Here is a 118,620-nt window from a genome sequence, read left to right on the forward strand (position 1 = left end):
CCAGACCGGCACTGGGTCTCCCAGGCAGGACATTCGCTGCAGCTGAGCCTTCTTTTGGCGCCGCTCGGCACGGGGCGCGGTGGCTGCAGTTGCTGCCGGCACAGCGGGGCCCAGATCCCTCACGCTATCCCCGCAAATTCTGACCTTTCCGTGGATGACTGAAGATCTCCCTTGAATCCACGCGTTTGCGCCAATTGGGGTGTCTCAGCTGCTCGATGGCCTCCTCTGCGGTGGTTTTTCCAGGCCTCCTGTTCTAGTCTTACCAGCGTAAGGAGATCAGGCTCACAAGCTGGGAACTGTGGCGAAACAGGGACAAGCCACCATCTTTTAGTCAATATCAAGAAGGGATATATTTAATACTTTCAACAATACAATAAAGTTTTTTTTAAATGATTCTCCATTAATAAAGTGTGTGTGTCCACAAGGTCAGGTCTTCTATGAAATTATATGTGTTTTATAATTTTCTTGTTAATTGTTTTGCAGACATCTATAATAATAAAAGGGTAATATGCTAATTAGACCAAACTTATTTCAGATGTCATTCCAGACCTCCTTACTGACAGGCCGGGTTAGAGGAAAGCCAACCGGGGTTCCTGGTACCTGCGGGCGGCGCGAGGGAAGCTGGCCTGGGTCCTGCATGCCTGGGGGCAGCTGGAGGAGGGTAGCTCAGGTCCCGGGTGCTGGAGGAAAGCCAGTGCCAGCAGCTGGAGGAATGAAGGCCTACTCTTGCACAAATTTTCATGCATCGGGCTCTAGTTGATTATAAAGCCATAAATAAAAATAATGATTTTTAAAAATTCAGAATGTGGTTTGCTTGGGAAGGTGATGATGTGAGAGGTAATGGGGGGACACCTATTATTGATACGTGGATTATTTCTAGTTTGGGGGTATTATGGATGATATTTCAATGAACATTAAACAATGTCCCTGGTTAGATATTCAGCCTAGAACTGAGCCACACTCAGTCACTCATTTACTCCTGCACTCCCTCTTCACGTCTATTTTAAGTAAGCTCTCTGTGCAAGGCCCCACAAAATTAACACCCATGATTCCTAAACCAGGCTTTCTCTCCATGTGACAGCTATCATAGTAGGGACCCTGGGAATGGGACAATTTCAGGTGTGATAGACAATTTCTTTTCACTAAATAATGCCAGAAAATTACCTTATTGCTTTTCTGCTTTACAAATGCCCCAGGCTCACAATAGTCCTTAAAGCACAAGCCTCTTATTTGGGTGTTCAGCCTCTTTGATAAGGATCACGTTTCCTTAATATTTTTCAGATACTCACTTAACTCATCTTTTGGATCCTAAATATAAAATATTGGTGTAGTACCATAAATATGCTATGGATATATCATCGGTTTGCTTTAATATGCTCCACATGCTGCTTAAATTTTACTTCAACCCATTATTGATTAAAATATTAGTGTTTTAAGATTAAGAATAATGGATAGATCTTGCTTTATTATCCCTAAATGTCATGTCTACTTTGTGAAAGAAGAGTAAGGAAATTCCCATCGATCTTAATATATAGTTCATAAGACCATTGAGAGTAGTGTAGGTCTGTTTTACATTTGCAGATTAATAAATGTGAAAATAATGTTTAGAGCAGAGAATCCAAGATGGCGGCATAGGTAACACCTAACTGCAACCTCACAAAACAATTTCAATAAAATGCAACTAAAATACAAAATGGACATTACCCAGAACTACAGGAAAGTCGACTGACTGGAAATTCTACAATGAGAAGGAAAGAGAAAACCAGAAGGAAAATCAGAGGAGCTATAAAAGCCTAAGGTATGGAGAAAAGTTGCACGTGCAGAGAGGACGGAGCCGGAGAGGAGGGGGAGGCTGAGTGCCTGTTGGCGTTCCCTAGCGGGAAGGAGATAAAACCTCTGGACTGTGCTGAACCCCAGCTCCAACAGCACTGAACCCCAGTTCTAGGCCAGACCCTGGGGACCCAGGCTCATACAGAGGGAGCCTGGGCTGTTAGGCGGAATCTCAGGGGAGCGGTGAAAGGCAGAGCCCCCTGAGGTGCGCATATTACACACAGAGGACGGACTGTTGACTCTGCTGCTAGATTGCCCTAGTAGGAAGGAGACAAAAGCTCTGGACTGTGCCGAGCCCCGGTTCCGACTGCACTGAACCCCAGTTCAAGGCCAGACCCCGGGGACCCAGGCTCATACAGAGGGAGCCTGGGCTATAAGGCAGAAATTCAGGGGAGTGGCAAAAGAAGGTCCTGGAGGCGCGCACATTGCATGCAAAGAACTGGCAGTTGACTGTGCCACTGATTGCCCTAGAGGGAAGGAGACAAAAGCTCTAGACTTCTCTGAACCCCACTTCCAACTGAACAGAACCCCAGTTCCAGGCTCATTGGGGGAGAGCTTAAACTGTTTGGTAGCAGGCCAAACTCGAGGGCACCTTTCTCTCAGAGGTGCTTGCGAGTACTGAAGGACCCTGAGGAATACTGCGACTCAGGAGCCTCATAGGGCGTGGCTGACAGAGGCCAAGGCTGTAGACTTCACCCTGAAACTCTGCCCCATCCAAGCTGAACACAGAGACCTTTAAGGCTACCAACTCAGGGAAGCTGCAAAAATGCAGAGACAAGGAAACAGATCATAAACGAAAGAAATGGAGGACAAAAAGCAACTGGATTTAGAGTTCAAAACCACACATAAGGTTTTTCAAGAATTTCCTAGAAAAGGCCGATAAGACCTATGAGGATATGAAAAGAGATCAACTAGAAATAATAAGGGATCAACAAGAAATAAGAGATCAACAAGAAATAAAGAATACATTGTCTGAAATAAAAAATATTATACAGAGTCCTAAAAATAGAATGGAAGATCGCAAGAATCAAGTCAAAGATTTGGAGCATAAAGAGCCAGAAGACACTCCTCAGCAGAAGCAAGAAGGCCAGAGAATCCAGAAAGTTGAAGACAATGTAAGAAACCTCTGGGACAACTTAAAGAGAACCAACATCAGAATTATGGGAGTCCCAGAAGATGAGAGAGAGCAAGATATCAAAAACATACTGAAAGAAATAGTGACAGAAAACTTCCCCCACCTGGTGAAAGAATTAGATTTACAAGTCCAGGAAGTGCACTTGTAAAATTCCAAGAGCAAAAGACAAAGAGAATATTAAAAGCAGCAAGAGAAAAGCAGGTAGTTACCTATAAAGAAGCACCCATACGACTGTCTGCTAATTTCTCAACAGAAACCATGCAGGCCAGTCGGGAATGGCAAGAAATAGTCAAGGTGATGAATAGCAAGAACCTACAGCCAAAAATACTCTACCCAGCAAAGCTATCACTCAGAATCGAAGGCCAAATAAAGAGCTTCACAAATTTAAAAAAATGCTAAAGGAGTTCATCACCACCAAACCAGAATTATATGAATTGCTGAATGGTGTTCTTTAGGAAGAGAAAGAAGATAAAGATAAAAATTATGAACAACAAATACATAACTATCAAAAAGTGAATCTAAAAACCAAGGGAATTTAAAAAAATCTAATGAACAATATTAACTGTTGAATATAATAGAATCAGAGGTATGGAAGGGGAGTGAACTGACGATTCTCGGGGAAAAGAGTCGGGGTGGAGGGTGCGGGAAGAGACTGAACAAAAACTGTGCACCTATGGATGAAGACAATGGGGGGTGGGGAAAGGGCAGAGGGTGGGGTGGGAACCTGGTGGAGGGAAGCAATGGAGGGGGGGGAAATGAACATTTTTAACAATATGAACAATAAAGGTTTATTTAAAAAAATAATATATTTAAGTTTCTGAGCAACATTTTCAGCATTTTTGTTTCTTTGGAAAAACACTGGTAAACTATTTAAATAATTTATTTCATGATCTGTATATAAAATACTAACGAAAATTGAGTACTTCTCTAAGCTTACACTCTGTTGTATATGAATTTCTATTAGAAAAATCTGAAATAACTCAGAACTTTTGGTGTGAAAATCTAAAGTAAATTTATGCTTCATTCATTGAATGAATTTTGATCTATGATTCATTTATTAAAAAAAAAAAAAAAAAAAAAAAGTCGAGAAACCAAGGTGGCAGCATAGGTAAGCACCTAAATTGCTGCCTTGCACAACAATTTCTTTTTTTTTAATCAATCTTTATTGTTCATATTATTACAAAGGTTCCTCATTTCTTCCCCCTCCACCAGGTCCCCCCCCCCCCTCTGTCCCCTTCCCCTCTCCCATTGTCCTCATCCATAGGTGCACAGTTTATGTTCAGTCTCTTCCTCCCTCCCTTTCCCCGATAGTAAATCCCTTTTCTGATAGTAAATCAGTTTGCCCAAAGATACATGCCCAAAGATACATTTCACACAAAAGACACTTCCAAATAGGTCAACCAACCTCATCCAGGCCCTGCACAAGGCACTCAAAGATCAACACCCCAGCGCTATACTAACTCAACACATCCAGATCTAAGCCTTCATCACTTGATTCAGCAGACCCTCAAGTTCCCGCAAAAGTTTCCAGCCATGTCTGAGAGGCAGCCTTGGGGCAGGGGCAAGCGAGGAGCGAGCTGTTCCGGGCCTGACTGCTCAAGGCCTGGCCTCTGTTGTTCTGGTCCATTCCACAACCAGCTGCTCCGGGTCTGGCCACTGCCGCTCCCGACCTGGTTGTCTGGGCTTGGCTGCCGCTGCTCCGGGCCTGGCCGCACCCAACCCGGCTGCTTCGGGCCCGGCTTCTCCGGGCCCGGCTGCTCTGGGCCTGGCCGCTCCCAGCCTGGAGCTGCTTGCACAACAATTTCAAAACTACAACTAAAAGACAGGATGGACAACATCCAGAACCACAGGAAAGCTGGCTGAGTGGAAATTCTACAACTAGAAGGAAAGAGAAATGCTCGCAAAGAATCAGAGGAGCTCAAAGGGCTGAGGTATGAAGACGTGCTCAGAGAAGAAGGGCAGTGAGTTCCTGGCTGGCTTTCTCTGGCAGGAAGGGGAAGGTAACTCCCAACTGCACTGGACACCAGTACCGACTGTACTGAACCTCAGTTCCGGTTGAAACCCCATGGGCCCAGGCTCATTTGGGGGGAGTCTGAACTGTCAGGTAGAGAGAAAATCACATGGAGACTCGGGGGAGATGCAGTGGGCAAAGGTCTGGAAGTGAGCATGCGTGAATGCGCACAGAGAAAACTGACTGCTGAGGTTGCTGCTGGCTTTCCCTAGCAGAAGGGAATAGGAAGCTCCTGACTGCACTGAACCCCAGTTCCCAGCCAGCCTGGGGGAAGCTGGACTGTCAGGTGGAGACTCAGGAGCCACAGAAGGCAGAGGTGTGGAGGCGTGCACACAAGTGTGTGAAGAGAGGACTGACTGATGACTGCACTGCTGGCTGGAGGGAACCAGAAGCTCCCAACTGCTCTGAACTCCAGTTCTGGGCAAGAATCTGGGAATCCAGATTCATTGGGGGAGAAACTGGACTACCTAGCAGTGGGCAAAACTCGAGGGCAGTTTTTTCTCAGAAGTGCTTGCAGCAATTACTAAGGGACACTGAGACCCAGGAGCCTCATAGGGAAGGGCTGACAGGAAGCAAAGACTATCTGCTCAGCCCTGAGACTCTGCCTCATCCAAGCTGAGCACAGAGGCTTTTGTAATTTTGCAAGTCTGTCCCATAAAGCTGTCTTCAGCACAGAAGGTCTCCCAGCGTAGACAGAGCTGATCCTCACAACCATTTGGCCTGGAGATCAATACCTCCCAGTGATAACAACAATCAAGACTTAACTATAAAAAGCTGTACACACAGTCCACAACGGGGTGCAGCAAGAGTATTCATCTCCGGTAACTGGGGAGGCTGTCCTACTGGGCCCTATAGGACACCTAGCACACAAAGCTACCCTACCAATTCAGGGAAGCAGCAAAAATGCGGAGACAAACAAATCACAAACAAAATAAATAGAGGAAAAGAAATTAATGGTATAGAGTTCAAAACCATGGCTATAAGGTTTTTCAAGAATTTCCTAGAAAAGCCCATACATTTAGTGAGACCCTCAAGAATATGAAAAAGGACCAACTAGAAATTAAGTATATACTGACTGAAATAAAAAATATTATACAGAGATCCAACAACAGGAACGTAAGAATCAAGTCAAAGATTTAAAATACAAAGAAGCAGAGAGAGAAAAAAACAACAAAAAAGGACACCAATATGGCAACGTAGTTGAGCAATTAATCTGCCACCTCGCGCAACAATTTCAAAACTATAACTAAAAGACAAAACGTCTATCACCCAAAACCATGGGAAAGCTGGCTGAAAGAGAAAGGAGCACAAGTGCCAAAAAGCTGAAAAACCTAGGTATGGAGGCACGCGAATCAGGCTGGTGGCGAGCGACTCAGTGTGCAGCTTTTTTTCAACCAGAAGGGAAACAAGCTCCCAATCCCTTTGAAATCCAGTGTCTGGGGTCACGCAGGGGACCCAGATGCCTATGGGGAGAAACTGGTCTGTCGGCCATTAGGTCCGAAAGTGAGGGTGATTTGTTTTGCAGAGGTACATGCAGCAATCATTGTTAACTATGCTGGAGTACAGGGACATGGGGACTTGGAAACGCTGAAAGGCAGAGACAGCTGACGGCAGCCATTGCTGTTTGCCACACCTCAGCCTAGTGTCATCCTGAGACCCTGCCCCACTCTGAGGCCCCACCCTGCCCTGAAGCTCATTTCACACATTCTACAAACCTGCCCAGGCTCCACACAGCTGCTTTTGCATAAGCAGCGAAAATGCCGAGAAAAGGAAGGAGATCTCAAACACAAGAAATGGAGGAGAACAAAAGACTGGATATAGCATTCAAAACCAAGGTTATAAGGTTTTTCAAGAATTTTCTAGAAAAGGTTGGTAAATTTAACAAGATACTCGAGAATATGAAAAAGAAATTAAACCAACTAGAAATTAAACATACACTGACTGAAATTAAAAAATATCATACAGAGACCCAATAGCAGACTAGAAGAACGCAAGAATCAAGTCAAAGATTTGGAATACAAACAGGAAAAGGACACTCTTCTGGAGAAGCAAGAAGAGAAGAGAATTCAGAAAGTTGAAGATAGTATAAGAAGCCTCTGGGACAACTTCAAGTGTACCAACATCAGAATTATTGGAGTGCCAGAAGAAGAGAGCAAGACACTGAAAACCTATTTGAAGAAATAATGACCAACACTTCCCCCACCTGGTGAAAGAAATAGACTTACAAGTCCAGGAAGTGCACAGAACCCCAAACAAAAGGAATCCAAAGAGGTCCACACCAAGGCACATCATAATTAAAATGCCAAGAACAAAAGATAAAGAGAGAATCTCAGCAAGCAGCAAGAGAAAAACAGTCAGTTACCTACAAGGGAGCACCCATACGACTGTCACCTGATTTATCAACAGAAACTATGCAGGCCAGATGGTAGTGGCAAGAAATATACAAAGTGATGAATAGCAAGAACCTATAACCAAGATTACCCAGCAAAGTTATTCAGAATTGAAGGTCAGCTAAGGAGCTTCACAGATAAGAAAAAAATTAAAGGAGTTCATCAACACTAAATCAATATTATATGAAATGCTTAAAGATATTCTTTAAGAAGAGGAAGAAGAAGAAAAAACTAAAGATAAAAATTATGAACAACAAATACGTATCTATCAACAAGTGAACCTAAAAATCAAGTGAATAAGAATCTGAGGAACAGAATAAACAAATGAATATAATAGAATCAGGGGCATATAATGGGAGTGGATTGATGATTCTCAGAGAAAGGGGTGTGGGGTGTACTGAGAGACTGGACAAAAATCGTACACCTATGAATGAGGACAGTGGTGGGGAGGTAAGAGTAGAGGGTGAAGGAGAGATATGGGGGGGGGGAGGGAGGAAAGAGAAACAATTGTAAAAATCTGAACAATAAAGATTTATTAAATTAAACAAACAATAACAAAAATAAAACACTCAACCACTGACCACACACACACAAAAAAAGGAACCCTCGAAACAGGAGCAACACAAAGGCTCTCCATAGCACTGAAATCCAGATCTGGGAGATATTTAGGGAACCCAGACACATACAGGGAAACTGGACTGTCTGGCAGTGGGCAGTGCTCAAGAGCAGCTTTTTCTCAGAGGTGCATGCAGCCATAGCTGCAGGGCACTGAGACTCGGGGGAACCTTGGAAGACGCACATAGATGTACGCAAGAGGAAAGGCTGGGCAGTGGATATGTGGCTGCTTTCATAGTTCTGGAGGGAAACAGGGCTTCCTGACTGCATTGTACTCCAATTCCAGAGGTGCTTGTAGCTCTTGCCATGGGGCACGGAGACCCAGAGGAACAGCAGAAAAACAGGTAAGGAAGTGCAAGCACGCAGAGGGCTTGGGCAGTTGAACATGTGGCTGTCTTTCTAATTCTGGAGGGAAACAAAGCCTCCCAACTACACATACTCGCTCCAGGTGAAACTTTGGGTACCCACAGTCATTTGGGGAGAAACTGGACTGTTTGGCAGTGGACAGAACACAAGAGCAGTTTTCTCTCAGAGGTGCGTGCAGCCATTGCCGGGGGTCACTGAGACCCAAACTGGAAAACCAAGGCTGCCTTCTCTGCCCTGAAACCCTGCCCCATCCAAACTGAGCATAGAAGCTCTCCCAGTGTAGACACAGCTGATCCTCACAGCCAATTGGCCTGGAGGTCAACTCTACCCAGTGATAACAACAACAATCAAGGTTTAACTACAACAAGTCTGTGCAGCCCATAAAGCGGGCGCCAAGAGTGTCCACCTCAGGTAACTGGGGAGGCAGAGCCACTGGGCCCAAAGGAAATCTCGCATACAAAGCCACTCCATCAACTCAGGGAAAGCAGCTAAAATGCAGAAACGAAGAGGCAGATCACAAATGAAAGAAATGTAAGAAAGCAAAGACTGGACATAAAAGTTCAAAACCACATTTATAAGGTTACTCAAGAATCTGCTAAAAACCTCTGAGGAACTTAGTGAGACCTTTAAAGATCTTAGTGAGAATGCCAAAAAAAAATGGACAAGGACCAGTCAGAAATTAAGCATACACTGTCTGAAATAAAGAATACACAGAAATTCAACATTAGATCAGAGGACCCCAAGAATCAAATAAAAAATTTGAAACATGAGGAAGCAAAAGACACCCATCCAAAAAAACAAAAGGCAAAGGGAATCCAAAATATGAAGATAGTGTAAGAAGCCTATGGGACAACTTCAAGCGTACCAACATCTGAATTGTTGGGGTACCAGAAGAAGAGAGAGAGCAAAATATTGAAAACCTATTAGAAGAAATAATGACAGAAAATTTTCCCTACCTGGTGAAAGAATAGACTTACAAGTTCAGGAAGCATACAGTACCCCAAACAAAAAGAATCCAAAGAGGACCACACAAAGACACATCATAATAAAAATGCCAAGGGCAAAAGACAAAGAGAGAATATTAAAAGCAGCAAGAGGAAAACAGTCAATTGCCTACAAGGGAGCACCCATATGACTGTCAGCTAATTTCTCAACAAACTATGCAGGTCGGAAGGTAGTTGCAAGAAATATTTGAAGTAATGAACAGCAAGAACCTACAGCCCAGATTACCCAGCAAAGCTATCATTTAGAATTGAGGTCACATAAAGAGCTTCACAGATAAGAAAAAATTAAAGTTCATCAACACCAAATCAGTATTATATGAAATGCTGAAAGGTATTCTTTAAGAAGAGGAGAAAGAAGAAAAAGGTAAAGATAAAAATTATGAACATCAAATACATGTCTATCAACAAGTGAATCTAAAAATCAAGTGAATAGAAGATCGGATGAACAGAATAAACTGGTGAATATGATGGAATCAGGAGCATAGAGGGGGAGTGGACAGACAAGTCTCAGGGGAAAGTGTGTGAGGGGTTCTGGAAGAAATTGGACAAAAATCTTACACCAATGAATGAAGACAGTGGCGGGGGTAGGGGTATGGGGTAAAGTGGGGAATCTGGTGGAGGGGACCTATCGGGGTGGGGGGAAGAGGAATATATGTAATAATCTGAACAATAAAGATTTTTTTTTTTAAAAAAAATTTTTAAGGAACCCTCATGCACTGCTGTGGGAATGCAGACTGGTGCAGCCACTGTGGAGAACAGTATGAAGTTTCCTCAAAAAACTAAAAAATGGAACTCACATTTGACCCAGTAATCCCACTTCTAGGACTATATCTCAAGAAACTATAAACACCAATCAGAAAGGATATATGGACCCCTATGTTCATAGCAGCAAAATTTACCATAGCTAAGATTTGGAAACAGCCTAAATGCCCACCAGCAGATGAGTGGATTAGAAAACTATGGTAAATCTGCACAATGGAATAAAGAAAGAATCCTTACAATTTAAAGCAGTATGGATGGATCTGGAGAGCATTATGTTAAGTGAAATAAGCCAGGCAATGAAAGAAAAATACCACATGATCTCACTCATTTATGGAAAAATAAAGAACATTATAACTGGATGAACAAAAAGATAGATACAGAGGCAGTAAAGCACTGAACAGACTGTCAAATTACAGCAGGAAGGCTACGGAGTGTTGAGGAGGAGGAGGGAGAGATCAACCAAAGGACTTGTATGCATGCATATAAGCACAACCAATGGACACAAGACACTGGGGGTGGATGGGATGAGGGCATGCAACAAGGGGTAGGGGAGGATGGGAGAAGGTAAATGTGGGGGGGAAAGATATATGTACTATTATATATCATAGGCACATTAAACAAAAAAAAAGAAAAGAAAAAATAAAGTTAGACTAAATCATCTCAGCAGTGATATATGGGGGCCTCATCACCTATTTTTGTATTTTTTAGCCTAGACAAGAACTTGATTGTTGCTTACAAAGTAAATAATACTGGGGTTGCTCCCAAGCCAAGGCTTCTTGATCCCTTTAAAGACTAGGGTCAGCAAGGGCCCAGGCAAGTCAGGAAGTAGAGGTGCTCACTGACTGGTCTCTGGTCCTCTTAGGGCTGGTGCTGTGTGCTCCATCCTTGTGGGTGCAGGGACCTATGATCAGTTTGAGATCTGGACACGAAGAAAAGCGAGAGTTGGCAGGGACCCTTCTCCTGAGTGGAGACCGGAGCCTTCACTATGGCTTTCAGGCAGAGCCCGTTCTTACTGTGATGCCTCCAGGGCAGTTCTGCTGGGCAGTGCTTCTCTTTCACAAGTCAACAAACACAAATTTTACATATCCTCTGCTGCACTTTAAAGTAAGAGTAAGTTAAATCCTAATTCTGTAGGAAAGTTTCTAAGGGAGAAAATTAAGCCTACTACTTTGGTATAGATTGATGGATGCTAAGGTTTTTAAAAATAAATATAGGAAATAAAATAAAATAAATACATACAGGTGGTAACCATATTCCAGTGTTCGTGTGAAACAAGTGTCACCTAAACCTGAAATTTTTTCCAAGAGCCACGTGGAAGGATGAAAAACTGTTCTATATGCAACCATTGCCCCCCAAACGTGCCTCAGACCTGCATAAGCACAGAACTCACCATGGACATGTTCGGCCCTTGTCCTGAACACTGTCTCAGATCTCTGCGGTTCTTGCTTTGGAGGGGTCATGTCTACATAGGGAGCTGGGCTCAGCCTTCCACTGAGAGGCTCTGGAGTCTCAAAGGATGATAACAATTAATTTATTGTGTCTTCTGTTAATCTCATATCTCTTACTTGTTTTGACAATAAAATTCCTTACTACTTTCAAAAACAAACAAATATATTTAAATTTTTTTGAACATTTACAGCATCTTGGTTCCTTTGGAAAAACACTGGTAAACTATTTTAATAATTATTTCATGGTCTGTAAATGAAATACTGATGAACATTGAGTATTTCTCTAGGCTCACACTCTGTTGCATGAATTCCTGTTAGAAAACCCTGAAATCAGATTTTTTTTTTTTTTTTTTTTGGTAAGAAAAATCTAAAGTAAATTTATGCTTCGTCCATCAAAGAGATATTGAGTGATGAGTTGTGTATTTAAAGAATAAAATGAAATGAAATGAAATGAAATAAATAAAATAAAATAAAATAAAATAAAAGCCTTCTTATTCTGCCTGTCCAGCCCTTCACTTGGAAAGAAAGCGCTAACCTCCTCTCATCCCATTCGTCAGCACCACGGACAGCACCACAGAAAGGAAAGCTTTTGCAGACTTGGTTGTCGAGGACAGTATTAGAACAGAACTGACTGCTTTGAAGATATCAGATCAGTCATGGATGAACAAAAACCGAGATATGAATAGTAGAGAACAGGAAAAAAAAGAGAGAGAGAGAGAAGAGAGGAAAAGAGAGGAGAGGAGAGAGGAGAGGGAGGAGAGGAGAGGAGAGGAGAGGAGAGGAGAGGAGAGGAGAGGAGAGGAGAGGAGAGGAGAGGGGAGGGGAGGGGAGGGGAGGGGAGGGGAGGGGAGGGGAGGGGAGGGAGGGAAGGAGAGGAGAGGGGAGGGAAGAGGGGAAGGGAAGGGAAGTGAGGAGAAATGGGAAGCGATGGCTTTAAGTTCTAGGAATGTCTTCCTGTTTTTGAGATATGTCTTATCTCCTGGGCGATTTGGATTGAGGAAGATTGAGAAAAATGGGATCAGAAAAGTTCCCAGGACACTTCAAAGATTTCTTGAGGAACAATGACTGCTGACTGATGGGTGGAGGAAAGCACCCATCAGAAAACTCTACTTCCCACTACAATATGTCATATCTTAGTAGCTGAGACATCACTAATGGCACCACGAGCACAAAAGATAAAGTTGAATGGAATACTCCATGGAAAGTGGACTGAGTTGACCAATATCATCAAAGACAGGGCAATTATTTTGAGTTTGTTTAGCAGGGCCACCAGGTAGAGTTGGCTAGGTTATTCCAATCAGATGACCACCAGCCAAGGGGAAAGTACATATGAAATCTAACTCATATTCTGCTGACCAAGCCAAGGGCCCCAGGATAGTTTTCATCCACTTAGTGCAAGAATTACCTAATTCCCTAAAATATGATGAGGTCCTAGGATCCATAAACAAAATGCAGAAGGGACCAAAATGAAGACAGAAAAAATGAAAGGAAAAGATTGTGCCTCATCAAAACTCAAGAGTTTATAAGTAGTGTTTGGGGGGGAGAATTTTATTCCAGAGTGAAATGAAACCCAGAAGAAAGGCTGAACAGTGCCGTTAGCAATATGTTGCCACTTCAAGGCTCCTGGATGTTAGGTTGGAGGAAGACTAAGGAAAGAAGCATTTCAGTTAAGAAGGTTGGAGTTGAAGAAGAAGCTGTGGCAATGGACATGGTGAGAGATCATGTGATTGATGCCCAAGGTAGTCCTTGTGGAGAAAGAGGCTATTTCCAGAAGACTTTCTTAAATCTGCCGTAGTCTATTTTTATGAATAATCTCTCCTAAGTATGTCTCTTAAATTATTCTCCAGACTTGCTAAGAGGCTGGTTATCAGAGCCCTTAAAATAGTCATTCTGACATCTAGGCAGGAACTCAAAGAAGCTGAGAAAGGAGGGTGCATGCTATTGACGCAGAGTAACAATTCTAAAGAAAACGGTAGATATGAACCTGGCTGGTTTTCAGATATGAAAACCACGAAGCAGTGGCTGCTATACATCTCCTGAGGCTGCCTGTTAAAATAGAATTGTGGGTTGCATCTTTATGTCTGTTTCAGCATCTATGTCGGCCATGTATGAGGCAGTATTTTGTCTCTTTAGTGCACATATTAGGAGAAGTTTATACTCAGTTCACTTCATGAGCACCAGGCCCTGGTTTTGATGATGAGATGCTGGACTTGTGTCCCAGGCTTGTTCCTGTAATTGCCTTACATCTGAAAATTCCTTAGAAAGTGGTCTGTGTTTTGGGTATGTGTGAAGCGTAACTGTCTCTGGGACCTGATGGTGGAGCAGTAGCTAGTCTCTTAGGATGATTTCTATGAACCACAAGTCAACATACCCATGCTCTAGTATAGTCTCCTCCACATTATTATGGCTGTCTCTCTGTCTTTCTGTCTCACCTTTGAACACTAGGATGTGAAGGGAGTGGCAATGCATGGCTTCTAGAGTTAGGTCCTATCATACCTTGCACCTTCTGCTTGGGCCTTTTCAAGGAATCACTATGGCAGCCATGAAACTTAAGTGAGCTGATGAGGTCTAAAACAGCTATGAAGGTTGTGTGAAGAGAAAGAACCAACCAGCCCCCAGCTCTTTCATCCAACTCATGTGAAGTGTGAGACATGGGGAAAGCACCCATCAGAAAACTCAACTTCCTGCTACAATCCAATTAAGGCCACAAAATACACTACCCACATGAGTGCAGGACACCTGCAAACCTGGGAGGCATAATAATGAGTTATTGTTTTACAACAACGTATGTTGGAGAGGTTTGTTATTCTGCAACCATTCTGTGGGCCATCACAACAGTGTCAGGTCACTGCATCATGTGTATAAATTTCCTTGTTTTAACAACAATTTTATCCTCCCTGATCTATCAATACAATCAGAACCGTTCATTACCAAACATGTCCACGTTTCTGCCCACATAACTTTAAAAAATCTTGCAATTGTTTGAGTACAAGAAAAAAGAGATTCTTTGAGGTAAATCTTTTTGGTTTTCCAACTACTTCTGGGATGAAAACTTTTTAAGTGCTGGCCTTGTCATTTTCTTTATTCTCCCCAGTGCAGCTCACACAGGGCCAGGCACAGTGATAATATATATTCAACATCCTTGGAATAAAAGAAAATTTAAGAAATCTCACCTGATTGCTCTCCAAATACAAAGTTCCTTCCCCAACTACCAATAGCTTTGTGGCTTGAGCCAGATATCTAATATCTTGGTTTAGTTGACTGAAATTGGGGAAGGATTTTGCTTTAGAGTGTCCAGAGTGTCTGACATATCCTAAGTACTACATAAGGATATTGTCACCAATGTCTTCTCAGACATCTCATGACCCTATCACTCCTTGTGTCTGAGAAATATTTATCCTCTTTGATTCCTTGACCTCTCCCTCAGTACTCTCATGCCCCTCTTAATGTTGAGCACTTAACATTTTTTCTCTTTCCCCCTCAGAAACATCAAGCAACTCTTTTTTAAGTTCTCAGAAGTTTAATGACCAAGTGTGGGGGAAGGGTGAGAACCCATGTTGTTAGCGAGCTCTGGCAATCACAGCATCTCTTAGGTGGAGGGATCTCCTTGACAATGGGAATTCTGGTCACATCCTTCTCTACTGGACAATCACGGAAGTCAGGGAGACATCTCTCCACACCTGGATCATCTTCACAGTATTTGGTGGGAGTCGATGGGAAAATGTGTAACATTGACGGCCATTTATCTTTATCTGGAAGGGAAAATGTATCATAAATACAGTATGCCACCAAACAAACTTACCATCTTTCTTCCTATTTCTGCCCCATAAACACACCATCCACCCAGAAACTTTCCGTCACACTTCAAAAGCCAGTAGACTTGCTTCATTTTATAACCTACATTTTGCGACTATTTCAGACAGTTGTTTACTCTATTTTCTGTGATTCCCTTATTCCTCCATTGAAGAGCTACCACTTTCTGTTGCATTGTCTATGTCGGCCAGGCCTTCCCTCTAGCTTAGAAGATTTTCAAGTGCCATGAACTGTGTCTCATAAATCCTGAGTGTCTGTATCCTTCCTTTCTTTTTTTTAAATCCTCACCTGAGGATATTTATTTCCATTGCTTTTTAGACAGAGTGGAAGGGGAGGGAGGGAGAGAGAGAGAGAAACATCAATGTGAGAGAGACACATCAGAGCCAAATATCATACTTGCAACCCAGGTATGTGCCCTTTACTGTAACTGAACCCAGGATCCTGTAGTCTGAGGGCTGACACTCTATCCACTGAGCCAAAATGGCTAGGGCTTCAGTATTCCTAAAGAGGTAGAGTTGTATATATGATTTTAAATGAGGATAATTTAAATCAGCTTACAAGCATATGAAAAGATACCTGGCTTCAATCATAATAAGATGTGAATATTTTGCTTCTCCATTTAGAAAAGTCAGAATTTTTAAATATACACTTCATTACCATGCCTATGGAAGAAAGTCAACTTTTTAAGGTCTTAGTTTTTCAAATTTAAATTGCACACTCTTTTCCAATCAGCTGTTCCATTTCTCTGAATTTGTCCTTTCATATTCGCATTGAGAGGTTGATAATAACAAAAATGTTATATAGAATGCAGCTTCATTCATGAAAGCAAAATATGGAAACCACCCAAATATGCATGAATAAGGGTCAAGTTAAATCGTTCTGAGAATACTTCTATTGGAATATTAGGTGAACATTAAATAATGTGAAAACATCACAAGCAGAATGATTTCTCTAACATACATTTTTTGTAATTATTTTTTATTATATAGTTTTTAAATTCTCACCTGAGGATATTTTTTTCATTAATTTTTAAGAGAGTTGGAAGAGAGAGGGAAAGACAGAGAGAAACCCATCGATGGTTGTCTCCTGCATGAGTCTTGACCAGGGCCTGTACAGGAAGCAGCCTGCAATCTAGATATGTGCTCATGACCCAATAAAATCAGGACCCTTCAGTCTGCTGGCTGATGCTCTATCCACTTAGACAAACCAGCGAGAGCAGTAGTCGGCAAACTCATAAGTCAACAGAGCCAAATATCAACAGTACAATGATTGAAATTTCTTTTGAGAGCCAAATTTTTAAACTTAAACTTTTTCTAATGTCACTTCTTCAAAATAGATTTGCCCAGACCGTGGTATTTTGTGGAAGGGGCAAAAGAGCCGCATGTGGCTCACGAGCCAGTTTGCCATCCACAGAGCTAGAGCATCTAACATACTTTTTTTTTTTTTTTTACAACAAATAAACACTTGTCCTCAATGTGTGATTACTAGAAATACTTGTAACATCATTTATTTAAAAGGAAACAAAAGCATATACAGATACATGATGATAGATGATAGATAAATAGATAGAGAGATAGAGAGATAGATAAGTAGATAATAGAGTTGTACAAGCATATAGTATTTCAATAAAGAGCACAAAAGGACTAGTAATTGTTGCTCTGGAGAGAGGGACTGGATTTAGGAATGTAAAAACACTCAATTGTAAACTAATTATAATTACTTATGTGCATATTTTAACAATCTCCTACATGAAAACTGAAAGAATGAGAGCACACATGGCTGCAAGTGAAAATGGAGGAAATTTTCCATGATGGAGAATAAGGCATGTGTGCTGATTTTGCCCTGAGCATGGCAGTACAAGCAGAGGGTGCTCTGTGATGAGAGGGGCAGGAGATGAACCACAAGTGACTCTGAGGGCCAGGCCAGGGAGAGCTGTGTGCTCCTCTGACAGCCCGTACAGCCCATGTAGTGGATGCTCCTGGGTACACTCACCTGGTACTCATTTTGAAGCACCGAGATGCACAGCTCAAATGGTTGGCCATCCACAAAAGGCATACCCTCGTATTTCTCCTCTGATTTCCAGTCCCCAAACTGACGGCTGTTCATCACCACACAGTTGCCAAAGTACACTCGGAAAGAGAAGGCAATGTCTGAGTCCTCTTGAGTTCCAGTGTGGAAATCCACCTGCAGTTCTGGTCTCATGCTGAAGGCAAAGCACAAAGCATGTGGAGCAGGACCCTTCTTCATAGGGCCCACTTTTCACACACACACACACACACACACACACACACACACACACACCCTTCCCAACTCCTGCTGGGGGAAGGAAGGCCTTCCTGGGTGACACTGCAGTATGTGTCCCAGTGGGGTGCTTCAGCTTGTCCTGCCCTGGCTGGAGAGATGCCTCAACTCTTAGCCCAGGTCTCACACCGAGCAGCAGTCACTGGCCTGGGGTTACTTTTCATGCCCTGGAAATACTGCTGTGTCCTTTGATGACAAACCTCAATTCCAATGCCTGAGTGACCCCAGCCCCCAGACTTCAACACTTACCCACAGACATGCACCTGTAGGTTTTAATCCTGGCACCAGATGGGTCTCCAGGAAATGCAACTGTATTTGCTATCATTATGCTAATTACACATCTCAGTGTCACTCATGCATGAACCTCACTTCGTTTTCCCACTATAGGCCACACAGTACTCACCTGAAAGACACGGCAGGTGTCCCTTTGATTGTCACTGAAGAACCAATGTTTAAGGATGTAAGTTTTGTGTATGGGACCTGCCATGGGAGAAGAGAGTGGATGAGAGGGACAAAGCCAGGTGTGGTCTCCCCTCCTACAACACCCAGTGGCAAAGCAGGATAAACATCAAAGGACAAACTCTGAGGGCCCCCTTCTCCCCCCCTCATCACAGTCAGGACCCTGTGTCCGTGAAGAAATGAGAGAATTGTCATTGAAAGCAAGCTTTCAAGAACCAGGCTTCCTGGATTCTAATTAGGCCTCTCACTAGCAGTGAGACTGTAGATCAATTACCTGAATTCTCCTTGCCTTTGTCTCCTCAGTAGAAGGAGGATTATCAGAAATTCCTACTTCAGAGGGAGCTCTCAGTAACACATGAGCTAGTAGATGTAAAACCTTTAACCTGATCACTAGTATGTATGGGGTCTAAACAGGGGTGACCTAGCAGAAGGGAAGGGCCCTTTCTGAAGTACCACCCTCTGATCATTTTCCATCTGAAACTGTAGAGACAAGACAAAACTATAACAATATAAATAGTCACGTCGATGAAAAACATTTGTTAAAGGAGAGGGCAATGAGAATGGAAAAAGGAGACGCCTGTGTGTGGGCTATATATGCCTCAGAATTTTCAAGGACGTGCATGTTCTTTCAGGAACGTGCACAAGTCACTGAGGACACAGCCAGTACTGCACACAGGGTCGGGGGCAGTAACTGAAGAAAACAATGAAAGAAACCTACACATTGTCCATTGGTATCTACTGTTAGCTTTGTCTGGACTGAGGCTGATTTTGTTCCTTCCATCTTCAGGTGATCCATTCCCTGAAACCAAGTCCCACAACCACCTTCCCCAGAGAGCCAGGTCACATTTTGTTGTTGTTGTTGTTAGGACAAAGGAAGGACTGGCGTGGGGAGGAGACCTGAGGCAGGAGCAGGGGTCACCATGTGCTGACCTAGACAGGAGATCCCCTGCCCCACAGTCTGAGTTCACCTCCCCCAGGTTTCTTGAGAAGAGGCATCTGAGGACTGACTCATTCTGCTCTCATTAGTGCTCAGGGAGGAGTCCTGGGAAACCCACACTCCCCAAGACTCCAGTTCTGCCCACCAGGAGCCACAATGATACACACAGAAAGACATACCGTTACTTAACAGTCACTACCATGTAGGGGAGAACACTCACATGCAGACACAGCTACAAACATCCACACTTCAACACACAGTCACAAATTATCACACACAGAGAGAATCACACAAAGTCACATTGAGACATGGGACTCACCATATCACATACCTGCCAACATTCCCTACTGGCATGCACAGTTACTCAACCTATGCCCCAGCTGCATCTCTCTCTCTCTCTCTCTCTCTCTCTCTCTCTCTCTCTCTCTCTCTCTCTCTCACACACACACACACACACACACACACACACACACACGATACTCCACCAGTCATGAACACAAATGTACAATCTCACCCTTGCACCACACACACAGTCCTTCATCCCAGTCAGCTGTCTATTTCCCACACAAAGTCACAGTGTCTCAACAGAGTTCACACTCAGTCAGACACCATCAAATGCTGGCATTGGATTACACTGGCCCAGGGTCAACACAAGATTCCCCATCAGGATTCCATCATCATATGCCCAGGGTCTCTCTTCCACACATTCACAACTGCTAAATGCCCCAAATATTTTCATCTTAAACTATCTTGCACTCTTTCCTCCTTCCTTTATGGGACCTGGGATCACTAAAGTCTGTGTCATTTCTACTCACCTGTACCACTGCCATTGTTGTGTCTTCTGTTGAACAGCTCTTCGTAACTGTGTCTAGTTGTGTGTGTGAGCTCTGTGAGCAGCAGATTATAAATAATTCCTGGAAGCCCCACCCTCTGGATTCATTCCAGTTTCTAAGCCTCTTCTAGAAAGATTTCCAGCATGAAAAGGGGTGGAGTATCACAAATAGAATCAATCACTACATGTGTGGAAGTTCTTGTCTTTAGATTGACTAAGGAAATGAAACCAAATATAAGATACAAATACCTAATGGAAAAACAGTTTTAGCCTTTAAGCTTCACCCCCATGGTCAACTTCCAACATACATCAATCAACATGGGACATTAAAATGAAAAATTGTTTATAATAATAAAACTTAATAAGTTATAATTTAATCATGATAAGCTTTTCAATAAATTAATGTATTTTCCGGAGAATAAGACGACTTTTGAAACGGGAAAAAAAAGTCAGCCGAAAATCGGAGGTCATCTTATACGCCAAGTATATCCCGAAAAACATCTCGATATGCCGCTAAATGAATTTTTAACTGTAAAATTAGAGGGTCGTGTTATATGCCGGAAAATACGGTATGGCTCATTTAGTTAACAGCACATTTAAAAGTCATTTTAGCCCTAACCGTTTTTGGCTCAGTCAATAAAGCGTCGGCCTGCAGACTAAAGGGTTCCAGGTTCGTTTCCGGTCAAGAGCATGTACCTTGGTTGCAGGTACATCCCCAATGTGGAGTGTGCAGGAGGCAGTTGATTGATGTTTCTCTCTCATCAATGTTTCAAACTCTCTATCCCTCTCTCTTCCTCTCTGTAAAAAATCAATAAAATACATATTAAAAAAGTTTAGTCAATTAACAACTAAAATACATCTATATAGAGGTACCCCTCCCTATGCTTTCCAGAACTTACAGTTTAATCCCTCCTTCTTAAATATAGAAAACTTCAGTGGCTTGGATATTTCAGCATTTAGGCCAAGAGATTGACTAGGACTAGATTTGGGAGTAGATGTCACAGGACAAAATCTCCTAAAGAGGTTTGGTCTGAGACTTTAGCCCCTCCAAGGACATTGCCACGCCACCATGGTGCAAAAGGAGGCAGGATATAAGGAAACATGTGGCTGGGTAGAACGGGTTAAATGTTCTGTATGTGCCCTAAATAAGGGAGACTGTTATGCTTGCGTGCCAGGAAGGCTAGAGGGCCAAGTGGTCCCATTTCCATTCAGATGAACCTCAGACAGTAACGGGACAGAATGTGTGCTTGCCCTGTATCAGGAGGAAACCATGTGGGGAAATGCTTCCTGTAAGACTCTCTCCATATTGTTCCCATCCAACAGAGGTAAAGAACAAGGGTCCCCTAAAACAATCCAGCCGGCAACTTCTGACATAAACTACACCTTCTCAAGGGGGGGGTGGAGGGACAGTACTCAGACTTTAGGGGAAATTTATCTGGATGCATAAATGGCCGAGTATCCTCAAAGCCAATCATTCTGCACAGTTGATACTTTGTGCTGATGTCTGCTGGTGATGCGGCGGGGGGCCATTACCTGTGACGTTGCCCAGCAATTAGACTGGAATGTGCACTATCCCTTTCACTTTGGCATATTGTAAACCTTTATTGTAAACCTTTTTCAATGGACAGACAGACTAAGAAGAGAGAGAATCCAGGGGCTCCTTTGATCCCCATATTTACACTGATCCCATTGGGGTTCCAGGAGGAGTGCCAAAAGAGTTTAAAGCTAGAAATCAGATTGCTGCCGGGTTTGAATCTGTCCTATTCTGACGGCCCACTCTAAACAAGAACAGAGGTTGGGTTAATTATATTTACTACAACCAACAAAGGATTGTTAACTATTCACAAGATGCAGTTAAAGGAATAGATGAACAACTAGATGCCAGTAGTAGGATATCTTGAGAGAATAGGTTGGCCTTGGATATAATTCTGGCAGAAAAAGGAGGAGTATGGATAATGTTGGGGGGCCAGTGTGGTACATTCATCTCTGACAACACAGCTCCAAACGGAACCATCACTAAGGCCCTACGGGGATTAACAACTCTAACTAATGAGTTAGCTGAAAATCCTGGAATTGAGGATCCTTTCTCCTATTTACTAGAGCAGTGGTCAGCAAACTCATTAGTCAAGAGAGCCAAATATCAATAGTACAATGACTGAAATTTCTTCTGAGAGCCAATTTTTTAAACTTAAACTTCTTCTGCCAAAACCGGTTTGGCTCAGTGGTAGAGCATCAGTCTGCAGACTGAAAGGTCCCAGGTTCGATTCCGGTCAAGGGCATGTACATTGGTTACAGGCACATCCCCGGTAGGGGGTGTGCAAGAGGCAGCTGGTTGATGTTTCTCTCTCATTGACCTTTCTAGCTCTCTATCTCTCTTCCTTCTTCTCTGTAAAAAATCAATAAAATATATTTTTAAAAAAAAAAACTCTTATAATGCTACTTCTTCAAAACAGACTCGCCCAGGTCATGGTATTTTGTGGAAGAGACACACTACAGGGGCCAAAGTGCCACATGTGGCTCATGAGCCCCAATTTGCCGACCATGGTACTAGAGCAATGGTTCAGAAAATGGAAAAGAATAATGGTATCTATACTCACCTCTTTGATGACCATGTTAGAAGTTACAGTAATGGGATGTATGAAGGATCATATTTAAAGGTTAATTGAAACCACATTGACCAAACAGCAAAATAATCTCCTTCTCCTAGACACCTCAGAGCATGAAAGTCAATGAATGTAGCCGAGTTTGAAGAAAAGAATTAAATAAGAAAAGGGGGACAAAGTTGGAGGAATCACAATACCAGATATCAAGCTGTATGACTCTTCTCAAAACTGCCTGGTCCTGGCACAACAACAGATATATAGACCAATGGAACAGAAGTGAGAACCCAGAAATTGACCCCAGCCAGTATGCTCAATTAATAATTGACAAAGGAGGCAATAGCATCCAATGGAGTCAAGACAGTCTCTTCAATAAGTGGTGCTGGGAAATGTGGTCAGATACATGCAAACAAATGAAACTAGATCACCAACTTACACCATACACAAAAATGAACTCAAATGGGTAAAGGACTTAAGCATAAGACAGGAAACAATAAAAGTCTTAGAAGAACCCATAGGAAGCAAAACATCAGATATAACTTGTAGTAATATCTTTTACCAATACAGCACCTAGAGCAATAGAAACTAAGGAGAAAATAAACAAATGGGACTACACAAAAATAAAAGGCTTATGTACAGAAAAAGAAACCATCAGCAAAACAACTAAAAAGCCCACGCATGGAAGAACATATATGCCAATGTTATTACCGATAAGGGTTTAATCTCCAACATTCACAGGGAACTCATACAACTTAACAAAAGGAAGATAAACAATCCAATAAAAAAAAAAATGGGCAAAGAACCTAAACAGACATTTTTAGTAAGTGGACATACAATAGGCCAAGAGGCATATGAAAAAAAAATGCTCAATGTCACTAATCATCCAAGAGATGCAAATCAAAACAACAATGAGGTACCACCTCACACCTCTTGGAATGGCTAACATCAACAAATCAACAAACAACAAGTGCTGGCAAAGATGAGGAGAAAATTGAGCCCTCATACACAGCTGGTAAGAAAGCAGACTGATACAGCCACTGTGGAAAACAGTATGGAGTTTCCTCAAAAAATTAAAAATGGGACTTCCATTTGACCCAGTAATCCCACTTCTATGAATATACCCCAAGAAATCAGAAACATCCATCAGAAAGGATATATGCACCCCTATGTTCATAGCAGCACAATTTACCATAGCTAAGATTTGGAAATACCCTAAGAGCCCCTCATCAGATGAGTGGATTAAAAAACAGTGGTACATCTACACAATGGAATACTACACTGCTGGAAAAAAAGAAGAAAAAAAGAAAGAAAAAAAGAAAGAAAGAACTCTTACCCTGGTCAGTTTGGCTCAATGGCTAGAGCATTGACCTGCAAACCTACGAGTCCCAGATGGATTCAAATCAAGGACATATGCCTGGGCTGTGGGATGCATCCCCAGAGGGGGCGTGCAAGAGGCAGCCAAACAGGCATTCTCTCTCCTCATTGATGTTTCTCTCTCTCCCTCTCCCTTCCTCTCTGAAAACAATAAAAATATTAAAAAAAAAAAAAAAAAAAAAAGAAAGAAAAAGAAAAAGAAAGAAAAAAGTGTTACCATTTGCAACAGCATGGATGAACCTGGAGAGCACTATGCTAAGCAAAACACACAACTTGCAGGAAGATAAATATTACATGATCTCACCCATTTGTGGAATATAATCAACTCCATAAACTGATGAAGAAAAATAGATCCAGATACTTAGAAGCATCAATCAGATCGTCAAGCCTCTGAGGGAAGGCAGAGGAGGGTGGGGGCCTGGGGTAAGTGATCAACCAGAGCACATGTGTCAAACACAAGGCCCGCGGGCCAAATCCATCCCGCCAGGCCTTGCAATGTGGCCCGCACCGCGCTGTCATCACTGCACTCCGCTGTGTTTCCATCACAATGACAGTTTATGACTGTTCAGTAAACCATTCGGCCCTCGATTTAGGCTGGATTTTAGATTTTGGCCCCTTCTCTGATTGAGTTTGACACCCCTAAACCAGAGGATTGTATGCATGCATGCATTTAAGCATAACAAATTGATACAGACTCTAGGAGGGCAAGGGCATGTGCTGGGGGCGGGAGTGGCTGGGGAGAGGTCAATGGGGGTGGGGGGTGTAAAGGAGTCATATATAATACTTTTAACAATAAATCATAAAATGTATGAAAGACAAAGAAAAGGGGGAATTGTGAGGATGAACAAGTCATCTTTTATGCCAAAGAAGGGAGTTTAAGCAACAACCATGTTGAAACCACAAAGGTCAACCCCTTCCTATTACCTTTAAATTAGCCGGTCACACAAGAATGTGAGCCTAAGCTCTGACCAATCAACAGTGAGGGATGCCTCAGAGATAAAACCATAATGTGTGCATGTTCCCAGACCCTGTGCGTGCTCACCCTCCTGCAGGAGTAAAGCTATTTGCCTGGCTGTGGGCGCCTGAGTATCCTTTGTGTTCTACCACCACGCTGGGTTTTGGGGCTTGCCTTCTTTCTTGCAATTTCAAGGAGAAGATTTTCAAATAAGATGAAAACCAAAATATTTGGATGTAGAGCCGTTTGTTTGGGGGATGTTTCTACTTCCAATAACACTACTGGGTTTTCACTATGGAGATCAGAGAAAATACCTTTGTGGCTCCAACACAGGGAGGGAAAAGTGGTCATAGTAATATATGCTCCAAGCTCTGTACTCCTTAACAAGGCCTACCCACAAGGGAAAGTATTTACGTTTATAACGGTTTCCTGCCTTTTCCTTAATCTTTCTTTCTTTCTATTCTTTCTTTCTTTTTCTAAGGATAATTGATGCGAAACATTACATTAGTTTCAGGACAGGGATTTTATCTAGTGTACACACTGTTGCATCCCCATGCCTTGCTTGTGGTCTATGCTTTAAAATGATTTTATGGCCTTGTGTTCTCTCTCCCTCTCCCAACACGGCGGCCTCAGATCAGTGCAGTATGTTTACCAGGAGAACCCAGCAACCCAGAGAGGTTGAAAGGTTTTGGTTATGCTGAGTTTGAGGACCTGATTCCTTGTTCAGTGCCCTGAGCCACAATGAAGAGTCTCCAGGTAACAAGAGAATTCAAATGGATGATGCTGATCAAGTCCAGGATAGAGAGGGGTGATCATTCTTTTGGATGAAATAGAATTTGGGATTCTGACGAAGCAGATACAGACTGGAGGGCCCGTCATGCCACAGACAGCTTTGATGACCACCCACCTAGAAGAGGTGATGATAGTTTTTGAGACAAGTATGGAGATTGAGATGGTTATTATTCAGACCAGTACCGTGATGGGTATCGGGACAGTTATCGTGAGCTAGGATATGGTTCGATATGGTGGCCTGGATCATTATGATGGCAGAGGCAGCAGAGACTATGACAGAGGCTTTGTCCCAGGATAGGAAGTGGCAGAAGAGCATTTGGCAGTGACTACCGAATGGATGATGACTACAGAGGAGGCGGGGCCGCTTTGAGGACAGATATGAGACCTGATGATCGATCATGGAGCTCAGGAGGTGGTTACTTTCCGGATGATTACAGGCATGATGACAAAAGTCCCCCCCAAAGGCCCAAACTGAATCTAAAGCCTTTGAGCACTCCTAAGGAAGATGATTTCTCTGCTGGTCCTTCCCAGTCCAGTCGAGCAGCCTCTATCTTTGCAGGGGCAAAACCTGTTGACACAGCTGTTGGACAAGGAGAAGTAGAGGAGTGGCTACAGAAGGAACAGGAGAGATTGCAGCATCAGCTGGATGAGCCACAACTAGAACAGCAGCCTCGAGAGAGACACCCAAGCTGGCAAAGTGAAGAAACTCAGGAACGGAATGGTCCAGGACAAGGAATTATCACAGACCAGCACCTCAGCCACATCTGGCAGAAATGCACGAAGGAAAGAGAGAAGTCTCTAGAAAATGAAAAACACTCAATAAGGAGGAAGACTTTCACTCTCCAACTTCTAAGCCTCCCAAGCCTGAACAGCCTCTAAAGGTAATGCCAGCCCCTCCACCAAAGGAGAATGCTTAGGTGAAGCCACGTTCTAACCCTCCTGCTTGATCTCAGAGCACAGACACAGAGCAGGAATCCCCTACAAGTGGTGGGGGAAAGTGGTTCCAGCTCAACCATCTGAGGAAGGACCAGCAAGAAAAGATGAAAATAAAATGATGGAGTGAGTGTCCCTAAAGGCCAAAGTGGGAGCTCCAACCATGGTCCAGGAGATGGAGGGAACAAAGACCACTGGAAGGAGTCAGAGAGGAAAGATGGCAAAAAGGATCAAGACTCCCTATCTTCAGCTGAGCCAAAAAAACCTGAAGAAAGTCCAGCCTCCTTCACTTCTGCAAGCAAGTATGCTGCTCTCTCTGTGGATGGTGAAGATGAAAGCGAGGGAGATTACACCGACTAGACCTCCACATCCTGTTTCCTCCGAGTCTCTCTCTACCCTGGAACATTCAAGAGCAAACCAAACCTCCAGGCAGACAAGACCAAATAAAACTCACATCTCCAGGGAAAAAATAACTAAATAAAAATAAAATAAAATAAAATAAAATAAAATGATGTTATGACCATTTGTTTAATATCTTTTCTTCCTTGTTTTTTTTTTTTTAAAGATGATGTAGCAATTCTCAGAAGTCAGCATTGATTTTTAGAACCTGATAAATCTCAGGTTAATATTATTTCAATATCTCCTTATGATTTTATGACTTAAAGAAGGAAGTAAATAGAAAAATACCTCAACTTATGTTTACCAGTAAATGTTTATTCAGCCTAAGGAAGTAAAAGTTCTTTTGAACACATGCTATGAATGTCTTAGTAGTTCTTTTTCTTAAATTTATTTTTTTAATTGATTTCAGAGGAAGGGAAGAGGAGAGAGAGACAGAAACATCAAAGATGAGAGAGAATCATTGATAGGCTTCCCCCTGCATACCTCCTACTGGGGTTTGAGCTGCAACCAGGCAAGTGCCCTTGGCCAGAATCAAACCTGGGACCCTTCAGTCTGCAGACTGATGCTCTATCCACTGAGCCAAATCAGCTAGGGCTATCTTAGTACTTCTTAATGTAAACTGTATTTAGCAGCTGTGCCAACCTTTGTTGTAATGCCAAGTCAAGAGGGATTGTTTTCAAATCACATTAAGAAATAATGTGTAATACACAAAGCTTTTGAACTAAATTATAAAATTATTGTGCAAGAGAAAAATTAGCAAAATACATAGGTAGAGAGGATTGCAGAATAAAGAATTCTGTCAACTGTGAAACTATGCTTACTATCATTAGTAAAGATATAAATTATAAACAATAACAGTGATGATGATTGCTTCATTTTCTAGAGAAGTTTCTAATATATTACGTGAGGATTAGGGTAAACAAATAAAAGGGGCCTGGCTGGCATGGCTCAGTGGTTGCCTGTGAAGGTGCAATTCCCAGTCAGGGCATATGCCCAGGTTGTGGATTCAATCCCCACTGTGGAGTGTGCAGCGGGCAGCCAATCCATGATTCTCTCTCATCATTGATGTTTCCATCTCTCTCTTCCTCTCCCTTTCCCTCTGAAATCAATAAAAATATATTTTTTAAAGAAATACAATGGAATCACTATAGTCAAGCTGCTACATTACAAACATAAAAACAAAGTGTCATGAGAACATGATTCTATTCTTGTTGTAATTAGCCTGGGAACATCATCTCTTGAACTTTCCATTCCTGCATTAATATGTAGATGTAAGCAAACCTCCAGACAACCATGTGATTAGCCCCTGAAGGACTAAGGAGAGAATGTTCAAGTATCCAGATCAACTAACAACCAGTCTTCAAAGCAATGCTCTTTTAAGAATTACCATCTCAGACCAATTTGTTTTATCCTCACCCTAGGATATTTCATTGATTTTAGAGATAGAGGAGGGAGGTAGGGAGAGAGAACAGCAGGGTAGAAGAAAAAAGGATGTGAGGAAGGTTGAAGAGACAGAGATGAACATGCATGTGAGAGAAAAGCATCAATAGGTTTCCTCTCATACACACCCTGACTGGGGATTCAACCTACAGCCTAAAATGTGCCATGACCTGGAATCAAATCAGCAACATTTTGGTGTCCAGGAGGATGCTCCAAGTAACCGAACCTCCTGGCCAGGGCAGGTCTGATTCTTTTCAAGAATATTTCTTTTACTATAAAAACTCATCTCTTTTTCATCTTCAGAACACTCTGGGTATTGCCTAGTTATGTTTCTCATCTGCAAACCCTCTGATTCTTGAATAAACGTTTATCACTTCTTTCTAGGCAAAGCCTTTTGAGTAGTTATTGGGTATTTTCATTTAAGGTGGGTGTGATAACCAGCATAGGCTTCTCAAGTAGAATTTTTGAAGAATCAATCAAAATTTAAGTGATCATATAGCTCACCTCATTTGAGGCAAAGAAAGTATGTGGAAAGCTAGGAGAAAATTACCGAAGTCAGGGAAATTTGTAGTAAGGCCTAGAGGACTACTTGCTGGATTGTAACTGAGGATGAGTAAAGAGAGAAATCAGAAAAAAAGTCTGACTTCATGTCTTGAACATCTGACTGGATGTAATTTACCTCCAGTGTAGAGAGGGGAACAAAAACATTTGGTGATCAGATAAAGAATTGTTTCATACGTTAATTTAAAATCTTAATCACATGCTACAAGTGCATTTTTTTTTTAATGTGACCAGAAAAAAAGATGGCAGTGAAGGAGATGGAAGTTACACTCACCTCATTCCAGGTCCCAACTGGAATTATAATTAAACTATAGAACAATTAACCTCAATAACCGACCAAGACTAGTCTTATGGGCAAGGATTTACAGAAGAAGCCACATCGACACTGGTAGGAAGTGGGGAGACTCTAATAGGGCTGGTCCTACACTCACATGCAACAGGAAAATCTGGGTGGATATCTCAGCTGCAGAGTTCTCCTCTGAAAACATGGAATCTCAACCCCACACTGGGTCCTTCATTGCAGAGCACCTGAACTGCAAAGAGGCACCCAAATACCACATGGCTGTGAAAATCAGCAGGGGTTCTATTGTATATATAAACCAGGAAGAGTCTGCTAGAAACTCAGGTGCCTCTTAAAGAGCCAGCACACAAAATCTCAGTCTCAGCCATTCACTCTAGGCTTCAGCACAGTCTTTCCAGGGTAGATGGGGTTGTGTGGCTCTGGGGAGAAAGCTGAAGGAACAGCCACCAGGGTCCCCATGCTGAGTCACTTTCCTGCACCACCCCCACACTACCTTCAAGCAACAGACAAAAAACTGCACTAGCCCCACACTCCCTGCAGAGCTCGCACTCTGCTGAGGAGTCTGTTGCCTGGGCCTGCAAAGACTTTCTAGAAGGGATCTTGAGGGAAAACTCACAGAGGGTCAGAGGCTGAACTGGAGGTCCATGAAGCAAAGTCCATTTCTACTCCCTCATACCACTCAACAGAGCAGCAGAGCCCTGCTTTCCATGGGCAGCAACACCCTGCCTCCTGCAGGCCAAAACGGTGGCCCCACAGGCCAGAGCAGCCATGGCCTACCCTGGAGAGCTAGAGCAGAGGGCCTGGGCCCCAACAGGCCAGAGCAGTGGAGCCCTGCCCCCTCAATGGAAGAACCACTAGCTTCATCTCACTCACTGCCAGCGACCTAGCCCTGCTTAGCTGTCACTCTGCAACACTGTCAGCAGCTGCAGCCAGCCTGGTCCTTGGTGCAGAAAAATCTCCAGAATATCCAGGCAGACTGAGGAAAACTGAGTTATCTGGCTTCTGGGCATTCTCATTTCTTTCTCATATGCCCAAAGGGCACTAGCATTACTGAGCAGAGTTATCCCGTCTCAGGGCCAAATCTTAGCCTGTTTGGGCCTGATGAACTCTGCTGGCCTCCCCCTGACTCCTCCCTGAGAGCCTGCCCAACCATAAAGATGTGCACAGGGCGAGTGGTGGCTGGTCAGGGTGTACCATGAGATTGTTGCTGAGTAGCCTCAGCACTGACTCTGGCACTGAGTTTAAATCTGGATTAATCTGATGAAAACCGCTGCCCCATGTTGTGAATCACTGGGAACCCACCTCACAGAACTAGCATATCACCAGAAGCTCATTCAGCGACTGAACCTAATAGGCCGGTTGCATGCAGAGGTGGTTCTTGGGAAGGCTTGGGTCTTTCTGACCTGCCCCGGGCTAGGTGCAGGTGGAAACTGGCCTGTACACAGCTTGGCCTCTCTGACACATACCCAGGCCCAGCAGAGGTAGCCACAAAAACTGTGGATTGTCTTGTAGACCCAAATAGGGAGCACAGACCTAACAGCAGTGCCTGGTATTAACTTGCAGTGGAGTCCCTCCCAAATAGCCCCAGACCCATTACAGCCAGTGGCAGGATTCAGACAACATCAGAGCATGCCCCAATTAGCTCCACAAGCAGCACACACAGAGAGAGGTCTCAGCAGACATCAGACCCCGTAAGGTTAAATTAGCTTTGTGGGGTCCAGCCCTGCACAGAAACTCCTAAAATGCAGTCAAAGTCTATCTTCATAGCCAGACGGGCAACATCCCAACAGGCCAATAGCAATCAAAACTCAACTACAAACCTGGCCTGTGTGGCTTAGTTGCCCCATGCTTCTGAAGGGGGCTAGTTTGATTCCCAATCAATACCCTTGGTTGGGTTGTGGGCTCAATACCCTGTGGGGGTCTGCTAGTCAATTGTTTTCTCTCTCCTTCTCCCTCTCTCTCCAAAAATTCAACTTAAAAAAAAACACACACATATTTTTGAGGGCTCCACTAGCCTTGGCCAGTGTCTTTCAGTGGTTAGAGCATGGGTCCGTACACCAAAGTGATTTTGGTATGATTCCTCGTCAAAGGCACATACCTAGGTTGCAGGTTCGCTCCTCGTCCCTGGTCTGGGTGCAGGAGGCTATCAGTCAATGGGTCTTTCTCACATTGATCTCTGTCTCTCATTCTCTGTCTCAGTCTCTGTCTCTATCTCCCTCTCTCTTTTCTCTCAGCCCCTCCCTCCCTTCCACTCTCTTTGAAAAAGCAATGATAAAATATTCTCAAATGAGGATTAAGAAAAACAAAACAACAAACAAAAACACAACTACAGTAAGAGGTTTCACATAACCTACCCAAAGTACATTCTTGGAGCACATAGTTCAGGTGATCAGGCAGTCTGTGCCACTAAGCCCCCATGTTCCTACTGCATAAGGCCACCATACTAAGTCTGGAAAACATAGCAGCTCTACCTAATGCACAGAAACAAATACATGCTCTAAATGAGTGAACAAGAGACATCCTCAGAGGAAAATAAAAACTAAATGAAAGAGAGGCAAGCAAGCTACCAATACATAGTTCAAAGCAATGGTTACAGGGATGCTCCAGAAATTTAGTGAGAACTTCAACAGGATGAAAATGGACATAGAGAGAAGGGAAAACAAGATGGCGGTCTAGGTAAGCACCTAAGCTGCCGCCTCACACAATTTCACAACAACCATTAAAAGACAGAATGGATATCATCCAAAACCACAGGAAAGCTGGCTGAGTGGAAAATAATACAACTAGAAAAAAGGAGAGAGGTTCATGGATCAGGAGAGCTGCAAAGCGCTGAGATAGGGAGATGCACGCAGATAGGAAGGGCAGCCGAGTGCCTGGCTGGTGGGAGGAGAAAGGAAGCTCCCAGCTACACTGAACTCCAGTTCTGACTGCACTGAACCCCAATCCCGGTTGAACCCCGTGGATCCAGGCTCATAGGGGTGGAGTCTGGACTGTAGAGAAAGGCACCCAGAGACTCAGAGACTGGAAGACTCAGGGGAGCCAGGAGCCACAGCGGGCACGACTAGAGGCGTGCTAGTGAGTGTGCGCAGAGAGGTCTTCAGCGGAAGGAGTCAGAAGCTCTTGACTGCACTGAATTCCAGTTCCGACTGCACTGAGCACTGAAACCCAGTTTCGGGTGAGCCCCTGGGGCACCCACGCTCTTACAAGGGGAATCTGGACTGTCAGGCAGAAATTCAGGGGATCCGTGGAAGGCTGAGATCTGAGGCACAAGGGCAGGGCTGACAGAAAGCCAAGACTGTCGGCTCAGCCCTGAGACTCTGCCCCATTCAAGTTAAGCTCAGAGGCTTTTATAATTTTGCAAGTCTGATCCTATAAGACTGTCTTCAATACAGAAGGTATCCCAACGTAGACACGGCTGCACACCGGCTAGGCAACAATACATCTTTCTTACACAGTAGCCTTCAATGTAGAAGCTATAAAAGAGCCATCGTTAGAGTTACAGCCTTCTAAGCAGCTGTGCTGGCTGGTCAGTAACAACTTTATACTACTCAGACAAAAGAGGTTTCTTTCCAAAGAGTGACATCAATCAGTTGGGTTTTGGAAGGGCACACTTGCACAGTGCATAGATTACTGTGTCCTTGCACCTGTGTATAGCATCTTAGCCTTGAACACTCTGATTAAGATTCCCACAATCAGAGTGGCCTTGAACATCTGGCATACTCTGAATAGGGCCTTCATGCTCGAATTGGCCTTGAGTAACTGGTGTACTCTGGACAGGGCCCCACTATTGATACCACCCATCCTGATGACAAATATTAATTAGGGTTTTGTAGGCACAAAGAAATTGCCAGCTTTTCTTACCATCCTAGTCACTTGAATCTCAGTTCTGTACATTTTCTTATTATTCTCGTAGTAGTGCTTAGCTTTCATACATAAGTTTCCTCCTTGCCTTTTGAAGCATCTTTTGGGTAAACGTCTTTCTCGGGTGCTTGGTCTTCAGCTTGTGAAATTCCTTTTATTAAGCATATATGGCACAGCAGAAACCTTCTACATCTCTTCTGCACCCTTCACGGTTCCAGTGAGAAAAGAGCCAACTTAAATTCTTGAGAAAAACAGGGCTTGTTAGAACCAAGTCCTAAGGGACTTTTCCAGATTGTTGATGTGGAAAGAAAATTCTATGCAAGCTGTCATGCACTGCTCATTTCTTCCTGTGAGTGTTGTTTGGTTTCATGTCAGTTTATTTAGTGCTTCTCTAAATATGAACTGAACATGAGCCCATGGCTACTTCTCAGTCATGGGCACCCCTGCCAGCCATCTTGTGCTTCTCTATCATTAAATTGTTGAGTGGGTCTTCTCTGAAAATTTGTATGTATTTTGAGGTGGACTATTTTTTGAGGGACCCTCAGAAGTGGAACTAAGGTTCCCCATTCAAAATCTATTGGTGCCTTGACTTTTAATACACAAAAAATCCAGTGGAACATTCTCATCTCTGTACCTTTTCTCCCTTTATATTTCACTAAAGGAAATGAAATGGAATCTGGGCTTATTCATTCTGCAGGTCCAGTTAAAACCAAGTTACACGCAGTTAAGTACTTTCCCAAACCTCCTTAATACATCTTTTGAAGTTTATTACTATGCTCCACATCACAGCATGAATCCTGCAACAAATTATTCTAAACCACTAATGCTTTGAAAATCTTACTTGCACAGCACAGACCCTTTAATACACAGGACAAGGCTCAGCCAGCTGAGCCACATCAGGCCAGGCCCTTTCTGATTATTTTTTACTAGTTGGGTCCCTCGGCCTGGCCTGCTGCCATCTAGCCAAACCAGCAGTCAGACATCTCCTGAGGGGTGCAGTAGTGCCTGAAGCAGCAGGTGGCCAGGGAGGAGCCTGAGCCTGGGCAGGCTGTGCACCACTCCCATTCATCCCGCACACTCAGCCCGGCCCCGCTGCCCCTACCTCTGCCGCTCAGGAGGCTCACTGCACTCTGCTGCGGTCTATGCGGGCAGTCCTAGAATGATACCAGTGCACCCATAACTGAGAAGTAGCCATGGGCTCATGTTCAGTCAGTTCTGTTGCGGGTCCGATCCTGGTCCTGGTCCGGATGCGGGTAGTCTGTGCAGGGGAGTTTCTGCGGGAGAGGCTGGCACTGCCGCAGCTGTGCTCGCCAGCCATTTTTTAGCCCAGCATCTGGCGCTCATTGATCAGCAGAGCAGAGCTCCTGCTGTGGGAATGCACTAACCATGAGGGGGCAGCTTCTGCGGTTCAGCATCTGCCCCCTGGTGGTCAGTGCGCATCATAGCTACTGGTCAAATTGTCCTTAGGGTCTTATATACATAGACTGGAGTTCTGGTACATGAAATTCATGCATGGGTATGTGTCCCTCAGCCCAGCCTGCACAACTCTCCAATCTGAGACCTCCCTCTTCAATCCAGGACTGCTAGTTCCCAACTACTCACCTGCCTGATTACCCCTAACCACTTCTGCCTGCCAGCCTGATCATCCCCTAACTACTCCCCTGCCAGCCTGATGGACACCTGACTACTCCCCTGACTACTCCCTAACAGCCCTCCCTTGAAGGACCGGTTGCCCCTAACTGTCCTCACCTGCAGGCCTGGTAGCCATGAACTGCCATCCTCTTCTGGCACGGTCACCCCTAACTGCCCTCCCTAGCCTACCTGGTCACCTCTAACTGCCCTCCACTGCTAGTCTGATCACCCACAACTGCCCTGCCCTGCCTGCCATCTTGCATCCACATGGGGGTGGGCATCTTTGACCACATGAGGATGGTCACCTTGTGTGTTGGAGTGACAGTCAATTTGCATATTACCTCTTTATTATATAAGATGGTTTCTATGTCCATTTTCTTTTTTCTCCAAATTTAATAAATCTTTCTTGCTCAGATTATTACAACTGTTTCTCCCCCCCCCCCACATAGCTCCCTTCTACCCAATTCCCACCCCACCCTCTGCCTTTACCCTCCCCCCCCCCCCCCCCCCCCGCATTGTCCTCATCCATAGGTGTACGATTTAAACCAGGCTCTTCCTGCACCCCACACACCCTTTCCCCTGAGAATTATCAATCCACTCCCTTTCTTTGCCTCTGATTCTATTATATTCACCAGTTTATTCTGTTCCTCAGATTTTTAATTCACTTGATTTTTAGATTCACTTGTTGAGATATATATGTATTTGTTGATCATAATATTTATCTTTTTTCTTCTTCTTCCTCTTCTTAATACCTTTCAGCATTTCATATAATAGTGGTTTAGCTTTTTCTTATCTGTGAAGCTCTTTAGCTGAACTTCAATTCTGAATGATAACTCTGCTGGGTAGAGTAATCTTGGTTGTAGGTTCTTGCTATTCATCACTTTGAATATTTCTTGGCACTCCAATCTGGCCTGCATAGTTTCTATTGAGAAATCAGCTGACAGTCATATGGGTGCTACCTTATAGGTGACTAACTTTTTTCTCTTGCTGCTTGTAAGATTCTGTCTTTGTCTTTTGCCCTTGGTGTTGTAATTAAGATATGTCTTGGTGTAGACCTTTTTGGATTCATTTTGTTTGGAGTTCTGTGCACTTCCTGGGCTTGTAAGTATTTCTTTCATCAGGTGGGGGAAGTTTTCTGACATTATTTCTTCAAATAGGTTTTCAGTATCTCACTCTCTCTCTTCTTCTGGCACCCCCATAATGTTGGTACACTTGAAGTCCCAGAGGCTTCTTACACTATCTTCAACTTTCTGGATTCTCTTTTCTTCTTGCTTCGCCAGAGGAGTGTCCTTTGCCTCTTTGTATTCCAAATCTTTGACTTCATTCTTGTGTTCTTCTAGTCTGCTGTTGGGTCTCTGTATAATATTTTTTATTTCAGTCAGTGTATGCTTAATTTCTAGTTGGTCCTTTTTCATATCCTTGAGGGTCTCGTTAAATTTATTGGCCTTTTCTAAGAAATTCTTGAAAAACCTTATAACTGTGGTTTTGAACTCTATATTCTGTCTTTTGTTCTCCTCCATTTCTTTCGCTTGAGATCTATTTCCTTTTCTCAGCATTTTTGTTGCTTCCCTGAGTTGGTAGGATGGCTTTGTGTGTTTGGTGTCCTATATGGCCCAGTGGGTCAGCCTCCTCAGCTACCTGAGGTAGACACTCTTGGTGCTCCCCTTTGTGTACTGCGTTTTTAGCCTTGTTGTAGTTAACTCTTGATTGTTGTTGGTGTCACTGGGAGGAATTGACCTCCGGGCCCATTGGATGTGAGTATCAGCTGTGTCTACATTGGGATACTTTCTGTATTGGAGACAGTCTAATAGGATCAGACTTGCAAAATTACAAAAGCCTCTGAGCTCAGCTTGGATGGGACAGAGTCTCGGGGCTGAGCCGACAGTCTTGGCTTCCTGTCAGCCTGCCCTTGTGCCTCAGACCTCAGCCTTCCACGAATACCCTGAATTTCTGCCTGACAGTCCAGATTCCCCTTGTAAGAGCATGGGTGCCCCAGGGACTCTACCAGAACTAGGTTTCAGTGCTCAGTGCAGTCGGAACTGGAATTCAGTGCAGTCAAGAGCTTCCGACTCCTGCTGTGGAGAGGCTGCAACAGCCTCAACAGTCAGACCTCTCTGCATGCACTCACTAGCACACCTTTAGCCCTGCCTGCTGCGGCTCCCGGCTCCCCCGAGTCTCCCAGTCTTTGAGTCTCTGGGTGCCTTTCTCTACAGTCCAGACTCCACCCGTATGGGCCTGGGTCCACGGGGTTTCACCGGGATTGGGGTTCAGTGCAGCTGGGAGCTTCCTTTCCCCTCCCACCAGCCAGGCACTAGGCTGTCCTTTCTATCTGTGCACATCTCCATACCTCTGTGCTTTGTGACTCCTCTGATCAATGAGCTTTTCTCTTTCCTTCTAGTTGTAGATTTTTCCACTCATCCAGCTTTCCTGTGGTTTTGGATGGTGTCTGTTCTGTCTTTTAGTTGTTTTGAAATTGTGTGTGAGGTAGCAGCTTAGGTGCTTCATTGCTTTTTGAAAGAGAGTGGAAAGGAGGGAGGGGCTTAGAGAGAAGAGAGAGGGAGAGAGACAGAGACAAGGAATGAGAGACAGAGATCAATGTGAAAGACCCATTGACTGATAGCCTCCTGCACCCAGACCAGAGACGAGGAGCGAACCTGCAACCCAGGTATGTGTGTTTGAATAGGAATCACACGAACAACCCTTAGGTGTACGGACTCATGCTCTAACCACTGAAAGACACTGGCCAGGGCTAGTAGAGCCCTCAAAAATATGTTTTTTTAAAGTTGAATTTTTAGAGAGAGAAAAAACAATTGACTAGCTGTTTCCTGCAGACCCCCACAGGGTTTTGAGCCTACAACCCAGCCATGAGTCATGATCGAGAATCAAACTAGCCACCTTCAGATGCATGGGACAACACTCTGACAACTGAGCCACACAGGCCACGCTTGTAGTTGAGTATTTATTGCTATTGGCCTGTCGGGGTGTTGCCTGTCTGGCTATGAAGATAGACTTTGACTGCATTTTAGGAGTTTCTGTGCAGGGCTAGACCCCCACAAAGCTAATTTAACCTTACGGGGTCTGGTGTCTGCTGAGACCTCTCTCTGTGTGTGCTGATTGTGGAGCTAATTGGGGCATGCTCTGATGTTGTCTGAATCCTGCCACTGGCTGTAATGGCTCTGGGGCCATTTAGGAGGGACTCCACTGCAGGTTAATATCAGGCACTGCCTTTAACTAGCTCTGTGCTAGCTATTTGGGTCTACAAGGCAATCCACAGTTTTTGTGGCTACCTCTGCTGGGCCTGGGTATGTATCAGAGAGGCCAAGCTGTGTACGGGCCAATTTCCACCTGCACCTAGCCCGGGGGCAGGTCAGAAAAAGACCCAAGCCTTCCCAAGAACCACCTCTGCCTGCAACCTGCCTGTTAGTTTCAGTTGCTGAATGAGCCTCTGGTGATATGCTAGTTCTGTGAGGTGGGTTCCCAGTGATTCACAACATGGGGCAGCGGTTTTCATCAGATTAATCCAGATTTAAAGTCAGTGCTGAGACTACTCAGCAACGATCTCATGGTACAACCTGGTCATCCACCACTCGCCCTGTGCACATCTTTATGGTTGGGCAGGCTCTCAGGGAGTTGCCAGGAAGAGGCCAGCAGAGTTCATCAGGCCCAAACAGGTCAAGGATGGCTCTGCACAGGAATGCTAGTGCTCTTTGGGCACTTGAGAAAGAAATGAGAACTCCCAAAAATCAGATAACTCAGTTTTCCTCAGTCTGCCTGGACATTCTGGAGATTTTTCTGTACCACGGGACCAGGCTGGCTGCAGCTGCTGACAGTGTTGCAGAGTGACAGCTAAGCAGGGCTAGGTCGATGTCAGTGAGCGAGATGAAGCTAGTGGTTCTTCAATTGAGGTGGCAGGGCTCCACTGCTCTGGCCTGTTGGGGCCCAGGCCCCCTGCTCTAGCTCTCCAGGGTAGGCCATGGCTGCTCTGGCCTGTGGGGCCACTGTTTTGGGCTCTGTTGCTCTGTTGAGTGGTGTGAGGTAGTAGAAAAGGACTTTGCTTCATGGACCTCCAACTCAGCCTCTGACCCTCTGTGTGTTTTCCCTCAAGATCCCTTCTAGAAAGTCTACTTTGCAGGCCCAGGCAACAGACTCCTCAGCAGAGTGTGAGCTCTGCAGGGAGTGTGGGGTTAGTGCAGCTTTTTTTCTGATGTAGCTTGAAGGGGAATGCTCAGTGGTGTCTGTGGGTGGTGCAGGAAAGTGACTCAGCATGGAGACCCTGGTGGCTGTTCCTTCAGCTTTCTCCCCAGAGCCACACAACCCCGTCTACCCTGGAAAGACTGTGCTGAAGCCTAGAGTGAATGGCTGAGACTGAGATTTTGTGTGCTGGCTCTTTAAGAGGCACCTGAGTTTCTAGCAGACTCTTTCTGGCTTATAGAACCCCTGCTGATTTTCACAGCCATGTGGTATTTGGGTGCCTCTTTGCAGTTCAGGTGCTCTGCAATGAAGGACCCAGTGTGGGGTTGAGATTCCATGTTTTCAGAGGAGAACTCTGCAGCTGAGATATCCACCCAGATTTTCCTGTTGCATGTGAGTGTAGGACCAGCCCTATTAGAGTCTCCCCACTTCCTACCAGGGTCGATGTGGCTTCTTCTGTAAATCCTTGCCCATAAGACTAGTCTTGGTTGGTTATTGAGGTTAATTGTTCTATAGTTTAATTATAATTCCAGTTGGGACCTGAGAGGAGGTGAGTGTAACTTCCATCTCCTTCACTGCCATCTTCTTTTTTGGTCACATTTTTAAAAAATGCACTTGTAGCATGTGATCACGATTTTAAATTAATGTATGAAACAATTCTTTATCTGGTCACCAAATGTTTTTGTTCCCCTCTCTTCACTGGAGGTAAATTATGTCCAGTGAAGTCTGCCATTTTTCTGATTTCTCTCTTTACTCATCCTCAGTTACAATCCAGCAAGTAGTCCTCTAAGCCTTACTACAAATTTCCCCAACTTCGGTAATTTTCTCCTAGCTTTCTACATACTTTCTTTGCCTCAAATGAAGTGAGCTATATGATCACTTAAATTTTGATTGATTCTTCAAAAATTCCACTTGAGAAGCCTGTGCTAATTATCACACACACCTTAAATGAAAATACCCAATAACTACTCAGAGAGTCAGGAGGCTTTGCCTAGAAAGAAGTGATAAACGTTTATTCAAGAATCAGAGGGTTTGCAGATGAGAAACATAACTAGGCAATACCCAGAGTGTTCTGAAGATGAAAAAGAGATGAGTTTTTATAGTAAAAGAAATATTCTTGAAAAGAATCAGACCTGCCCTGGCCAGGAGGTTCGGTTACTTGGAGCATCCTCCTGGACACCAAAATGTTGCGGATTTGATTCCAGGTCACGGCACATCCTAGGCTGCAGGTTCAATCCCCAGTCCGAGTGTATATGGGAGCAAACCTATCGATGCTTTTCTCTCACATGCATGTTCATCTCTCTCTTCTACCTTTCTTCTTCCCTCCTTTTTTCTTTCTCTCCCTCCCATCCTTTCTCCTCTCTCTCTAAAATCAATGAAAACATATCCTAGGGTGAGGATAAAACAAATTGGTCCGAGATGGTAATTCTTAAAAGAGCAGTGCTTTGAAGACTGGTTGTTAGTTGGTTTGGATACTTGAATATTCTCTCCTTAGTCCTACAGGGGCTAATCACATGTTTGTCTGGAGGTTTGCTATACATCTACATATAAATGCAGGACTAGAACCAAGGTACATGCCATTGACCGGAATTGAACCTGGGACCTTTCAGTACGCAGGCTGATGCTCTAGAGTCTAGACATTTGAGCCAAACCAGTTTCAGCCCATTTTCTTTATGTTTGTAATGTAGCAGCTTGACTATAGTGATTCCATTGTATTTCTTTAAAAATATGTGTGTGTTTTTTTATTTTGGAGGGAAAGGGAGTGGGAGACAGGAATGGAAACATCAATGATGAGAGGGAATCATGGATTGGCTGCCCCCTGCACACCCCACACTGGGATCAAATCCACAACCTGGGCATATGCCCTGACTGGGAATTGCACCTTCACAGGCAACCACTGAGCCATGCCAGCCAGGCCCATTTTTATTTGTTTACCCTAATCCTCACGTAATATATTAGTCACTTCTCTAGAAAATGAATCAATCATCATCTCTGTTATTATTTATAGCTTAATCTTCACTAATGAGAGTAAGCATAGTTTCATAGTTGACAGAATTCTTAATTCTGCAAACTGCTCTACCTATGTATTTTGCTAATTTTTCTCTTACACAATAATTTTATAATTTAGTTCAAAAGCTTTGTATATTACACATTATTTTTTAATGTGGTTTGAAAACAATCCCTCTTGATTTGGCATTACAATAAAGTTTGGCACAGCTGCTAAATACAGTTTACATTAAGAAGTACTAAGATAGCCCTAGCTGGTTTGGCTCAGTGGATAGAGCATCAGTCTGCAGACTGAAGGGTCCCAGGTTTGATTCTGGCCAAGGGCACTTGCCTGGTTGCAGCTCGAACCCCAATAGGGGGTGTGCAGGGGGAAGCCTATCAATGATTCTCTCTCATCTTTGATGTTTCTGTCTCTCTCTCCTCTTCCCTTCCTCCCTGAAATCAATTAAAAAATAATTTTTAAAAAAAAGAACTACTAAGATATTCATAGCATGTGTTCAAAAGAACTTTTACTTCCTTAGGCTGAATAAACATTTACTGGTAAACATAAGTTGAGGTATTTTTCTATTTACTTCCTTCTTTAAGTCATAAAATCATAAGGAGATACTGAAATAATATTTACCTGAGATTTATCAGGTACTAAAAATCAATGCTGACTTCTGAGAATTGCTACATCATCTTTTCTTTAAAAAAAAAAAAAGGAAGAAAAGATATTAAACAAATGGTCATAACATCATTTTATTTTATTTTATTTTATTTTATTTTATTTTATTTTATTTTTACTTAGTTATTTTTTCCCTGGAGATGTGAGTTTTATTTGGTCTTGTCTGCCTGGAGGTTTGGTTTGCTCTTGAACGTTCCAGGGTAGAGAGAGACTCGGAAGAAACAGGATGTGGAGGTCTAGTCGGTGTAATCTCCCTCGTTTTCATCTTCACCATCCACAGACAGAGCAGCATACTTGCTTGCAGAAGTGAAGGAGGCTGGACTTTCTTCAAGTTTCTTTGGCTCAGATGAAGATAGGGAGTCTTGATCCTTTTTGCCATCTTTCCTCTCTGACTCCTTCCAGTGGTCTTTGTTCCCTCGATCTCCTGGACCACGGTTGGAGCTTCCTCTTTGGCCTTTAGGGACACTCACTCCATCACTTTATTTTCATCTTTTCTTGCTGGTCCTTCCTCAGATGGCTGAGCTGGAACCATTTTCCCCCACCACTTGTAGGGGATTCCTGCTCTGTGTCTGCGCTCTGAGATCGAGCAGGAGGGTTAGAACGTGGCTTCGCCCAAGCATTCTCCTTTGGTGGAGGGGCTGGCATTACCTTTAGAGGCTGTTCAGGCTTGGGAGGCTTAGAAGTTGGAGAGTGACAGTCTTCCTCCTTATTGAGTGTTTCATTTTCTAGAGACTTCTCTCTCTCCTTCGTGCATTTCTGCCAGATGTGGCTAGGTGCTGGTCTGTGATAACTCCCTGTCCTGGACCGTTCTGTTCCTGAGTTTCTTCACTTCGCCAGCTTGGGTGTCTCTCTCGAGGCTGCTGTTCTAGTTGTGGCTCATCCAGCTGATGCTGCAGTTTCTCCTGTTCCTTCTGTAGCCACTCCTCTACTTCTCCTTGTCCAACAGCTGTGTCAACAGGTTTTGCCCCTCCAAAGTTGGAGCCTGCTCGACTGGACTGGGAGGTGCCAGCAGAGGAATCATCTTCTTTAGGAGTGCTCAAAGGCTTTAGATTCAGTTTGGGCCTTTGGGGGGGACCTTTGTCATCACGCCTATAATCATCCGAAGGTTAATCACCTCCAGAGCTCCATGATCAATCATCACGTCTCATATCTGTCCTCATAGCGGCCCCCACCTCCTCTGTAGTCATCATCCATTCGGTAGCCACTGCCAAATGCTCTTCTGCCACTGCCTATCCTGGAACCATAGCCTCTATCATAGTCTCTGCTGCCTCTCCCACCATAGTGATCCTGGCCACTATATCCATCTATATCCAGGATCAAGATAATTGTCTTGATACCCATCATGGTACCTATCTGAATTACAACCATCTTGATCTCAATACTTATCTCCAAAGTATCATCACCTCTTCTAGATGGATAGTCATCAAAGCTGTCTGTGGCAGGATGGGCCCTCCAGTCTGTATCTACTTCGTCAGAATCCTGATTTCTATTTCAGCCAAAAGAACGAAAACCCCTGTCTATCCTGGGCTTGATTAGCATCGTCCACTTGAATTCTCCTGTTACCTAGAGACTCTTCATTGTGTCTCAGGGCATTGAACAGGAATGCACAAAGGAGAGAGAGAAGTCTCTAGAAAATGAAACACTCAATAACCAAAACCTTTCAACCTCTCTGGATTGCTGGGTTCTCCTGATAAACGCACTGCACTGATCTGAGGCCGCCGTGTTGGGAGAGGGAGAGAGAACACAAAGGCCATAAAATCATTTTAAAGCATAGACAACAAGTGCTTCTATTTACGTTCTTCTTTAGGTCATAAAATCACAAAGGGATTCTGAAGTAATATTTACCTGAGATTTATCATGTACTAAAAATCAATGCTGACTTCTGAGAATTGCTACATCATTTTTATTTCAAAACAAGGAAGAGAAGACATTAAACAAATGGTCATGAAATAATTTTAAAGCATAGACAATAAGCAAGGCATGGGGATGCAACAGTATAGTATAGTCCGGACCCCCACCCTCCTCTGCCTTCCCTCAGAGGCTTGATGATATGATTGATGCTTCTTAGTATCTGGATCTATTTTTCTTCATCAGTTTATGGAGTTGATTATATTCCACAAATGGGTGAGATCATGTGATATTTATCTTTCTCCAACTCGCTTATTTTGCTTAGCATATTGCTCTCCAGGTCCATCCATGCTGTTGCAAATGGTAAGACTTTTTTCTTTCTTTCTTAAAAAAAAAAATAGTTTTATTGATTTCAGAGAGGAAGGAAGAGGGAGAGAGAGAGATAGAAACATCAATGATGAAAGAGAATGCCTGTTTGGCTGCTTCTTGCATGCCCCCTACTGGGGATGCACCCCACAGCCCAGGCATGTGCCCTTGACCTGAATTCATCTGGGACTCTTAAGTTTGCAGGCCAGTGCTCCATCCACTGAGCCAGGGCAAGAGTTCTTTCTTTTTTAACAGCAGTGTAGTATTCTATTGTGTAGATGTACCACTGTTTTTTAATCCACTCATCTGTTTAAGGGCACTTAGGGTGTTTCCAAATCTTAGCCATTATAAATTGTGCTGCTATGAACATAGGGGTGCACATATCCTTTCTGATTGGTGTTTCTGATTTCTTGGGGTATATTCATAGAAGTGAGGTTATTGGGTCAAATGGAAGTCCCATTTTTAATTTTTTGAGGAAACACCATACTGTTTTCCACAGTGGCTGTACCAGTCTGCTTTCCCACCAGCTATGTATGAGGGTTCACTTTTCTCTACATCCTTGCCAGCACTTGTTGTTTGTTTATTTGTTGATGTTAGCCATTCATTGTCATTTTCATTTGCATCTCTTGGATGATTAGTGACATTGAGCATTTTTTTCATATGCCTCTTGGCCTTCTTGTATGCCCACTTTTGAGAAGTGTCTATTTAGGTTCTTTGCCCATTTTTCGATTGGATTGTTTATCTTCCTTTTGTTAAGTTGTATGAGTTCCCTGTAAATGTTGGAGATTAAACCCTTATCAGTGATAACATTGGCAAATATGTTCTTCCATGCGTGGGCTTTTTAGTTGTTTTGCTGATGGTTTCTTTTTCTGTGCAGAAGCCTTTTATTTTGATGTAGTCCCATTTGTTTATTTTCTCCTTAGTTTCTATTGCCCTAGGTGCTGTATCAGTAAAAGATATTACTACAAGTTATGTCTGATGCTTTGTTGCCTGTGGGTTCTTCTGAAATTGTTATGGTTTCCTGTCTTATGCATAAGTCATTTCCCCATTTTAAGTTTATTTTTGTGTATGGTGTAAGTTGGTGATCTAGTTTCATTTGTTTGCATGTATCTGACTACATTTCCCAGCACCACTTATTGAAGAGACTGTCTTGACTCCATTGGATGCTCTTGCCTCCTTTGTCAAATATTAATTGAGCATAATGGTTGGAATCAATTTCTGGGTTCTCACTTCTGTTCCATTGGTCTATATGTCTGTTGTTGTGCCAGGACCAGGCAGTTTTGAGAAGAGTCATACAGCTTGATATCTGGTATTGTGATTCCTCCAACTTTGTCCCCCTTTTCTTATTTGACTCTTTTCTTCAAACTCGACTACATTCGTTGACTTTCATGCTCTGCAGTGTCTAGGAGAAGATTATTTTACTGTTTAGTCTGTGGTTTCAATTAACCTTTGGATAAGATACTTCATACATCCCATTACTGTAACTTCTAACGTGATCACCAAAGAGATGAATATAGATACCATTATTCTTTTCCATTTTCTGAACTATTGCTCTAGTACAGTGTCCACAAATTGGGGCTCACTAGCCACATGTGGCACTTTGGCCCCTTGAGTGTGTCTCTTCCACAAAATACCATGGCCTAGGAGAGTATATATTTTTTTAATTTTATTTTATTAAATTATTATCTGTGTACATATTTTACCATTTCCCCCCATACATACCTACCCTCCCCAGAGTTTTGTGTCCATTGGTTGTACTTATATGCATGTATATAATCCTTCGGTTGATCTCTTATCTCCCCCAGATCTCTTTCCTCTCCCCGCAGTAATTTGACAGTCTGTTTATTGCTTTACTGTCTCCATATCTTTTGGTTCATCAGTTTATAATGTCCTTTATTATCCATAAATGAGTGAGGTCATATGGTGTTTCTCTTTCATTGACTGGCTTATTTCACTCAGCATGATGTTCTCCAATTCCATCCAGGTTGCTGCAAATGATAAGAATTCCTTCTTTTTTATGGCAGCATAGTATTCCATTGTGTAGATATACCATAGTTTTTGGATCCAATCATCTGCTGACGGGCACCTAGGCTGTTTCCAAATCCTAGCTATTGTAGATTTTGCTGCTATGAGCATAGGGGTGCATATATCCTTTCTGATTGGTGTTTCTAGTTTCTTGGGATATAATCCTAGAAGTGGGATTACTGGGTCAAATGGGAGTTCCATTTTCAGTTTTTTGAGGAAACTCCATACTGTTCTCCACAGTGGTTGCACCAGTCTGCATTCCCACCAGCAGTGCCTGAGGGTTCCTTTATCTCCGCAACCTCGCCAACACTTGTGGTTTGTTGATTTGCTGATGTTGGCTATTCTGACAGGTGTGAGATGGTACCGCATTGTTGTTTTGATTTGCATCTCTCGGATAATTAGTGACTTTGAGCATGTTTTCATGTGCCTCTTGGCCTTCCTTCTGTCTTGTTTTGAAAATATTCTATTTAGGTCCATTGCCCATTTTTTAATTGGATCATTCATTTTCCTTTTATTTAGTTGTATAAGTTTTCTGTAGATGTTGGAGATTAAACCTTTATCAGTGATAACATTTGCAAATATGTTATCCCATACAGTGGGCTTTCTTGTTATTTTTTTAAATATTTTATTAATATTTCACAGAGAGGAGGAAGGGAGAGAGATAGAGAGCTAGAAACGTTGATGAGAGAGAAACATCGACCAGCTGCCTTTTGCACACCCCCTACCTGGGATGTGCCTGCAACCAATGTACATGCCCTTGACCGGAATCGAACCTGGGACCTTTCAGTTCGCAGACCGACGCTCTACCACTGAGCCAAACCGGCTTCGGCGCTTTCTTGTTATTTTGTTGATCGTTTCTTTTGCTGTAAAAAAGCTTTTTATTTTGATGTAGTCCCATTTGTTTATTTTCTCTTTAGCTTCCATTGCCCTAGGGGCAGTATCAGTGAAGAAGTTCTTTTGGCATATGTCTGAGATTTTGCTGCCTGTGGATGCCTCTAGTATTTTATGGTTTCCCGTCTTACGTTTAAGTCCTGTATCCATTTTCAGTTTATTTTTGTGTATGGTGTAAGTTGGTGATCTAGTTTCATTCTTTTGCATGTATCTGTCCAATTTTTCCAACACCATTTATTGAAGAGACTGTCTTGACTCCATTGTATATTCGTGCCTCCTTTGTCAAATATTAATTGAGCATAGTGGTTTGGGTTGATATCTGGGTTCTCGATTCTATTCCATTGATCTATGTGTTTGTTCTTGTGCCAGTACCAGGCTGTTTTGAGAACAGTGGCTTTGTAATACAGCTTGAAATCTGGTATTGAGATCCCTCCTACATTATTCTTCTTTCTCAGGATTGCTGTGGCTATTAGGGATCTTTTATTGTTCCAAATGAACTTTTGGAGAGTTCTCTATAGGTCAGTGAAATATGCCATTGGTATTTTACTTTTTACTTTTTTTAATATATTTTATTGATTTTTTTACACAGAGGAAGGGAGAGAGATAGAGTTAGAAACATCAACCAGCTGCCTCTGGTTGGGGAGGGGAGGGGAGAGTGAGAGAGGAGGGGACGGGAGGGGAGGTGGGAGGGGAGGGGAGGGGAGAGGGGAGAGGAGGGGAGAGGGGAGGGGAGGTGAGAGGGGAGGGGAGGTGATAGGGGAGGGGAGGGGAGAGGGGAGGGGAGGGGGGAGGGGAGGGGAGGGGAGAGGGGAGGGGAGGGGGGAGGGAAGGGGAGGGGGGAGGGGAGGGGAAAGGGGAGGGGAAGTGAGAGGGGAGGTGAGAGGGGAGGGGAAGTGAGAGGGGAGGTGAGAGGGAAGGGGAGGGGGGAGGGGAGGGGAGGGGAAAGGGGAGGGGAAGTGAGAGGGGAGCTGAGAGGGGAGGGGAGGTGGGAGGGGAGGGGAGGGGAGAGGGGAGAGGAGGGGGTAGGGGAGGGGAGGGGAGAGAAGAGGGGACGGGAGGGGGGAGGGGAGGGGAGGGGAGAGGGGAGAGGAGGGGGGAGGGGAGGGGAGGGGGGAGGGGAGGGGAGGGGAGAGGGGAGAGGAGGGGGGAGGAGAGGGGAGAGGAGAGGGGAGGGGAGGGGGAGGGAAGGGGAGGGTAGAGGAGAGGGGAGGGGGAGGGGAGGGGAGAGAGAGGGGGAGGGGAGCGGAGGGGGGAGGGGGGAGGGGGGAGGCGAGAGGGGAGGGGAGGGGAGGGGAGCGATGGCTTTAAGTTCTAGGAATGTCTTTTTATTTTTGAGATATGTCTTATCTGCTGAGAGATTTGGATTGAGGAGGATTGAGAAAAATGGGATCAGAGAAATTCCCAGAAGCACTTCAAAGATTTCTTGTGGAACACTTATCCCAGAACTCTCTGTGTCATATCTTAGTATCTGAGACATCACTACTGGCACCACGAGCACAAAAGATAAAGTTGAATGGAATACTCCATGGGAAGTGGACTGAGTTGACCAATATCATCAAAGACAGGGCAATTATTTTGAGTTTGTTTAGCAGGGCCACCAGGTAGAGTTGGCTAGGTTATTCCAATCAGAAGACCACCAGCCAAGGGGAAAGTAGATATGAAATCTAACTCATGTTCTGCTGACCAAGCCAAGGGCCCCAGGATAGTTTTCATCCACTTAGTGCAAGAATTACCTAATTCCCTAAAATATGATGAGGTCCTAGGATCCATAAACAAAATGCAGAAGGGACCAAAATGAAGACAGAAAAAATGAAAGGAAAAGATTGTGCCTCATCAAAACTCAAGAGTGTATAAGTAGTGTTTGGGGGGGGGGGGAGAATTTTATTCCAGAGTGAAATGAAACCCAAAAGAAAGGCTGAACAGTGCCATTAGCAATATGTTGCCACTTCAAGGCTTCTGGATGTTAGGTTGGAGGAAGACTAAGGAAAGAAGCATTTCAGTTAAGAAGGTTGGAGTTGAAGAAGAAGCTGTGGCAATGGACATGGTGAGAGATCATGTGATTGATGCCCAAGGTAGTCCTTGTGGAGAAAGAGGCTATTTCCAGAAGACTTTCTTAAATCTGCCATAGTCTATTTTTATGAATAATCTCTCCTAAGTATGTCTCTTAAATTATTCTCCAGACTTGCTAAGAGGCTGGTTATCAGAGCCCTTAAAATAGTCATTCTGACATCTAGGCAGGAACTCAAAGAAGCTGAGAAAGGAGGGTGCATGCTATTGACGCAGAGTAACAATTCTAAAGAAAACGGTAGATATGAACCTGGCTGGTTTTCAGATATGAAGCGAAGCAGTGGCTGCTATACATCTCCTGTGGCTGCCTGTTAAAATAGAATTGTGGGTTGCATCTTTATGTCTGTTTCAGCATCTATGTCTGCCATGTATGAGGCAGTATTTTGTCTCTTTAGTGCACATATTAGGAGGAGTTTATACTCAGTTCACTTCATGAGCACCAGGCCCTGGTTTTGATGATGAGATGCTGGACTTGTGTCCCAGGCTTATTCCTGTAATTGTATTACATCTGAAAATTCCTTAGAAAGTGGTCTGTGTTTTGGATATGTGGGAAGTATGAATGTCTCTGGGACCTGACGGTGGAGCAGTAGCTAGTCTCTTAGGATGATTTCTATGAACCACAAGTCAACATACCCATGCCCTAGTGTAGTCTCCTCCACATTATTATGGCTGTCTCTCTGTCTTTCTGTCTCACCTTTGAACACTAGGATGTGAAGGGAGTGGCAATGCATGGCTTCTAGAGTTAGGTCCTATCATACCTTGCATCTTCTGCTTGGGCCTTTTCAAGGAATCACTATGGCAGCCATGAAACCTAAGTGAGCTGATGAGGTCTAAGACAGCTATGAAGGTTGTGTGAAGAGAAACAACCATCAAGCCCCCAGCTCTTTCATCCAACTCAAGTGAAGTGTGAGACATGAGGAAAGCACCCATCAGAAAACTCTACTTCCCACTACAATCTGATTAATGCCACAAACTATACTACCAACATGAGTGCAGGACACTGCAAACCTGGGAGACATAATAATGAGTTATTGTTTTACAACAATGTATGTTGGAGAGGTTTGTTATTCTGCAACCATTCTGTGGGCCATCACAACAGTGTCAGGTCACTGCATCATGTGTATAAATTTCCTTGTTTTAACAACAATTTTATCCTCCCTGGTCTACAATCATAACAGTTCATTACCAAACATGTCCCAGATTTCTGCCCACATAACTCCAAAAAATCTTGCAATTGTTTGAGTACAAGAAAAAAGAGATTCTTTGAGGTAAATCTTTTTGGTTTTCCAACTACTTCTGGGATGAAAACTTTTTAAGTGCTGGCCTTGTCATTTTCTTTATTTTCCCCAGTGCAGCTCACACAGAGCCAGGCACAGTGATAATATATATTAAACATCCTTGGAATAAAAGATTTAAGAAATCTCACCTGATTGCTCTCCAAATACAAAGTTCCTTCCCCAACTACCAATTAGAGCTTTGCAGCTTGAGCCAGATATCTAATATCTTGGTTTAGTTGTCTGAAATTGGGGAAGGATTTTGCTTTAGAGTGTCCAGAGTGTCTGACATATCCTAAGTACTACATAAGGATATTGTCACCAATGTCTTCTCAGACATCTCATGACCCTGTCCATCACTCCTTGTGTCTGAGAAGTATTTATCCTTTGATTTCTTGACCTCTCCCTCAGTACTCTCATGCCCCTTTTAATGTTGAGCACTTAATATTTTTTCTCTTTTTCCCTCAGAAACACGAAGCAAATCTTTTTAAGTTCTCAGGAGTTTAATGACCAAGTGTGGGGGAAGGGTGAGAACCCATGTTGTTAGCGAGCTCTGGCAATCACAGCATCACTTATGTGGAGGGATCTCCTTGACAATGGGAATTCTGGTCACATCCTTCTCTACTGGACAACCACGGAAGTCAGGGAGACATCTCTCCACACCTGGATCATCTTCACACTATTTGGCGGGAGTCGATGGGAAAATGTGTAACACTGACGGCCATTTACCTTTATCTGAAAGGGAAAATGTATCATAAATATAGTATGCTACCAAATAAACTTACCGACTTTCTTTCTACTTCTGCTCTATAGACACACCATCCACCCAGAAACTCTCCATCACACTTCAAAAGCCAGTAGATGTGCTTTTTTGTGTGTGTGTGTGTGCTTTTTTTAAAAATATATTTTATTGATTTTTTACAGAGAGGAAGAGAGAAGGATAGAGAGTTAGAAACATCGATGAGAGAGAATCATCAATCAGCTGCCTCTTGCACACCCCCTCCTGGGGATGTGCCCGCAACCAAGGTGCATGCCCTTGACCGGAATCAAACCTGGGACCTTTCAGTCCACAGGCCGACTCTCTATCCACTGAGCCAAATCAGTTTATGCAGATGTGCTTCTTTTTATAACCTACATTCTGCCACTATTTCAGACAGTTGTTCACTCTATTTTCTGTGATTCTCTTATTCCTCCACTGAAAAGCTACCACTTTCTGTTGCATTGTCTATGTCGGCCAGATCTTCCTTCTAGCTTAGGAGATTCTCATGGCCAGGAACTGTGTCTCATGAATCCTGAGTGTCTGTATTCTTTCTTTCTTTTTCTTTTTTTTAATCCTCATCTGAGGATATTTATTTCCATTGCTTTTTAGACAGCGTGGAAGGGGAGGGAGAGAGAGAGAGAGAGAAACATCAATGTGAGAGAGACACATCAGAGCCAAATATCGTACTTGCAAGCCAAGTATGTGCCCTTGACTGGAATTGAACCCAGGATCCTGTAGTCTGAGGGCTGACACTCTATCCACTGAGCCAAAAGGGCTACTAGGGCTTCAATATTCCTAAAGAGGTAGAATTGTACATATGATTTTAAATGAGGATTATTTAAATAAGCTTAAAGCATATGAAAAGATAGCTGGCTTCAATCATAATAAGATGTTAGTTTTTATTTCTCCATTTATAAAGGTCAGAATTTTTAAATATATGCTTCATTACCATGGCTATAAAAAAAAGTCAAATTTTTAAGGTCTTAGTTTTTCAAATTAAAATTGCACACACTTTTCCAACCAGCTTTTCCATTCCTCTGAATATGTTCTTTCATATAAGCATTGAGAGGTTGATAATGACAAAAATGTTATATAGAATACAGCTTCATTCATGAGAGCAAAATATGGAAACCACCCAAATGTGCATGAATAAGGGTCAAGTTAAATCATTCTGAGAATGCTTCTAGCGGAATGATTTCTCTAACATACATTTTTTATTATTTTTTATTTTTTTATGTATTTTTAAGTCCTCACCGGATGATATTTTTTCCATTAATTTTTAAGAGAGTGGAAAAGAGAGGGAAAGACAGAGAGAAATATCAATGTGAGAGAAACCCATCGATTGATTGTCTCCTGCACAAGCCATGACCAGGGCCAGTACAGGGAGCAGCTTGCAACCTAGATATGTGTCCATGACATGAATAAAATCCAGGACCCTTCTGTCTGCAGGCCAATGCTCTATCCACTAAACCAAACCAGCTAGAGCAGTGGTCAGCAAACTCATAAGTCAACAAAGACAAATATCAACAATACAACAATTGAAATTTCTTTTGAGAGCCAAATTTTAAACTTAAACTTCTTCTAATGTCACTTCTTCAAAATGGACTTACCCAGGCTGTGGTATTTTGTGGAAGAGCCACACTCAAGGGGCCAAGGAGTTGCATTTGGCTCACGAGCCACAGTTTGCCGATCACAGAGCTAAAGCATCTAACATACATTTTTTTTTACAACAAATAAACTCTAGTACTCAATGTGTGATTACTAGAAATACTTGTAACATCATTTATTTAAAAAGAAACAAAAGCATACACAGATACATGATGATAGATGATAGAGAGATTGAAAGATAGATAGATAAGTAGATGATAGAGTTGTACAAGCATATAGTATTTCTGTAAAGAGCACAAAAGGACTAGTAACTGTTGCTCTGGAGAGAGGGACTGGATTTAGGAATGTAAAAACACTCAATTGTAAACTAATTATAATTATTTATATGCATATTTTAACAAACTCCTACATGAAAACTGAAAGAATGATAGCACAGGTAGAAAACTTGGCTGCAATTGAAGGAGGAAATTTTCCACAGTGGAGAAGAAGGCATGTGTGCTGATCTTGACCTGAGCATGGCAGTACAAACAGAGGGTGCTCTGTGATGAGAGGGGCAGGAGATGAACCACAAGTGACTGTGAGGGCCAGGCCAGGGAGAGCTGTGTGCTCCTCTGACAGCCCTGACAGCCCATGTAGTGGATGCTCCTGGGTACACTCACCTGGTACTCATTTTGAAGCACCGAGATGCACAGCTCAAATGGCTGGCCATCCACAAAAGGCATACCCTCGTATTTCTCCTCTGCTTTCCAGTCCCCAAACTGACGGCTGTTCATCACCACACAGTTGCCAAAGTACACTCGGAAAGAGAAGGCGATGTCTGAGTCCTCTTGAGTTCCAGTGTGGAAATCCACCTGCAGTTCTGGGCTCATGCTGAAGGCAAAGCACAAAGCATGTGGAGCAGGACCCTTCTTCATAGGGCCCACTTTTCACACACACACACACACACACACACACACACACCCTTCCCAACTCCTGCTGGGGGAAGCAAGGCCTTCCTGGGTGACACTGCAGTACGTGACCCTGTGGGCTGCTTCAGCTTGTCCTGCCCAGACTGGAGAGATGCCTCATCTCTTTTTTTTCTTTTCTTTTCTTTTTTTAAATATATTTTATTGATTTTTGTACAGAGTGGAAGGGAGAGAGATAGAGTTCGAAACATCAACTCCTACTGGGAATATGCCCGCAACCAAGGTACATGCCCTTGATCGGAATCAAACCTGGGGCCCTTCAGTCCCTAAGCCGACACTCTATCCATTGAGCCAAACCGGTCCTAAGAGATGCCTCATCTCTTAGCCCAGGTCTCACACCGAGCAGCAGTCACTGGCCTGGGGTTACTTTTCATGCCCTGGAAATACTGCTGTGTCCTTTGATGACAGACCCCAATTCCAATGTCTGAGTGACCCCAGCCCCCAGACTTCAACACTTACCCACAGACATGCACCTGTAGGTTTTAATCCTGGCACCAGATGGGTCTCCAGGAACTGCAACTGCACTGTGCTACCATTATGTTAATTACGCATTTCAGTACCACTCATGCATGAAGTGACCTCCAAAGCTACAATAACCTCAGTTCTTCGTTTTCCCACCATAGGCCACAGAGTACTCACATGAAAGACATGGCAGGTGTCCCTTTGATTGTCACTGAAGAACCAATGTTCAAGGATGTAAGTTTTGTGTATGGGACCTGCCATGGGAGAAGAGAGTGGATGAGAGGGACAAAGCCAGGTGTGGTCTCCCTCCTACAACACCCAGTGGCAAAGCAGGATAAACATCAAAGGACAAACTCTGAGGGCCCCCTTCTCCCCCCCTCATCACAGTCAGGACCCTGTGTCCATGAAGAAATGAGAGAATTGTCATTGAAAGCAAGCTTTCAAGAACCAGGCTTCCTGGATTCTAATTAGGCCTCTTACTAGCAGTGAGACTATAGATCAGTTACCTGAATTCTCCTTGCCTTTGTCTCCTCAGTAGAAGGAGGATTATCAGAAATTCCTACTTCAGAGGGAGCTCTCAGTAACACATGAGCTAGTAGATGTAAAGCCTTTAACCTGATCACTGGTATGTATGGGGTCTAAACAGGGGTGACCTGGCAGAAGGGAAGGGCCCTTTCTGAAGTACCACCCTCTGATCATTTTCCATCTGAAACTGTAGAGACAAGACAAAACTATAACAATATAAATAGTCACGTCGATGAAAAATATTTGTTAAAGGAGAGGGCAATGAGAATGGAAAAGGAGACACCTGTGTGTGGGCTATATATGCAACAGAATTTCAAGGACATGCATGTTCTTTCAGGAACGTGCACAAGTCACTGAGGACACAGCCAGTACTGCACACAGGGTCGGGGGCAGTAACTGAAGAAAACAATGAAAGAAACCTACACATTGTCCATTGGTATCTACTGTTAGCTTTGTCTGGACTGAGGCTTATTTTGTTCCTTCCATCTTCAGGTGATCCATTCCCTGAAACCAAATCCCACAACCACCTTCCCCAGAGAGCCAGGTCACATTTTGTTGTTGTTGTTGTTGTTGTTGTTGTTGTTGTTAGGACAAAGGAAGGACTGGCGTGGGGAGGAGACCTGAGGCAGGAGCAGGGGTCACCATGTGCTGACCTAGACAGGAGATCCCCTGCCCCACAGTCTGAGTTCACCTCCCCCAGGTTTCTTGAGAAGAGGCATCTGAGGACTGACTCATTCTGCTCTCATTAGTGCTCAGGGAGGAGTCCTGGGAAACCCACACTCCCCAAGACTCCAATTCTGCCCACCAGGAGCCACAATGATACACACAGAAAGACATACCGTTACTTAACAGTCACTACCATGTAGGGGAGAACACTCACATGCAGACACAGCTACAAACATCCACACTTCAACACACAGTCACAAATTATCACACACAGAGAGAATCACACAAAGTCACATTGAGACATGGGACTCACCATATCACATACCTGCCAACATTCCCTACTGGCATGCACAGTTACTCAACCTATGCCCCAGCTGCATCACTCTCTCTCTCTCTCTCTCTCTCTCTCTCTCTCTCTCTCTCTCTCTCTCTCTCTCTCTCTCTTTCTCACACACACACACACACACACACACACACACACACACACACGATACTCCACCAGTCATGAACACAAATGTACAATCTCACCCTTGCACCACACACACAGTCCTTCATCCCAGTCAGCTGTCTATTTCCCACACAAAGTCACAGTGTCTCAACAGAGTTCACACTCAGTCAGACACCATCAAATGCTGGCATTGGATTACACTGGCCCAGGGTCAACACAAGATTCCCCATCAGGATTCCATCATCATATGCCCAGGGTCTCTCTTCCACACATTCACAACTGCTAAATGCCCCAAATATTTTCATCTTAAACTATCTTGCACTCTTTCTTCCTTCCTTTATGGGACCTGGGATCACTAAAGTCTGTGTCATTTCTACTCACCTGTACCACTGCCATTGTTGCGTCTTCTGCTGGGCAGCTCTTCGTAACTGTGTCTAGTTGTGTGTGAGCTCTGTGAGCGGCAGATTATAAATAATTCCTGGAAGCCCCACCCTCTGGATTCATTCCAGTTTCTAAGCCTCTTCTAGAAAGATTTCCAGCATGAGAAGCGGTGGAGTATCACAAATAGAATCAATCACTACGTGTGTCTGGACCTGTCCTTGAATAGGATGTGTTTGTGATGAGTAGAAATTTCAGTGAGGAAATTGTGGGTGAGGAAGGAGTTGCAGGGAAAATGCACAAATAAGGATGATGTAGTGAGTGTGTGAGTGGGTCTAAAGGCCAGCTTACATGCCTCTCACTCAGTATGTATACAATAGCATGGAACCCACCCAAAAGATACACATTCTTCTTACTGGAACAATGGCAAAGAATTGGTCTTCCAGGAGGTAAGGACTGTCTTCTGCAGGTCTGGGGAGAGCATGGACATTGGTCCTCAGCAGACTTGGAGACAGAGGTAGAGAAAGTTTTTGTGTCACCTCCAGTCCCCTGTAGGACCCTTGCCTCTGCCCATGCCAATAGTGCATTGTTCTCTCACACACCTGGAATCCAGCCACACCTTCTCACATCTTCCTGGGCATCCATGTCAATCCAAATGAGCCCCTGTTTCTCCTTTAGATTCAGAGAAAACTGTGAGTACCTTAAATTCTACTCTGATTTCCATGTTCTTTGGTTCTAGGCCTGTCTGAGAACAGGCACAAGAACAGGTGATGGGACTCGAGTGACATTTCATTCTTTACCTGTGGTGGAGGACTGAGGAACCTTTTCAAGTTCAAAGCCTGAAATGGGAACTTGAAGCAGGGACATATTCAATGTAATCATCATTGACACAAAATCGTGTTTTCGTTGCCTGCACACTCAACAGTTCATTTCATCCAGTGAGGCTTCTTTCTCCCTAGGGCTCTGAAGAGATAGCGAATAGAGGTCTTTCCGCCACGGGGGGCAGCAAATGGGGTCATTCCCAGCCACTCAGGGTTCCTGCAGAGCAGCTGTCCCTGAGCATCCTCTTAAGGTTATTCCCAAAGATGCTTGTGCCCTGAAAATCCTCAGGAGGGTTGGTGTATATGTGATAACTATAAGGCACTTACTTGTATGTGTTCTATTTATGTATTTATTTAGATGGGGAATCAAGTTATGGAATCAATATAAGGCTAGAACCTGAGAAAGACACTGTTAAAAAAAAAAAAAAAAAAAAAAAAAAAAAAAAAAAAAAAGCTGTTCTTCAGTCTTACTCTGCCAAATGTGGCCTCATCTGTGGGAGTTTTGGAACTGAAAGAGAGACTCGCTGAGTAAATACAAGTGGCAAGTCATCATAAGGAAGTTTCAGCTGATTGTGCTTTGTCATTGTTAAATCTGAGATTTGTGGGGGCTTTTCAGGGTGAGGTTTTGCAGTCTCCCATGAAGAAATCATGACAGGTAGGAGGGGTGGGATGTTTCTTCCATCTTTTAGACACTGTAGTCAGAGCTGGGACATGTTCACAGTTGAAATCACTTTTCCCATAGCGAAGTGAAACCTGACTAGAAAAACCATAAAATTCTTTCTTTTGACCCCCTCCCATTGTCACAGCAAAGAACCATGGGGTGGGAGTTCTTGTCTTCAAATTGACTAAGGAAATAAAACCAAATATAAGATACAAATACCTTTTGGAAAAACAGTTTTAGCCTTTAAGCTTCACCCCCGTGGTCAACTTCCAACATACATCAATCAACATGGGACATTAAAACGAAAAATTGTCTATAATAATAAAACTTCAATAAGTTATAATTTAATCATGATAAACTCTTCAATAAATTATAGCTCATTCAATTAATAACACATTTAAAGTCATTTTAGCCCTAACCGGTTTGGCTCAGTGGATAGAGTGTCGGCCTGTGGACTAAAGGGTTCCAGGTTTGATTCCAGTCAAGAGCATATACCTTGGTTGCAGGCACAATCCCAATGTAGGGTGTGCAGGAGGCAGCTGGTCGATGTTTCTTTCTCATTGATGTTTCAAACTCTCTATCCCTCTTCCTTCCTCTCTGTAAAAATTCAACAAAATATATATTTTTAAAAACAATCATTTTAAAAAGTTTAAGTTTATAAAACAATAAATAAAAAACAAATTAAATCAGAATGTTTTCCAAAATTAAGATTCCCAAGTGGTAAAATCAGTTTTGTTATTTTTTAAAGTAGGTTGTAAAAATATGTAGAGTATAAATTTTATAACAATTTATTGTGATTTAATAACCTTATTTTTTTAATAAATCTTTATTGTTCATATTATTACAAATGCTCCTCATTTTCCCCCCCTCCATTGCTCCCCTCCACCAGGTTCCCACCCCACCCTCTGCCCTTTCCCCACCCCCCATTGTCCTCATCCATAGGTGCACACTTTATGTTCAGTCTCTTCCCACACCCACCTCTCCCCTTTTCCCCAAGAATCGTCAGTTCACTCCCCTTCCATACCTCTGATTCTATTATATTCACCAGTTAATATTGTTCATCAGATTTTTTAATTTCCTTAGTTTTTTTAGATTCACTTGTTGAGAGTTACATATTTGTTGCTCATAATTTTTATCTTTATTTTCTTCCTCTTCCTAAAAAACTCCATTCAGCAATTCATATAATTCTGGTTTGGCGGTGATGAACTCCTTTAGCTTTTTTTTATTTGTGAAGTTCTTTATCTGGCCTTCGATTCTGAGTGATAGCTTTGCTGGGTAAAGTATTTTGGGCTGTAGGTTCTTGCTATTCATCACCTTGAATATTTCTTACCATTCCCGTCTGGCCTGCATGGTTTCTGTTGAGAAATCAGCTGACAATCGTATAGGTGCTCCTTTATAGCTAACTACCTGCTTTGCTCTTGCTGCTTTTAATATTCTCTTTGTCTTTTGCTCTTGGAATTTTAATTATGATGTGTCTTGGTGTGGTCTTCTTTGGATTCCTTTTGTTTGGGGTTCTGTGTGCTTTTCCTGGACTTGTAAGTCTAATTCTTTCACCAGGTGGGGGAAGTTTTCTGTCACTATTTCTTCCAGTGTTCTTTCGGTATTTTGCTCTCTCTCTTCTTCTGGGACCCCCATAATTCTGATGTTGGTTCACTTGAAGTTGTCCCAGAGGTTTCTTACATTATCATCAACTTTCTGGATTCTCTTGTCTTCTTGCTTCTACAGAGGAGTGTCTTCTGGCTCTTTATGTTCCAAATTTTTTACTTGAATCTTATGATCTTCCATTATATTTTTAGGACTCTGTATAATATTTTTTATTTCAGACAATGTATTCTTTATTTCTAGTTGATCCCTTCTTATTTCTAGTTGATCCCTTTTCATATCCTATAGGTCTCATTTATTTTATCAGCCTTTTCTAGGAAATTCTTTTTTTTTTTTTTAATATATTCGATATTTTATTGATTTTTTTACAGAAAGGAAAGAAGAGGGATAGAGAGCCAGAAACATCGATGAGAGAGATACATCAGCCAAGACAGGTTTGGCTCAGTGGATAGAGTGTTGGCCTGCAGACTGAAAGGTCCCGGGTTCGATTCCAGTCAAGAGCATATACATTGGTTGCGGGCACATCCCCGGTGGGGGGTGTGCAGGAGGCAGCTGGTCAATGATTCTCCTTCACTGATGTTTCTAGCTCTCTATCCTTCTCCCTTCCTCTCTGTGAAAAAATCAATAAAAATATTTAAAAGAGAGAGAGAGAGAGAGAGAGAGAGAGAGAGAGAGAGAGAGAGAGATACATCAATCAGTTGCCTTCTCCACACTCCCCACTGGGGATGTGCCTGCAACCAAGGTACATGCCCTTGACCAAAATCGAACCTGAGACCTCTCAGTCTGCAGGCCGACGCTCTATCCACTGAGCCAGACCTGTTTCGGCTAGGAAATTCTTGAAAAACCTTATAAGCGTGGTTTTGAACTCTACATCCAGTCACTTTTTGTCCTCCATTTCTTTCGTTTGTGATCTGTTTCCTTGTTTTGGCATTTTTGCTGTTTCCCTGAGTTGGTAGGGTGGCTTTGTGTGCTAAGGTGTCCTATACGGTTCAGTGGGTCAGTCTCCCAGTTACCTGAGGTGGACACTCTTGGTGCACCCCTTTTGTGGACTGTGTGTACAGCCTTGTTGTAGTTAAGCCTTGTTTGTTGTTGGTATCACTGGGAGGAACTGACCTCCGGACCAATTGGCTGTGAGGATCAGCTGTGTCTGTGCCAGGAGACAGCCTTATTTGACTAGACTTGGAAAACTGTAATAGCCTCTGTGCTCAGCTTGGATGGGGCAGAGATTCAGGGTGGAGCCTACAGCCTTGGATCAGGATTAGCCCCACCCTATGAGGTTCCTGAGTCTCAGTGTTCCTCGGGGTCCTTTGGTACTCACTGCAAGCACCTCTGAGAGAAAGGTGCCCTCAAGTTTCACCCGCTACCAAACAGTTGTGGGCTCTCCTCCCAGTTGCGGGCTTTCCTCCAATGAGCCCGCAACTGGGGTTCAGTGCAGTTTGAAGTGGGGTTCAGAGCAGTCTGGAGCTTTTGTCTCTTTCTCTCTAGGGCAATCCCGTGGCACAGTCAACACTCCATTCTCTGCGCATAATGTGAGTGCCTCCAGGAGCTCCCGAGTTTCCGCCTTACAGCCCAGACTCCATCTGCATGAGCCTGGGTCCCCAGGGTCTGGCCTAGAACTGGGGTTCAGTGCAGTTGGAACTGGGGTTCAGCACAGTCTGGAGCTTTTTGTCTCCTTCCCACTAGGACAATCTAGCAGCAGAATCAACAGTCCGTCCTCTGATTGCAACGTGCACGCCTCCAGGACTGCCTTTCGCTGCTCCCCTGAATTTCCGCCTGGTTCTCCAGGGTCTTGCCCAGAACTGGGGTTCAGTGCTGTCCAGAGGTTTATCTTCTTCCCGCTAGGGAACGCCAGCCAGGCACTCAGCCTCCCCCTTCTCTCTGGCTTCATCCTCTCCACGCGTGCACCGTGTCTCTGTACCTTAGGCTTTTACAGCTCCTCTGGTTTTCCTTCTGGTTTTCTCTTTCCTTCTAGTTGTAGAATTTCCAGTCAGTCAACTTTCCTGGAGTTCTGGATAATTTCCAATTTGTGTTTTTTGAAATTGTTGTGTGAGACTGCCATCTTGGTTTTTTCCCCTAATAACCTTATTTTTATATCTGGAAATATATATATATATATATATATATATATATATATGTGTGTGTGTGTGTGTGTGTGTGTGTGTGTGTGTATGTGTATACAGTGGTGCCTCGCATAAAGAACTCCTCGCACAGCGAACGCTGCACACAACGAACTTCATTTCATGATTCATACAACGAACTTCGTTTCACACAACGAAGTCGCCCGAGCTTCCACGACTGCTTTGCCCGAGCTTCCACGACTGCTTCGCCCGAGCTTCCACGATTGCTGCCGATATATTGCATCCTTCCGCGCAGGCACTGCAGGCAGTCGTTAGTCACTGTGCTTAACTTAAGCACGTATCGCGGCAATCATTCTTCATTACGAATTAAATCACGCACGTATCACGGCAGTCGTTCTTTTAAGTTAAACTCAATGTTTTTTTTATATCATGGCTTCTAAAAAAAGCAGGAAGGTGATTTCTGTTGAAATGAAACAGGAAATAATTAGAAGGAGTGAATGTGGGGTAAAACAGTGTGACCTCGTCAAAGAGTTTGGCCTCAGCAAGACCACCATTTTCACCATTTTGACAAATAAGGATGCAATCAAATCAGTCAAAGTAGCCAAAGGAGTATCAAAACTATTTCATGAAAAACATAGGTCTTCAATCCACGAGGAAATGGAGAGGCTATTAGTGATTTGGATTAAGGACAGGCAGGTGAAAGGTGACGTAACAACCCAAGATATTATCTGTCACAAAGCCAAGAGAATTTATGACGATCTAAAGAAAAACGTCCCTGGAAGTAGCAGCAATCAAGATAATGAAGAAGAATTCAAAGCCAGCAGGGGGTGGTTTTTTAGATTTAAGAAAAGGTGTGGAATCCACAGCATTACTATGCATGGTGAGGCTGGCAGTGCTGACAAGAAAGAAGCAGAAAAGTTCTCTATTAACTTTCAAAAATGTATTAAGGATGAAGGATACTGCCCACAACAAGTGTTCAATGCCGATGAAACAGGTCTTTTCTGGAAAAGAATGCCGAGCAGAACCTTCATTACAAAAGAGGAGAAGAAATTGCCAGGACACAAAGCCATGAAGGACAGACTTACCCTTATGTTTTTGTCTAATGCCAGCGGAGACCTCAAGATCAAACCTCTATTGGTTTATCACTCTGAAAATCCAAGAATTTTCAAGAAAAATAACGTTATTAAGTCCAAACTGCCCGTCCATTGGAAGTCCAATCAAAAAGCCTGGGTGACCCAAGTTATCTTCAACGAATGGATTCTGGAAACCTTTGCTCCTGCCGTGAAGAAATTCTTGCTGGAAAAAGAACTGCCGCTCAAAGCCCTTCTGATACTTGACAATGCCCCTTCTCACCCAAAAGACCTAGAGGAAATATTGCAGGAAAATTATCCTTTTATCAAGGTGCAGTATTTGCCACCAAACACCACATCCATTCTTCAGCCAATGGATCAGCAAGTTATTGCGAACTTTAAAAAACTCTACACTAGAGCCCTCTTTAATAAGGTGTTTGAAGAATGCGAGTTTGGTGGAGACAATATGACTGTCCGAAAGTTTTGGAAGGAGAAATTTGATGTCCTTATGGCAATACGACTTATACAGAAGGCCTGGGAAGAAGTGTCACAAAGGACCCTCATTTCTGCTTGGAAGATGCTTGTGCCTTCGTGGACCCAGGAAGAAGCAGTAGTTGATGACACAGAAGTGGTGAAGGACATCATCACAGTGGCCCAAAGGTTGGAATTAGAGGTAGAGGAAGAGGATGTAGAGGAGCTTATTGAGGAACACGAAGAAGAGCTGACAACTGAAGAGCTCCAAGCACTTCTGGTCCAGCAACAGGACAATGCTCAAAGGGAAGCGTCATCTGATAACGAGGAGCAACAATCAAACAATCAACCAATCCCAACTGCTGACATCAAGAACATCCTGGTCAAATGGAAAGCAGTTCAGGAGTTTACCAATGCCCACTATCCGGATTCAGCTGAAGCAAACAGGATCAACGATCTTTACTCCGATACTCTTGTCCGTTATTTCCGGCAGATGTTGGAGAAAAGAGAAAAACAAACGACTTTGGACAGGTTTTTCATGAAACCATCGGCCAAAAAGCAGAAAATGGATGAAGATGTGCAAGATTCGGTAGACTCTACTTAGTCTGTCTTAAAATTTAAAAAATGTGTGTTTTGTTTTTTTTAAAATTATGTTTTTAGATGTATCTAAATAAAAATAATAACAAAAAATTTATCTTTTTTTATGTCATCTTAGCATATTTTATGCTACAGAACGAATTATTTTTTTTAACATGTATTGTTATGGGAAAACGCGTTTCACATAACAAACTTTTCACATAACAAACTTGCTCCTGGAACGAATTAAGTTCGTTGTGTGAGGCACCATTGTATATCAGCATGGTTCCTTTAGAAAAAGAAGCTCTAAATTTACTTTTTTTTTTCCTCAATTTAAAAAAATGTAAGTGTAATTGTTTATCAATTTTTTCTGAAAATTTTGTTTCTAGCATAGAGACAATCATTTGAAATGGGCTGGTCCTTCTTTCCTTCCTTCATTCTTTTTTTCCTTCCTTCCTTCCTTCCTTCCTTCCTTCCTTTCTTCTTTCCTTCCCTTTTTCTGTAACCAGACATTCAATGGGTCCATGCTGCCTGTCACTACTTGAGCCAGTTAAGCAGAGACAGGGTTGAATCATATATGAGAATAAAAAAGTAATCTTTTCAGTCAAAGAAGGGAGTTTAGGCAACCACCATTTTGAAACAGCAAAGGGCAATGCCTCCCCTTTTCCTTTAAATTAGCCAATCGTACAAGAATGTGAGCCTAAACTCTGACCAATCAAGAGTGAGGGACTGATGGTGAGCATCAGGGATAAAACCCCAAATAGATGACCCACTCGGTGTGTGTGCTTGCCAGACCCTGTGCATGTGCACCCATCTGCAGAAGGAAAGATATTTGCCTTGCTGTCTGACTCCCCAGTATCTTTTGTGTTCTATCAAGACCCCTGGTTTTGGGGCTTGCCTTCTTCTAAACATTTGGGGGGCTGGTCCAGAATTCCATTGATTGCTAGGGAGGGCCATTCCTGAGGAGGCACATCCCACTTCAAACTTGTGGTGGCCTCAGTGAGGAGGTTCAGCCATTACCCACAGGCCAACTATAAGCTTGAGATTGCAAGTCAGCCAGCAACAAGGGAAGGGCCCAAGCAAGCTCCATGGCAATGAGGCAAACCTCATTCATGAGCCACAGTAGGAAATCAGATTATAAATACTGCCTTGGTGGTTGGGTATCCTCGGAGGTCAAGTATATGTGGCTGGGATGTGGCTGGGACACAAAGTGAGTGCAGAGTTCTGATCTGTGGCTCCATTCTCCTGCGAGGGAAATGACTAGAGAGGGATGAAGCAAATCTCAGGGAGTGCAAGAAATCTCCAGTATGGAGGGTTGAGAGCATAGAATAGTCATAAGGGACCTACCGAGGATGGAAAACAAAAATTCTAGGCCCCAAAAAGCCATTCCCCCATCAAATCCATTGGAGAGAATTCTGAGATTCTGAAGGGGGGACAGTCCCCAAACCAGGGACAGGGGACATTGCTTTGTTTCAATTGTCTTTTTTTATGCAGGGCACTCTGTGATGTCTGTGGCTGAACAGACATGGAGCATGGTATGAAGCTTTATCTGTGGCTTGTGTGTGCCTGTAAATATTGTATTGTATATAAGTGTTTCTATTGATGTTTTCTGTCTCCTTGTTGCTTGGCTTAATTTGTTTAAGATGGGGCACATCCTGCATGATGGGGGGGTGGGGGGAAACGTTACAGCAGCTGCCAAGAATCCTTAATCTTGGGAACTTTTCTTGCTTTCCCTCTCAGGATATCAACCACCAGAAACCTAACTAGTGAGAGTTCTTGTCTCTGTGCCTGTAGTGTAATTTTGATTTCTGATTTACTTTGCTTGCTTCCTATCTTTTGGGGAATTAGTTTGCTCTTTGCTGGTTTATGAACATAGGGAATCCTCTGTCTCGGCTGTTTGGGTTTTGCACCCCACAAAACCGAAGGCATGCTGTATGAGATAAGATCCTAGTGTAACCAGATAATCAATGGTCTCATGCTGCCTGTCACTACTTGAGCCAATTGAGCAGAAACAGAGTTGAATCATATATGAGTGTTTCTCCCATACTGCTGGCCATATGGGAGAGAAACGGGTCATCCATAAAAATCTCCTCTGCAGCCCACATAAGTCAATTGCTTGCATAGTGTGTGAATCCACTGTTTAGGCAACAAGAATAATGTTTCCATGGTAATGGGCAGTTCTTGAATGAGAATGGACCTCGTTCTAAGGTTGACTCCTAGGTCCTGTGGGCATACAACTCCCAGTCAACATGGTATGTCCTCTTTTTGACCAACACAAGGAAATCGTGGTTGACAGAGCATGATTAATATTTCCCATAACCATAGCTAGTTTCCAGTGTTCTGTTTTTGCCCCAAACAATGAAATATTAATCTGACTTTGCCTCATATGGAGAATCTAGAGGATGGATTTGAATCTGATATTTGAAATCTCTCTTAAAAATGTGAATGTATTGCTAATCTGAGGAATGTTAATTGCCCACATGTCACCTAAAGATTAAGGTTTCTAAGGGTTAAGAATTCTAACTAATTGGAAAGAAATTATGGTTTTGGTATCATTTTGAAGGAAAAAGAAAGTGGGTTCTGAAAGTAGTAAGGTTTTCAAGGAAGAGTTTGTGAAAGTTGTGGAATGTCTCTAAAGAGAAATATTAAAAAGTAGTTCTATAAATGACACAGGCCAGTAATCCAGGACAAGGAAACCTGCATTGGTTAAACACTAATTTGGAGCTATAGAGTAAATCCCATCTTCCCTAAACCAAGAAAACTTAAAAGTAAATGGTTCGTGTTTGCCTCTGTAATCAGAGGATAAATAGCTTTTATCAATGTACTCAGGGATACAGGTAGCAGAGATCCAATTAGTATCATTTGTAGATCACACCTAAGAATAAATGAAGTTTTTCTTGACCTAGAATTGGCTTTAAGTGAGTCCAATAGGCCCAGGAATGCCTCAAGATCTTCCTACAATTGAGACGAGGGACCAATGTCTTAAGAACTAGGTACTGGATACCTCTTCTACTTTAATCTCTCTCAAGTTAAGAGGCCTCCTGGCCCCAGGTCCTCCTCTTGAGTTCCCAGATCATTGCCATCAACTGGAAGACTACATTCTGGTCAAGACCTGGAGGGAAAACAAGTTGTAACCCTCCTGGGAAGCTTACCTCTGAGATGGCTATTCAGATTACAGAATGAGGTTGAACCCATCACACTCAGGTTGTGGCCATACAACCAGCCTCTCTGGGTGGCCACACCTCAAGTTGGACAGCCATATCAGGACATAGCCCCTTGAAGTTAACACTAAAGAAACTACAAACTATCTATATGCTTTAGGGTTCTGGGAAATTGCAGGGGCTTGCAATGTGGGCTGGGGAAATGTGTATAATCCAGATCATGCTGAGCCAGTTAAGTGTTTGATTAATGTAGCCAAGGGCGATAAGCTCATAACTCTTCAATTTTATGCCTGCTAAGTTACACTATGTGGAGATCTAAACCATCAAAAGCGGTACAGGCCTACACCATTTACATGTGTCCTGATACCTCGCTGTGAGTGAATGGCCTATCCCTTTTCCTGCCTGAAATGTTGTATTGTGCACCACCCAATACTGGGCCTAGGCAACTGTACTTTGACCAGGAGATAAAAAGTTTAGTCACTTAAAGACTAGAATACATCTATATAGAGGTAACCCTCCCTATGCTTTCCAGAATTTACAGTGTAATCCCTCCTTCTTAAATATAGAAAACTTCAGTGGCTTGGATATTTCAGCATTTAGGCCAAGAGATTGACTAGGACTATATTTAGGAATAGATGTCACTGGACAAAATCTCCTAAAGAGGTTTGGTCTGAGACTTTAGCCCCTCCAAGGACATTGCCACGCCACCATGGTGCAAAAGGAGGCAGGATATAAGAAAACATGTGGCTGGGTAGAACGGGTTAAATGTTCTGTATGTGCCCTAAATAAGGGAGACTGTTATGCTTGCGTGCCAGGAAGGCTAGAGGGCCAAGTGGTCCCATTTCCATTCAGATGAACCTCAGACAGTAACGGGACAGAATGTGTGCTTGCCCTGTATCAGGAGGAAACCATGTGGGGAAATGCTTCCTGTAAGACTCTCTCCATATTGTTCCCATCCAACAGAGGTAAAGAACAAGGGTCCCCTAAAACAATCCAGCCGGCAACTTCTGACATAAACTACACCTTCTCAAGGGGGGGGGGGGGGGGGGCCCGCGGGAAACAATACTCAGACTTTAGGGAAAATTTATCTGGATGCATAAATTGTGGAGTCCAGTTTGGCTCAGTGGATAGAGCATCAGCCTGGGGACTGAAAGGTCCCAGGTTTGATTCTGATCAAGGGCATGTACCTTGGTTGCAGGCACATCCCCAGTCGGGGGGTGTGCAAGAGGCAGCTGATTGATGATTCTCTCATCGATGTTTCTAACTCTCTATCCCTCTCTCTTCCTCTCTGTAAAAATTCAATAAAAATATATTTTTTAAAAATAATAAATGCCCGAGTATCCTCAGAAGCCAATCATTCTGCACAGTCCATATATTCTGCTGATGTCTGGTAGTGATGCAGGGGGCCATTACCTGTGACCTTGCCCAGCAATTAGACTGGAACATGCACTATCCCTTTCACTTTGGCATATTGTAAACCTTTTTCAATGGACAGACAGACTTAAAAAAAGAGAGAGAGAATCCAGGGGTTCCTTTGATCCCCATATTTACACCGATCCCATTGGGGTTCCAGGAGGGGTGCCAAAAGAGTTTAAAGCTAGAAATCAGATTGCTGCCGGGTTTGAATCTGTCCTATTCTGATGGCCCATTCTAAACAAGAACGGAGGTTGGGTTAATTATGTTTACCATAACCAACAAAGGATTGTTAACTATTCACAAGATGCAGTTAAAGGAATAGATGAACAACTAGATGCCAACAGCAGGATGACTTGAGAGAATAGGTTGGCCTTGGATATGATTCTGGCAGAAAAAGGAGTATGGGTAACGTTGGGGATCCAGTGTTGTACATTCATCTCTGACAACACAGCTCCAAATGGAACCATCACTAAGGCCCTACAGGGATTAACAACTCTAACTAATGAGTTAGCTGAAAATCCTGGAACTGAGGATCCTTTCTCCAATTTACCAGAGCAGTGGTCAGCAAACTCATTAGTCAACAGAGCCAAATATCAATAGTACAATGACTGAAAATTTTTCTGAGAGCCAAATTTTCTTAAACTTAAATTTCTTCTAACATCACTTCTTCAAAATAGACTCTCCTGTAGGAGATTTTAATACACCACTGTCACCTTTGGACAAATCACCTAAACAAAAAATCAGCAAAGAAATATCAATCCTAAATGACTCACTAGATCAGATGGAATTAATCAACATCTTCAGAACATTCCACCCCAAAGCCACAGAATATACATTCTTCTCAAGTGCACATGGGTCATTTTCAAAAATAGACTACATGTTGGAACATAGGCAAAGTCTCTTCAAATTCAAGAAGATAGAAATCATATCAAGCATCTTCTCAGATCATAGTGGCATAAAACTGGAAATTAACTACAATAAAAATAATCCAAAGAAATCAAACACATGGAGACTAAACAGCATGCTAGTAAACAATGACTGGGTTACCAGAAAAATCAAGGAAGAAATTAAAAACATCCTGGAAACAAATGAAAATGAAAACACAACAATCCAAAATCTATGGGACACAGCAAAAACAGTTTTGAGAGGGCAGTTCATATCCCTACAAGCCTATTGCAAAAAAAAAAAATAAGAAGAAAAAATAGTATCAAATTATCTAACTCTACAACTCAAAGAGTTAGAAAACAAGCAACAAGAAAAGCCCAGTGTAAGCAGAAGGAAGGAAATAACAAAAATCAGAGCAGAGATAAACAACATAGAGACCAAAGAAACAATATATAATATCAACAAAACCAAGAGCTGGTTCTTTGAAAGGATAAACAAGATTGATGAACCTCTAGCCAGGCTAATCAAGAAACAGAGAGAGGACTCAAATAAACAAAATCAGAAATGAAAGAGGTGAATTAACAACAGACCCCGCCGAAATACAAAGGATTGTTACAAAATGCTACGAACAACTCTATTCCAACAAACTGAACAACCTGGAGGAAATGGACATATTCCTAGAAAAATACAACCTTCCAAAACTCAATCAGGAAGAATCTAAAAATCTCAATAGACCAGTGACTTAGCAAGAAATTGAAACAGTCATCAAAAAGCTTCTTGCAAACAAAAGCCCAGGGCCAGATGGCTTCACAGGAGAGTTTTACCAAACATTCAAGGAATAACTAAAACCTATCTCCTAAGACTATTCCAAAAAAACTCAAGAGGAAGGAACACTTCCAAACTCCTTCTATAAAGCCAGCATCACCCTAATACCAAAATGACATAAAGACAACTCAATGAAAGAGAATTACAGGCCAATATCCCTCATGCACATAGATGCCAAAATCCTCAACAAAATTCTAGCAAATTGGCTCCAGCAGAACATCACAAAGATCACACACCATGACCAAGTAGGATTTATTCCAGGAATGCAAGGATGGTACAATATCCGTAAATCAATAAACGTGATACATCACATAAACAAATTGAAAGGTAAAAATCATATAGTCATATCAATTGATGCAGAAAAAGCATTTGATAAAATCCAACACCCTTTCTTGATAAAAACTCTCAACAAGGTGGCAGTACAAGGATCATACCTCAACATAATAAAAGCTATATATGATAAACTCACAGCCAACATCATACTCAATGGGCAAAAACTAAAACCATTCCCTCTAAGAACAGGAATAAGACCATTCCCACTCTCGCCACTCCTCTTTGACATAGTACTGGAAGTACTAGCCATTGCAATTAGACAAGAAAAGGAAATAAAAGGCATCCAAATTAGAAAAGAAGAAGTAAAGTTATCCTTATTTGCAGATGACATGATATTGTACATAAAAAAAAGACTCCATTAAAAAACTAATTGACTTAATAAATGAATTTGGCAATGTAGCAGGATACAAAATTAACACCATGAAATCTATGGCATTTCTATATACCAACAGTGAACTTACAGAAACAGAGACTAAAAAAGCAATTCCATTTACCATCACACCAAAAAAATTAAGATATCTAGGAATAAACTTAACTAAGGAAGTAAAGGACCTATATGCGGAAAACTACACAACACTGAAAACAGAGATAGAGGAAGATGTAAACAGATGGAAGAACATACCATGTTCGTGGATTGGTAGAATCAACATCATCAAAATGTCCAAACTTCCTAAAGCAATCTATAGGTTCAATGCACTCCCCATTAAAATACCAATGGCATACTTCACAGACCTAGAAAGAACTTTCCAAAAATTCATCTGGAACAAAAAAAGACCCCGAATAGCCACAGCAATCCTGAGAAAGAAGAATAAAGTAGGAGAGATCTCAATACCAGATTTCAAGCTGTATTACAAAACCACTGTTCTCAAAACAGCCTGGTACTGACACAAGAACAGACAGATAAATCAATGGAATAGAATCGAGAACCCAGATATCAACCCAAACCACTATGCACAATTAATATTTGACAAAGGAGGCATGAATATACAATGGAGTAAAGACAGTCTTTTCAATAAATGGTGTTGGAAAAATTGGACAGATACATGCAAAAGAATGAAACTAGATCACCAACTTACACCATACACAAAAATAAACTGAAAATGGATACAGGACTTAAACGTAAGACGGGAAACCATAAAATACTAGAGGCATCCACAGGAAGCAAAATCTCAGACATATGCCAAAAGAAGTTCTTCACTGATACTGCCCCTAGGGCAATGGAAGCTAAAGAGAAAATAAACAAATGGGACTACATCAAAATAAAAAGCTTTTTTACAGCAAAAGAAACCATCAACAAAATAACAAGAAAGCGCCGAAGCCGGTTTGGCTCAGTGGTAGAGCGTCGGTCTGCGAACTGAAAGGTCCCAGGTTCGATTCCGGTCAAGGGCATGTACATTGGTTGCAGGCACATCCCCGGTAGGGGGTGTGCAAAAGGCAGCTGGTCGATGTTTCTCTCTCATCAACGTTTCTAGCTCTCTATCTCTCTCTCTTCCTCCTCTCTGTGAAATATCAATAAAATATTAAAAAATAATAATAACAAGAAAGCCCACTGTATGGGATAACATATTTGCAAATGTTATCACTGATAAAGGTTTAATCTCCAACATCTACAGACACCTTATACAACTAAATAAAAGGAAAATGAATGATCCAATTAAAAAATGGGCAATGGGCCTAAATAGAATATTTTCAAAACAAGACAGAAGGAAGGCCAAGAGGCACACGAAAACATGCTCAAAGTCACTAATTATCCGAGAGATGCAAATCAAAACAACAATGCGGTACCATCTCACACCTGTCAGAATAGGCAACATCAACAAATCAACAAACCACAAGTGTTGGCGAGGTTGCGGAGATAAAGGAACCCTCGGGCACTGCTGGTGGGAATGCAGACTGGTGCAACCACTGTGGAGAACAGTATGGAGTTTCCTCAAAAAACTGAAAATGGAACTCCCATTTGACCCAGTAATCCCACTTCTAGGATTATATCCCAAGAAACTAGAAACACCAATCAGAAAGGATATATGCACCCCTATGCTCATAGCAGCAAAATCTACAATAGCTAGGATTTGGAAACAGCCTAGGTGCCCGTCAGCAGATGATTGGATAAAAAACTATGGTACATCTACACAATGGAATACTATGCTGCCATAAAAAAGAAGGAATTCTCATCATTTGCAGCAACCTGGATGGAATTGGAGAACATCATGCTGAGTGAAATAAGCCAGTCAATGAAAGAGAAACACCATATGACCTCACTCATTTATGGATAATAAAGGACATTATAAACTGATGAACCAAAAGATATGGAGACAGTAAAGCAATAAACAGACTGTCAAATTACTGCGGGGAGAGGAAAGAGATCTGGGGGAGATAAGAGATCAACCGAAGGATTATATACATGCATATAAGTACAACCAATGGACACAAAACTCTGGGGAGGGTAGGTATGTATGGGGGGAAATGGTAAAATATTGATATGTACACAGATAATAATTTAATAAAATAAAATTTTAAAAAATAGACTCTCCTAGGCCATGGTATTTTGTGGAAGAGACACACTCAAGGGGCCAAAGTGCCACATGTGGCTAGTGAGCCCCAATTTGTGGACATGGTACTAGAGCAATAGTTCAGAAAATGGAAAAGAATAATGGTATCTATATTCATCTCTTTGGTGATCACGTTAGAAGTTACTGTAATGGGATGTATGAAGTATCTTATCCAAGGTTAATTGAAACCACATTGACTAAACAGTAAAATAATCTTCTCCTAGACACTGCAGAGCATGAAAGTCAATGAATGTAGCCAAGTTTGAAGAAAAGAGTCAAATAAGAAAAGGGGGACAAAGTTGGAGGAATCACAATACCAGATATCAAGCTGTATGACTCTTCTCAAAACTGCCTGGTCCTGGCACAACAACAGACATATAGACCAATGGAACAGAAGTGAGAACCCAGAAATTGATTCCAACCATTATGCTCAATTAATATTTGACAAAGGAGGCAAGAGCATCCAATGGAGTCTCTTCAATAAGTGGTGCTGGGAAATGTGGTCAGATACATGCAAACAAATGAAACTAGATCACCAACTTACACCATACACAAAAATAAACTCAAAATGGGGAAATGACTTAAGCATAAGACAGGAAACCATAACAATTTCAGAAGAACCCACAGGCAGCAAAACATCAGACATAACTTGTAGTAATGTCTTTTACTGATACAACACCTAGGGCAATAGAAATTAATGAGAAAATAAACAAATGGGACTACATCAAAATAAAAGGCTTCTGCACAGAAAAAGAAACCATCAGCAAAACAACTAAAAAGCCCACACATGGAAGAACATATTTGCCAATGTTATCACCAATAAGGGTTTAATCTCCAACATTTACAGGGAACTCATACAACTTAACAAAAGGAAGATACACAATCCAATCAAAATTGGGCAAAGAACCTAAATAGACACTTCTCAAAAGTGGGCATACAAGAAGGCCAAGAGGCATATGAAAAAAATGCTCAATGTCACTAATCATCCAAGAGATACAAATCAAAATGACAATGAATACCACCTCACACCTGTCAGAATGGCTAACATCAACAAATCAACAAACAACAAGTGCTGGCAAGGATATAGAGAAAAGTGAACCCTCATATATAACTGTTGGGAAAGCAGACTGGTACAGCCACTGTGGAAAACAGTATGGTGTTTCCTCAAAAAATTATAAATGGGATTTCCATTGTACCAATAAGCTCACTTCTATGAATATACCCCAAGTAATCAGAAACACCAATCAGAAAGGATATGTGCACCCCTATGTTCATAGCAGCACAATTTACAATGGCTAAGATTTGGAAACAGCCTAAGTGCCCTTCAACAGATGAGTGGATTAAAAAACAGTGGTACATCTACACAATAGAATACTACACTGCTGTTAAAAAAGAAAGAACTCTTGCCCTGGCTCAGTGGATAGAGCACTGGCCTGCAAACTTAAGAGTCCCAGATGAATTCAGGTCAAGGGCACATGCCTGGGCTGTGGGGTGCATTCCCAGTAGGGGGCATGCAAGAAGCAGCCAAACAGGCATTCTCTTTCATCATTTATGTTTCTATCTCTCTCCCTCTTCCTTCCTCTCTGAAATCAATAAAACTATTTTTTAAGAAAAAAAGAAAGAAAGAAAGAAAGAAAGAAAGAAAGAAAGAAAGAAAGAAAGAAAGAAAGAAAGAAAGAAAGAAAGGAAGGAAGGAAGAAGGAAGGAAGGAAGGAAGGAAGGAAGGAAGGAAGGAAGGAAGGAAGGAAGGAAGGGAGAGAGAGAGAGAGAGAGAGAAGAAAGAAAGAAAGAAAGAAAGAAAGAAAGAAGAAAGAAAGAAAAGAAAGAAAGAAAGAAAGAAAGAAAGAAAGAAGAAAGAAAGAAAGAAGAAAGACCTCTTATCATTTGCAACAGCATGGATGGACCTGGAGAGCAATATGCTAAGCGAGTTGGAGGAAGATAAATATCACATGATCTCAACCATTTGTGGAATATAATCAACTCCATAAACTGATGAAGAAAAATAGATCCAGATACTTAGAAGCATCAATCAGATCATCAAGCCTCTGAGGGAAGACAGAGGAGGGTGGGGGTCCGGACTATACTATACTGTTGCATCCCCATGCCTTGCTTATTGTCTATGCTTTAAAATGATTTCATGACCATTTGTTTAATGTCTTCTCTTCCTTGTTTTGAAATAAAAATGATGTAGCAATTCTCAGAAGTCAGCATTGATTTTTAGTACATGATAAATCTCAGGTAAATATTACTTCAGAATCCCTTTGTGATTTTATAACCTAAAGAAGCACGTAAATAGAAGCGCTTGTTGTCTATGCTTTAAAATGATTTTATGGCCTTTGTGTTCTCTCTCCCTCTCCCAACACGGCGGCCTCAGATCAGTGCAGTGCGTTTATCAGGAGAACCCAGCAATCCAGAGAGGTTGAAAGGTTTTGGTTATTGAGTGTTTCATTTTCTAAAGACTTCTCTCTCTCCTTCGTTCATTCCTTGTTCAATGCCCTGAGCCACAATGAAGAGTCTCTAGGTAACAGGAGAATTCAAGTGGACGATGCTAATAAAGCCCAGGATAGACAGGGGTTTTCGTTCTTTTGGCTGAAATAGAAATCAGGATTCTGACGAAGTAGATACAGACTGGAGGGCCCATCCTGCCACAGACAGCTTTGATGACTACCTACCTAGAAGAGGTGATGATACTTTGGAGACAAGTATTGAGATCAAGATGGTTATGATTCAGAAGGTACCATGATGGGTATCCGGGCAATTATCTTGAGCCGAGATATGGATGGATATAGTGGCCGGGATCACTATGGTGGGAGAGGCAGCAGAGACTATGATAGAGGCTATGGTTCCAGGATAGGCAGTGGCAGAAGAGCATTTGGTAGTGGCTACCGAATGGATGATGGCTACAGAGAAGGTGGGGGCCGCTATGAGGACAGATATGAGAGTCTTGATGATCAATCATGGAGCTCCAGAGGTGATTACCCTCCGGATGATTATAGGTGTGATGACAAAGGTCCCCCCCAAAGGCCCAAACTGAATCTAAAGCCTTTGAGCACTCCTAAGGAAGATGATTCCTCTGCTGGCACCTCCCAGTCCAGTCGAGCAGGCTCCAACTTTGGAGGGGCAAAACCTGTTGACACAGCTGTTGGACAAGGAGAAGTAGAGGAGTGGCTACAGAAGGAACAGGAGAAACTGCAGCATCAGCTGGATGAGCCACAACTAGAATGGCGGCCTCAAGAGAGACACCCAAGCTGGCGAAGTGAAGAAACTCAGGAACAGAACGGTCCAGGACAGGGAGTTATCACAGACCGGGACCTCAGCCACATCTGGCAGAAATGCACGAAGGAAAGAGAGAAGTCTCTAGAAAATATAACACTCAATAAGAAGGAAGACTGTCATTCTCCAACTTCTAAGCCTCCCAAGCTTGAACAGCCTCTAAAGGTAATGCCAGCCCCTCCACCAAAGGAGAATGCTTGGGTGAAGCCACGTTCTAACCCTCCTGCTCGATCTCAGAGCGCAGACACAGAGCAGGAATCCCCTACAAGTGGTGGGGGAAAGTGGTTCCAGCTCAGCCATCTGAGGAAGGACCAGCAAGAAAAGGATAAAATAAAGTGATGGAGTGAGTGTCCCTAAAGGCCAAAGAGGAAGCTCCAACCGTGGTCCAGGAGATGGAGGGAACAAAGATCTCTGGAAGGAGTCAGAGAGGAAAGATGGCAAAAAGGATCAAGACTCCCTATCTTCACCTGAGCCAAAGAAACTTGAAGAAAGTCCAGCCTCCTTCACTTCTGCAAGCAAGTATGCTGCTCTGTCTGTGGATGGTGAAGATGAAAACGAGGGAGATTACACCGACTAGACCTCCACATCCTGTTTCCTCCGAGTCTCTCTCTACCCTGGAACGTTCAAGAGCAAACCAAACCTCCAGGCAGACAAGACCAAATAAAACTCACATATCCAGGGAAAAAATAACTAAATAAAAATAAAATAAAATAAAATGATGTTATGACCATTTGTTTAATATCTTTTCTTCCTTGTTTAAAAAAAAGATGATGTAGCAGTTCCCAGAAGTCAGCATTGATTTTTAGTACCTTATAAATCTCAGGTAAATATTATTTCAGTATCTCCTTAGGAATTTATGACTTAAAGAAGGAAGTAAATAGAAAAATACCTCAACTTATGTTTACTATAAATGTTTATTCAGCCTAAGAAAGTAAAAGTTCTAGTGAACACATGCTATGAATATCTTAGTAGTTCTTTTTTTAAATTTATTTCTTAATTGATTTCAGAGAGGAAGGGAAGAGGAGAGAGAGACAGAAACATCAAAGATGAGAGAGAATCATTGATAGGCTTCCCCCTGCACACTCCCTATTGGGGTTCGAGCTGCAACCAGGCAAGTGCCCTTGGCCAGAATCAAACCTGGGACCCTTCAGTCTGCAGACTGATGCTCTATCCACTGAGCCAAACGAGTACTTCTTAATGTAAACTGTATTTAGCAGCTGTGCCAAACTTTATTGTAATGCCAAATCAAGAGGGATTGTTTTCAAACCACATTAAAAAATAATGTGTAAACACAAAGCTTTTGAACTAAATTATAAAATTATTGTGCAAGAGAAAAATTAGCAAAATACATAGGTAGAGCAGTTTGCAGAATTAAGAATTCTGTCAACTATGAAACTATGCTTACTCTCATTAGTGAAGATTAAGTTATAAATAATAACAGATATGATTGATTGATTCATTTTCTAGAGAAGTGACTAATATATTACGTGAGGGTTAGGGTAAACAAATAAAATGGGCCTGGCTGGCATGGCTCAGTGGTTGCATGTCACGGTTCGATTCCCAGTCAGGGCATATGCCCAGGTTGTGGATTCGATCCCAGTGTGGGGTGTGCAGGGGGCAGCCAATCTATGATTCTCTCTCATCATTGACGTTTCCATTCCTGTCTCCCACTCCCTTTCCCTCCAAAATCAATTAAAATATATTTTTAAAGAAATACAATGGATTCACCATAGTCAAGCTGCTACATTACAAACATAAAGAAAATGGGCTGAAACTGGTTTGGCTCAAATGTCTAGAGTTTGGCTCAAATGTCGAACTCAATCAGAGGAGGGGCCAAAATCTAAAATCCAGCCTAAATCGAGGGCCGAATGGTTTACTGAACAGTCATAAACTGTCATTGTGATGGAAACGCAGCGGAGTGCAGTGATGACAGCGCAGTGCGGGCCACATTGCAAGGCCTGGCGGGACGGATTTGGCCCGCAGGCCTTGTGTTTGACACATGTGGTCTAGAGCATTGGCCTGCGTACTGAAAGGTCCCAGGTTCAATTCCGGTCAATGGCATGAACCTTGATTCCAGTCCTACATTTATATGTAGATGTATAGCAAACCTCCAGACAACCATGTGATTAGCCCCTGAAGGATTAAGGAGAGAATATTGAAGTATCCAAACCAACTAACAACCAGTCTTCAAAGCACTGCTCTTTTAAGAATTACCATCTCAGACCAATTTGTTTTATCCTCACCCTAGGATATGTTTTCATTGATTTTAGAGAGAGAGGAGAAAGGATGCGGGGGAGAGGGGGAAAAAGGAGGGAAGAAGGAAGGTAGAAGAGACAGAGATGAACATGCATGTGAGAGAAAAGCATCGATAGGTTTGCTCCCATATACACCCTGACTGGGGATTGAACCTGCAGCCTAGGATGTGCCATGACCTGGAATCAAATCCGCAACATTTTGGTGTTCAGGAGGATGCTCCAAGTAACCGAACCTCCTGGCCAGGGCAGGTCTGATTCTTTTCAAGAATATTCCTTTTACTATAAAAACTCATCTCTTTTTCATCTTCAGAACACTCTGGCTATTGCCTAGTTATGTTTCTCATCTGCAAAACCCCTGATTCTTGAATAAACGTTTATCACTTCTTTCTAGGCAAAGCCTCCTGACTCTCTGAGTAGTTATTGGGTATTTTCATTTAAGGTGGTTGTGATAATTAGCACAGGCTTCTCAAGTGGAATTTTTGAAGAATCAATCAAAATTTAAGTGATCATATAGCTCACTTCATTTGAGGCAAAGAAAGTATGTAGAAAGCTAGGAGAAAATTGCCGAAGTTGGGGAAATTTGTAGTAAGGCTTAGAGGACTACTTACTGGATTGTAACTGAGGATGAGTAAAGAGAGAAATCAGAAAAAAAGGCAGACTTCATGTCTTGAACATCTGACTGGACATAATTTACCTCCAGTGAAGAGAGGGGAACAAAAACATTTGGTGACCAGATAAAGAATTGTTTCATACATTAATTTAAAATCGTGATCACATGCTACAAGTGCATTTTTTTAAAATGTGACCAGAAAAGAAGATGGCAGTGAAGGAGATGGAAGTTACACTCACCTCATTCCAGGTCCCAACTGGAATTATAATTAAACTATAGAACAATTAACCTCAATAACCGACCAAGACTAGTCTTATGGGCAAGGATTTACAGAAGAAGCCACATCGACCCTGGTAGGAAGTGGGGAGACTCTAATAGGGCTGGTCCTACAGTCACATGCAACAGGAAAATCTGGGTGGATATCTCAGCTGCAGAGTTCTCCTCTGAAAACATGGAATCTCAACCCCACACTGGGTTCTTCATTGCAGAGCACCTGAACTGCAAAGAGGCACCCAAATACCACATGGCTGTGAAAATCAGCAGGGATTCTATATGCCAGAAAGAGTCTGCTAGAAACTCAGGTGCCTCTTAAAGAGCCAGCACACAAAATCTCAGTCTCAGCCATTCACTCTAGGCTTCAGCACAGTCTTTCCAGGGTAGACAGGGTTGTGTGGCTCTGGGGAGAAAGCTGAAGGAACAGCCACCAGGGTCCCCATGCTGAGTCACTTTCCTGCACCACCCACAGACACCACTGAGCATTCCCCTTCAAGCTACATCAGAAAAAGAGCTGCACTAACCCCACACTCCCTGCAGAGCTCACACTCTGCTGAGGAGTCTGTTGCCTGGGCCTGCAAGGTAGACTTTCTAGAAGGGATCTTGAGGAAAAACTCACAGAGAGTCAGAGGTTGAGTTGGATGTCTCTAAGGCAAAGTCAATTTCTACTCCCTCACGCCACTCAACAGAGCAGCAGAGCCCTGCTTTCCATGGGCAGCAACATCCTGCCTCCTGCAGGCCAAAACGGTGGCCCCACAGGCCAGAGCAGCCATGGCCTACCCTGGAGAGCTAGAGCAGAGGGCCTGGGCCCCAACAGGCCAGAGCAGTGGAGCCCTGCCCCCTCAATGGAAGAACCACTAGCTCACTTCCAGCGACCTAAATCCCCTTAGCTGTCACTCTGCAACACTGTCAGCAGCTGCAGCCAGCCTGGTCCTTGGTGCAGAAAAATCTCCAGAATGTCCAGGCAGATTGAGGAAAACTGAGTTATTTGATTTTGGGGAGTTCTCATTTCTTTCTCAAGTGCCCAAAGAGCACTAGCATTTCTGTGCAGAGCCATCCCTTCTCATGTCCAAATCATGTCCTCTTTGGGCCTGATGAACTCTGCTGGCCTCCCCCTGACACCCTGAGAGCCTGCCCAACCATAAAGATGTGCACAGGGCGAGTGGTGGCTGGTCAGGGTGTACCATGAGATCATTGCTGAGTAGCCTCAGCACTGACTCTGGCACTGAGTCTAAATCTGGATCAATTTTATGAAAACTACTGCCCCATGTTGTGAATCACTGGGAACCTACCTCACAGAACTAGCATATCACCAGAGGCTCATTCAGCAACTGAAACTAACAGGCGGGTTGCAGGTGGAGGTGGTTCTTGGGAAGGCTTGGGTCTTTTTCTGACCTGCCCCCGGGCTAGGTGCAGGTGGAAACTGGCCTGGTACACAGGTAGGCCTCTCTGACACATACCCAGGCCCAGCAGAGGTAGCCGCAAAAACTGTGGATTGCCTTGTAGACCCAAATAGCTAACACAGAGCTAGTTAAAGGCAGTGCCTGATATTAACCTGCAGTGGAGTCCCTCCTAAATGGCCCCAGAGCCATTACAGCCAGTGGCAGGATTCAGACAACATCAGAGCATGCCCCAATTAGCTCCACAAGCAGCACACACAGCGAGAGGTCTCAGCAGACACCAGACCCCATAAGGTTAAATTAGCTTTGTGGGGGTCTAGCCCTGCACAGAAACTCCTAAAATGCAGTCAAAGTCTATCTTCATAGGCAGATGGGCAACACCCCAACAGGCCAATAGCAATAAACACTGAACTTCAAGCATGGCCTGTGCGGCTCAGTTGGCCGAGTGTTGCCCCATGCACCTGAAGGGGGCTAGTTTGATTCCCAATCATGCCCCTTGGTTAGGTTGTGGGCTCAATACCCTGTGGGGGTCTGCAGGAAACAGCTAGTCAATTGTTTTTTCTCTCTCTAAAAATTCAACTTTAAAAAAAACATATTTTTGAAGGCTCTACTAGCCCTGGCCAGTGTCTTTCAGTGGTTAGAGCATGGGTCCGTACACCTAAGGGTTGTTCGTGTGATTCCTATTCAAAGACACATACCTGGGTTGCAGGTTCACTCCTTGTCCCTGGTCCGGGTGCAGGAGGCTATCAGTCAATGGGTCTTTCACATTGATCTCTGTCTCTCAATCTCTGTCTCTCTCTCTCTCCCTCTCTCTTCTCTCTCAGCCCCTCCCTCCCTTCCACTCTCTTTCAAAAAGCAATGAAGCACCTAAGCTGCCGCTTCACACAACAATTTCAAAACAACTAAAATACAGAACGGACATCATCCAAAACCACAGGAAAGCTGTATGAGTGAGAAAATCTACAACTAGAAGGAAAGAGAAAAGCTCATGGATCAGAGGAGTCACAAAGCGCAGAGGTATGGAGATGCATACAGATAGAAAGGGCAGCCGAGTGCCTGGCTGGCGGGAGGGGAAAGGCAGCTCCCAGCTACACTCAACCCCAATCCCGGTCGAAACCCCGTGGACCCAGGCCCATACGGGTGGAGTCTGGATTGTAGAGAAAGGCACTCAGAGACTCAAAGACTGGGAGACTCGGGGGAGCCGGGAGCCGCAGCAGGCAGGGCTAAAGGTGTGCTAGTGAGTGCATGCAGAGAGGTCTGACTGTTGAGGTTGTTGCAGCCTCTCCACAGCAGGAGTCGGAAGCTCTTGACTGCACTGAATTCCAGTTCCGACTGCACTGAGCACTGAAACCCAGTTCCAGGTGAGCCCCTGGGGCACCCACGCTCTTACAAGGAGAATCTGGACTGTCAAGCGGAAATTCAGGGGATCCGTGGAAGGCTGAGGTCTCAGGCACAAGGGAAGGACTGACAGGAAGCCAAGACTGTCGGCTCAGCCCTGAGACTCCGTCCCATCCAAGCTGAGCTCAGAGGCTTTTGTAATTTTGCAAGTCTGATCCTATAAGACTGTCTCCAATATAGAAGGTATTCCAACATAGACACAGCTGATACTGACATCCAATGGGCCCCGAGGTCAATTCCTCCCAGTGACACCAACAACAATCAAAAGTTAACTACAACAAGGCTAAAAACGCAGTACACAAAGGGGAGCACCTAGAGTGTCTACCTCAGGTAGCTGAGGAGGCTGACCCACTGGGCCATATAGGACACCAAACACACAAAGCCATCCTACCAATTCAGAGAAGCTGCGAAAATGCCGAGAAAAGGAAATAGATCTCAAGCGAAAGAAATGGAGGAGAACAAAAGACAGAATATAGAGTTCAAAACCACAGTTATAAGGTTTTTCAAGAATTTCTTAAAAAAGGCTGATAAATTTAACGAGACCCTCGAGGATATGAAAAAGAACCAACTAGAAATTAAGCATACATTGACTGAAATAAAAATTATTATACAGAGACCCAACAGCAGACTAGAAGAACACAAGAATAAAGTCAAAGATTTGGAATACAAAGAGGCAAAGGACACTCCTCTGGTGAAGCAAGAAGAAAAGAGAATCCAGAAAGTTGAAGATAGTGTAAGAAGCTTCTGGGACTTCAAGTGTACCAACATCAGAATTATGGGGGTGCCAGAAGAAGAGAGAGTGAGATACTGAAAACCTATTTGAAGAAATAATGTCAGAAAACTTCCTCCACCAGATGAAAGAAATACTTACAAGCCCAGGAAGTGCACAGAACTCCAAACAAAATGAATCCAAAAAGGACTACACCAAGACACATCTTAATTAAAATGCCAAAGGCAAAAGACAAAGACAGAATCTTACAAGCAGCAAGAGAAAAACAGTCATCTATAAGGGAGCACCCATACAGCTGTCAGCTGATTTCTCAACAGAAACTATGCAGGCCACATGGGAGTTCCAAGAAATATTCAAAGTGATGAATAGCAAGAACCTACAACCAAGATTACTCTACCCAGTAAAGTTATCATTCAGATTTGAAGGTCAGCTAAAGAGCTTCACAGATAAGAAAAAGCTAAAGTAGTTCATCACCGCCAAACCACTATTTTATGAAATGCTGAAAGGTATTCTTTAAGAAGAGGAAGAAGAAGAAAAAAGATAAATATTATGATCAACAAATACATATATATCAACAAGTGAATCTAAAAATCAAGTGAATTAAAAATCTGAGGAACAGAATAAACTGGTGAATATAATAGAATCAGAGGCAAAGAAAGGGAGTGGATTGATAATTATCAGGGGAGACTGGTTTAAATCATACACCTATGGACCGCTTCCTTCTCCTCCTCCTCCTTCCTCCTCCTCCTCGCGTTAGTTCCGGTCGCCGAGAAGAGACCATCAGACCGCCGCAGTTGTCGCCACATCTGGAATTTCTGGCCCTTTTCTCTTCGCCTTAAATTCGGGTGTCTTTTATGAATAATCAAAAGCAGCAAAAGCCAACGCTATCAGCCCAGGGTTTTAAAACCAGAAAAAGAGATGAAAAAGAGAGGTTTGACCCTACTCAGTTTCAAGACTGTATTATTCAAGGCTTAAGTGAAACTGGTTCTGATTTGGAAGCAGTAGCAAAGTTTCTTGATGCTTCTGGAGCAAAACTTGATTACCGCCGATATGCAGAAACACTCTTTGACATTCTGGTGGCCGGGGGAATGCTGGCCCCAGGTGGTACACTGGCAGATGACATGATGCGTACAGATGTCTGTGTTTGCAGCACAAGAAGACCTAGAGACCATGCAAGCATTTGCTCAGGTTTTTAACAAGTTAATCAGGCACTACAAATACCTGGAGAAAGGTTTTGAAGATGAAGTGAAAAAGCTGCTGCTGTTCTTAAAGGGTTTTTCGGAGTCGGAGAGGAACAAGCTGGCTATGTTGACTGGTGTTCTTCTGGCTAATGGAACACTTAATGCATCCATTCTTAATAGCCTTTATAATGAGAATTTGGTTAAAGAAGGGGTTTCAGCAGCTTTTGCTGTAAAGCTCTTTAAATCATGGATAAATGAAAAAGACATCAATGCAGTAGCTTCAAGTCTTCGAAGAGTCAGCATGGATAGCAGACTGATGGAACTTTTTCCTGCCAACAAACAAAGCGTTGAACACTTCACAAAGTATTTCACTGAGGCAGGCTTAAAAGAGCTTTCAGAATATGTTCGGAATCAGCAAACCATAGGAGCTCGGAAAGAACTCCAGAAAGAGCTTCAAGAGCAGATGTCCCGTGGTGATCCATTTAAGGATATAATTTTGTATGTGAAGGAGGAGATGAAAAAAAACAACATCCCAGAACCGGTTGTCGTTGGATTAATCAGGTCCAGTGTAATGAGCACTGTGGAATGGAACAAAAAAGAGGAGCTTGTAGCAGAGCAAGCCATCAAGCACTTGAAGCAATACAGCCCTCTCCATGCTGCCTTTACTACTCAAGGTCAGTCTGAGCTGACTCTGTTACTGAAGATTCAGGAGTATTGCTATGATAACATTCATTTCATGAAAGCCTTCCAGAAAATAGTGGTGCTTTTTTACAAAGCTGAAGTCCTGAGTGAGGAACCCATTCTGAAGTGGTACAAAGATGCACATGTTGCAAAGGGGAAAAGTGTCTTCCTTGAACAAATGAAAAAGTTTGTGGAGTGGCTCAAAAATGCTGAAGAAGAATCTGAGTCTGAAGCTGAAGAAGGTGACTGAATTTTGAAACTACATCCTCAGTAAAGCAAACAGGAGTTGTAGATAAAATGTCATGTCTCATGTGTCCTGGTTCTTACATCTTCCTACCTCCCTATATCAAGCATGATATAAGGGCTTTCATGGCAAATTTTATTTTAACTGTTTCTATGGTTACTGGAAATGTTGGGTTTAGTTTCTAAAACCATGTTTTAAGTAGCTGCAGGAGCTGTAGATTTGAATCTAATGTTGCATTAGTCTTTTCAGTTACCTTCTACCTCCTGTATTTTCTACTGTAATGATGTAATTTAAGGCATTCTGCAATGAACAGTTCACTTTTTTCCTGGGTTTTCTATATAAACAGTTTTCAAGATATGATTTGGTTAAAAATAATTTGTTATAAAAATTCTGTTTGCAAATTAAACTGTAAAAGTATCCAAAAAATAAAAAATAAATAAATCATACACCTATGGATGAGGACAATGCAGGGGAAGAACTGGGTGGAAGGGAGCTAAGGGGGCGGGGGGGGGGAGGAGAAACAATTGTAATAATCTGAGCAAGAAAGATTTATTAAATTTGGAGAAAAAAGAAAATGGACATAGAAACCATCTTATATAATAAAGAGGTAATATGCAAATTGACTGTCACTCCAACACACAAGGTGGTCACCCTCATCTGGTCAAAGATGGCCACCCCCATGTGGACACAAGATGGCTGGCAGGGGAGGGCAGTTAGGGGTGACCAGGTAGGCTAGGAAGGGCAGTTAGGGGTGACCGTGCCAGAAGAGGATGGCAGTTCATGGCTACCAGGCCGGCAGGGGAGCAGTCACGTGTTCATCAGGCTGGCAGGGGAGTAGTTAGAGGATGATCAGGCTGGCAGGCAGAAGTGGTTAGGGGTAATCAGGCAGGTGAGTAGTTGGGAACCAGCAGTCCTGGATTGAAGAGGGAGGTCTCAGATTGGAGAGTGTGCAGGCTGGGCTGAGGGACACATACCCATGCATGAATTTCATGTACCAGAACTCCAGTCTATATATATAAGACCCTAAGAAAAATTTGACCAGTAGTTGTGATGCGCACTGACCACCAGGGGGCAGATGCTGAACCGCAGAAGCTGCCCCCTCATGGTTAGTGCATTCCCACAGCAGGAGCTCTGCTCTGCTGATCAATGAGCGCCAGATGCTGGGCTAAGGGCTGGCTGGCGAGCACAGCTGCGGCAGTGCCAGCCTCTCCCGCAGAAACTCCCCTGCACAGCCAACCCGCTTCCGGACCAGGACCAGGATCGGACCCGCAACAGAACTGACTGAACATGAGCCCATGGCTACTTCTCAGTTATGGGTGCACTGGTATCATTCTAGGACTGCCCGCATAGACCGCAGCAGAGTGCAGTGAGCCTCCTGAGCGGCAGAGGTAGGGGCAGCGGGGCCGGGCTGAGTGTGCGGGATGAGTGGGAGTGGTGCACAGCCTGCCCAGGCTCAGGCTCCTCCCTGGCCACCTGCTGCTTCAGGCACTACTGCACCCCTCAGGAGATGTCTGACTGCTGGTTTGGCTAGATGGCAGCAGGCCAGGCCGAGGGACCCAACTAGTAAAAAATAATCAGAAAGGGCCTGGCCTGATGTGGCTCAGCTGGCTGAGCCTTGTCCTGTGTATCAAAGGGTCTGTACTGTGCAAGTAAAGATTGACAAAGCGTCAGTGGTTTAGAATAATTTGTTGCAGGATTCATGTTATGATATGGAGCATAGTAATAACCTTCAAAAGATGTATTAAGGAGGTTTGGGAAAGCACTTAACTGCATGTAACTTAGTTTTAACTGGCCGTGCACAATGAATAAGCCCAGATTCCATTTCATTTCCTTTATTGAAACATAAAGGGAGAAAAGGTACAGAGACAAGAATGTTTCACTGAATTTTTTGTGTATTAAAAGTCAAGGCACCAATAGATTTTGAATGGGGAAGCTTAGTTCCACTTCTGATAGTCCACCTCAAAATACATACAAATTTTCACAGAAGACCCACTCAACAATTTAATGATAGAGAAGCACTAAATAAACTGACATGAACCCAAACAAACACTCACAGGAAGAAATGAGCAGTGCATGACAGCTTGCATAGAATTTTCTTTGCCCGTCAACAATCTGGAAAAGTCCCTTAGAACTTGGTCCTAACAAGCTCTGTTTTTCTCAAGAATTTAACTTGGCTCTTTTCTCACTGGAACCATGGAAGATGCAGAAAAGACAAAGAAGAAGGTTTCTGCGGTGCCATATACCATTAAAATAATAAAAGGAATTTCACAAGCTGAAGACCAAACACCTGACTTTTACCCAAAAGATGCTTCAAAAGGCAAGGAGGAAACTTGTCTATGAAAGCTAAACACTACTATGAGGATAATAGGAAAATGTACAGAACTGAGATTCAAATGACTAGGATGGTAAGAAAAGCTGGCAATTTCTTTGTGCCTACAAAACCCTAATTGACATTTGTCATCAGGATGGGTGGTATCAATAGTGGGGCCCTGTCCAGAGTACGCCAGTTGCTCAAGACAAATTAGAGCATGAAGGCCCTATTCAGAGTATGCCAAATGTTCAAGACCACTCTGATCATGGGAATCTTAATCATGGTGTTCAAGGCTAAGATGCTATACACAGGTGCAAGGACCTAGTAATTTATGCACTGTGCAAGTGTGCTCTTCCAAAACCCAACTGATTGATGTCACTCTTTGGAAAGAACCTCTTTTGTCTGAGTAGTATAAAGTTGTTACTGACCAGCCAGCGCAGCTGCTTAGAGAGGCTGTAACTCTAACGATTGCTCTTATATCGCTTCTATGATAGAAGCTACTATGTAAGAAAGATGTATTATTGCCTAGCCAGTGTGCAGCTACCTGCTGTATGGGACTTTACTTTGAAGAACTCTTTTCTCGGGTTGCTCCTTGTTAGCAATGGCTACTTGGCCACTGGCTCCTACAATAGTCTCTCATACACCTACAACTTCTCATGGCTTCTCCGTCTACCACCCAGCACCCCAGAAGATCCAGCCCCTGGCAGAGGGGCTCGGTCCAGCCAGTTGGCATAGTGGAGCAGGATGAAGGAACTGAGTTCCTGACAGAGCGTAAAGGTCCAAAAGGTGCTGCAGCTCCTTTGCCTTCACCAGATCTTCAATGGCACCTTTGTTAACCTCAACAAGTCTTTGTGGGGGAGGGGGGGTCTTTGTTTGTTTGCTTTTGTTTTTTTGTTTGTTTGTTGTTATTTAACAAACCATTGATTAACATGCTGAGGATGTGGAACCATATTGATGGGGTACCCAAACTTGAAGTCAGTAAATGAATTCATCTACAAGTGTGGTTATGGCAAACTCAACAAAACCCCAATTTCCTTGACAGATAACATATTAATTGCTCAATCTCTCAATAAATATAGCATCATCTGCCTGAAGGATCTATAATATCTACACTGTTGGAAAATGCTTCACAAAAGCAAATAAGCCGAAACCAGTTTGGCTCAGTGGATAGAGCGTCAGTCTGTGGACTGAAAGGTCCCAGGTTCGATTCCGGTCAGGGGCATGTATGTTGGTTGCGGGCACATCCCCGGTAGGGGGTGTGCAAGAGGCAGCTGGTCGATGTTTCTCTCTCATCGACGTTTCTGGCTCTCTATCTCTCTCCCTTCCTCTGTTAAAAATCAATAAAATATATTTTATTTTTTTAAATAAGTTTTTATTGTTCATATTATTACAAATGTTCCTTTTTTTTCCCCCACCATTGCTCTCCTCCACCAGGTTCCCACCCACCCTCTGCCCTTTCCCCACTCCCCATTGTCCTCATCCATAGGTGCACAGTTTATGTTCAGTCTCTTCCCACAACCCCCTCTCCCCTTTTCCCCAAGAATTATCAGTTCACTCCCCTTCCATACCTCTGATTCTATTATATTCAACAGTTACTATTGTTCATCAGATTTTTTTTTAATTTCCTTGGTTTTTAGATTCACTTGTTGATAGTCACGTATTTGTTGTTCATAATTTTTATCTTTGTTTACTTTCTCTTCTGAAAGAACCCCCTTCAGCAATTCATATAATTCTGGTTTGGCGGTGATGAACTCCTTTAGCTTTTTTTTACTAGTGAAGCTCTTTATCTGACCTTCAATTCTGAGTGATAGCTTTGCTGGATAGATTATCTTTGGCTGTAGGTTCTTACTATTCATCACCTTGAATATTTCTTGCCATTCCCATCTGGCCTGCATGGTTTCTGTTGAGAAGTCAGCTGACAATCGTATAGGTGCTCCTTTATAGGTAACTACCTTCTTTGCTCTTGCTTCTTTTAATACAGTGGTGCCTCACACAACGAACTTAATTCGTTCCAGGAGCAAGTTTGTTATGTGAAAAGTTCTTTATGTGAAACGCGTTTTCCCATAACAATACATGTTAAAAAAAATAATTCGTTCTGTAGCATAAAATATGCTAAGATGACATAAAAAAAGATAAATTTTTTGTTATTATTTTTATTTAGATAAATCTAAAAACATAATTTTTTTAAAAAAAAAACACATTTTTTTAATTTTAAGACAGACTAAGTAGAGTCTACTGAATCTTGCACATCTTCATCCATTTTCTGCTTTTTGGCCGATGGTTTCATGAAAAACCTATCCAAAGTCGTTTGTTTTTCTCTTTTCTCCAACATCTGCCGGAAATAACGGACAAGAGTATCGGAGTAAAGATCGTTGATCCTGTTTGCTTCAGCTGAATCCGGATAGTGGGCATTGGTAAACTCCTGAACTGCTTTCCATTTGACCAGGATGTTCTTGATGTCAGCAGTTGGGATTGGTTGATTGTTTGATTGTTGCTCCTCATTATCAGATGACGCTTCCCTTTGAGCATTGTCCTGTTTCATTTCAACAGAAATCACCTTCCTGCTTTTTTTAGAAGCCATGATATAAAAAAAATATTGAGTTTAACTTAAAAGGACGACTGCCGTGATACGTGCGTGATTTAATTCGTAATGAAGAACGATTGCCGCGATACGTGCTTAAGTTAAGCGCAGTGACTAACGACTGCCTGCAGTGCCTGCGCGGAAGGATGCAATACATCGGCAGCGATCGTGGAAGCTCGGGCGAAGCAGTCGTGGAAGCTCGGGCAAAGCGGTCGTGGAAGCTCGGGCGACTTTGTTGTGTGAAACGAAGTTCGTTGTATGAATCATGAAACGAAGTTCGTTGTGTGCAGTGTTCGCTGTGCGAGGCGTTCTTTATGCGAGGCACCACTGTATTCTCTCTTTGTCTTTTGCTCTTGGAATTTTAAGTATGATGTGTCTTGGTGTGGTCTTTTTTTGGATTCTTTTTGTTTGGAGTTCTGTGCGCTTCCTGGACTTGTAAATCTAATTCTTTCACCAGGTGGGGGAAGTTTTCTGTCACTATTTCTTTCAGTATGTTTTCGATATCTTGCTCTCTCTCATCTTCCGGGACCCCCATAATTCTGATGTTGGTTCGCTTGAAGTTGTCCCAGAGGTTTCTTACATTATCTTCAATTTTCTGGATTCTCTTGCCTTCTAGCTTCTGTGGAGGAGTGTCTTCTGGCTCTTTATGTTCCAAATTTTTGACTTGGTTCTTGCGATCTTCCCTTCTGTTTTTAGGACTCTGTAAAATATTTTTTATTTCAGACAATGTATTCTTTATTTCTTGTTGATCCCTTATCATTTCTTGATGACTCCTTATTATTCTAGTTGATCTCTTTTCATATCCTCATAGGTCTTATCCATCTTTTCTAGGAAATTCTTGAAAAACCTTATAGGCGTAGATTTGAACTCTATATCCAGACGCTTTTTGTCCTCCATTTCTTTCGTTTGTAATCTATTTCGTTGTCGCATTTCGCAGATACAGATGGGACGGGGTTTCTGGGTGGAGCCTGCAGCTTTGGCTCCCATCAGCCCCGCCCTATGCGGGTCCTTCAGTGCTCGCTGCCGGTGCCTCTGAGAGAAAGGTGCCCTCGATTTTCGCCTGCTGCCAAACAGTCTATGCTCTCCCACAATGAGCCCGGTATTGGGGTTCAGTTCAGTTGGAAGTGGAATTGGAGGTGGTGTTCAGAGCAGTCTGGAGCCCCAGTCTCCTTCCCGTCAGGGCAATCCCGCGGCACAGCCGACTGTCCCTTCTCTGCGCACACTGTGCGCGCCGCCACCGAGACCTCCTTTCGCCACTTCCCCGGGGTTTCGCCTTACAGCCCGGCTCCCTATGGCTGAGCCTGAGTCCCCGGGGTCTGGCGCAGTCGGAGTTTTATCTCCTTTCCGCTAGGGAACGCCCGCCAGGCACTCAGCCTCCCTCCTCTCCGGCTCTGTCCTCTCCGCGCACCGCGTCTCCGTACCTTGGGCTTTTCCAGCTCCTCTGCGCCTCCTTCTGGTTTTCTCCTTGCTTCTCACTGTAGAATTTCCAGTCAGTCAACTTTCCTGTAGTTCTGGGCAATGTCTGTTTTATATTTTAGTTGTTTTTTATTGAAATTGTTGTGTGTGGCTGCGGCTAGGTGTTCACCTGGGTGCAGCCATCTTGGATCAATAAAATATATTTTTTAAAAAGAAAGAAAGGCCGGGACCGGTTTGGCTCAATGGATAGAGAGTCGGCTTGGGGACTGAAGGGTCCCGGGTTCAATTCCGGTCAAGGGCATGTACCTTGGTTGCGGGCATATCCCCAGTGGGGGGTGTGCAAGAGGCAGCTGATCAATGACTCTCTCTCATCGATGTTTCTAGCTCTCTATCTCTCTCCCTTTCTCTCTGTATAAAAATCAATAAAATATATTTTTAAAAATAATAATAAAATAAAAAAATAAAAAAGAAAGAAAGATAGGGTAGTACCGTATAACATTAAAAATAATAATAATAATATTTTGAAATGTCTTCTCTAAGAAGTAGAATGAAGGGAAAAACCACCCATTTTGTAGAAGGTGGAGATACTGGTAACAGGGAAGACCAGACCACCAGGCTTATCAGAAGGATGAACTAAGTTAGCTACCATGGTTATTGTTGTAATCTGATCAGTTAATAAACAATGGCTTCTTTAAAATTGAAAAGAATAATAATTTGACTTGCCCGCCCTCTAGTGGTCAGCTTCTCTTTGCCTAGTGGTCCTTAAAGGCCTGTGGATTCTGGACAACCATTTCCAAGATCCGCTGTATACTAAAATTTGTTTAGCAGTTTATATAAATTATCTTTCCGAGGTCTGTTCATAGTAGTGACTTAGGGGAAAGGACAGCAAGGAAAATATTACACTTGGGCAGCAGGAGAACACTAACTAAATTTGAGCTAAACTTTCAACCAGAACCACCATCTTCCAGTAATTCACCAAAATGACTAACACAAAGGGAGAGAGGAAAGGCACCTGCTATATGTTTTCTAGGCCTTTTAGAAAACATGGAGCTGTTCCTTTGGCCACACACATACGAATCTACAGGAAGGTGATATTGTGGACATCAAGGGAAAGGCCCCTGTTCAAAAAGGAAGTGCCCTGTTCACACATGTTACCATGGCAAAACTGGAAGAGTCCACAATGTCACCGAGCATGCAGTGGACATTGTTGTGAACAAGCAAGTTAAGGGCAAGATTCTTTCCAAAAAATGGATGCACATATTGAGCATATTAAGCCTCTGAGAGTCGAGATAGCTTCCTGAAACGTGTGAAGGGAAATGATCAGAAAAAGAAGGAAGCCAAAGAGAAAGGCACCTGGGATCAACTGAAGTGTCAGCCTGCTCCACCCAGAGAAACACACTGTGTGAGAACCAATGGAAAGGAGCCTGAGCTGCTGGAACCCATTCCCTATGAATTCATGGCATGATGAGTGGGGAACATAAAAAAGACTTCTGTGCTGATAAAAATGTTTCCCGTGATTGAGTGGAAGTGTTATTATCTCCCCAAAGAATAATTAAAGAAAACTTTGTGTCACCCTAACCAGTTTGGCTCAGTGGATAGACCATCAGCCTGGGAACCTAAGGGTCCTGGTTTCAATTCCAGACAAGGATGCATGCCCGGGTTGTGGGTTCAATCCCCAGTAGGGGGTGTGCAGGAGGCAGCCAATCAATTAAAAAAATCTAGAATAGATTTTTTTTCATTTCTTTATAAAGCTTGGCATATTGTATATGCCTTTTTAGTAAGAGCATATCTTAAAGTTCATCCTAAACCATTATATTTCCTCTTTTTTTTTTTACAAATTTATGTTATTCCATTTAGTGATTATGCTATAATTTATTTAGCCAGGAATACTTTGATGGGCGTTTACACTATTTCCCATCTATTCCTAATTTTTTATTACTATGTTAAATTCAGGTGTATACCCCAGTGAAAATAGAATATGATTTTTTGGGATGATCACTTAGTAAGTTTAAAATTTACTAAGTGATCATCCCCTAAAATCTCATACCCATCAGGCACCATACATAGTTACTAGAATATTATTGACTATACTCCCTATGCCCCATTTCCAGGACTGACTGGCAGACGCTGAACAACAGGTGAATGATTACTCTGAAACACGTTTCTGTGAAAGAGAGGCTAAGGGGCTAGTTGACATAAGGAGCCAAAAAAGCCCTGTTCACCTGCCTCCTTAGGTTTTTATTGTAACAACACCTTGAACTAAAATTAACCTCTAGACACAATCAGCAGGATAAGCATCCTTGAGAAAACACCTGCATCTGTAGGGTCTTTCAAACAAGGACATTTTGAAGTCTAACCCTAAAGATTCTAGTAAAACACCCAGGGGCTCAGACTTGTTTGGAAAGTAAAGGCAGGGTCTGCTGCCTTCAGCAAGGTCCCCCAGAGGCCTCAGACCTTTCAGAGAATCCTCTTTACAGACTTTCCTACCAAGTCCCACGCTTCTCCACATTCCCTCCGCCCCCCCTTTTGTTTTGCTGACTGCAAAAAGACAGAAAGAAAGAGGGAGGTGAACTTTCTGCTTTGGAATGTGAAGTGCGTTCACTGTCCGAGTTCTGATTTTGTAGACTAAGAAAAACCAAGAGAATTACAATAACAACAATGATTAGTCTAATTAAGAAGACAGGTGCTTACAAGTATTAAATCTTGTCTTCTAGCACGGTGTAGGGCAGTGGTCAGCAAACTCATTAGTCAACAGAGCCAAATATCAACAGTACAAAGATTGAAATTTCTTTTGAGAGCTAAATTTTTTAAATTTAAACTTCTAACACCATTTCAAAATAGATTCACCCAGGCCGTGGTATTTTGTGGAAGAACCACACTCAAGCGGCCAAAGAGCCCCATGTGACTCGCGAGCCGCAGTTTGCCGACCACGGTTGTAGGGGACAGGATGATAAAGGGGAAGGGGCTAGGGTGAGGAATGTAGATACAAGCAGGCCTGCGGTCTATGAACATCACCTATTGTCAGGCCATGAGATGATGATGTGGATTCCCGGTGGGTTGGTCCGACCATGCTGATCTGTTCTGCTTGCTGAATTCACAGCAGAGTCACCTACCTAATTACTTCGCACAGGGCTTGAAAAGAAAACTTTAAGGAAAACTTAACCCTCTCTTCACATTAGTATATGTGTTCTAAGATTTAAAATAATATGATTACTTTTCAGATTAATTCAGGTGCTTTATCTACCATGTTTCCCTGAAAATAAGACATCCTCTGAAAATAAGACCTACTTACAGGTTTCCTTCTGAGTGAAATATAAGGCAGCCCCTGGAAAATAAGGCCCCCCTAGACTAAACATGAGAGATTTGGTTCACTGATTCTGAAAGAAATGGAGTCACAAGAAATTCACCAGGAAATTCAGGAATTGGATTGTTATGATGATGTTTCAGAAGATGATGACATGATTGTCATTGAATAAATGAGTAAATTCTTGATACTGTAGGATTCACAGTTTGTCTGGTTTGTGTTGACAACTACCGTACTACCGTACCATATACAGATAATAAATTTCCTTTATTTTCATTTAACAATAAATGTGTACCGTATTCTTCTTCATGGAAAAATAAGACATCCCCTGAAAATAAGACCTAGCGCATCTTTGGGAGCAAAAAATAATATAAGACACTGTCTTATTTTCGGGGAAACAGGGTATTAGATTTATTATTCAGTATATTTATAATTCCTTTTAAGATTTCTCTTTAGAAACTTTCTATGACTTTATAAACATTCTTATAACTTTCACAATTATTCTTAATCATTCTTAATATAATTTTCTTTCTTCCTGTTATATTCCATTCTTTATAGCCCTTCTCACAATTTTTACTTCCTTAACTCTAGTTCTCCTATTCTCAACCTGTGGGAGTCGAACAACCCTTTCACAGGAGTCACCTAAGACCATCTGAAAACACAGATATTTACATTTCAGTTCATAACAGTAGCAAAATTACAGTTATGATGTAGCAACAAAAATAATTTAATGGTTGTGGGTCATCAAACATTAGGAACTGAATTAAAGGGTCATGGCATTAGGAAGGTTGAGAACCGCTGTTCTGGACCCTCTGTAACTTATACATACCTTTTACAATTTACATACACCTTCTGCAATTTACATATACCTTCTGTAACTTACACATCTCCTTTTAGTTTGTCTGCTTCACTTTATTTTTCCTTTATCTCTATACCTTTTATTACACCAAAACTATAAATTCCTTCTAAGTAGTTATGATAAAGGTTATTTCTACACGTGTTCTTTTATTCCTAGCTTCAGAGCAGTTGGAGTGGTGAGAAGTATGTCTCAGAGTCTATTTCTCTTCTAGTTGGCCTATCATCCTTGCTCTGCTCATGTCTGTATGCTTGCTATAGTCCCCTCACGTATCTTGGCTCTGAACTCTTTTAGGGAAAGGGGCCCCGGATTTCTTCTGTAGCTGCTTCATGCTGAGGTGGGTTGAAGGTTTCCCTCAGAGCCAAGGGATTCTTGCTCTCTGTCAGAGGGATGACAAGGCCTGGGCACAGAAGGAGGAGGCCATGGTGCCTAGAGGTGGTATTCCCTAGGTATAAGTAGAGCTTGTAATCTGGTGGAGACAAACTGTGTTATAAAATTTAGTATTATTGGGCAAAAGTTAGAACAGTTTCTAATAATTTCCTGTTGAAACAATTTTTCTCCCTAAAATCACCCTTATTTTTATTAAAGACTAATTTACTTACTATATGAAGTCTAGTTATAATTTGGCCTGATTGTTTGCATGAACACAACAAGAATAACAGTTGGTTACATAGGCTATTTTTTTTTTTATCAATCTTTATTGTTCATATTGTTACAAAGGTTCTTCATTTCTTCCCCCCTCCACCAGGTTCCCACCCCACCCTCTGCCCCCTCCCCATCCCCCATTGTCCTCATCCATAGGTGCAGTTTATGTTCAGTCTCTTCCTCCCTCCCTTTCCCCTATAGTAAATCCCTTTTCAGATAGTAAATCAGTTACTTAGCATTTTTTCATATCAATAATACCACCACATGCCCAATGATACATTTCACACAAAAGACATTTCCAAATAGGTCAACCAGCCTCATCCAGGCCCCACCCAAGGCACTCACAGGTCAACACCCCAGCCCTATACTAACTCAACACATCCAGATCTAAGCCTTCATCACTTGATTCAGCAGACCCTCAAGTTCCCACAAAAGTTTCCAGCCATGTCTGAGAGGCAGCCGTGGGGCAGGGGCAGGCAAGGAGTGAGCTGTTTCAGGCCTGGCTGCTCCGGGCCTGGCCTCTGTTGCTCTGGTTCATTCCACAACCAGCTGCTCCGGGTCTGGTCACCGCCGCTCCCAACCTAGTTGCTCTGGACCTGGCTGCTGCTGCTCCGGGCCTGGCCGCACCCAACCCAGCTGCTCCGGGCCTGGCCGCTCCCAGCCTGGCAGCTGCTGCTCCGGGCCTGGCCGCACCAGACCCGGCTGCTCTGGGCCTGGCCGCTCCCAGCCTGGCAGCTGCTGCTCCAGGCCTGGCCACACCAGACCCGGCTGCTCCAGGCCTGGCCGCTCCCAGCCTGGCAGCCGCTGCTCCGGGCCTGGCCGCTCCCAGCCTGGCAGTCGCTGCTCCGGGCCTGGCCACACCAGACCCAGCTGCTCCAGGCCTGGCCGCTCCCAGCCTGGCAGCTGCTGCTCCGGGCCTGGCCGCACCAGACCCGGCTGCTCTGAGCCCGGCTGCCCCAGGCCCGGCCGCTCCGCGTCTGACCGCTCCCAGCCTGGATGCTCTGGGCTTGGCTACTGCTGTTCTGGGCCTGGCTGCTCCCAACCCGGCTGCTCTGGGCCCGGCTTCTCCGGGCCCGGCCACTCCGGGTCTGGGTGTTCCTGGACTGGCCTCCCTGGGCTTGACTGCCTCTGCCTCAGGCCTGGCTGCCATTGCCCCAGGTCTGGCTGCTCCAGTGCTGGCTGTTGTTGCTCTGGTTCTGGCTGCTGCTGCTCTGGGGCCTGGCCGTTGCTGCTCCAGGCCCGGTTGCCATTGCTTTGTGCCTGGGCACTCTAGCCCTAGCCGCCGCTGTTCCAACATTCTGTCCTTTTTTTTAAAAAAAAAAAACGCATTTATGTTGCAATGTTGGCTGGTGAGTTGAGTTCTGACTCAGTCTTTGAATTTTCAAGATCTTTGTATTCTTTCTTAAGTAATTTTACTATCTTTTGCTCTCACTTGATTTCTTCACATTGAGAACTTTGGTTTCTTCCTCCTTGTCCTGGGAGCTCAGCAGGTTGGCCTGTGGCACCCCTTTGTTCTCCGCGGGCTCCCGCGCTGCTCCAGCCTGTTGCCGGGGTCGGCACCGCCCAGGAAGCAGCCCCCGGCCTTGGCTCCGTTGCCCGCGCTCAGAGGTCGATGGCTCAGGGGCACCCCCCCCACCGGGGGCCCCGGCACCCGGCTCCCTGCTGGCGCCTGGCTGGCTGGTGTCCGGCAGGGGCTCCTGCTCCCTGTCGCATTCCTCCAGTCTGGAGCTTTTTTTTTTTCTCCTTCCCTCTAGGGGAGTCCAGGATCAGAGTCAACAGACTGTCGTCTGCGCGCAGTGCGCGAGACTCTGGGGGCTCTGCTTTTCGCCACTCCCCTGGGATTCCGCCTCACAGCCCCATCTCCCCCTGCCCGAGCCTGGGTCCCCAGGGTCTGGTCCAGGACTGGGGTTCAGAGCAGTCTGGACTGAGGCTCAGTGCCACCGGAGGCTTTGTTTCTTCACGCTAGGGTAATCCAGCATCAAAGTCAACATTCAGTCCTCTGCGCACAATGTGCGCGCGACTCCGGGGGCCCTGCTTTTCGCTGCTCGCTTGGGATTCTGCCTCACAGCCCCGTCTCCCCCGCCGGAGCCTGGGTCCCCAGGGTCTGCCTCATAACTGGGGGTCAGCACTGCCGGTTCGGGGGTTTAGCCCAGGCTGGGGGTTTTATTTCCTTCCTGCTAGGGAACGCCAGGCAGCACCAAGCCCTCTCCTCCTCTCCTGCTGCGACCTCTCTGTACACACGCGCGTGCGTGCGAGCGCACAGCATGTCTCCGTACCTTAGGCTTTTTTTCAGCTCCTCTGATTTTCCTTCTGGTTTTCTCTTTCCTTCTTGTTGTAGAATTTTTAGTCAGTCGACTACCTGTAGCTCTGGGCGATGTCCACTCTACATTTTAGTTGTATTCCATTGAAATTGTTGTGTGCTGCTGCGGTTAGGTGTCTACCCGAGCAGCCATCTTGGATCCTCTCTACATAGGCTATTTTTTTTTTTTTTTAATATTCTTTGCTGGAATCTCATGAGAAAGTGTATTCCTAAGGCAAAGAAGCCAAGCCATACAGTTGCCACCAGGCTTTGCCTACAATACCTACAGAATTGGGGTGCATTCCGCAAGTTGAGGACCCTATAGGTAGCTTGAGGTTTCTTTTATACTATCTCTCAGGAAATTGCCCCTCAGGAACAGGGGGAGGTGGAGAAGCCCTGGGGAGTAATTAGGGCTGGCAGCCGCCACTCGCACCCGCTAACAGCGCCAAGTGATCTGGGCAGGCACCAGGCACCAGCAGTGGGTGTAGGACCACAGCACGCAGGAGCAAAGAATCTTCATCTTGTTTGGCACCCTCAGCACTTCTGGGTTTGTGTATGTCTATTTCTTTTGTGTATGTTTTTGTTCGCTTTTTGTTAATCCTCACCCAGGGATATTTTTCCCATTGATTTTTTAAAAAATATATTTTATTGATTTTTTACAGAGAGGAAGAGAGAGGGATAGAGAGTTAGAAACATCGATAAGAGAGAATCATTGACCAGCTGCCTCTTGCACCTCCCCCACTGGGGATGTGCCCACAACCAAGGTACATGCCCTTGACCAGAATGGAACCTGAGACCTTTCAGTCCGCAGGTTGATCCACTGAGCCAAATTGGTTTCGCCTTTCCCATTGGTTTTTTTAAAGAGAGTGGGAGGGGGAGCAGGGGGGAGAGAGAGAGGGAGAGAGAGAAACATCAATGTGAGAAAGACACATTGATTGATTACCTTCCACATGCACCCTGACCAGGGCTGGGGATTGAACTGCAATCCAGGTATGTGGCTTTGACTAGGAATCAAAACCAAGACCCTAAGGTACTTCTATCAATATTTTTTCAAATAGCTTTTCAATTTCTTGCTCCCTCTCTTCTCTTTCCTGCACCCCCATGATGCAAATGTTGGAATGTAAGAGCCCAGAGGCTCCTTATGCTATCTTCATATAAATATCTTCATATAAATATGAAGATAGCAGAGCTTGTGAAAAGGAACAGAAGTGAAATTCTACTCATTGCAAAGAAATCCTCACTTAATTTTCAGTGAGCCAAAAGTACTTAAAACCCATGAACCTTCAGCTGGTCTTCCTTAGCCATTCCAATCTCTACAAGGAACTGGCATACTTTCTTGCTCTGGTCACCCTGCAGCTGAATTACTTCTCCGAATTCTAGATGCTCAATTATAGCCCATTGCAGGCAAATTTCTTCTTAAAGGCCTTTAATAGTTTCTTTTTAGCATAATCATCAATGACCCCAAGGGTCTTCTTGCCATTTATCTGTTGAATTCTTATATGAATATAATCCTCAGTGCCAGCGGGAAGCAGATCATCGCCCTTACTTGCAAAAGAGTTCTGCAGACATATAATATGATTCCTTTCCTTTGGTGGAAATGGCTTGTGGAAGGCTGTGGCAGGAGAAGACAGGCAGCGGGGACAGACCATCAGTAAGCAAGGGAGACTCAAGTGGAGGTCAGTCACTGGGCAATTCTTTTTTCTTTTTGCTCTTCTGATTGGGTGTTTTTTGCTTCTTCATATCCAGATTGCAGACTTGATTCTCAGATTCTTCTTCTCTACTGTTGATTCATTGAGAAATATTCTTCATTTTGGTTAGTGTAATCTTCACTTCTGACTGGTTCTTTTTGTTTCCTATGTCCTTTTTCATGCTTTTGAGGTTCTCACTGAGTTGTGTGTGTTTTTTGTTTTGTTTTGTGTGTGTGTGTGTGTGTGTGTGTGTGTGTGTGTGTGTGTGTGTTTAATTGACTTTTTATAGAGGGGAAGGGAGAGGGAGAGGGAGAGAGAGTTAGGAACATCAATGAGAGAGAAGCATCAACCAGTTGCCTCCTGGACGCCCCTACTGGGGATGTGCCCACAACCAAGGTACATGTCTTTTGATGGAATCGAACCTGGGACCCTTCAGTTCGCAGGCCGACACTCTATCCACTGAGCCAAACCGGTTAAGGATCACTGAGTTCTTAAAGTTCTCACTAAATTTTTTGAGCATCCTTATAACTATTGTTTTGAACCCTGTATCTGATAGTTTGCTTGCTACCATCTCATTTAGTTCTTTATCTGGATAGTTCTCCTGTTCTTTCATTTGTGACATGTTTCTTTGTCTCCACAATTTAGCTACTTTCCTGTGTGTGTTTCTATGTATTAGACAGAGCTGCTAAGCATCCCATTATTGACAGAGTGGCCTTGTGGAGTACAGGGTCAGTGGCACAGCCTCCCCAGTCATCTAAGCTGGGCACTCCAGGTGCACCCTTGTGTGTGCTGTGTACCCTGTTCTGTTGTTGAGCCTTGATTACTGTTTGCATCACCAGGAGGGATTGAACCCCCTAGACCAATTGGCTGTGAGGACAAGCTATGACAGCAGAGGATCTACTGTGCAGGAGTCCACCCTACAGAGAAAAATTTGCTTCATTGGGGCTTTGATGTTTACTGAATCTACCCCTTGAGTGTGTCACTCGTGGAAGTAGTAGGGTTGTAATCTGACATGATATGAAGATGTCCACTAGGTGTACTGGCCATGGGGCCTTCTGGAGGTACAAAATCAGCCGGAACCTATGCCCTGCCTGGGGCCTCCTGGCACAAGCTACAGAGCAATCTTCAGATGGCTGCTACTTATATTGGGCTTGGAGATGCCCTGGTCAGACTAAGCTGTGAAGTAAGGCAGGTGGCTGCTAGTGCTTGGCCTGGGGTCACTTAACAAGAGGCAGAGGCTAAATGCTACTCATTTGAGAAATTTTAGAAAAGAGCAAAGTATGGGACAAGAGAAGCAGGTTGTGTGAAAAAGCCTTGGATAAGCCAAAGCCAGTTTGGCTCAGTGGATAGAGCGTCAGCCTGCAGACTGAAGGGTCCCCAGTTCGATTCCAGTCAAGGGCATGTATCTTGGTTGCGGGCACATCCCCAGTAAGGGGCGTGCAAGAGGCAGCTGATTGATGATTCTCTCTCTCATCAATGTTTCTAACTCTCTATCTCTCTCCTTTCTTCTCTGTAAAAAATCAATAAAATATATATATATTTTAAATCCTTGGATAAGCCCACAAGTTGGGTGGAGCAAGGTCTCAGGCAATCACTAGGTCAGAGCAAACAGCATGAGCCAGGTTGATTGAGACTCAGATATGCTGCCTACCTGGCTGCTCTGTAGGGGTAGGGCTTATCAAAGGAGCAATGGCCTCTTGCAATACTTTTGTCTAGAAGAAAGATGCCCTGACTCCAGGCCATTAGTTTCTCTCCCTATGTCCTTGGTACCTTTCAAGCTGCTGCCCTAATGCTGGAGCTCAGAGGAAGTGAGTCAAGTAAGTCCATGTGTGGGCCCTTTAAAAGGAACTGCCTGGGACTTCAACAACTTGTGTGTCACTCAGCCACAATCCACATTGGTTTTTACAGTCTGAAGTTACAGGGACTTCTCTTCATAGCCCTGGGATGAGGTGTCTGGTGTGGGGCTGGGACACCTCACTCCTTGGAGGAACCTCTGTAGCCAAGATATCCTTCCCAATTAAAATCTTACACACACAAGGAGAAACCAAGATGGCGGCATAGGGTAGACACCTGAATGCAGCCTACCACAACAATTTTGAATTTAGAACTGGAAAACAGGGGAAACATCGTCCTGAAGTGCTGAACGGCTGGCTGAGAGGAGGCTCTACCATCTGGGAAGGAGAGAAAAGGCATGCTGAACCTCAGGAACTGTGAAGGTGCGGTGAACTGCGAGCACAAAGGCAACTGCCAGACTTCGCTGCTGGCTTGCTTGGGGAGTGGGGAGACGGCGGGCCAAGTTCACTACTGGCTTACTCCCTGCGCGCGAAGAGGGTGGACAGCTAATGTGCGGTTAGCTTTCTTGTTCGGGAGAAAAACAGAACCACCCTATTGCTCTGATAGATGGCCCCAGACAGGGAGAGGCCAGACTGTCAGGCAGTGGGCAGAGATCTCTGGAGGTGTGTGAAGCCAGTGGCCATTACTGCAGGACTCAGAAACCAGACCCTTGTAGGGAGGGGCTGACCAAAGCTTGTCTGCACCACCCGAGACTCCACCCAATCCAAACGGAGCACAGAAGCCCTTCCAGTGGCTACCTTTCTCGTTCGCCACGAATAGGACTCTTCTAGGGAGGGACAGACAAGAATCCAAAGCTTGTCTGTGCCTATACCAAAGATTAGCCTGCAACTAATCTTGTGGGATTCACCAAGGCTTGTCTATGCCACCCTGAGACTCTGCCCCATCCAAGTGGAATACAGAAACCCCCCTAGCTGAGATACTCTGATTCTCATAGCCAATTGGCTTGGAGATCAACGCTTCCCAGTAATACCAATAACAAGCAAGGCTTAACGACAAGACTGCACACACAACCCACAAAGGGCTTCATCAAGACTGTCCACCTCAGGTAACTGGGAGGCTGACCCACTGAACCATATAGGACACCTTAGCACACAAAGCCACCCTACCAACTCAGGGAAGCTGTGAAAATGCCAAGACAAGGAAACAGATCACAAACAAAATAAATGGAGGATAAGAAGAGACTAGATATAGAGTTTAAAACCACGGTTATAATTTTTTTAAGAATTTCCTAGAAAAGGCCTATAAAATAAACAAGACCTATGATGATATGAAAAGGGATCAACTAGAAATAAAGAACACATTGTCTGAAATAAAAAAAATATTATACAGAGTTCTAAAAACAGAATGGAAGATCGCAAGAATCAAGTCAAAGATTTAGAACATAAAGAGCCAGAAGACACTCCTCCACAGAAGCAAAAGATAAGAGAATCCAGAAAGTTGAAGATAGTGTAAAAAACCTCTGGGACAACTTCAAGCAAACCAACATCAGAATTATTGGGGTCCCAGAAGAAGAAAGAGAGCAAGATACTGAAAGCATACTGGAAAAAATAGGACAGAAAACTTCCCCCATCTGGTGAAAGAATTAAACTTACAAGTCCAGGAAAAGCACACAGAACCCCAAACAAAAGGAATCCAAAGAAGACCATACCAAGACACATCATAATTAAAATTCCAAGAACAAAAGACAAAGAGACAATATAAAAAGCAGCAAGAGAAAAGCAGGTAGTTGCCTATAAAGGAGCACCCATACGATTGTCAGCTGATTTATCAACAGAAACCATGCAGGACAGACAGGAATGGCAAGAAATATTCAAGGTGATGAATAGCAAGAACCTACAGTCAAAAATACTCTACCCAGCAAAGCTATCACTCAGAATTGAAGGCTAGATAAAGAGCTTCACAAATAAAAAAAGGCTAAAGGAGTTCATCACCACCAAACCAGAATTATATGAATTGCTGAAAGGGGTTCTTTAGGAAGAGGAAGAAAATAAAGATAAAAATTATGATCAACAAATATGTAAATATCAACAAGTGAATCTAAAAACCAAGGGAATTAAAAAATCTGATGAACAATATTAACTGGTGAATATAATAAAATCAGAGGTATGGAAGGGGAGTGGTCTGACAATTCTTGGGGAAAAGGGGAGTGGGGGGGTTCGGGAAGAGACTGAACATAAACTGTGCACCTATGGTTGAGGACAATGGGTGGTGGGGAAAGGGCAGAGGGTGGGGTTGGAACCTGGTGGAGGGGAGCAATTGGGGGGTAATAATCTGAACAATAAAGATTTATTTAAAAATAAATAAATAAAAATAAAAACTTACACACATTGGTGTGGGACTGGCCCATTTCAATGCTATCACCCCCTCCTACCAGTATCCTTGTGGCTTCTTCTTTAATTCCCCAGTTGTAGGACTTCCATTTAGCTAAATTTCAAATTCTGAATGATGATTGTTCTTAAGATTAGTTGTATTTTTTATGTGGTTATGCAAGTATTCCAGTACTATGTTTACCTACACAACCATCTTGACCAGAGCCTCTATTTCTAATCTTGTGCCCATATCACATAGCATGTACACAAATACAGTATTGCTTCTATTCTAAATGTACTTTTCTGTGGGGTTTTTTTAAATATTTTTTTATTTCCTAGAGTAGGGGTGTCGAACTCAATCAGAGAAGGGGCCAAAATCTAAAATCCAGCCTAAATTGCGGGCCGAATGGTTTACTGAACAGTCATAAACAGTCATTGTGATGGAAACGCAGTGGAGTGCAGTGATGACAACGCGGTGTGGGCCACATTGCAAGGCCTGGCGGGACAGATTTGGCCCGCGGGCCTTGTGTTTGACACATGTGTCCTAGAGGAAGAGAGAGATAGAAACATCAATGATAAAGAGAATCACTGATCAGCTACCTCCTGCACATCCCATTGCTGGGAATTGAGTCAGCAACCTAGGCATGTGCCCTGACAGGAATCAAACTGTGACCTCCTGGTTCATAGGTTGAAACTCAACCACTGAGCCACACAAGCCAGTACTTTTCTAAATTGACATCTCTGATTTAGGCTATATCTTACATTTGATGGTGCAACACAGGATTTTTTTGTAAGAATAATAGGGCATCAGATAATCAGCACAACTGAAACAACTGAACAACCAAATCATTGGTCGCTATGATTTGCACTGACCACCATGGGGGGCGGGGGGCAGAATATGGCAAGCATTGGCCACAGAGGGATGATGGAGCAGGTCGGGGGGGTGGGGGGAGACACCAGACCAAGTCAGGGCACCAGTTGCTGTCATCGGGGCGAGCCTCTGGTGGTTACTGAAAATTATTTGCTTCCACGTACTACGGTGCCAGTGCCACCACTCGCACCCACTGCCAATGCCCTGCGGCAGTCTCAATCACTTGGCGCCATCAGCAGGTGCAAGCAGCAGCTGCTGGCCCTGATTGCTCCTGAGGGCTTCTCCACTTCCCCCTGCTCCTAAGGGGCGATCCAGGTAGCAGCCGCTGCTCACACCCGCTGCTGGCAAACGGCCCAAATTGCTCCATGCTGTCAGCAGGTGCAAGCGGAGCCAGGGCTGGCACTGTCAGCTCATGGGGGTGGCAGCAGTGGGAGCGGAGCTGCCGGCAGACAGAGACACAGGGGTCACGGTGGGAGGAGTCGAGCAGGGTTGCAGAGAATTGCCCCTGTGCCTACTGTAGCCTGGCGACCTACAGTTCCTTTCAAGGTGCACAAATTCATGCACTGGACCCCTAGTATAAAATAACTGTAGGATGGCCAAAACCGGTTTGGCTCAGTGGATAGAGCGTCAGCCTGCGGACTGAAAGGTCCCAGTTTCGATTCCGGTCAAGGGCATGTACCTTGGTTGTGGGCACATCCCCAGTAGGGGGTGTGCAAGACGCAGCTGATCCATGATTCTCTCTCATCGGTGCTTCTAACTCTCTATCCTTCTCTCTTCCTTTCTGTAAAGAATCAATAAAATATATTTAAAAATAATAATAAATAAAAATAACTGTAGGATGAATTTCCAGAAGCAAGAATTCTGGGTCAAAGGTACTTATTTGAAATTTGAAAGGTCTTTATAAGTATTGCTATGTTATCCTCCATACATGTCCAATTTTGCAACTCCCACCAGCAACTGAAGGACATGACATTTTCTTACAATAAGCCATTAAATGTTTGGGTTCTGCCAATCTATCTAGTTGAAATATGGTAGATCAGTTTTAATTTGCTTTTCTCTTGGATGAAGTTAAATATTGTTTCATATAAAAGTCATATATATTCCCATTTCAATGAACTATCAGGGGTTTTTTGTTTGTTTTTTGAGAGAGAGAAACATCAATTGTGGCTCCATTTATTTATGCATTCATTGGTTGATGCTTGTAAGTGTCCTGATCTGGTATAAAGTGATATTTGCTTGTGCTGTGTGTTTGTGCTGTATGTTATGAATATTTTTTCCCAGACTGTCAATTTGTCCTTGGTTTTCCTGAAAGCCCTTTGGCATGGAGAATTTTGCTTTTGCTTTTGTTTTCCATTTTCTTTTAAACCTATAAGATTTCCAATCTCAGCTTTTTTTTTTTTTTTTGGTGTATTTGTATAGTTTCTTTGTTTAAATTTGAACCATCTGAAATTTATCCTGATACATAGTATAAGATAAAAATTTTAATTTTTTATGGCTACCTGGTTACCCCAACACCAGTTACGTACTAACTTGTCCATCTTTTCTCCACTAACTGTTTAAAGAATTCCACAGCCTGCTGTCCTGCAATGTCCCATAGACCTTACACTAGCTAGGGTTCTTGGGAAACCAGGGTTCTGGAGGACTGACGAAGCCTTATGGGGGGCTGGAGTAGACATTCTGTGTTAATAAAAAAGAAATCTAAGGACTCAAAGCAACTTCATAGTGTGTGAACATTTCTCACTGTGTCCCCTTTGTATCTAAGTTGACAGTCAAGATACTTGAGTTGTGATATGATATTAGTTTGAAGAGAGACCAGTTCTCCAAACTTCAAAGCTACCAGTCCTTGTGGGGCTATAGAGACAATCTGGAGGGTGTTACCACAGCTGTTCTGTGAGAGCGTCAGAGATGAACTGGAATAAGACCTGAGATCCCTGAAGGTATCAGGGAAATAATTACTCCTTCATTAAAAGAGAGGGGGGGGGGCGCAAATGGGAAATTTGAGACCCTCTGTGTTTATTTTGGTCCTCCTAAAGGAAGCAGTGAAAAGTTTCCCAGTCAGCATCATTGTCATCATGTAGCATTCTCTTAGGATGAAGTCCCTTCCTTTTCCATTAATGACCTCCCACTTTTTCTATGAAGTTTAACTGCATTACTCTGCACTGAGATTGGGCTGTCACTTTGCCTCTGAAGAGTCTCAGTTATGTTGAGTTATGGTTAGCAGTTCTCTTAGGGTTTAGTGTTCCATCTGTTCCATTTCTACCCCCAAGTGATATACTTTGATTCAATTCTGACACTACCCTGGAGTTAGCATCAGACTCCACAGGTTTAAGGACTTAATTCTCAAGACTGCATTCATCTTAGATGCCAGCCACGTGTTAAGGTATTCCTGACTAACTGGCTACGAATTCAGGACTTCCCACAACCCTGTCAGGTTTAACAAATCGCTTGAACAGCTCACAGAACTAAAAATACTAGGCTAATAGTATTATTACAGTTTTACTAAATAGGATACAACTCAGGAAGTTTTCTATCCTATATAATAAAAGCCTAATATGCTAAGTGTCCGGTCATCCATTCAACCAATCAAAGTGTAATATGCTAATGATATGCTAAGGCCACTCAACCACTTGCGATGATGTGCACTGACCACCAGGGGGCAAATACTCCGACCAGTAGGTTGGCTTGCTGCTGGGGTCCAGCTGATTGGAACTGAGAGAGACAGTCAGACATGCTCTGGAGCTCCCCTGCAGTTCCTCCCGGGCTGGCCAACCTCCCGCATCCTTCCTCAGCCCCCATCGTGCATTGGTGGGGTCCCTCAGCCTGGCCTATGCCCTCTCGCAATCAGGAACCCCTCAGGCCAGGCTGAGGGACCCCATTGGTGCACAAATTCGTGCACCAGACCTCTAGTTCCTGCATAACAAACAACCCCAAACCTGGTGACTTTAAACAACAACCATTTAGCCCTGGCCGGTATTGTCCAGAGGTTGAATATCAGCCTGACGACCAAAGAGTCACGGGTTTGATTCTTGGATTGTGGGTTCACTCCATGCCCCCCAGTAGGGGTACAGGCACCAGGCAACCAATCAGTGTGTCTCTCTCACATGATGTTTCTTTCTCACCCTTCCTCCCTCATTTCCACTCTCTCTATAAATCAATGGGGAAAAAAATATTCTCAGGTGAAGATTAACAAAAAAATTGAGTTGTATTTGTTTATAGAAGTTAGGGTTTCACAAGTGAGCAGAAAAGGACTCAACAGGGGGAAATGCCATGGCATTCCTCAGTTGATGGAGGACAATATCTTGATTACTAAAGGGCACAGAAGGGCTGAAACTGGTTTGGCTCAGTGGTAGAGCCAAATGAAAGATCCTGGGTTCAATTCCAGTCAAGGGCATGCACCTTGGTTGCGGGCACATACCCGGCAGGGAGTGTGCAAGAGGCAGCTGGTCAATGTTTCTCTCTCATCGGCATTTCTAGCTCTTTATCTCTCTCCCTTCCTCTCTGTAAAAAATCAAAAAAATATATATTATAAAAATTTTTTAAAAGGCACAAAAGGGCATCTTAGATACCATTTCAAAAGCAAAAGCCATAGGTCCAAAACTGACTAATTTTCTCACAAAAGAAGAGAAGAACCTGGTTGGGGTTTCCATCTCTCTCTGCCTCTCCCTTCCTCTCTGAAATCAAAAAAAAAAAAAAAAAAAATTTTTTTAAAGAACAAAAGATTTCTCTTCACCAAAGGTCACCACAGGACAATGTTAATAGATGACAGATAGAAAAATGTATTTGCAATACCTAAAAAGAATGTTTCTCTCTCATCGATGTTTCTAGCTCTCTATCTCTTTCCCTTCCTCTCTGTAAAAAATCAATCAATAAATAAAAAATGTATTAAAAAAAAAAAAAAAAAAGACTGAAAGAAATCCCTGTAGAGAAAACAGCACAAGATGTGAACAACTGCCCTGGCCAATGTGGTTCAGTTGGTTGGGAAATGTCCTGATTGCTGGTTTGATTCCCAGTCAGGGCATACCCCCCTCAACTGGGGGATCAACCCCCAAGTAGGGGGCATGCAGGAGGCAGCCAGACGCTCTCACATCAATATCAATGTCTCTCTCTCCCTTCCTCTCTCAAAAACTCAATTTAAAAAGTAAATAAAGATATTTAAAAGGAAAAAATGTGGCTCTTTTGGGTCCTCATTTCCAAGGTGACCAAGAAAAGAAGGAATAACGGTCATGCCAAAAAAGGCAAGGCCATGTGCAGCCTATTCGTTGCACCAACTGCGCCCGATGCATGCCCAAGGACAAGGCCATTAAGAAGTTTGTCATTCTAAACATAGTAGAGGCCGCGGCCATCAGGGACATCTCTGAAGCGAGTGTCCCAAGCCAATGTGAAGCTGCATTACTGTGTGAGCTGTGCCATTCACAGCAAAGGTAGCCCGGAAGGACCGAACACCCCCCACCCCCCGATTTAGACCTGCGGGTGCTGCCCCACGACCTCCACCAAAGCCCATGTGAGGACTAAGTCTTTAAGGACGAAGAAGAGTTCAAAATGTGAACTATTTGCAGAAGAAACACACAAAGCATCAAATATAGAATGAGTCGCTCAGTGGTTGAGCGTCGACCTATGAACCAAGAGGTCATGGTTCAATTCTTGGTCAGGGCATTACGCTGGGGTTGCAGGCTTGATCCCCAGTGTGAGGCATGCAGGAGGCAGCCGATCAATGATTCTCTCATCATTGATGTTTCTATCTCTTTCTCCCTCTCCATTCCTCCCTGAAATCAATAAAAATATATTTTTAAGGGTATATAGGATGAGTAATCAAAGAAAAGCTAATGAAAACAATGAGATGTCCTTCACACCTAGTACATTGGCAAAATGCAGGAAGCTGGTGGTGGGGACTGTGAGCGGAAGTCAGCCCCCATTCTGTCCTATCCAGCTCTCAAAAGTAGTGGACTACCCCTGCTCAGAAACACAGGGGGATGTTTAAACATAGTGCTCACGTAATAAATTGTTAGCCATGGGAAAAATAGGAATCCATGAGCCCCTAGAAGCTCCTGGAGCTTCCCCATTGCTGCCTTGCAGGGGTGCCCAGGAGGGAGATGGAGATTTTCCCAGACTGGGGAAGCTACCAACCAGACGCCCCAGGCAGGCCTGGTCCTTTGGAGCTTCCTGTACTTACCCTCTACTGTCCCTTGTCCCTACATACAGTTCCCTGACACCGGGCCCTAGCCCACAGAGTGCCCTCTGCACACGTCACATTTCTGTGGCAAATTCTATCCAACATTTATCTAGCAAATGCCCTCAGCCAGACCCTGTTCTGAGCACAGGGATAAGGAGTGAGGATAAGGCAGCTCCTGCCCACAGGAAGAGCAGTGGTCAGGGCAGAGCTGCCTGTCACAGCCAAGGGATAGAGAATGGGGTCCAAGCTCACAGGACATCGGGGAAGGGAAAGGTCAGTAACTAGGGTCAGGAAGCTTCCTGGTACAGAATACAAGAGGGTTGGGCTGTGAACTATGGGTAGGCATTCATGAACCCACAAAGGGCAAGGGTGTCTGGAAGGACAGTGAGGGAAAGGGGTTCCTGGTATCCTGGGTTTCTGCAGCAAATCTGGGGAGCAACAGGTCTGACCTTATACTCACCCTGCCCTTCCCTCCCCCACTGGGCTGACCGTTGGAGATGCTGTCAGCACTGCAGCAGGCAACTTCCACAGACCTCGGGATGGAGTGCAGTGACCGAAGACGCAGTAAGAAGAGAACACTGGGAGACAGGGAGACAGACTGTATTTTCCCCTTCTCCCCACCTGACCCCACCCCAGCCCCAGCCACCATCAAAAAAGGACCTGACCCTGAGGGCAACATTTCAGCCCTTCTCGTCATCCTGCTGAGGTTCCTAAGATGAGGAGAGAAGAGAAAAAAAGTTTTAATAGCAATAATGACAACAACTCCATAGCATTTCTATCAGGCTTACTATGTGTCAGGCCATTCCAATACTTTCCATGGATTACAATACCCACTCGTGTCTCCTTGCCATTTTCCAGACACGTTCCCATCACAGGGCCTTTGCACATGCTGCTCTCTGCCTGGAATACTTTCTACCCACATGGTTTGACCCCTTCTTGCAAGTGTTGGCACATCACCATCCTACTGAGGTCTTCCCTGACCACTCAGTTTGAGGTGAAAAACCTTCCAGCACTCTCCATGCCGCTTTCCTGCTTTATCTTTCTTCTCCTGCCACTTATGTCCTTCTAAAATGCCTTCATCAGCCTGTGTCTGTCTGCTCCATGAGAATGTCAGTGCCACTGAGGCAGGGGTTTGTATTTGTTTTGTTCACTACTATTTCATCCCTAAGGCCTAGAATCAAGCCCAAAGTAGGTACTCAGAAATCTGAATATTAACTCCTCGAGAAAATGAAGATGGTGGCATAGGTAAACGCCTAACTGCAGCCTCACACAACAATTTCAAAAAAATACAACTAAAATACAAAATGGACATTACCTAGAACTACAGAAAAATTGACTGACTGGAAATTCTACAACTAGAAGGAAAGAGAAAACCAGAAGGAAAATCAGAGGAGCTGTAAAAGCCTAAGGTACAGAGACATGGTGCGCATATGGAGAGGAAGGAGCCGGAGAGGAGGGGGAGGCTGAGTGCCTGGCTGGCGTTCCCTAGCGGGAAGGAGATAAAAGCTCCGGACTGTGCTGAACCCCAGCTCCAACAAAACTAAACCCCAGTTCTGGTGAGACCCTGGGGACCCAGACACATAAGGAGGAAGTCTGGGATGTAAGGTGGAAACTCAGGGGAGTGGTGAAAGGCAGTCCCAGGGCGTGCACATTATGCACAGAGGACAGACTGTTGACTCTGCTGCTAGATTGCCCTAGCAGGAAGGAGACAAAAGTTCCAGACTGTGTTGAGCCCCAGTTCCGACTGCACTGAACCTCAGTTCTAGGCCAGACCCTGGCTCATATGGAGGGAGACTGGGTTGTAAGGCAGAAACTCAGAGGAGCGGCAAAAGGCAGTCCCAGAGGCACAACATTATGCACAGAGAACCGATGGTTGACTGTGCCACTGGATTGCCCTAGGGGAAAGGAAACAAAAACTCCAGACTGCTCTGAACCCCATTTCCAACTGCACTGAACCCCAGTTCCAGGTTCATTGGAGGAGAGCCTAGACTATTTGGTACCGGGCGAAACTCGAGGGCACCTTTCTCTCAGAGGTGCTTGCAGTGAGTACCAAAGGACCCTGAGGAATACTGAGACTCAGGAACCTCATAGGGAGGGGCTGACGGAAGCCAAGGCTGTAGGCTCCACCCTGAAACTCTGCCCCATCCAAGCTAAACACAGATATTTTGAGGCTACCAACTCAAGGGAAGCTGTGAAAGGGATCAACTAGAAATAATAAGGGATCAACTAGAAATAAAGAATACATTGTCTGAAATAAAAAATGTTATACAGAGTCCTAAAAACAGAATGGAAGATCTCAAGAATCAAGTCAAGTCAAAGATTTGGAACATAAAGAACCAGAAGACAATCCTTCACAGAAGCAAGAAGACAAGAGAATCCAGAAAGTTGTAGATAATGTAAGAAACCTCTGGGACAACTTCAAGTATTTTTGGCAGTAGGTTCTTGCTAGTCATCACCTTGCTTTTAATATTCTCTCTTTATCTTTTGTTCTTGAAATTTTAATTATGATGTGTGGTCCTCTTTGGATTCCTTTTGTTTGGGGTTCTGTGCGCTTCCTGGACTTGTAAGTCTATTTCTTTCACTAGGTGGGGGAAATTTTCTGTCACTATTTTTTCCAATATGCTTTTGGTATCTTGCTCTATCTCTTCTTCTGGGACCCCCATAATTCTGATGTTGGTTCATTTGAAATTGTGCCAGAGGTTTCTTACTGTGGTTGCTATTAATATATGATAACTTTTTTTGGACTTGGTTTTGCTCAGCATGAAGTTTCATATGATGCATTTTACTAATTTCATATTAACCTATATTTTTAATACAAAAAAGTTAGGGAATAAATCATCATGAAAAGACAGGGTGCCTTCAGGGAAAATTAATTTTTCTTCTAATAAGTGTGATGCAGGAATAATGTTCAGTAAACTTTTTAAAATAGGAATTGTGTACCCTTTTGGCTAAGTATACCAGTCTATACAATGAAATTATATGAATGAAAACAATTTTAGGAAAGAAAAAAAATCCACAAGTATATTCTGAGTAAGTTAACTTTAAGAGTTAATGAAAATCATCCTAACCGGTTTGGCTCAGTGGTAGAGCGTCGGTCTGCGGACTGAAAGGTCCCAGGTTTGATTCCTGTCAAGGGCATGTACATTGGTTGCGGGCACATCCTCGGTAGGGGGTGTGCAAGAGGCAGCTGGTTGACATTTCTCTCTCATCGATGTTTCTAGCTCTTTATCTCTCTCCCTTCCTCTCTGTAAAAAATCAATAAAATATATATATTTTTTAAAGAGTTAATGAAAATCTCTGAATTAGTATATTATTTCTTGAGAGATAACTGTATTCAAGAAACTTAAAAGTAGTTAACCTCAACGTAGGAATGGATTAATACGAAAAGAGATTTGGTGAAGTATGATTATTGGGAAAGTATATTGTTAGCACCATAAAACAAATTATGGTCAATGATTATAAATCAGTGACATAATTTTGATCTCCAGTGATCCAGGCATAGAAGTAAAAATTGTCTTGAAATTTTATTTCATCCTTTTTATCTCTTTTTTATATAAAAAAATTTAAACAGTCTCAAATATATAGAATAGTTACAAATAAAGAACATAGAATTGTGGGGGGGTTTCCCACAAAAAAAAAAAAAAAAAAGGAAATATTTTTTAATGGAGAAATATTCTTGGGTGAGGATTAACAAAAGAATTCTTGCCCAAAACCAGTTTGGCTCAGTGGACAGAGCATCAGCTTGCGGACTGAAGGGTCCCAGATTCAATTCTGGTCAAGGGCATGTACATTGGTTGCAGGCACATCCCCAATGGTGGGTGTGCAGGAGGCAGCTGGTCGATGCTTCTCTCTCACCAACATTTCTATCTCTCTATTCCTCTCCCTTCCTCTCTATGAAAAATTAATAAAATATATTTTTTAAGAATTCTTTGTCTTTAACCTTGGCCAGTTTTTAAAACATTTTTTATTGATTTTTGGATAGAGTAATGTTTCCCAAAGTATGGTACGCATACCCCCGGGGATATGGGAAGAGTTTTGTGGGGGTACGCATTGCTCTGGAGTTTGGTGGGGATATGCACTGCACCGTGCTTAGCTGCGCCTAATTCATGTGTACAAGGGGTACTCAGTGTTACAAAAATTATAGAAAGGGTACACATATGTCAAAAGTTTGGGAAACACTGATAGAGGAACAAATAGGGAGGAAGAAACATTGATGTTAGAGCAAAACATCCATCAGTTGTCTCCTGCACGCCCATTACTGGGGACTAAGACCACAAACTTGGGCATTTGCCCTGACCAGGAATAGAACTGGTAACTTTTTGGTACATGAAATGATGCCCAACTAATTGAGCCACACTGGCCCTGGCAACCTTGGACATTTTAATTATGATGTGTCTTGTTGTGGATCTCATTGGGTTCATTTTGGTTGGGACTCTCTGTGCTTCTTGAATTTGTGTGACCATTTTCTTTCCCCAGGTTAGGGAAATTTTCTGTGATTACTTCTTCAAACAGATTTTTTAAAATAACAATAAGATAAATTTCTAAGTGGCATCCACTGAGCCCTACTCTGAGCTGTGCGCTATTTATTATCTTTCTAGAGGCCCAGTGCACAAAATTCATGTGGGGGGGGGAGGGAAGGGTATGTGTATCTCAGCCCAGCCTGTACCCTCTTCAATTTGGGACCCACAAGGGGATCAGGCCTAAACAGGCAGTCAGACATCCCTCTCACAATCCAGGACTGTTGGTTCCCAACTGCTCACCTGCCTGCCTGCCTGATTGCCCCTAACCACTTCTGCCTGCCAGCCTAATCACTCCCTAACCACTCCCCTGCCAGCCTAATTGATGTCTAACTGCTCCCCTGCTCCCCTGCTGGTCCGATTGGCCCTAACTCCCCTCCCCTGCTGGCCTGGTCACCCCTAACTGCCCTCTCCTGCCGACCTGGTACCCCTAACTTTCCTCCCCTGCTGGTCTGATCACCCCTAATTGCCATCCCCTGATGGCCTGGTCGCTCCCAACTGCCCTCCCCATCTTGTGGTGGCCATCTTTGACCTACGGGGCAGCCATTTTGTGTGTTGTAGTGATGATCAATTTGCATAATATTACTCTTTATTATATAAGATATAAGGCATCTCACAGATCATCTCAGCAGCCCGATTTCCCAGGTTTAAAAAATGAGGCTTAGAAAGGTTGTAGATGCCTGATTATAACAGTGAGGACTGGCTGAGCTAGGATTGGGATGGGGTATCTTTGTCCTGCCCACCTATTCACCTTCAGCCCAGCCTCCACCCCTCCCACCTCATCTCCCTCACCTCACCTCCAGCTCACCAGTTGTCTGTTAACTTTTCCTGATCTGCTCATCAATAATGTTCACAATTTTCTGCATTTTGGTCTCATCCACAAAGCCATCACCTTTCTGGACACAGAGGGGAAAGAGCACAACAGACATGTGTGTCTCCCACAATCCAGGACCCCAGCACCACCCTCCTGCCCTGTCTGGGACCCTTACTCAGAATCACCTTCTTTGAATGAACCAGTTTCCCATCCACAAACACTTCAAACTCCCCGGCAGCCTGTGTAGATATCTCCTCCTCCTGAGGAGGGAATGTTGGGGTTGGGGGAAGGCTAAGAGCTCCTTCCAAGCCCCGGGGGCTCTTGAAGCACTGACTCCCCTCACTCCCCTGGTAACCAGCAAACTCACAAAGTTTAAACAATTTGGAAATTGTTGCTCCAGACTCCTTCTCAGTAGAATGTACTGCAGGAAGGAGATGAAATCATGCTGTCACCGGGTCACAGGTCTTGCAGAAATGGGAAACAGGAACTCCTTCCAGACTTCATGTCCCACATTCTCCCCATTTCCAAAGCCAAAAACTACTCACCCGGAGGTTATAGCTTCAGAGGCCACTGAAAGCCAAGGGTAAAAAAAGAGAGAGAGATAGAGATAGAGATAGAGATAGAGATAGAGATAGAGATAGAGATAGAGATAGAGAGAGAGAGAGAGAGAACACCACATCAGTCTCTCCCCAAGTCCAGAGGGACGCTGTGAACATGCACATCAGATCACATCCTTCCCCAGCTCAGAATGTCCCATAGTGCCATCTCACTCCGGGCAGAAAACCACAGTCCCCCACGTTCCCACAGGCTTCGCCCCATCTCCTCCCAGCCACAGGGACCCCATAGCCTTCCTTCCTACCTCCAGGCATGCCCTGCTCAGAGCCTTTGTGCTGGCTGTGCCTTCTACAGAATACAATTTCTCGTATCTACATGGCTTCTTCTCTCCCCTCCTTCAGGTCTTTGCTCATATGTCACCTTCTCAGTGATGCCTTCCTGACCACCCCAGTTAAAATTGTGGCCACCCCCCCCCAAGATGCTTTTTGTTCATAGCACTGATCACCCTCTAAGTAAGATATTAAATAATTTGCTCTTAGTCCTACTTATTCCATACCAAAATGTCAGCACCACAAGGACAAGGATCTCTGTTTTATTAGCTGTGTCTCCCTAATGGGTCTGGCACATGGAAGGTGCTTAATAAATAGTTGTTGAATGAATGAAATAATGAATCCAATGAGTCAGAGAAAGATATAGAAAGGATGAGATGGGAAGAGAAAGAGATGGGGAGATGAGGAAACAGGAAGAAAGAGAAAGAGAAATACACACATACAGCATGGGGAAAGGAGAGAGATAGTGAGCTGGGAAGAGAGAGAGAGCCCCTGGCAGAGACAGAAGAGAGAAAAAGTGGGAGCCACAAGGGGAGAGGACCTCTAGAGCAGAGGAGAGGTGTGGGGATTGAATGGAAGATAAAGCCCCTCCCACAGAGGCATCCAGTCCTGGGTCTCAGGAAGGTCAAGGAAGTCATTGCTGTTACTGTTGTCCTTGACACAATGGACACTCCAGACCTGAGACCAGCCTCCTCTGGGTTTGCACTTGCTGCTTTTCTCCTCCTTGCTACCTGGGGGCAAGGCCCCCAGCTCTCCACTTGGCAGCCTCCTTCTCATCACTAAGATGCCATCTCCTGAGAAAGACTATCCCTGACCACCCAATCTGAAATTCCCTACCCCTTGTCCCTCAGGTCACACCTTGTCCCGTCTCCTCTGGGGAGGAAAGCAGGTGGCTCTGCTCAGCACGCCATCCCCAGCTCAGGCCTGGCCCATGGTGGGCAGGACACTCCCAGATAAGTAAGGAAGAGAGGGAGGGAAGGAGAGGGGAGGGAGGAGGGAGTTGGGGAGGGGGGGAGAGAAGTTTAAGTCTATGGAGCCAGGATTCACCTCTGTGGGGCAGAGCAGAAATTTGAACGCAGTGCTCTCTAGCCCCAAAGGGATGATAGGGAGAGCCAAGTTGCCCACCGGGGAACTGGGACTCCCTTCCCTTGTCCTACTTCCAATTCCCCAAAGCCCCAGCACTCACCCCTCCCACCCTTTCCCATGGGAGGAAGGCAGGTGTGAGTTGGGACAGCCTCTCACCAATAGATCACTCGAATCTCAATCTTGTTGTCCACTTGAAAGTACTCGCGGGGGGCGGCGAATGTGTTTGCAGAAATCGGTAAGAAAGTGGGGAACAGGGAGGTCCCCATGATAGGCGGGGAGATGGATAAAGCCTTAGGATCTGTCAGCTTGGCGGCCGCTGGATCTGCCGTTGGGGCGGGCCGGGGGGTGGGCCCCAATGAGCCGGAGGTGGACGCACTCACAGCAGGAAGGAGCTCCCGGGAGGCCCCGGACTCTTGGGAGACGGAGAGGCGGTGCTCCACCCTGGGCGTCGCCGTGGGATTCTTGTCCCGCCCCGCGGCGGGGACCTCAGCCGCGCCCCGGCCCGAAAAGAGGGCGGGGGTTGCTGAGGTTGGATTCAGGGCCCGGGCTGGAATCGGGGTCCGGACCAGAGTCGGGGTTCGGACCGTAGTCGAGGCAGGGGCTGGAGTCGAAGTCCGGACCAGGGCAGGGAACCTAGTTGAGGTCCAGGCCGGGACCGGCGTCGAAGTCTGGACCGAGGCAGGGAACCGAGTGTACGTCTGGACCGGGGTCGAGGCAGGGACTGAGGCAGGGACCGGAGCCGATGTCCGGACCGGGGTCTGGGCAGGGACCGGAGCCGAGGTCCGGACCGGGGTCTGGGCAGGGACCGGAGCCGAGGTCCGGACCGGGGTCTGGGCAGGGACCGGACCCGAGGTCCGGACCGGGGTCTGGGCAGGGACTGAGGCAGGGACCGGAGCCGAGGTCCGAACCGGGGCCGGGGCAGGGACCGAAACCGAGGTCCGAACCGGGGTCTGGGCAGGAACGGGAGCCGAGGTCCGGACCGGGGCCGGGGTAGGGACCGAAACTGAGGTCCGAACCGGGGCCGGGGCAGGGGCAGGGACCGAAACCGAGGTCCGAACCGGGGCCTGGGCAGGAACGGGAGCCGAGGTCCGAACCGGGGCCTGGGCAGGAACGGGAGCCGAGGTCCGAACCGGGGTCTGGGCAGGAACGGGAGCTGAGGTCCGGACCGGGGTCTGGGCAGGGACGGGAACCGAGGTCCGGACCGGGGTCTGGGCAGGGACGGGAACCGAGGTCCGGACCGGGGTCTGGGCAGGGACCGGAACCGAGGTCCAGACCGGGGTCTGGGCAGGGACGGGAGCTGTGGTCCGCGCCGGGGCCGGGGCAGGGACTGAGGCAGGGAACCGAGTCAAGGCCCGGACCGGGGCAGAGGCAGGAGCCCGAGTTGGTGTCTGGAGCGGGGTAGAGGCCGGGACCGGAGTGGAGTCAGAAACCCGAGTTGGAGTCTGGAGCGGGGTCGGGACCGGGATCGGAGTCCGGACCGGAGTGGGGGTCCGGGCTGCAGTCGAGGCCGGGCCCGGAACTGAGGTCCGGACTAGGGTCGGGTTCGAGGGCCTGACCGGAATCGAAGCCCGGACCGAGGCGGAGGTCCGCGGCGGGGCGGGGCGTGAGGCCCGCGCCTGGTTGTTC

At 43.9% G+C, this 118,620-nt stretch overlaps 5 protein-coding genes and 4 pseudogenes across 6 annotated transcripts in view; 5 read left to right on the top strand and 4 right to left on the bottom strand.

The window, feature by feature from the left end:
• Nucleotides 1–15,154: 15,154 nt before the first annotated feature.
• On the bottom strand, nucleotides 15,155–19,916 carry LOC118702226 (galectin-10-like). The gene is made up of 4 exons (XM_036407982.2): nucleotides 19,887–19,916; nucleotides 18,079–18,155; nucleotides 17,367–17,577; nucleotides 15,155–15,313 (listed from the first exon to the last, which is right to left on the bottom strand). The coding sequence occupies exons 1-4, from the start codon at nucleotides 19,899–19,901 to the stop codon at nucleotides 15,200–15,202; spliced, it is 417 nt and encodes a 138-aa protein (XP_036263875.2). The 5' UTR covers nucleotides 19,902–19,916; the 3' UTR covers nucleotides 15,155–15,199.
• A 3,566-nt stretch (nucleotides 19,917–23,482) lies between these two features.
• On the top strand, nucleotides 23,483–27,020 carry LOC118702252 (annotated as a pseudogene).
• A 14,726-nt stretch (nucleotides 27,021–41,746) lies between these two features.
• Nucleotides 41,747–45,419, bottom strand: LOC118702253 (annotated as a pseudogene).
• Nucleotides 45,420–50,568: 5,149 nt separating this feature from the next.
• Nucleotides 50,569–55,970, bottom strand: LOC118702254 (galactoside-binding soluble lectin 13-like). Of its 2 annotated transcripts, XM_045570875.1 has the most exons (4): nucleotides 55,900–55,960; nucleotides 54,057–54,133; nucleotides 53,112–53,322; nucleotides 50,569–50,819 (listed from the first exon to the last, which is right to left on the bottom strand). In XM_045570875.1, exons 1-4 carry the CDS (start codon nucleotides 55,912–55,914, stop codon nucleotides 50,706–50,708), a joined length of 417 nt encoding a protein of 138 aa, XP_045426831.1. In that variant the 5' UTR covers nucleotides 55,915–55,960; the 3' UTR covers nucleotides 50,569–50,705. The 2 variants fall into 2 exon arrangements, with proteins under 2 accessions (XP_045426831.1, XP_045426830.1); XM_045570874.1 differs by lacking the exon at nucleotides 50,569–50,819 and having other exon boundaries at nucleotides 52,815–53,322; nucleotides 55,900–55,970.
• A 19,132-nt stretch (nucleotides 55,971–75,102) lies between these two features.
• LOC118702255 (eukaryotic translation initiation factor 4B-like) lies at nucleotides 75,103–76,297 on the top strand. The gene has a single exon (XM_036408004.2). It carries the CDS (start codon nucleotides 75,120–75,122, stop codon nucleotides 75,954–75,956), a length of 837 nt encoding a protein of 278 aa, XP_036263897.2. The 5' UTR covers nucleotides 75,103–75,119; the 3' UTR covers nucleotides 75,957–76,297.
• Nucleotides 76,298–83,041: 6,744 nt separating this feature from the next.
• On the top strand, nucleotides 83,042–84,806 carry LOC118702223 (basic leucine zipper and W2 domain-containing protein 1-like). The gene is given in 2 exon segments (XM_036407978.2): nucleotides 83,042–83,421; nucleotides 83,423–84,806. Coding segments are annotated over 2 exon segments (1,257 nt in total). The 5' UTR covers nucleotides 83,042–83,137; the 3' UTR covers nucleotides 84,396–84,806.
• Nucleotides 84,807–86,582: 1,776 nt separating this feature from the next.
• LOC118702256 lies at nucleotides 86,583–91,396 on the top strand (annotated as a pseudogene).
• A 258-nt stretch (nucleotides 91,397–91,654) lies between these two features.
• LOC118702227 lies at nucleotides 91,655–92,170 on the top strand (annotated as a pseudogene).
• A 17,285-nt stretch (nucleotides 92,171–109,455) lies between these two features.
• The window catches only part of SELENOV (selenoprotein V), a 9,841-nt gene continuing 676 nt past the window's right edge, over nucleotides 109,456–118,620 (bottom strand). Inside the window, exons 1-6 of the mRNA XM_045570837.1 lie at nucleotides 117,151–118,620; nucleotides 115,570–115,582; nucleotides 115,392–115,469; nucleotides 115,210–115,284; nucleotides 115,008–115,106; nucleotides 109,456–110,403 (exon numbers count right to left, since the gene is read on the bottom strand). The exon at nucleotides 117,151–118,620 is cut by the window's right edge and continues 676 nt beyond it. Of these exons, the coding sequence (XP_045426793.1) occupies nucleotides 115,029–115,106; nucleotides 115,210–115,284; nucleotides 115,392–115,469; nucleotides 115,570–115,582; nucleotides 117,151–118,620 (1,714 nt within the window). The 3' untranslated portion in view covers nucleotides 109,456–110,403; nucleotides 115,008–115,028. The remainder of the gene's footprint in view (nucleotides 110,404–115,007; nucleotides 115,107–115,209; nucleotides 115,285–115,391; nucleotides 115,470–115,569; nucleotides 115,583–117,150) is intronic.

This window comes from Pipistrellus kuhlii, unplaced genomic scaffold, assembly GCF_014108245.1.
Source record: "Pipistrellus kuhlii isolate mPipKuh1 unplaced genomic scaffold, mPipKuh1.p scaffold_m20_p_38, whole genome shotgun sequence".
Classification (NCBI taxonomy): domain Eukaryota; kingdom Metazoa; phylum Chordata; class Mammalia; order Chiroptera; family Vespertilionidae; genus Pipistrellus; species Pipistrellus kuhlii.

Bases quoted from the DNA above. Each gene is read 5' to 3' on its own strand.
- LOC118702254 (XM_045570874.1), bottom strand. The intron at 53,323-54,056 runs GTGAGTACTCTG...CTTTGCCTTCAG, and splicing joins ACACCTGCCATGTCTTTCAT to CATGAGCCCAGAACTGCAGG.
- LOC118702255 (XM_036408004.2), top strand. From the start codon at position 75,120: ATGGATGGATATAGTGGCCGGGATCACTATGGTGGGAGAGGCAGCAGA.
- LOC118702226 (XM_036407982.2), bottom strand. The intron at 17,578-18,078 runs GTGAGTACTGTG...CTTTGCCTTCAG, and splicing joins ACACCTGCCGTGTCTTTCAG to CATGAGACCAGAACTGCAGG. The intron at 15,314-17,366 runs GTGAGTGTACCC...TTTCCCTTCCAG, and splicing joins TGCTTCAAAATGAGTACCAG to ATAAAGATAAATGGCCGTCA.